General features: G+C 41.0%; 7 protein-coding genes across 8 annotated transcripts in view; 6 read left to right on the forward strand and 1 right to left on the reverse strand.

Moving 5' to 3' along the window:
• LOC149288630 (solute carrier family 68 member 1-like) overlaps window positions 1-4,744 on the forward strand; it is an 8,399-nt gene extending 3,655 nt beyond the window's left edge. The window contains exons 5-8 of the mRNA XM_089491575.1: window positions 1,825-1,921; window positions 2,551-2,722; window positions 2,995-3,188; window positions 4,491-4,744. Coding sequence (XP_089347701.1) covers window positions 1,825-1,921; window positions 2,551-2,722; window positions 2,995-3,188; window positions 4,491-4,744 — 717 coding nt within the window. The remainder of the gene's footprint in view (window positions 1-1,824; window positions 1,922-2,550; window positions 2,723-2,994; window positions 3,189-4,490) is intronic.
• A 4,464-nt stretch (window positions 4,745-9,208) lies between these two features.
• Window positions 9,209-18,137, reverse strand: LOC149288631 (alpha-centractin). Its single transcript, XM_089491510.1, has 11 exons — window positions 18,090-18,137; window positions 15,967-16,031; window positions 15,807-15,882; window positions 14,869-14,994; window positions 13,846-13,970; window positions 13,273-13,489; window positions 12,766-12,858; window positions 11,968-12,142; window positions 11,443-11,504; window positions 9,904-9,944; window positions 9,209-9,311 (listed from the first exon to the last, which is right to left on the reverse strand). Exons 1-11 carry the CDS (start codon window positions 18,135-18,137, stop codon window positions 9,209-9,211), a joined length of 1,131 nt encoding a protein of 376 aa, XP_089347636.1.
• A 3,514-nt stretch (window positions 18,138-21,651) lies between these two features.
• Window positions 21,652-22,329, forward strand: LOC149288632 (cyclin-dependent kinase 5 activator 1-like). Its single transcript, XM_089491356.1, has one exon. It carries the CDS (start codon window positions 21,652-21,654, stop codon window positions 22,327-22,329), a length of 678 nt encoding a protein of 225 aa, XP_089347482.1.
• A 1,726-nt stretch (window positions 22,330-24,055) lies between these two features.
• On the forward strand, window positions 24,056-39,053 carry LOC149288633 (suppressor of fused homolog). Its single transcript, XM_089491539.1, has 12 exons — window positions 24,056-24,204; window positions 28,167-28,301; window positions 31,205-31,341; window positions 31,822-31,964; window positions 33,275-33,360; window positions 33,539-33,611; window positions 33,979-34,135; window positions 34,381-34,492; window positions 36,647-36,781; window positions 37,126-37,264; window positions 38,120-38,188; window positions 38,964-39,053. The coding sequence occupies exons 1-12, from the start codon at window positions 24,056-24,058 to the stop codon at window positions 39,051-39,053; spliced, it is 1,425 nt and encodes a 474-aa protein (XP_089347665.1).
• Window positions 39,054-44,230: 5,177 nt separating this feature from the next.
• Window positions 44,231-44,905, forward strand: LOC149288634 (cyclin-dependent kinase 5 activator 1-like). The gene has a single exon (XM_089491357.1). The coding sequence runs from the start codon at window positions 44,231-44,233 to the stop codon at window positions 44,903-44,905; it is 675 nt and encodes a 224-aa protein (XP_089347483.1).
• A 25,110-nt stretch (window positions 44,906-70,015) lies between these two features.
• On the forward strand, window positions 70,016-104,924 carry LOC149288635 (E3 ubiquitin-protein ligase TRIM8-like). Of its 2 annotated transcripts, XM_089491567.1 has the most exons (6): window positions 70,016-70,585; window positions 97,647-97,742; window positions 100,568-100,801; window positions 102,773-102,804; window positions 103,721-103,836; window positions 104,317-104,924. In XM_089491567.1, exons 1-6 carry the CDS (start codon window positions 70,016-70,018, stop codon window positions 104,922-104,924), a joined length of 1,656 nt encoding a protein of 551 aa, XP_089347693.1. The 2 variants fall into 2 exon arrangements, with proteins under 2 accessions (XP_089347693.1, XP_089347694.1); XM_089491568.1 differs by lacking the exon at window positions 97,647-97,742.
• An 11,004-nt stretch (window positions 104,925-115,928) lies between these two features.
• LOC149288636 (cyclin-dependent kinase 5 activator 1-like) lies at window positions 115,929-116,411 on the forward strand. The gene has a single exon (XM_089491358.1). It carries the CDS (start codon window positions 115,929-115,931, stop codon window positions 116,409-116,411), a length of 483 nt encoding a protein of 160 aa, XP_089347484.1.
• The last annotated feature ends 25,313 nt before the right edge of the window (window positions 116,412-141,724 follow it).

Here is a 141,724-nt window from a genome sequence, read left to right on the forward strand (position 1 = left end):
CTCACTCCCTTCTCCCTATATACGCCCTCCTAACTATCTACCCTTTCCCTCTTTGAAGTTCACTTACCTTTCAGGAGTCCTGCGGTGGGGGTGCAAGGCCTCTGCCTCCCAGCTTTGCCACTGTATGGAACAGTATAGAATGATGGGAGTTATGATGTACTTTTAGAGCATAATTAGATCATGAAAAAGACATTGGAAATGGTACAGCATAACACCCATCACTCTCACACACTTACCAATCCACACATATACTAATCCACACGCATACCAATCCACACGCATACCAATCCACACGCATACCAATCCACACATATATACCAATCCACACATATATACCAATCCACACGTATACACTAATCCACACATATATACCAATCCACACGTATACCAATCCACACGTATACCAATCCACACATACTAATCCACACATACATACCAATCCACACGTATACCAATCCACACGTATACCAATCCACACGTATACCAATCCACACGTATACCAATCCACACGTATACCAATCCACACGTATACCAATCCACACGTATACCAATCCACACGTATACCAATCCACACGTATACCAATCCACACATATATACCAATCCACACATATACACTAATCCACACATATACACTAATCCACACATATATACCAATCCACACATATATACCAATCCACACATATATACCAATCCACACATATATACCAATCCACACATATATACACTAATCCACACACATATATACCAATCCACACACACATATACCAATCCACTCTCACTGAATGCTTTCCTACCTTTCCACTTTTCTCCTTACAGCTCCTTTTCCTCCTCTTCGTTCTTCTTCTTCAGTTCTTCTGTCTTCTTCCGGTTCAGAGGGCACGGACAGCGGTGGGCGCGGCTTCAGTGTTGTGCGCCGGGATCTGACAACAAACCCCGGCGCACAGCATCTGTTGCCGCGCGGATCGCAAGGGAGCGGTGTCGGAGGTCTTTAACAGACCTCCGGCTCCCTTGAGTGATGTTAAGCCGGGTTCAAGGGAGATCCTACCGCTCCCTTGCGAGCCTGCTCCTCCAGCGGCGGACATTACTGTCCGTCTCTGGAGGGGTGCCGGGTGCCCCCCTGATGAACGGCAACGAGTGCCGCTCGCCCCCCCCCCCCCCGCCGCTAGGTACGCTGCTGGTGGCAGTGGTACGCTACGGTGGCGGCGGCGGCGCCCCCTGGAGTGTGGCGCCCTGTGCGGTCGCACAGGTCGCACACCCCAAAGGCCGGCCCTGTCTATGGGTTGCCAAGCTATGTGACTGCTAAGAAACGCATAAATAATGGTACTTAGACTTTTTGATGTGAATTGGTTATTATCTGGGTTAGCTGCCTGGTTTTCCGTGAGCACTAGGTGTGCTAGTTCTTCAAGATTATCCAGAAGGGGCCATAATGGACCTCATTTCTTTAGGAAACAACAATTCTTGCTTCTGTTTGTGACAAGATCACCATGGGAGGCAATAAGTGAATCAAGTATCTGTGAACAGACTCGGTAGACGCTGTTCATGTTCCATATGTTCTAAAGTCCTCTCCCACAAAGACATACCAATGAACCGAGTCACGGGGTGGCCTTTGCTTAGCTCAATGTATCCATAACGCTCTTATCTGGACTGTTTGTACACCCCGGCAGCCGGACGCTAGCGCTCTCACACCTGTGATGTTCCCACAAATAACTGTATTTGTTTTTTTCTAAAAACATTTTCCAATTACAGGGATCATAAACTTGGTAGAATTGCTGAATAGTAAATGCTTTGTGTTTTTTTTTTTGTTTTTTTTCTTTCCTCGGCAGGTTTTTCATTGCCATTTTAATAGTAATTTCTTCCCCCTCTTCTTGGAGCACTTGCTGTCCGACAGAATCTCTCTGTCTACTGGATCCTTTCTTCTTGGTGAGTATGAACTGGCCGGCTGTCTTTCAATTGTTTGTCGGGAACATCTTATACGGTTTGGAACAATGGTTGCACCACTGGATTGGTCCAAGAACAAAGCCAATAGCCATAATAAAATATACTATAAAGTGCTGACTTGTCAATGGGACTGCTAGTGCAGGGGCTTGCTGGCTTGGTGTACCTTAATCCTCTCTGATGACACCAGAATAATCAGAGCTGCTACCAGACCTCCCAACAGTTCCAATTTTCACATGACTGTCGTGATTTTTTTGGGCACTGTCTTGCTTTTGCAGGCAGAGGGGATCGTGGGCTGGTTGGGGGGGGGGTCCTCCGATCCCCCAGCTGGCTCAGTACAAGCCTCCATTGCATCTTCTTTGAGATGGCTCCTGGGGTAGGTTGGGTGGATGGCCTCTAGTCATGCCCATTCAGACGCTGCCTCTTGCCACCAACACAGGTGTTTTACTGGTTTGGACACCTGAAATGTAGGGGGTATGTGGTGGTAGCTTTATGAGTAGGGAGCTGAGTTCAGGGCAGGAAATATATTGCTTCTGAAAGTTGTACCACATTTGTCTCTGAACGCTTAGCGTTCTTTCCAATTGTTTAAGTAACATTTCTTCTTTGCTTCCCAGGTATTTCTTACATTGCTCCGCATTTAAACAACATGTATTTCCTGTCTCTGTGCCAAAAGTACGGTGTTTACCATGTTGTACGGTGGCTGTTCCTGCTGAAGTTGGTGCTGAGCGTGGCGATGCTTCTAGCTGGCCCGGACCAGATATATCTCCTCTGCATATTTATAGCCAGGTTTGTCCTCTTAACACGTCTGGAAACCCTTTCAAAACACCTAAGGGGGTGACGTCTTAAAATAGAGGTTCTATTGCCATAGAAACTTAAAAAAAAAAATAACTTTTAGGAAGTTTTTTTTTTTTTTTTGGTAAATGTGATCCATTAAATTAACAGACCTGTTAAGGTTTATTTGCTCTTTAAATTAGAGGTCAATTGATATTTTGGGGAGACGCACAGCATTTTTTTTTCCTTTTATCTATAATTGCTATTATGTTTCTTTCCTATTGCAGCAATCGTGTTTTCACGGAGGGCACGTGCAAGCTACTGAACCTGGTCATCACCGATTTAGTGGATGAGGATTTGGTGCTAAACCGCAGGAAGCAAGCGGCCTCGGCTCTCATGTTTGGAATGGTGGCCCTGGTAACCAAGCCGGGCCAGACCTTTGCCCCTCTCATCGGAACCTGGTTGCTGTGCGTTTACACAGGTAAATGTTTAGTGTCCCCAGATGTTTTTTCAATGTTCTGCATACACACTTAAGATTATTTAGTCATAATTTATTATCTAAATTACCAGCAAACTAACAGTGCTGTACAAAGGGGAAAGCATGCGATTACTCCTGCGCTATTCACCTTACGGAGGAACGTGGTTGGCTGGTGATAGTGTGTACTAATAAAACAATGGAGGTCCAAGACGTATGTTTCTACTTAACAAGAAATGGTATAGAGAAGCCCCTCAAGCTTAACCTTTTATCAGTCATGCAAACAGCGCTCTTCCAGTTTAACATACATGGTTCCCGGTCGGCTGCATGCAACTCATGGACAGGGTCTTGAGGGGGATCCTTATTCTCTAGCAGCAGGTGTCGGGATTCATGACATAATTGAAGGATCTCATTTACACTAGAGCGTGGACACATGACAAGTTCTAAAGATCCAAATCTAAACACAAAACGTCTCTGTGCACAAAATACTCTCAAACATTTTTTCCTAAACTTATGATCCCGGTCGCGTATTTATGATATTGTGCTGGTTTAGAAAATAACCGGATCCAAATCACTATTGAGACCATTTGTAGTATTCTCTATAAAAGCATCATTTTGAGGGTAGATACGTATTGGATTTCTGTGTAACCATGAAATTAATTTCAGCCATCATGGGGTCTATTCGCTAAACTCCAGTGGGCTTCTCCTGCAAGAAGGGTTGAGCCGGCCCTGCATAATGCATACGTAAATCAGTGAAGAGAATTTTAAGACATTCCCTACATTAACTGTGGATTATCCAGGGCCATCTCAGCCCATCGTGCCAGAGTTTGCCCTTAATAATGTACAGCGATATCTAGAGAGATCAAACATTCACTTATCCTGCAAACTCCCTCTTTTGTAAAATACTTTGATTCCACCCAATGTACTAACTTGTCATATTGAAACATGACACTGCTGAAAAGTTGTTTTTTTGGGGGGGGGGCGCGACGACTGGCCAGCGGTACGAAAGATCACAAACTTTTGTTGATAGTCGAAAAGTTGAATCTGTCACTGGGAGCAAAGTATCTAAACCTAGAAAATGGTATCTCTGCTAATTATTAAAGAATTCATAAAACCTCCTAGCGATACTCGAGAAAGTATCCGCAAGTAAATGGCCACCCACCACCACGGCCGGGCCATCAGCGGTTACTACGCATTATGGCACTTGAGTTAAAAGACAGCATTGACACTGAGCAACTATTCCAAACACTAAAACATCTGATTTTAGTCTTTGTTTACCTTTTAAAAGATTTTTTTTCTTCCCTACAGGATACGACATCTTCCAAAGGGATGCCATGAATCACATCAGCACCGAGCCAAACCTGGATTCTGGCAAGATGTTTACTGCCACCTTGCGGCAAGGATGTTTCTACCTCCTCGTATTCATCCCGATAACGTGCGCCGTTCTCCAGCTTTTTACCTGGTCTCATTTTACGCTACGAGGAAAGCGTCTGCTGGCCGTCAAGTCTTATCGTCAGGCTCTACCTCAATGCACGCCTTCCCAAGATGTTAAAACGATATGAAAGGCACCTTCTGATTTCTATTTTAGTGGCCTATTTGTATACTTTGTACTGTAAAGAGGTTTAAAGAATTGTCTGTACAAAAACCTTTTCAACTTTTTGTACCGTGATCCAAGAGGTCCGTGCCGATGGAGCAAAGTGTCAAGGAGAGTGTCGCTGAAACTTAAGGACAATGAAGCGGCCGATAAAAATCATGTGATTTTTGTCTCATCTACCATATTGGTTATTCGTGCATCGTGTATAGGACCGTCATTTTTTAATTCATTTTATTTTTTCATTTTATTTAAATTTTTTTACAGGCAGGCATCCCTAAAAAAAATATAGGGCAGCACAAACATTGTAGGTACCAGCAGTGAAAACCTACAAACATTGCCTACCTGTTTTCTTCTCCTCGTTTCTGCCAGTTCTGCGGTCTTTTGAGGTCCAATGACTTCCGATCTCAATCCAGTGAGGTTGAAGTCCACAAACTGTTGTTTCCAATCTGAGGGTAAATCAGGTCAAGGTTTTGTAAACTTTGTATTTACAAGTTGCAGACAGGCCAGGGGTTGGTAAAGTCAGTATTAAAATTGCTCTGTCATCTGCTGAAGGGGTTAAAGCACTTGTTTCATGCTTCTGAATGTCTGGCTTACCTTGGAGTGTTTTTTTTAAGAGGTAAAACTGTTTAGGTGATACAATGCTAGAAGAAGTCATATTTTGCCCAAATTTGGGTTCTTCTACAGTCGCCATTGTATAGAGGCCTTAGCTGTGCATGCATGGCCTGCGATATACCACAGCTGTACTGACGGTGTATTCTGGTTGCGCATGTGCACAGGCAATAGGTGGCGACACAACCCAGGTCAAATTCCACCTCAATGTTGCAGCAACTCGTTTTATAGGAATCGGCCTCCATTATCCTCATCACTGGGGGAAAAATATCAGCCTCCGTATACCTCATTTCACATAAAGATTTTATTCTGGTGGACCAAATGTATTACTGCCATTTCCTATCTGCATCTTATCAATAAATATATATTTTCTTCTGTTTTTGTTTAGAGAAATGTGTTCAATTTTGCTGTATGAATACCTTCCGCATAGCGATCTGAAGCTGGGCTTTGCGGTTCTGGTGCTCCCGTTTCAGATTAGCCCCGATCCTGAGCTTCTCTCTATTTTTTGTACTTTAAGTAAATATTTTTTGCATAAAATGCTTCAGGGTTGGTCTGGTACCTGACGACAGTTAATCAGCGTACCAAAAAGGGATATATGTGACAGGGACAAGCAGAGCTTTCGATGGGTGAAACAGGACAGGGCATAACCTCTCAGTCTCTGGGTTGCTGGTTCTGTGTCACTATTTCAGTTCCTTCAGGGTTGGTCTGGTACCCAATGCCAGTTAATCAGCCTCCAAAGCCTGAGAAATAGACGGATGGCACCAAAACGGCTTTGCCGGTGTTGTGCTGCTCGGTGACCTGAATGTAAGGGGGATCTCTCGTCGCCCTCGCCGGCCCTTTACACTATAGAGGACGGCGCTGATCTGGCAGAGCCTCCATAGCGTGCCGCTCCCTGGGAAGGCTTTCCATCGGATCTTGGGAGAGTTTCTGTGGGAATCATTCATCCAGTAGAGAACTTGTGGGGTCAGGCAGTGATGTTAACAAATGTTACATCCTAATTTGTTAATTCATATGAATGTCAGACAGCAAGGAAGGGCACAAACAAAACAGTTATCAGTAAACGGTCCCTTTAATGGGTGTTCAGTTGGTGACACTTGGCTGTCCTGCGCACCATACCTGACTACCTGCTCCGTGTAACGACTTTGATACGTGTGACTACCCATTTAGTGTACTAGAAGCCGTAGTCCATAGACTTGTTTATTTGTATTCTTACGAACTTTACTTTTAACAAACTTTTGCCTTATTTGTGCAAATCTCCGAAAAAAGAAGTGGGACACCCATAGGTTTTTTTTTAAAAAAGTCAAACCCCAGAATATTTGTTCATTTGTTTTTGGGGGGTGTTACAACCTGTTTTTGCACTTTCAGCAGGGAAAATAGGAGACTGAGGCTCGTCTCCCACGCCTGCGACCCAAGAATAAAGAGCAAGGTGTCCCTTAAAAATAATGTAGAGGGACATCATAGATCACGCTCAGCGTAGAAGCGAACACAGCCCTCCCTGCACCTCAAAATATTGCCAGAATTTGGCAAAATCTGAATGATAATCGGGTACGGCTGCTCCTGATCTGCATCTCTCCCGATAGAACGCATTAAGTGTTAATAAAATTAAATATTTGATGCTTCAATAATCTTCAATCTGCCAATACTGGGTTTAAGATCTTTAATTGACATCGCGTGGGCACAAGGTCTGGGATTAGTTGACAGGAAAACATTTTTCATCAAATGCACAAAGAAACTGATCCTGTTTTTATCATCTTACATGTAATGAACGTTTATTTGCCAAATATCAGGAAATAAAATTACAGCACGTGAAGAGAACAAAACCCGTCCGGAAACCCCCGGCTAGTTTTAACTCTTAATGGAGGTGGGAGATGGGTAGTATACGGGCACGAGGCATTTAACCCGTGCATCTCCCTAGCAGAGGATCATAATACTTACAGTTGATCCGTGGAAGCGGCCCACAGGTAGCCGGATCCTGGTATCAATATAATGGAGGTTTAACCAGACTGGATTCAATTAGATCCTCTTCCTAAACATTTTTTTACCGAAATGATCCCGATGCCTCTACAAACGCTACTGATGGGTTACATTTTTACAAAATGTTAACTATTTCAATATGTAATTCTAAATCATTACGCCTGTTAAGCTAAATTCAATGTTTAATTTAGTGTTCTATAGGAAAGGTAGTGGATAAATAGTCTATAATACTTAAAACTATATATATTTAACATATTATGTTCGACAGGATTAGAGCAACTTAAAGGGCCCTTATTTAACTCGTTAAAAGAGTAGCGTGCGTTTTTACTAGGTCGAAACTTTACTATAATTTCATTAACCACTTGAATGCCACAGTGGTAAAACAAGGGCTTTTATTTACTGGCTTTCAAAAGATCTTTGGAAAGTTCCCAACGATCCTTTGAAAGTTATCAGTTACTATATATATATATATATATATATATATATGATGTCATGCGGTAAGGCTTCAGGGTACGAGGAGGAGAACAGCAATGAGTAATGTGCTTTGTTATAAATTAAGATATTATCTAAATAATATTAGCAGAGATTAGATTGTGAAAGTGAATATATTTAGCAAACTACCAAGGCTTGGTTAGCCAGCAAATCCACAGATATTCTGGATTTTGTTTGCGGATGTGGGGAAGAGAGAACCCAAAAACACTCCAAACATATGTTAAAAATATGTTACGCCAAGATGAAGATAAACTGATAAATCTACATTGTGGTACAGAGTTGGACAAGATGTCGGGGAAATCACATACAAATAATGTTCCTATATCCAGATGTGTATATTTCTAGCTATAGGCTAAAAGTGGGGTAATTTATCAATACAGATTACACACAGAAGGGCTGCTGGGACGCCACAAATGAAAAAAGTGCTTCTAAAAAAAAAAAAAAAATTTAAAAAAGAATTATAAAATACAGGGTGGTAGCGTAAAAAAAAATAAAAATGAAAAACTGGTATTAAAATAATAAAAAATAATGCATTACATTTATAAATGGAAACTATTTTTTTAAGGTGTCAGCTGTTCCGTACTTTAGAAGATGAGAGAACACTGAATTCATTAGATATGTTTAATTGTCTTGGGGGGGGGGGGGGGAACACACACACGCAAAAAAAAAAAAAAAGCAAGGGATGGATGATACTGATAACCGGTTTACAGACATGGCCAACAGGCCTAAAAAGTGTTAAAAGACCAGAGGAGCCTCTACTAAGCCCCTAAAGACTAGGAAAGGGATACACATTAACCAAGAAACAAAAACCCAAAAAATGTCTAGCTATAACTATATTGATCATTTATTATCCATGCGATAGAAACGTTTCCTAAAACGGGTTTGACATGTTACAGCTTTCAGAAATATCGGTTTCTTTGTTGAATTACGTAAATGCAATTTATTTTGGAGCCCTATAAGGCAATATTAGTGCAGGTCACAACTTAACAGAGCTTTGAACCATTGCAACGCAATGCGGACCTCCTTCAAGTTTCACATGGTTTACACTAGCCATTTTAAGTAAATTGGCTAAAACGTGATAAAATATCTTCGAAACAGACCATTTACAAACCCTGCGGCAACATAATAAACATAAATAGGAATGGGATAAAGGCGTTCGTCCCCTTGGATTGATCTTCTGGCCTGTATAACAGCAGGTCTTTCCCATCTATGTATCTTTTCTTGGCATGCTGGAGAGCGCATACAGACACAGACATACACACCCACCCACCAGTCACCTCTCGAGGATACGCTCACACTCTGAAAAGCGAGTTTTAAACTGAAGTGAATAGATAACGGGACTCGGTCTTGCAGGACGTTAGAAGGTTTTCCTGTGGATAGCTCGGGCTCCGTCTTCCTCGTATTCCTTCTTTGAAACCCACATTTTCTTGAAGGTGTCCAGCGAGGCCAAAATGGATCCACTAGAAGAACATAAAGATGATATTTCATGAAAAACTAGATTGTTCCATGAAAACAAAAACAATTTAATGAAATAGTAACATAAGATCCAAGGTAAGGTTATTTCTTTTAAAAGACAATGCTGATATATCTCTCTATAAATATATATATCTACAGGACAGACTTTTTTTTTACGTGACTTTCTTGTTCCTAAAATGGTACAGAATCACGTGGACCCTCTACTTCCAAGATAGAAAACGTTAAAATCTTCAGCAAAAAAAAGGGATGAGCCTGACTGTTCCTATAACGGAAATAACATGGAATTTGTCCATCCTCTATGAGAACTGAACATGGAAACATCTAAAACTTCACAGAACTCATGTGTGTTGGAATCCAATACCTATACCAAGCCTTGCTGACCAGGAGATGAAGCTGGAAATGGGCTTCCTCAAACCGCTGTATGGTACCAGGAAGACCCCGCATCTCCTGAGAGTAATGTATGGCTCATTTGTGAGCTTAAATATCTGAGCCGAGCTCCGGCTCCACCTTATATCACCACCTTTCTCTGTATACGTGGAAACCTCAAAAAACAGAAAGCCAACGTGTGCAACGTACCCAATCCATGTAGAATATAATCGTTCCTGGGGGGCGGATATCTGGAAGGAGCAATAGAAAAGAATTTTGGAGTCATCTAAATGTAATTTTTTTACAAAAAAAAAGCTACTCTGATTCAAGAGAACATTTTTGGTCCATAACAATTTATAGCTTTTAATAGACTAAGTTTCCTGGGAAATATGCATGCAGACTTACTGCTAACACAATTTATTACATTCATACAGCTGCAGGACCCACAGGGTTCATGTCATTGTTCTCTATATAGCGGTTTGTGGTATTGTTAACGGTTTCATCTCACCAAATAAACATTACGGAGGGTTATCTCAGCCATGCGCATCTTGAAAGAAATGTCCAATTACATAATGAACCTAGTGCTAGGATTCAGGGGAATGTACTTTAATTATAGTACCTTTTACACATTCACAAACCTACCAACTTAGTATCCTCAGGAAAATAAAGAGTTGTAAAATGTTTGGCTCATCAGCAAAGTAACAAATCACCAATACTGGGTGGAATTGAAAGCATCAGCCAGTCCATAAGACACTTCAGCCATCACATGCATTTTGCCCCTTTCTCACCCCCAGCGAAATGCCCTGCAGGAGACGCATTTGGCGCTGGATCTGCTGAACGCAGCTTAGACCCCAGTACGGATGTGTAAAGTCTTCCCACCGATTGATTGCTTAAGCGATTGGTGACAGCAATATACTGCCATTGATTTCACTGGAAGTACTTTACGGGCACTTACTTAATGCTTAAACAGCCATTAAGCGGCAAGAAATGTAAGAAGAAAATTGCAGAATGGCTATAACCTCTGTGTCAGGTAAGGGTTTTATTTTTGTTGGAAGAATGCATATTAAAGTACTCACAGAGTGCCCTGATCTATGGTAGGGGTGTCAGGGACATCAAACCATTCCTTTAAATCTTTGAATAAGTCTCACTCAATTAATTATGCATTATACAGGGCAAGCACCTTTGGTGTCCCTCTACAAATCCCATGAACATTTGTCCCGCAGGAGATGTGTTTGATGGAACACCTTTCCTCGCTCGTGATATACTTCCTGGCAGTCGGCTCCATCGCTGGCTCAGCGAATGCCGCGGCTTCAACAGGAGCCCTTTCCTTACACAGATTGCAAGAATTGTCGGACCACAGAGGTGCTTTATTATTTTTGTTTTGGAAGAATGTTCTCACCGAGTACTTTAATATGAATTCTTCTGATGTAGGGGTGTCAGGGACATGAGACTGGCCCTTTAAATCCCGGAATAAATGTCAATAATGTTATGCATGAGCTGCAATACAGATCTTGTTCCAAAAAAATGCAACAAGGTGAATACTTTATACTACAGTGTTAACTAAACACAAGGATCTACGTGATGATAAATACCTGCCATGTAAACACAAAAGCATAAAAGGATATTGGAAGAAAGGCATGATTTGCATGTGACAGACCAAAGACTCCAGGGCGCGTTCCTCACACTAATCGTACTGTTCAGCCAAACATAAGCAACCGAGCAAAACAGAAGAAAAATCTAAAACCATACCCTGATTTTAACATCTTTGGGCGCTAACTTTTTCACTTCACTTAGAAGTCGGTCACCAAATCCTATGGGGGACAAAAAAAAGAAAACAGACATTAGTTTTTGCTGTTTGAACCCGCTAGATTAAATACCTCCTGAAATATTCATTCAATCATAAGGATCTTTTTTTAACAAAATGCAACCTTTTTCCAGTTCCAGTAAGAAAAGCTAAAATGTCACCCCCCTCCCCACAAGTACTTCTTATACAGGTTGGATCAACAGCAGAAAATTAAACTTTTTATCACAAAAAATACAAATATAAGGACTTGTAAAGCACTGAAGGATCAAAATTGTTACTGCTGCATACTATGTAATTTATTGAAAATAAATGAAAATGTTTAGTGAAGAAATCAGCTTCACAAAGAAGTAAGTGCCCATCAAAGAGCCAGGAACACAGGGTCCATGGACAAAGCCCAGCTCTTCAGCGGTTAAACAGTGAGGTACATTTAAACACAACGGTGCAGAAATATATAAATGCCAAGAACAGACCTTTGAAGAGAGTAGATCCCCCAGACAAAACTATGTTGGAAAATAGTGTTCTCCTCAGATCCATATCTGATTTTTGAATGGCAAACACCAGCACCTCGTGGATTCCCTCGCACTCCTCCCCGATCAGATCTGGTCGGAACAGCAGCTCGGGAGCTCGGAATCTGGCCGGCCCAATCTAGAAAAGAGAGTAAGCGAAGATACTGGGGTATTAATCTTCTAACGGAAGATTGTGTTTTATAAAATGACAAGCCTGCTTGAGTTACATCATACCACACAACGGCGAGTCATTTAACCAAAGCCGTTCCAAATAAGTTATCACATGATCAACACACTTCTGTTCCACTAAAACCCTAGAGAACTAAAGGCGTCTCTGATTTCAATAATCTGTCAGGTCAATACATATTATATCATCAGTCACTCTGATGGGACGATGTGTCCCATGGGCAAGGACTGATTGTCTTTGGGCAGAAAGAACAGCGAAACGGCAAAACAGTAATAACTTTATTTTCCACATATCAAAGGAAGTAGCACATATAATAAAACAAAAAAGCCATTATATGCTTTGAGACGCACCCAAACATTGTAAATCTTGTAGATACTTGCCAAAGCCCAGAGTTACTGCTGAAACTAAGGCACATGACTCTGATCCTCATATAATACACAACCCAGTTATCAGAACCAGTTAATATTAACACATTAATTCCCAATAAGGTATTCAGTTTTAGCAAATGATCATAGCCATCATTTTTTTGGACAAACGTAGCTATTTTAATCAAATGGAAACAAATATGTACAGACCTCAATGGTGCTGCCATCAGGTAAGTAATACTGAGCCTTTTCAGTCTCCAGAGTTTCATCCTTTTGGGGGTTTATAGATAAGTAGCATGCACGCTGCACATTCATTGAAGAAAGGGAGAAAAATAAGATTTAGGTTACTATAAGTAAAAACTGTTTTTTCACAACATAAAACTTACTCTATTTTCCTTAATACTGGAAGCTCGTTAAAACGCAAACCAGTGGGCTGCAGAGTTATACATTTATATCCAAATATGAAGGATGATCCGACCTAATGAACATAGACTATCGCTAATCTACTAAATCAGGATTTTGTGACCTTGAAACCTTAACAGGTTTCACATGTTACTCATATTTACTAAAGTACAACTGTTTTAACACCGACTTGTTGGTCAGGCTCCATAGGGGCACTTGAGTGCCCATTTAAGATGTCAGAGGAAAAATTAATGCCTTTGAGAAAGATTTTGGTAAATCTATAACCCTAAAAATACACAAAAAAACTATACGAACCTCCTTGATTGTTTTGACAATTTCAAACTCTGCTGAAGTGTGGAAATCATAGCCCTCTTTCCGAAGGTAAAGGCGCAGGAAGCGGGAGACGTCTCGGCCAGCGATGTCGATCCTCATGATGGAGTGAGGCATTGCAAAACCTTCATAGATGGGAACTGCGTGGGTCACGCCATCCCCAGAGTCCAACACAACACCGGTAGTCCTCCCAGTCGCGTACCTAAAGGGCACAATGAAAGTTATCTGAATTATGTACTTCTATTAAATACCAAATTGTCATTAACCCCTTTAACGAAGACTAGAATGCTCCAAAATCAAATTTCACCATAGCTGTGAATATAACGTATTTTTTTTTTTTTAAAAGGCATCTGGTAACTAATTACGTACAACACAATCTGCAAGTAACAATTCCGCTGTCCAGTCACACGTTACCTATCAGCAGATCAGTGTAACAGCAAAGGTAACACAGCACCTCTAGATTCCAACAGATAAGCTGTTCTTACATAATACGCTGTTTTTATATACCTGGCCTTACAAGTCACTATTATACTAGTGCAAAGAGTTAAAGGGACTCACAGACTGAGCACCGCTTGCATGGAGATGAACAGAGCCGGGACGTTAAAAGTCTCAAAGAAAACTTCTGCAGCTCGCTCACGATTTTTTCTGGGGTTTAATGGAGCTTCTGTAAGTAAAACTGGATGCTGTGGAAAGAAAAGACATTCTAAGTTAACAGAAAAAACTAAGATGAATTTTTGAAGAAGCTATCTAATCCAAACATGGTTCTATTGCTTCCCATGGACTGGGCCAGTCCTGGACCAAAGAGCATCCCAGGTAAGAAGCCCATTTGTCGCCCAAAACCAGTATACTCCATGCTTTTACTTTTAGAGTGCAAATGCAGTCAGAGATCTCTCTGTATGCTCCCCACAAAGTGTCAGGCACCTGTTGCACCTTTGTCAGGTACCGGACTGACTTTAACACACCGGGGTGACTGTTGGCTCAGGGGGGGTCCAGGCACCGCAGACGAGAACCAAAACATTGACAAAAGAATACATTTATTTAAAATATTGTCTGTATACCCTAATTCTCGGTTAATATGCCTTCCCAAAAAAGTGGCGGCTGTTACAGCCGCAAAGATAGGGCCAACTTCATATTTTGGAATGGCATGTCCAACAACCTCATATACACTACCGTTTGAAAGTTTGGGGTCAATATCTTCATTGAAAATACATACATTTCAAGCTGTAACATAATTGCAAAAGGGTTTACTAATGATCAGTTAGCCTTTTAAACTTAAATTCGGATCAGTGAACACAACGTGCCGTCTGAACACTGGAGTGATGGGAGCGATAAAGGGCCTCTGAGATCCGAATATATTCCATTAAAAATCAGACGCTACATTAGTCCAGCTACATTAGTCATTTATACCATTAACCCCATCTGCGCTGGATTTTAGATCTATTTCAGAGTACACCTAACAAGGGTCTAATGCGAAGTGTAAATTACATTTTCTGAACTTTGTAAAGCTGCATATTAAGGAAAATGGAAAATCAGAATCAATAAAGTTCATGGTAACGAAGGAATATTGTTAGAGCAACTCACCTCTTCGGAGAAGGTCTGCAGCTGATCTTTGGAGTAGACGTACTGCCAGATGCGCTCCATATCGTTCCAGTCCTTTACAATACCATGTTCCATGGGATACCGGATCGAGAGGAGTCCCCTGTGCTCCTGTAATACAACGTGAATCAGCAATGCATATAAAATGGACAATGACCCTACAAAAAAAAGATTAATTGGTATACTGTATGTAGGGATGCACCGTAATAAAAATTCTGGACCGAAACTGAAATTTTATCATTCACTTGGCTGAAAAACAAAACCGAAAATGACCCCCCGCCTTAAAAAAAAAAATAACCACACTTTTATTTAAATTAGTAACACATCAACATTGCAAAAAAAAAAAATCAATAGCAACATTAATTATATATATATGTAATTGGTAACAGCAACCACACCCCTACCATGCCCAGGCATAGCCAGATTCCAGCATGTACTGGCGGACTTAACATGACAGGAGTGTGATTACAGCCTCCTTATGCCATGCTATCCCCCACACACATTCATTCATATACTCATATTCATTCCCTTATTCACGCATACTTGCTCATACACCCACCCCCTTACCTGATCTCTCATTCGTAGACCTCCGCAGGGACCCTGCTATTTCCCTCTGTGTGGCTCACACTCTGTGCGAACAACTTCTCTTGTCCTCCGTAGGGGAGGAAGAAGGAATGGAGCAGAGTCATGTGACGTGCATTCACGTGACTCAGCTGGGTTCCTGCTTCTCCTGGCTTGTACAAGAGACGCTGCTCGCACAGTGTGTGCGACCAACGCACAGGTAAGCATCCTGGCCCCAGCGGACGATTATTTTCGTCCAATAATGCCCTTTTCGGACTATATATTTCGGCCACCGATATATGGGTGCATCCCTTCCTGGATTAGTATATAAGTGGTTTATTTAACATCAATTCAAATCTCACCTCTGCCTTTGGTCCAATAAATAAATCGCCTTCCAGGGCACCTGCCATGACTCGAATATGCTTAGGTCTTCCAACACTGAAAGAAAACATTACAACGGGTGAAACACGTGCCTCTCTGTCTTAACAAGGAGTTCACGTTGGGTAGTCGTGGGTTACTTACTAGTTTGGAAAGCAGTACTTTGGGATCTGATCACCTGCAAACCCTGCTTTAATGACTCCAGAGCCCTGCATAAGAAAGCAAGATGTTACTATTGAGGTTAACGAATCCAATGCAATTACACGTATTCCGTACAGGGCAGCTGTAACCAACATCTAACAAAGTGATATGAAAAAAACTAATACGGCGGTGCAAGTCACAAAGCTGGAAATCTTAAAAGTCTGTAAGCAAGGAAAATACATGATATCATTGAAATGGTTGGGGTCACTAATCTGTTTTCATGGAAAACAAGGACATTTCTAGCTGTAACATAATTGCAAAAGGGTTTCTAACGATCAATTAGCCTTAAACTTGGATCAGTGAACACAACGTGCCACTGGAACACAGGAGTGATTGGAGTGATAAAGGGCCACTGGAACACAGGAGTGATGGGAGTGATAAAGGGCCACTGGAACACAGGAGTGATGGGAGTGATAAAGGGCCACTGGAACACAGGAGTGATGGGAGTGATAAAGGGCCATTGGAACACAGGATCCGTATCGCCGCAACGTACAAAATCATGTACATAATTACTATAAATGATAGAGGCACTACAGGTTTGTCCCGAGGGGCTATTTGCGAGTGCCGGACTCTCTCCCTCTTCTCTATCACCACGTCTTAACATGCGCATCATATATCTCCCTTAAAATAAAATGGAACAACGTGCATGTCACCTACATATACCATAGCTTTTCACTAATTCACACCGGAAAGAACTTCATGTTACATGTTCTCCAGTGCAAAATTTTTTAAAGCTATGGTATATGTAGGCGACATGCACATTATGTAGCATCAAATCCAAAAGAACAACAAGCTTCACTCTCCGATTCCTTTTTTATTATATATTTTTTAGTTTAGTATAGTTTGGGGATTTAATGATAATATTTAAGATGATGATGTAGCTTTAAATAAACACTCCAGCCATCTCATGCACCTTATTGCATGTGATCGCTGCATGATCCCTTTACATTTTTGTGGTGTCAATATCCATGTGCCCCTTTCCCCCCAGCAGATATGTTAGACGTGATATTTACTGGATTAACTAGACTTGCGCATTTGTTTTTGTGTCGAATTTTGCCGTTTTGCGCAACATGAAAATGTACGTCCATTCCTTCGTCGCCACGGCCGCTATTTTTACTACACTAAGAGGAGGAGGATTTCGTCATCTAAATTCAACTTCTACGCGTTTATTTCTTGTTTCCATGGCAACCTAGGCAGCCGAATGGGATTTCTGAAAACGAATTTCGTTTGAAAGATTTCCCCCCCCCTCGGTGCTTTTTTATTTAATTTTGGGAGAATACAAAATAAAGTTCTCACACAGGGTTAGGGTTACTCAGAGTACCTTAATACGCATTATTTGGTGGGGCCTGTCAGAGACATTAAACTGCCCCTGTTAAACGTTCGTCTATTTACCTTAACCATTGCGATGAATAAACTATAATAAAATAATTTGAGGCAATAAAATAACCCAACAGACGGGTCAATAGTTAAATTAGGGCCGAGTAAATAATAATAAATTAACGGACTAGGCCATTTACACCCATATCTGCTTCATCCCTTCACGGCCAGAGAAAAATCTCCACACGGTGCAAACCCACCAATCGGAACCCACACGTCAAACGTCAATCTAACACTAAACCAATAGGCGATTAGGGCGCGGCTGGCTGAGCTCATCTAGACGCACATTTTATCCTCAGAATGAGTGACAGGCGCATCATCCAATCACATGACACAGTATCGTCTGCCACGCCTTTTTGGTCCCCTGGGCGGGCTTTGACGCGGCAGCAGGTTAGGTTTAGCCTATCCTGCTGCCCACAACAAGCCAAAAAAATATAATAAAGTAAAAAAATCACCGCCAGACGGTAAACGGTTTAAAAAAAGTGCGAACGACGCCTATCAAATCCAAGCCTACCTTGCAAGCTTATCATATAGCCCGTACCCTCTGATCTAATAACAGGGGCGCGGTTGCTATGACAAAGGGAAAATGATTGCCGGTACGATGAGTAAATCGGCTCCCCAACAGGTTATGGAAAAAGAAAACGGTGTAAAGCTGCATGAAACCTCCTGAGCGTTCGGATTTTACTTACATTGTCAATGACCACGGGCTGGTTGGCAATCACATCGTATGACTCCATGGCGGCTTCCTCCTCCCTGGAGCAGACGGGCCGGCGCTGACAGCCTATGCGCACGCGCAGATCGGGGGATGACGGGCAGCATCTGACAGCTTCTGCGCGTGCGCAGAGTGAGACCGCTTGACACCATCCGCGCAGGCGCAACTAGCTGGCGTTGTTGGTTGGGAGAGTGATGCTCGTGAAACGTTTGCATATGGTGTTCGCTTTTTAAACGTGTTTGACCTCTTTGGGTTGCCGTATGCCGCATATTAAATGGACTAAGCAACAGCTTGTAGTTAATATAAAACTTAAGAGTCTAGTTGGAGTTGAGCGTATGTTTTCTAGGGATCAGTGACGTAACGTAAGCTTATTTTCATCTACAAACACTGCTTGTATCTTCTGATGTAGTGTTTCTGATGTCATAATTGTACCTCTAAAAAGTTTTCTTTGCTGCCACCATGTGCTTTGCATGCGCTTTAGTCACACTAAAAAATCATATGAAAAACTTTTGTTGTCTGGTTGTCAGTGTGTAAATTGGTCCAGATAAAGCAGGGTAAAAATTCACTACAGGGGGACTTTGCAGGGAGTTGGTTTCTCCAGCTTGAATGGCTGAGCTGGCCCTGCACACTGTATAGCAGTTTATAAGGAGACAATTAAGAAATATCACTGAGTTAAGTATACAGTATACAGGGCCAGCCAAGCTCTTCCTGCTGCTGAGCCCCAGGATATGATGCTCTGCCTCTTAAGGAGTCGGTGCCTCATATGATGGGTGATGGAGGCTGTGCTAGCTGGGTTTAGTTCTCCAGAGTCTAAAAGGGCCAGTTGGAGAGATTAGAGATCTTGCCTATTAAGTGGCCTGGTAATTAGCGGTGCACAGGGGAATCTGATCGCCATCCCTGGGAACTCTCTTGGTTTGCCAGAGAACTCCGAGAGAAGCACCGGTTCTCCGGGCCAACACCCAAATCCTCGGGGTTGCAGCAGAGGGGTCTTGGCCTAACCCATTTTACACCCATTTCCCCTTTTAAATGGGGGTGTTTCCTGTGATGTTAGCGGCAATGTCCACTAACGTCAGTGGGCAGTCCTGTCCGGGTATGCTGATTACCCTGTGTGCCATTCACAGTAATATAAGGCCCTTTGTTATATATATATAGCTGTGCATTTGCCCCTTTTTGCCACCCCAGCTGTTTGCCGTGCAGGAAATGCGTTCTGCGGAACACACACCCCTGCATGTAATAAACTCAGCTCCGGTGCAGGCTCAGTGAACGCTATGTGTGGGGACCCCAGTACGGATTCATGGGGAGCACGCCATTTAATCTCAATGGGAGTGATTTCCTGCTACAGATTGGCTGCTTTAAGCAGCCAATCAGTGGCAAGAACCACTGGACCTTGGAGGAGGAGGGCTGCAGCTACTGCTAGGTAAGTGCTTTTATCCATTTTGAAATACGTGTTAAAATACTAAATTCTTGCAAAAGCACCATCAGTGCACTGCAGCTTCTCCTAAAGGCAAATATTTCCCTAGAAGTAAATCATGCTTCAATGTGCATTCTTAATTGGTGGGACTGTCCCTTTAAGACATGATCTGCACGGCTGTCTTTCTATCAGTATATTTTCAGTATATATATATATATAATGTTAAAAAAACAGAGTATGCGGTGATACATTTTTTATTGGACTAATATAATATTTAAAAGATAAAAAAAAAAGAATCTTTCGAGAGTTATCCTCCCTTCATCGGGTCTGAAGCAATACTGATCAACATGATAGAGGTTCAACGGCTTAATCCATTTGCATTATATATATATATATATATATATATATATATATACATAATATATATTTAATGTATATGTTAAATATTTGTTGTCTTTATGTTGGATGTACAACTATGTATTTGCTTAATCGGTTCATTTTTCATTTGCCGGTTGTGCATCTAGGGAAAAAACTGGGTTTGGAGGAAGAGGAATGCAGAATGTAGAAAACAATATATGTTCTAATGGAGATGAGCAATACTAAGTTACCACCTATGAATATACATATAAATTAGAGTATAAAATGCATAAAAAAATAACTAAAAAAAACCCAAATATGCAATACCAAGTCACTTCTGCGTGTGTCCACCAGGTGGTGCTACAGAGTCCTTCCACAGTTTCTCTTAAATAGCCTGCATCCATTGTTTCTCCATCTTTTCATTATGATTTCCACTGCTGCTGAGTGATCAGCCAGTAGGGCTCCATTACCCTGCATCGCTGATCACAGTACCTGTCATCATAGGTTTCAGGAGAGTCTGGCTAGACCCCCTGGAAACCTTTTTTACAGTTAATATTGTTTTCTGACACTGCCGGCAGAGAATGCCCGGACTCCTGTTACACCCGATCAGTCAGAAGGAAGCTAGCGATGTTAGGCTGTTGAATGCAAGAACCAAAAGACGTACTATTGCGTCCTCCGTCATCTAGTATTAGGATGTAATGCTACGCCCTAAGCTCCCTAAGTGGTTAAAACGGACACTTTAATGCATATAATAGCTGTGTGGTTTCTTTACATTTTTGTGGCGTTCCTTTACAAATTGATCGGTGAGTCTGAAAAATCCCCTCGTTTGTATTTGCCCCTTCACCCTGCCCCCCCCCAGCTATTTTGACTACAATGTATTTCCTCAGCCGCCGTCCTTATTGCTGAGTGTCCGGATATGACGTTATATCCTATGCTTCAGCTATGAAGATACGCGGCGCCCAGGGAACAGCACGCTATGGAGGCTCTGCCAGCTCAGCGCCGTCCTCTATAGAGTAAACGGGCCGGCTGGGGAGATTGAGCAGCGCAGCCCCGGTTTGGTGCCGCGGGTCTAATTCTAATCAGGTATCAGGCCAACCCTGAAGGAACTGAAATAGTGAAGCAAGTTATGTGAAAATAAGAAAAAAAAAAGTGGAAAACATAGTAAATGAATAGTAAATTCATACAGTTTTATGCATGTAAAGTGCACACTTGATTATGGTTTTATAATATGAAATGTTTCGCTTCAGTTTGATGCGCCTCTAATATTAATTTGGGCTGATCATAATAATTGAATGAAACACCCAATTTTTTTATTTTTTTTTACTGTTTTTCACACTTAATTATTAAATGTCTTAATTGCATTAAACTTATTACAATCAATAATTAACCCCGTTATAGTTTCTTTTTGTGAATGTGTTTGAAACCAGAACAGCATACATACTTTGCTATCTGGACTGTCAGCAGATAAGTCAATGACGAAAAGAGCTGACATTCTCCTTTATACCTATACTGCAAGCTGTGGTTAAATTAAATTGTATTTTAATTGTATTGAATAAAGTTTATTGATTGAGAAAAGTGATGGGAGTTGAAGCCATCGGTGTCCATGATGCCTGCTGCTCATACAGTGCTAATGATGTCACAATTAAGGAGCGCGATGCTGAGCACACAAAGTTGTTTACCAGCACATTTGAGCTACAGCTTGCAGGTTGTAGAGTGACAGGATCCTTGATCACAAAACTCGGAAACTGAGATTATGTGGACTGGGACATCCATGTCCATCAACAGCCATAAGACCAGGCTGCGCGAGGAGGAGATTTTGGGAAGAGAGGATTATTTTGCGGCTGCCCAGAGCAATAATATCAGCTCTGTAACATCTGGCATGCCCTTAAACCAGCGCGCTAATACCATCCAGCCGCAGGTGGATGAAGAAGAAGACATCAGCGCCCAATTGGCCGATCCCGATCCCAGCATAACATCTAACTGGGCATCGGAGAAGATCGCCACCAACAAACTGCTCCAATGGCTGGGCAACTTCATCCACCGGAGATGCTTTCGGCTCATATTTTTGACACCTGAGGAGCCGATCGCCTGGATACGGAGCGTGGAGAGGGAGCTCATCGCGGATAAATGGCAGACAGACAGATTTTTGATACCATCAAATATCATTTTTCTTTTTATGATCTGTAGAGAGATAATATCCTCCAGACTCACCACCAAGAAGCAGCTACGGGATGCTCTTATGATTTGCCTCTATGTCACCTACTCTTATGCCGGTCCCGAGATCTCGTATCCCGCCAAGTACTTCCGTGGCGGCGTCCAGAAGGAAGAGTTCTGGGACCAAAGCCTTTCTGTGATTTGTGCATTAAGTGGCGAAATGATCCGTGTCAACAACGACCCCATATTTTATGCCAAGACTTTTGCGTGCCTGAAGGCCGAAGGTGGCCGATAAAGCAGAAGAAATCAGAACATCTCGCTGCATCTCTTCTTGATTCATATATTGTGATGATAATAGCATTCCCATTACCCATCGCCCTATACTGATTACTTTATTAAAAGAAAATTTTAAATGTCCTTTTAGTATTTTTTGTTTATTTACAAGTTTTGGCAAGACCTTAAGCATAACTCACAGTTACCTCGTTAATGGTGTTCAGAGAGGGCTTTAAATTGTAGGATAGTCTCCGTGCAACCCAGACAAGAAGCCTCTTTGCCGCCCAAACCAGTATACAAATACATTAACAAAAGGATACATTTATCCGAAATACTGTCTGCATATCATAATCCTGGGTAGTAGGAGCATCTATATGTTAGTGCAACATCTTCACACCTGGGAACTCTCCGGGTTTCCCGGAGATAAAGCTCCGGTTCTTCGGGTCAAGACCCGAATCCTCTGGGTCGCCGGAGCGGGGTCTTGACACACCTCCCTCCCCGCCCATTTTCCCTTTAAATGGGGGTATTTCAGTGGGCAGTCCTGTAAGGGAAGGCAGAACTTCCTAGGTATGAACATCTTATTTGAGACAATGGTATGCTTCAAACTTTGTGGGACATCTTCGAACATCTCAAGGCTGAAGGAGTCTGGGAAGGGAGATAAATAAAGACCAAAACTGATGGGGAAGATCACGCTGCCTGAATCGTTTAATACTGGAGAGCAACAAACCCTTAATAAACCCTTAAGATCATAGCTTAGTAAAAATAATAAAAAAAAAGTGATTTATATTAATTGCTTAATGGGAAAAAAAATTATATATCTATGTTGGTGCAAGAGAATCCCATCCTAGACAGCGACTTGCCAGGCACAAAGACCAGGCCCGGGGCAAGTCCCATGGGAAGGTAAGTATTTTTCCTATATTAATGTATTTTAGCATCGGAGTAAAGAAAATGTAATTTTGTTAGGCTTGCCATTGTTATCACTTGTGTGATATTTGGGATGACTTTTCTTGGTCAGTCGCCACACTAAGCTAATTCTTTATGGCAATGCTAATAATGTCTGTTCCTCTATAGACGTTCAGTAGTCCAGAGTCTTCATTTGGGCTTTTAAGACTGAGCCATTCTATAGTTTATGGCATGCAGTATGATAAGGAGTCAGACTTATAGAAACAGCTAATATACATCTGCCTAAAAACATTACACGGAGACTACAGCAGCTTCAAACAAAGATTACACCCCAATATTTTTGAAAACCCGTTTTATCCAATACAATAATACAAAATGTTGTGTGTCGCCTATACGAACACCGAGCGAAGCGTTCACTCTCTCCATCCATTAAAATGGCCGCGCACGTTCTCTAAAGGCGACACGTTCTGAAAAGCAGGTAAGCAGAGCGGTGATTTGTTGCTTTCTGTTTGAATGGCGGTGAGAGGAGCTAATGGAAAGCAAGGAAGGGCGGGATAGCAAGTAGTTCGCCCCAAGCACAAGTCGTGATTGGCAGTGGACGCAGCCAATGCACAGCGGCGCCCACTGAGGACCACCATCTACGCTTTGGCAACAAGCTGTTGGGCGCCTCTCCTCACACTTTTCCTCCTTAGTTGCGGTCGGCGGTGTGTTTAGGGGACGTCGCCTGATAGAAGCGTCATTACTCGTTTTAGTTCCGTTCGCCTCATCCTTTTCGAGGTGTTTAGTCACCTGGAGCCGTTGCTTCTTTATCTGCCGGGCCGGCGCGGACAACTTAGAGTTGGGGGATGGACGAGCTGCGGCCTAGCGGCGTCCCTGCGCCCCCGCCTTTCCCAACAATTTTCCCACCTGGGCTACACGCTATATACGGCGAGTGTCGGAGGCTGTACCCGGAGCAGCCTAACCCCTTGCAGGTCACCGCTATCGTGAAATACTGGTAAGGGGCCGGGTGAGGGTGAATGTAACCCCTGCTACTAACCAGTCCCCAAAACCCCTTCTATATCGGTAGTGTATATCGGTACTGGGTATCACCCAGCCCTGCTGGGTAGATCTGCTGTGCCCCTCCTTCAGCACTAACTACTTCTCTGTTGCTTTGAGGGGTAATTGCTGCCCCTTGTACAGTTGTAGTTTTTCCATAAGAACAATAGGGCAGTTTTGCGATCTCTTTATCGTAAAGATCCGTCACCCAGTGCAGGTAATCAGCCTCAGGACTAGTAAAGATTCCTAGTCTAATAAAGATCCCCCTTAAATAAAAACTAGTGTATTTACTGTTGTTTTTGATCGCTCCGCACCGTAAAGGGATGTCTAAGTTGCATATTAGTGGAACTGCAGTTTAACTTGTCTTGTTTGCCATATGGATTGCTGAGAAGGGCAGTGAAACGCAGTGCAATGTAAAGATCGGTGATCTTTTATTATGAAGCACTAACCTATTCCGCAGCGTTGTACAAGTTAAACTCGGAATGCTTAACAAATCCGATTACACAAACGGATACAACTGGCGTTTAAGACTCTGCGTGTAAGCCTGCAATCTAGCCTAATTGCACTCTAATACGGAGGTCCTGGTGCTGGAGTGGTGGGCTTCTGAGGGCCCTCCAGCTTAAGTTTACAGAAACCTCAAGACCCCAAAAGGCACGATTGCTCTGTGTGCTTACAGAGCATCGGGAAAATTGTATAAAACATTGCTTTAAATGAAATATGACTGCTGCAAACCCGATATTAAATTCCACCCACCCTTGTGTTTGAGAAATAGCACTGCATGACACCTTGTAGATAAGTTAAAAATACATATATATATTTAAATTTTTTGTATAGTATTTTTTTATTACCCCGTTTCTGATTTCCCGTGCTGGTAATTCTTGATCCGGGGAACGCGTTGTTGCTCGTGAATGAATGAAATGGGTAAATTCCAGCTTCCAGTTTTTGGTCATGAAGCACTGAGCTTCCGGAGATCTCTCCTTAGGCGGTTGGTTTTGGTTCAAGGGTAGAGAAGAAGGCAAGAGACCACTCTGAAGCCTTCCGGAAATATGCTGCCGTGCGTAAGGAGAACGAGGTCATGGGGTGATATGTGTTTTTTGTTTTTTTTAACAGTAATCGTCAGAAATATGTTTTCATTCGGAATTGATAGACGAGATCCTGAAGGAAGACGTTGGTAGCACTTGCACTGGGGTTTATTCACTAAAGGGCGAGTCGGGTTTCTGGCTCCTTGAATACGCTATACATTAATAAAGCCCATCCTTGGTAAAAGCATGGCTGCCTCTATATCTTGCATAGTCAGATCGGTTAGGCTTGTCCAAGTCTTTTCCAACGTTAAATTAATGTGGAGCCGGTTCAGCTCTTCCAGGAGGAACTCGCCAGTATCGGCCCTTCATAATGTATAATACAGTTAGAAAGTTGAATGCCAATTTTTTTATTTATAGATCAGACCCAATTGTCTGTTGCACCAAAGACCTGGACAAGCGATCTCCATTCGTGTAGATGGTACCCTTTTTAGTAATTCCAGCCTTTAATTCATGCCTTGCTTTTTTTGATGCATTTTTGTGTGGTTTGGGTATTTTTAGACTCTGTTAGCAGCTGATAAATCAAGAAGAATATTTTTCGAATGGCCAGATATTTCCTTTGGGAATATGTAGGGGACGCCTGAGTCGTCTGTACCCCGGCTGCGTCTGTTTCCACTGAATAGGTGTAAGTTACAGTTTGTGTGTCTGAGCGCTGTCCACGTTTCTCCAGAAGTCTAGCTGACTTTTAATTTGCCGTTACGTGAAAAATAAATGTGTTAATCAACACTCGCCTCGTTAGTTATTTCCCCTCGTACCTTGTCCTGTGGCAATGAATCTGAGTAAACCTTTAGCTGCATCCATGGAAAGTAGTGCAGAAGGATAGATGTCTGCCTTTTATAATGTCGGCACTAATGGTTGGCGGCTGCTACACGTGTGGACTGATAGCTGGAACAAGCAAGTGTTGTATACATTCCAATTAAATAAGGACTGCGGCTTTCTGGTCTCCTCTGCTCCCTCTGACTCCCACCGAAATCTGTGCGCAACAGCAGGAGGCTGGAGATCTCCATCGGAGCAGATGAATAAAGGCTGAAACTCCATAGTGTGCGGATAATTGCTATTTTTCTTGTAGGTTTATAATCCATCACCTAGTATACTGCAGCAGGGGTAACCAGGCCAGAAGGGAGACATGGCAAAAAAAAAAACAACGCGTTTCACACTATACTTAACGCTTAACCATAGGAGTTGTAGTCTACTCACTAAAGGGAGAGGTGGCAGGGGAGTCGTGTTTATTATACCTCAAAAAAAGTTTGCTTGACCCACTTTAACATGCGAGGGGCCGAAGTGTCAAGTAAATGGCCGTCTTGTGAAAGAGTTTTGTACACCATAGTTGTAAGAGATATACACACACCGATCAGCTATAACATTAAAACCACTGAAGTGGAGTCAGTGAAGTGAATAACACCGATACGGTTATCATGGCACCTGTCAGCGTGGATGTCCGCTGCCGAAAGCAGCTCCAATGGGCATGTACGCATAACAACTGGACCACCGAGCAATGGAAGAAGGTGGCCTTATCTGGTGAATCACGTTTTCTTTTACATCACATGGCAGGAGAATGCACTATGGAAAGAAAGTAAGCTGGCGGAGGCAGTGCGATGCTTTGGGCAATGCTGTGCTGGGAAGCCTAGGGTTCATGTGGATGTTACTTTGACACGCACCATCTACCTAAGCATTGTTGCAGACCATGTGCACCTTTTCATGGACACAGTATATCCTGAAGCTATTGGCCTTTTTCAGCGGGATAATGCGCCCTGCCACAAAGCAAAAATGGTTTGAGGAACACAACGCAACGAGTTAAAGATGTTGACTTGGCCTCCAAATTCCCAGATCTCAATCCAATCGATTATCTGTGGGATGTGCTGGACGAACAAGTCCAACCCATGGAGACCGCAACTTAAAGGATCTACTGCTAACGCTTGGTGCCGGATACCATTGAAAAGTTTGGGGTTACTATTATTATTTATTATTATCTTTTATTTATATAGCGCCAACAGTTTACGCAGCGCTTAATACAATACATATATTCAAGGGGTCTGACAAACGAGAATTGACAGACTAAGACAAAGCGATAGGTGGAGAGGGCCCGGCTCCCAAGCTTACGATCTAGAATAAACTTATGTAGGTTTTCCTGTTTTTTCTTTTAAAAGCATCAAAGCCTACTTAACGCACTCTGCTAGCTCCCCTACAGACAACATAAATAATCCGCGTAAAAACCGCCTGGAAGCTACAGGTGCACCGAACATCTTTAGTAACATAAATCGTATTATCGAGAAATCGGGTGTTTCCTCGTTATAGTATTTTACCTCAATAAGCTTTATAAAGCGATTAAAGCCTTATTGCTACATAGTTCCAGAAGCCGAGTTAACCATGAAGGGTCTGACGTTCCTCTAACTGGTCAGAGCGGCATCCAGGACCCTCCGGTGGGACTTTAATAAACATGAACCTTTTCTAGTTTGGTCAGACCCTTTGAATATACGTGTTGTAAGAAGCGCTGAGTGTTTATGCTATATAAATAAGGTCATTATAATTGTCAGACGTTGAAATACTTGGCAAGGTTCTGTTTGCGTTCCTCTGTGCCAAAGAAGAATGAATAATATTACTTCAGCGGACGGGAAGGTAGGTGCGTTGGGCACGGAGGACATAATCTCCTGTAATGCCTTTGGAATTATTATTTATTATTATTTATTTTATATAGGGCCATCGACGACAGAATTATACGGCTGCGATGCTGATAGAAATTATATTTGAAATGTTGCTTTGTTTTTATTTTTTGCCAGCTAGGGTTACTGTGTACCTGAAGCCTTTTTTTATTAATTTTTCTGTGTCGCTTCCCCCTTCTTAGGTTGGGTGGACCAGACCCGTTAGATTATGTGAGCATGTACAGGAGTCTCGGCAGTCCCGCACGTGGAGTCCCCGAACATTGGCATTACGTCAGTTTTGGTCTGAGTGACTTGTACGGGGACAACAGAGTACACGAGTAAGTGCTAAAAACACACATGTTCCGTGTCTGCAGGAGCACGGCTTCTCGGTTAATCTGGGCTTTAAACACGGTAGTTGTGCTTTAGTAGCGCATTCCCATGCATCTCCTGGTCACGGTTACTGTAGAGCCATATACGATATATATAAGGCAGTGTATATTGCGGATCATCTGGGGGGTGGGGGGGTATTGTTGTATTGTTGATCTTTCACTGTGATGTCGTTTGGGTAAAATCGACACGCTTTCTCTTGGAGCGTGATGCGGTGATCATGCAGTCATGTAAAAGTATTTGCGGTTTTCATATTCACGAAAAAGTTTCTGTAGGTCCCGGTAAAACGTTATACCGACTCTAACCCTCAGATGAATCCATTTTTGGGAGGCGGCAGAGCGGTTTCCTTTTTCTCCTTTTTTTAAAATGTAGTGCATACATAACCCTGTAATTGCGTGTATGTATTATCCGCCTGCACCCAGCAGATACTAAATCTAAATAGACCTATGTAAGGTAAGAAATATTGGGCGCACTGTCGCACTTTATGGCCGTATGTTACTTAGTGCCGTTACGTCAAAGTACCCCAAGTTTGGCGAGTCCTACGTAACCTTCCATGACTTACCGATGATCCGAATCAGTGGGACTGCACCTTAACACACCAAGACTCTCCTCCGATTTAAAGCCCTCTCTAGATACCATTAATGTGGCATCAGTGTGGCAGGAGGGGGGGCGGCTCGACCCTAACATCGGGTTAAAAGCTGCAAATATACATTAAAGTACAGAAAGGGGAAACATACCCATTCAGATTCCAGGGTGCAGCTGAAAGGATATATATATATATATATATATATATATATATATGCCTTATGTGCGCTGTTTTGTAGTTTGTGGATATGTTGGTGATTTCCACAGCACCCCGGAATCTGAATGTGTGCTTCACGTCCTGTTTTTCTTTATGTATGTATTTTAAATAACGAATATTTGTGGGACTCCAGCGCCTGTTTACAATAAGTAATTACCATCCGGATCGCATCAAACGCCGAGCGTCACACGAGTCTGTTCCTTACATGTCTGCAGAATGTTTTGGAAATAAATCACTCTGGATTTTTGGGAGTTCACTCCGCATTCCCCTCTTACGTACTCTGTACTTGTCTTCTGCTTTTTAGCGCTCCTACTTTCTTCTCCTTCCACCATCATAGAGCGCTGCGGGCTTCGTATTTTTTTTGTTTGTTTAGCTTACTCGAGGCGATGGTAGACCGGCGCGTGTAGCTGGGCAGGGGGGTTGTTTTAAAGCAGAGGCCCTTCATGGTGGTCCTGGAATAATGATACGTGCTGCTAAATGTATATTTCAATCTGCTGGAAGTCTGGTAACTTTCCCCTGTCAGGGTTGTGCAGAATGAGGGGGAGGAGGGTGCGATCGGACCCTCAGGCGCAGGGTTTAGGAGACATGTTGTATGTTTGTAATCCACATCAGAGGCCATCAGTGTAGTGGGTCGTTTGAATAATGTTCTGATTGTGTATAATCTATCCTCTCGCACTTTTCTCTCCTTGCGATAAGCCTGTCGGCAGCTTTTCATGTTGTGAAACCGTAGGATCGATGAAAGGTCTGAGCTGAAGGCTTCACCCCGGGAAGGCTTCAGACGGGAGACGGTCTCTGTGCTGGAGGTAGACCTCCCCTGAAGAAATGGCTGACATATGGAAAGCTTTTTTTTTTTTTTTTTTTTGAGAGTGTATACGGTTTCAGACCCGGTTGCGGCCATCAATAACACGGCAGACATTTAGGCCACCAACAGAGCGAGCCCGACACCGGCACGGCCCTTTCAGGGCTCTTATTGTGTTGTTCTCCTTGTGCCTACATACATTAGGGTATTGTTAGACGGATTGTTAGATACTGGCGGGTATCGTGAACTTGCATGTGGGTTTTTTTGTTTTTATTTAATACACTGATCTAAAATCTTATCCTTTTTGTTTATTTTTTCTCTTTGTATTTAATGAAATTTGAACTTAGAAGAGCAGCTGCGAGCCCAGATTTTATTGCGTGATGTGATGATCGCTACAGAGCAGCTGCAGCTAACACATGGCCGGCGATTTAACACGAGCCCCGTGTTTCCTGAGGTCTGCGGCAGAGTACATAGCTCTGCCCCACCGTGGGGTAGAGTTGTATTTTTGCGTGCCCTGTTCTGTCTTGCGTTGCCAAGGCTGGTATAGACCCAGCTGGGATATTTTAGTAGCCAAGACATGATGCACCCGTACCAACCCACAACAAACCTCTGCCCAAAGTTGCCGGCTACCAGCGGAAACCTTTTATTATCCGTGGTTTCCTGATTATCGGTATTTATCCGGCCGTACGCCCTGGAGGGTGGCAGAGACCTCCTGCCGGGTCAACAGATACATATCTCCATAATGCCCCCACCGGACTTCTAACCTTAGTGACCGAATTCCTCTTCTTGCCCCGTCTTTGGTCTCTTGTACATCATGAAGTTTGCGCTCCGTGACAGAGCTTCCAAAATAATACCTTACGAGATGAGAGCTATTTCTCTTGTTTTAGTCACCTGTGATATTTGATACAATAATTTGTATCGGAATCTCTCCTTGATGGTGTGTCGGGACCGGTGTGGGATCAAAAACCGGTTGGTGCAAATTAGATGCATTAGAAAAGTTTCTTTTATCAATACTTTTTATTTTCGAGTCATTGCCATGTGTGTTTCTGGAAAATATTTGCAATCAGAAGAACTTCTGAAATCATTTAAGGTTTTCCTTTCCTCTCCACTGCTTTCCATTGGCCTATTTTTGCTTTAATTTCCCTTTTCATGCAAAACTTGGTAAGCTGTGGATTTATAAAACGCATATAATATATATATATATATATATATATATATATATATTATATTTGTGTTTTTAATATTCTTTTCAGATACACAGGAGCTGAGGGTCCGAGCGGATTTGGCTTTGAGCTGACATTCAGACTAAAAAGAGAGGCGGAAGAATCGGCTCCACCAACATGGCCGGCGGAGCTTATGCAAGGCCTGGCGAGATACGTCTTCCAGTCCGGTGAGTCTCTTCTCTTCGTACAACCATTGATTCCAGCCTATAGTTTTTTATTATATGTAGATCTGCGTATTAGTTGATTAGTAGATCGTACGTGTGGCTGTGGTCACTTTAATGATTCCACAAATCAAAAAAGGGCGTTGCGGCTCCTAAAGTTTGCTTCGCTGATCCCTGTCTCAATGCTTGCGATACACAGCACCAAAGAAGACTTTTATTATTAACGCACCGCTGGTTTTTATGCTCTGATTATAATCATTATGCATCTCTTTCCTTGGTGTGCAACCCTGCCAGGATATGTGTAACCCGGTTGTATGATGTGTATTCATTGGCACCAACGGTTTTAGGTCTGATACTAACCATTCACGAGAACTGATTGCATTCTACAACACATTAATTGGACGCCCTTGTTAAACCCTTTCCGCTATTAATTGGACAATATTATATACCGTGACTGCTAATTACTTGATGTTTCCGTGTACACAGAAAACACATTTTGCAGCGGAGATCATGTTTCGTGGCACAGTCCTCTGGACAACAGCGAGTCCCGTATCCAACACATGCTGCTCACAGAAGATCTGCAGATGCAGCCCGTGCAGACCCCGTTTGGAATGGTCTCGTTTTTACAGGTGAGGAATAAGTGTCCATCTCCCCACATGCCCCCTACAACAATGAAGTAGAAAAAGGACACACATATTATGTTTCTTGGGAATTTCTGCCTTCTACTGTATAGCCTACAGTTTGATCTGTGGCTTATATGCTGTAACAGGTAATGGATAAAGTTTGAATGAAGTGGTCACTTAAGTTTATATTTCATCACTGGGGTGCTAAGAAAAAGTTTTAAAGGGACGCTCCAGTGCTCCACGCTGCCTTATTAAAGAATGCATATTAAAAGACTTGGTAAGTAATTCAACATGCATTCTTCAATTTGTAAAAAGGAATACAATCATTCTTTTTTTGCTTGAAATTTTGTATACAAGCTCATGATGGTGGGGTGGCTTGTCAGACCCCTCAAAACCCTTGCTTGGGGGTGACTTGTGGTGACCGTCGCCCTTGTGTATTCAGCTGAAAACATCTCCCGCAAGCTGGGTGCGGGGAAAGCAGCAAACCCGTATGGAGGATTCTGCTGAATTCCTGCATGTTTGCTATGAGAAGCACTCGGTTATCGTAATCATTCAAGTGCATATGATGGCTGGAGTGTCTAAGACCCGTCCATTATATGATTATATTCTATACCATGTTATGGGTCGGTGATACAGACTACGTTCTCTGTGCCCCGCTTAATCAAAGCTACAGATTGCTTCTCCATTATGCAGATATTTAGACGGCAACATCCAGCGGCTCCTACAAGGCTGTTGCGTCATTATAGGAGATTACTTGCCAAAATTGCACTTGCTGGGTGAGTTTGTCTCCTTCCACCACTTTATCGGAGTTGGCCGTGGGATGCTGTAGCCAAGGCAACGTTTGTTGTTTAGAACAACATTTAAGGCTTTGGGAGCCGGCATGGAACGATTCAACTTGGTGTTTGCATAGCTCAAGTAGCTGGATTTTGCAACAATGGTGTAATTTGAGGAGCATGGAGAACAGAAATCCTATGAAGATATCCTTCTATAACATTATCAGGCATGAATGCTTATCCAACGCATTAAGATCGGGTAGTTTTATTTTATTAAAGGGAAACCATAAATAAAGAACCGTGTATCGGGTAACGCGATGCAAAATTAAATTTCTGTCTTCGTTTTGTTTTGAGGCCGATCCCTGTGAGCTTCTGCATTGGCTTTTACTGCTGCGGCGTAGGAGATAATGCTTCAAGTAGCCATTTTATCACAGTAGATTAGAACCGTTTTATTCTTAAAAAAGAAAGTATTACTTTGCAAACGTTTAGCTACCTAAAAACCCCAAAGGAATTGATTTTTTTACATTTTATTTTTTCTTCTAGATAGTTGGCATATGCACGGAAGAATTACATGCCGCGCAGCAGTGGAATGGCCAGGGAATTCTTGAACTTCTGCGAAATGTGCCTGTGTAAGTAATAGGACATTTAAGTCCAGCGCTGTTTTGCCGAGCCACTTCTCTGCTGACTCGTTACTATAATAAGGAACCGTTTTTTTTTTTTTTCTTTTGAAAAGACGCAGTTTTTTGTTTTTTTTTCTTTAATATTATAAACCATTAACCGTAGGAATATCTGTGTCTTTATTGGCAGTGCGGGCGGACCCTGGTTAATAACAGATATGCGAAGAGGAGAAACCATCTTTGAAATCGATCCGCATTTACAAGTATGTGTTACTGGAACTATTGCAGAACAGAGAAATGGAAATGTCATTTACACGCCTGAATCTATTGATCCCCGTAAAATACGTGTGTTTTGATACCGCGTGGGAAGTTTCACAATTTTAGAATATTTACTAAACATATCTGCAAATATAACTGTTGCGTATGGTATAAGCCAGCGGGGGCATTCGTTTTAAATGCGTGTTTCGGTGCAGTTTGGCTGTACTGTGAGCGTGAAAGGATTGTGGAGCTAAGTGCCTCGCGCGGTGAAAAGAAGTTATTGTGGTCTCTCCTGTTTGCCTTTTTGGAAGAGCGGTCTATACGTTGTCATACTGAGTAATGTGGGTTTTTTGCTCCTTTTAATTCATTAAGCAGGAGCGAGTGGATAAAGGCATTGAGAATGAAGGCTCAAACTTAAGTGGCGTAAGCGCAAAATGTGCATGGGATGATCTGAGCCGCCCTCCCGAGGATGAAGATGACAGCAGGAGCATTTGTATCGGGACACAGCCACGGCGACTCTCCGGCAAGGGTACGTAGTCTTCGGAGAGATCGCGGCAATTTGTGCCGTAATGTATCATATAAACCAGAAAATTCCAGCCTCGCGGAAAATCGGCGAGGGTTCTGGCTGCTGCCTGTGATATTTAATTGTAATTTTAAACTTGACAATTGCCAAGATATCTTATTTGAAGCCTTTTCTTTTTTAGTCTAAAATCATATTTCTTTCTGTAAGTTTTTGCTGCACCGCGTAATATTTAATTCACTCGTTTATTGCAGATACAGAGCAAATCCGAGAAGCATTAAGGAGAGGCCTGGAAATAAACAGTAAACCTGTTCTACCTCCGATAAATTCACAGAGACAAAATGGCATGAATCACGACCGAGCGCCGTGAGTATTGTGCAAGCTCCTTGGATAAGCTGTTATCCTGATGGCTCCCGAGTCTGGTGGTTGTGTATACTTTATATACATTGATCACTGTTCAGTGTACTTTAACTCCTCACACATCTATGCAGCTCTTGAATTGTCGGCAGATAAGGTATTAAACGCCATGCTTCCTACGTTTTCCGTGTCTGCGTGTGTTTAACTGTTTATAGGCTTCGGTACAGGTCAACCAAGTTATCCAAATATTTAGACCATTGGCTGTATCTTGATGAGTACCACAGGAGCAGCCATGAAACATCTGTGTGTCTGCACCTTGACCTTTGAGAACACATACACTATATGGACAAAAGTATTGGGACACCTGACCATTACACCCACAGTGACTTCACATGATATCACATCCTAAATACATAGACATTAATATTAAGTTGGATCCCTGTGTCTACTCTACTGGGAAGGCTTTTAACAGGATCTTGGAGTGTTTTTTTGGGAGTTGTTGCCCCTTCATCCAGTAGAGGTAGATTTGTGAGGTTAGACACTGATGTTTGACGAGAAGATCTCCGTTGCAGTCCCAAAGGTGTTGGATGGAGTTGAAGTCGGGGCTCTGTGCAGCCAAAGTCCCTCTTGGTGTAATGGTCAGATGTCCAAATACTTTTGGCCATCTAGTGTATGGGTATGAGTGAATTATTGGTCGTTGCTGTGGTATTCTACAAGAATTGCCAGTAATTCATACAGTTATTGTATTAAGTGCATATTAACACACATTTTATAAGTGGGAAAGCTGGTCTCTGAACATCAAAAAGGAGTAAGCCCCTGTGTATGCTAATGAAGGAGCACCATACGCCATATGGGTGGAGGAATGACCGATATTTAGTTTCTTCCTCTCGACTAAGCTTGCGAGCCGGGTCCTCTTTGCCTAATGTATTCGTCTGTCAGTTCTAGTTTTGTCAGACCCTCTGAATGTACTGTAAGAGGCTGTGTAAGTTGCTGGCTCTATATAAATAGGTAATGCCATTTTGTCATTGTGGCTACTGTTTTCAGTGTGTGTGTGTGTGTGGTGGGATACTCTGTAGGGTATGGCAGATTTAAAATAGTATAACGAGATGGCCCCACTGGGCTCATAAAAGGTTGTTGCTGGACTGATAATATACATGTTAGGGTAAGCTTGACTCTTGTGCACAAAGTAGTAACAGAACCAGTGCGCTCCATAGTTTTCACAAGCTTCTCAAGCGAAGGGGAAGGAGTTAATAGCTTCCAGACCCTCAGCATCTGAGGCTGCTAGTGGCCTTAGTGTTTCACCTTCCCAGGAGATGTTCTATGTGAAGCTATTAATGCTTCTAGAGGTTTGGAAGACGGTTCTAATGGGATTTGGAACCCAACGACCACACCGATTGAGCCACTTTCTTGTTGGGATTTATTTTCTTAACGGTGCCCGTTACACACTTGGTCCACTACTGCCATCTAGTGGACGCTGCAGCGAAGTCCCTCTTTAGTCTGTGCTGAACATCTTGTTAAGAAATCTGAACATTTTTCTGGAGGAAAACTGAAATCTTACCAGCTGGCTCTGCTACCCTGTTGGTTAAAAGCTTTGAGATTTGGGTGCGCTTCATTGAGATAACATTGGTCACTTTTGTTCTTGTTTAGCGGTGAATCCATTTAATTCATCAATTTGTATTTATATTCCATATAGTGCTCTTCAGCTGCTATATTTATATATTGTGCCCATCATTTAGTATGGCAAAAATATAGTAAAAGTCAATCAAAAATCTCTAAAGTAAGTTGCACACAGTGCAGGTTAGGCAAAATAACATAGAAAAAAGCAAATAATATTTGTGATGTATAAAGCATAATGTGTGGGGTGTGTTTGTTTGGTCTAAATCTAGCCCACCATTAACCTAACTGCTGACCCCCGCCCCCCTCCATTAACATATAACTAAAACCTACAGAGGGAGATCAGTATGATACAAGAAACCAATATTTACACAAAACAAAAACAAGTTTATGCACTCCTAGAAATGTAAATACTATAAATGTATATCTCTCTCTCCATTTATTAGTGCCCGGTGGTGTTTTCCATTGATTCTTGGTTCACTGTTTATAGCGCTATATCTGCAAATGTGATTTTCGCGTTTCTCTAAGCGATTTCGTGTGCATTTCTAGGAGCCGTAAGGATAGTTTGGAAAGTGAAAGCTCTGCGGCCATCATCCCCCACGAGCTCGTACGCACGAGACAGCTGGAGAGCGTGCACCTCAAGTTTAACCTGGAGTCCGGAACGCTCATTCCCCTCTGCTTAAGGTGAGTCTGCTGTCTTTTGGGGATGGGTTGCCCTCCGGTGTCCTGTTAACCCCTTCAGAAACACACCTTACCTTTTTATATATCTTATGGATGATCTTGGACGTGTCCTGGGAGGTGTCGGTGTATATGTGTATATATGTATATGTGTGTGTGTGTATGTATGTATGTATATGTATATGTATATATATGTATATATATATATATATATATATATATATATATATATATATATATTCGCTGTCATTTTATGTTGAATCAGCTTGTGACTATAGAAATGTCAACTTGAATTTTCCCCATTTTTTTTTATTTATAAAGATGGTAACCTTTTCTCTTCCTTGTTCCAGGGGAAGACTCTTGCATGGACGGCACTTTACATATAAAAGTATTACTGGAGACACGGCAATCACATTTGTGTCCACAGGGGTAGAAGGAGCCTTCGCTACAGAGGAGAATCCATATGCTGCACACGGGCCTTGGCTTCAAGTGAGAAATTCATTTAAAAGTGGCCTTTTTATACGGCTTGGCGTCTGTCATATTTTTTTTTTTTTCCCTTTTCTCTCTTGGATTAACCCTGACATTGCTGTAGTTGTGTCTCCGAAATATCAGTTCCGCTCCCAGTGACGGCTGTGCTGCTTGGTTGGATCCTTTTCACGCACATGTTATACAGCTTTTCAAAGTGGCTGTGATTTTTAATGTCCTTCTGAAATTTTCCACTTCATTACACCCCCCCCCCCCTTGTGTAGATGGGTCATGGTGGTTGTGCACCAGTGGTCTCCTTGGTATAATATGGAGCCTACTGCTCCATATTATACCAAGGAGACCACCGGATAGGATTTCTAACAGGTCCATAAATCTGTCTCTGTATGGACGCTCTTTTAAATTGGAATATATGTCCCTTCCCCAGAATAACTCTTCTATGCACAACCTCTATACTGAGAGTTTATTTTTTTTTTAATTCATGAAAATATATAAATAAAAATTAAAAAAATATGAATATTTTTGTCACTTGAATACACGTAAGTATACAGAATACTTACAAATAGATACCGTAAAAAAGTAACCGCATACTTTATAAAGTTGGACGTGCGCGTTTTGAGCGGCTGGTTTGGTGCCTCGGATGGCATCTTCCTTATGGCCCTCACCCTTACCAGATAAGTAAGTAGCGCAAGTGGCAATAGATCTGCAAAAGGGTTTCATATAGCGGCTTCTATATTCTATTTCTAGTTTCCACTCGACAACAAAACCTTCTTCTTTTCTCAGATCAAATACCTGCCAATTAAGCAGAGAAATGAGCATAAAACACTGAAAACTTTTTTTTTTTTTTTTAATCTTTTACAGATTTTGTTGACCGAGGAGCTGGTGGAAAAAATGCTGGAAGACTTGGAAGATCTCAGATCTCCGGAGGAAGTAAGCCTTCGTTTGCTCGAGTTAGAAGGATTGAAGGGACGCATTGTCAGAGAAGACGTGGCTGAGCACCCAGCCTTGGGTTTCGCTGCCTTAGGGCATGCACAAAAAAGAGAGAATGTTTGCTGCCGCTGGCAATCTTCCCCGATGAACGTCGTTATCGTGCATTCACCAGAATTCTCTTTATTGCCTCGGTTAATGTTAAACACTTTGTTCTCTGGCTGGAATGCTGCATACGTCCGTGCGTTACAAATGCATGCGAAGTAGCGTTAGCCAGCACAATGTTGTTTTTCTCATCAAGCATTTTAATATGTTCCTTATTTTATTTAAATTACAAATAGAAAACATTACAAACAATAACATTAAAAACAACAATGATATTACAGACATACCTTACATAAGAGGAAAAAAAAAAAAAGAAATAAGATGAAAAAATTAGTGTTTAATGAGAAAAACAACATTGTGTTGGCTAATGATACTTCGCATGCATTTGTAACACAAAGTGTTTAACGTTAACCGAGGCAATAAAGAGAATTCTGGTGAATGGAATATATTGGAATGGAAATATCTCTTATTTCTTTTTTTTTTTTAACGCGAGGCTTGCACGGTGTAGCATAATATCAAAACAAATGGTATTTGCCAATGTGGCTCTGATGGCATAAAGCTGACCGTGGACCTTACCTCGGATAGAACGGTTTTATAGTGGATCAGCAACGAGCCAGCGTTAATACCATGTTTGCAATAATTGTTTTTTTGGTTTTTTTTCTCTCTGTTTTAGCTGAAACTTCCGAAGGAATACAGCTGGCCGGGAAAGAAGCTGAAAATCTCCATTCTACCGGACACAGTGTTCGATAACCCGTTGCATTAACGCCAGGGAAACGTGGACGCGTCTTCCTGAGATATGGGAGAGACAAGATGCACTTTCCCTTATTCAGCACGGTTATTGCTGTATAAAAAAAGAAAAAAGCCAAATGATAGCAACGTAACTGCACAAGCGCAGCACCGAGAGACTGCCGTACACAGAAACGTCTGCCGTTTATACTTATTGAGCGACCGGTGCCTGAGTGCACTTCAACCCCAATACTAAAGGGACGGGACACGGAACATTGTTCCTCCTGCTGGCGCGACCCGAGACGGCACATTTTATTTCTGCCGATAAGTTTCATCGCGTCATACTACACGGGGGGCTTTGTGATCATTCGCAGACTTCCTCGAGACTCCGAAACAACATACTACAGAAATGTTTGTTTCCACGCTATCCCTCTCCACAGTCTCCTGTATCTTGTATGCTGTTCGTATTGGGTCAGCAGCTGGCGTATTTTAGCAGTATTCTTCCACAAAGTGTTTTAACCTATTTTAGGATTATTTATTTTTCCTTAAAAAAATACACCGTTCACAATGTTTTAATCGCCCCTCTGGCTGCGGATTACCTTTACAGCTGCAACGAAAACTAACTTTAGTTGAAAATGAAATCAGTGAAATTTTAGGGCAAATTTATTTTGCCCACTTATTAGCCGTCCTCTTCACTTAGAAAGACATTGGATTAAATATAATCCGATACTGTTAGGATATCTAAAATGTTCACTGCTTACTTATCACCGTTGCATTCCTATGGCTTGGTTTTAGTAATATTTTATTTGAGAATGCACTGTTATGTTAAGGAATAGCAAAAGGATGACTATTTGGGACAAAACAGTCCTTTTTCCTTTGAATTTGTTTCTTCTCTCTACCTCCATCTGTCTCCTACTCGTAATATATTGAGGATTATGACCTTGTTAGTGTTAATATAGGGAAATCTGGTGCCTTAAATCGCCTATAATCGTCTAGTCCTTTTGATTTCACCTTGTGAGGTGTTGTATGGATCCCTGTGTGCTTTTACATCCATATTATTAACGTATTAAAGCATGTCCGTCATGGTACAGCTGCGGCGCATTTTCCATATCTGACAGCAGTTCTGGTTAATTCATGCTTATAACCTGGGTCGCAAAGAGTGTTTTAAGTGCTTAAACGTGGAATGATTTTCAATTCCTGGATTTTTAATCAATATCGGGAGCGTGTCGTGACCCCTGGTAACAGAGACGTTTCTTGGGGGGCTGGCGGGAATGTGTGTCGGACCACTTCAATGAAATTTGTAAATAGTAAATATCAGGCTTTCGAGGGCATTTCCCCCGATATAGCAATTTGATTTATATTAGAATGAGGTGACACATCGTTTCAGGGTTTGTTTTTTCTTTGAAATAAAGATATTCATTTATTTTACGCGGTGTACGAACTAAGTTGATCAGGTCCACATATCATCATCATCATCATCATCATCCCACCAAACGTTTTGTTGCTGATTTCTTCACAGCAATGTCTGTGATGATGGAAAACACGGCTGTGGAGGAACGGACTTCATTAGCATTGCCAGAAAGCATCAGCTCAGTGTGGTGTTTGAACAGGGAAAGTCACCCAAAATAAAGGTGGGAGTTTACTTAAACAAAATGAGATAAAAAAAAAAAAAAACAGATCTTTAGCGTCTATGCCTATGTTAACACATACAGTGCTGGACCTTCCCCAGTGTGCTTCAAACTGGGTTGAGCCGGACACCCCCTAAGGTATGCTTTAACATGGGGGGCTTTCATGGAAGGCGTCTGTGAAATATAACCGTCTCACACCATATTGCAGGAAAAGCTCGTTGGCATTGGCTCTTCGTAATGCGTTGTGAAGCCAGATGGCTGGAATATTGAACACATTTGGAAAGCCGCGGTTTACCGAATTACATCCCTTTACTTGGAATGGAATACAAAATATTGCCCTGGAGATGATTTAAAAAGTGAGTTTTTCTTGTGCTTACAAACATGTCTGCTGCCTGTGTCCCCTTACTTATGTTTGTTTGGTTTTGGTGTGTGTGTGTGTATTTAATATATATATATATATATATATATATATATATATATATATATATATATATATATTAGGGCTGCAACAACTAATCGATAAAATCGATAATCGATAATGAAAATCGTTGCCAACGAATTTCATTATCGATTAGTTGAATCGATTTTTATTGATTATAAAATGAGGGTTTTTTCAGAGCAAACGCTCTGAAAAATCCCCCTCATTATATAATCCGTTTCAGTGACTCACAGCAGCAGCTCCTACTTACCAGCCCCTCCCTGTAATCACTGTGACAACTGGCCCCGCCCCTTCCTTCTCCCAGAAGGCCAGAACCACATGGCTGTGACACTCATCTATCTGTAAGTATAACATTAATATTTGGGCTGCTGAAAGTTAGGGGAGGTGGGGGTTAATTTAGGGGCAGTTATGGTTAATGGGGTATTTAGGGGCAGTTATGGTTAATGGGGTGTTTAGGGTTAATTTAGGGGCAGTTATGGTTAATGGACTGTTTAGGGTTAATTTAGGGGCAGTTATGGTTAATGGGGTGTTTAGGGGCAGCTATGGTTAATGGGGTGTTTAGGGTTAATTTAGGAGCAGCTGTGGTTAATGGGGTGTTTGGGGTTAATTTGAGGCAGTTGTGGTTAATGGTGTTTTTAGGGTTAATTTAGGGTAGTTGTTTTGATGGGGTATTTAGAGTTAATTTAGGGGTAGTTATGGTTAATGGGGTGTTTAGGGTTAATTCAATGATGAGGACTGAGGGTTAATTTGATTAATTTACTAAAGTTAACTTAAGGCGCAGTTAGAGGTAAAGGGGGGGCAAACTAAGGGGAATCTAAATCCTGGGGGCAGTGAAGATTAACCCAGTACTTATTTATAAAAGTATGGTGTCAGTGTGCTGTGAACGGGTCTGTGACTCTGAGGGGTCTATGAGATATCTGGGGGTATAAGGCATATCTGGGGAGGATGGAGTGACATATCTGGGGGTATAAGGCATATACGGTATATAAGGCATATGTGGGGAGGGCAGTGTGGCATGTCTGGGGAGGACGGAGTGGTGTATCAGGGGGTATAAGGCGTATCAGGCACAGTGACGTGTGTGGGAGGCAGCGTGGAGTGGCATATGTGGGAGGCAGAGTGGAGTGGAATATGTGGGAGGCAGCGTGGAGCGGCATATGTGGGAGGCAGCGTGGAGTGGAATATGTGGGAGGCAGCGTGGAGTGGCATATGTGGGAGGCAGCGTGGAGTGGAATATGTGGGAGGCAGCGTGGAGTGGCATATGTGGGAGGCAGCGTGGAGTGGCATATGTGGGAGGCAGCGTGGAGTGGCATATGTGGGAGGCAGCGTGGAGTGGCATATGTGGGAGGCAGCGTGGAGTGGCATATGTGGGAGGCAGCGTGGAGTGGCATATGTGGGAGGCAGCGTGGAGTGGCATATGTGGGAGGCAGCGTGGAGTGGTATATGTGGGAGGCAGCATGGCAAGCCTGGGCTCAAATGTGCATCAATTGGGGGGGCTGGTTGGGAAATGAAGACAAGAAATGCATTTTATCAAAGTTTTTTTATTCTGCTGTTTTTATTTAACATCATTTGTTTATTAAATTATGTTAAATGAAAAATTTACATTCTTTTTTTTTATCCGATTAATCGACAAAATAATCGGCCAACTAATCGATTATGAAAATAATAGTTAGTTGCAGCCCTAATATATATATATATATATAATATATATATATATATATATATATATATATATATATATAATATAAAAATTTCATAAGAAAACATAAGCCGCTGTGTGAAAGAGCACTTAGTGAAAATTTTGGAAATGGAGACTGTGGGTATGAATTAGTTTACGTTGTAGGTTAATAGGACTGTTACATACGCAGCCATCATCTAGCGCTAGTATTATTATTATCTTTTAATTATGTAGCGCCAGCAATGCAAGCAGCGCTTAATACAATACATATACTCAAGGGGTCTGACAAGACGAGAACTGAAAGACTAAGACAAACCGATACGTTAGGCGGAGAGTCTCGGCTCGCAAGCTTACGATCTTTGAGTAGACAAACTATCAAGTGAATCTGTAGTTGTACAATTCCTCTTTACATATGCTAGATAATTCTCTTGCGCATGCATAGTTTCCTTGAGCTGTAATTCTGTGCTGAGTGGGCTGCATACGGTACCGGGATAGGATGCGATGCAGTTTGTGAATTTCTAAATGTTCTACAGTCTACCCATCGCCTAAAAGCATATTTGTCTCGATCAGTGGCACATAAATGGACGTTTTGCTTTAGTTGTAAAACCACATCAAGGTGGGGGGGGGGGCTTAAACCGTGATGCTGCCCATTGGCACCACCGCCAGATTCAAACGTATCAAATCATCCTCCTTTCTACACATTTAAATTCTATATGGCATTAAATGGTAATATTACATATTTGTAAAAAAAAAATTGCTGATGAACCTAAAAGGATCTCGGTTTATTATTGGGCCCCAAGCAGTTTGTACACTACCATTCAAATGTTTGGGGTCACTCGGCTGTTTTCATGGAAAACAAGAAAAGTTCTGGCTGCAAAAAGGTTTTCTATTACTCAATTAGCCTTTTAAACCTGTATTCACAAGCACAACGTGCCAAAGGAACACAGGAGTGATGGGGGTATTAATTTGGGCCTATTATAAAAATTGAATGAAACACCTTATCTTTTCCTACTTAATGGCATTAAACTCATTTTTACAATCAAATTTACCACATTATAGTTGCCTTTTGTAAATGCCCCCAGAACCAACAAACATACATACATACATGCATACACGTATACATACATATGTATGTACATTGGAGCAACAATGAGGCTATCCGGACCGTCGGCAGATAAGTAATATGACTGATAGAGCTGACATTCTACCTTATACCAATGCTGCAAGTTGTGATTAAATTAACTCGTGTTTTAATAAAGTTTATTGATTGAGAAAAGTGATGGGAGTTGAAGCCATCGGTGTCCATGATGCCTGCTGCTCATACACTGCTAATGATGTCACAATTAAGGAGCGTGATGCTGAGCTCACAAAGTTGTTTACCAGCACATTTGAGCTACAGCTTGCAGGTTGTAGAGTGACAGGATCCTTGATCACAAAACTTGGAAACTGAGATTATGTGGACTGGGACATCCATGTCCATCAACAGCCATAAGACCAGGCTGCGCGAGGAGGAGATTTTGGGAGGAGATGATTCTTTTGCGGCTGCCCAGAGCAATAATATCAGCTCTGGAACATCTGGCATGCCCTTAAACCAGCGCGCTAATACCATCCAGCCGCAGGTGGATGAAGAAGACATCAGCGCCCAATTGGCCGATCCCGATCCCAGCATAACATCTAACTGGGCAGCGGAGAAGATCGCCACCAACAAACTGCTCCAATGGCTGGGCAACTTCATCCACCGGAGATGCTCTCTGCTCGTACGTTTAACACCCGAGGAGCCGATCGCCTGGATACGGAGCGTGGAGAGGAGGCTCATCGCGGATAAATGGCAGACAGACCGATTCTTAATACCATCGAATATCATTTTTCTATACATGATCTGCCGAAACGTAATCCCCTCCAGACTCACCACCAAGCAGGAGCTACGGGAGATCCTCATGATTTGTCTTTACGTCACCTATTCGTACGCCGGTCCGGAGACGTCGTATCCCGCCGTGTACTTCCGTAGAGGCGCGCGGAACGAAGGCTTCTGGGACAAATGCCTTTCCGTGATTGGTGCAATGAGTGCCAAAATGATCCGTATTAACAACGATCCGATCTTTTACGCCAAGACTTTTGCGTCCCTGAAGGCCAAAGGTGGCCGTTGATGCCGGGAAATCAGAGCCCAACCAATGAAGAACATCTTGTGTCATCTCTTCTTGATTCATAATATTGAAGTAATAATAACTTTCCCATTACCCATTATCCTATATTGATTACATTAAATATGTTTTAAAAGCACAAGTATTTTTTGTGTATATTTGCCGGTTTTGACAAGACAATAAGGTTAAGTATAACACAAAGTTACCTCGTTAATGGTGTTCAGGATAGTCTCAGAGCTATCTAATCCTAACATGGTTCTATTGCTTCCCACGGACCGGGCCAGGCACAAAGCCCCTTTGTTACCCAAACCAGTACTTTTTGGATGATAATATAGGCAGAGATCTCTCTATATGCCCCGTTTGGTACCAGATTGACTTCTACACATTGGGGTGACTGTTGGCTCCCCCTGATCCAGGCGCCGCAGACAGCTGCCTGACTTCTCTGGCGCCAAGAATGACCCAAAAGGATACATTTATCTGAAATATTGTCTGTATATCCTAATCCCGGGCTAATATGAGCATCTATATGTTGCAATATCCTATCGTTTCATTTCATTCTCGGAAAACCCGAGAAGCAGCCAGGTACGGGAACAACATGGAGATAAATAGAACGATAAATAATAATACCGTATTTGCTCGATTATAGGACGACCCTGATTATAAGACGACCCCCCAAATCTGAATATTAATTTAGGAAAAAAAGAAAAAGCCTGAATATAAGATGACCCTATAGGAAAAAAGTTTTACCAGTAAATGTTAATTCATCTAAACTATTTTTTTTAATAAAAGCTATGATTGAAAAAAATATTTTGGTTTTATTTCCTTCTATTTTCCAACCTGCCCCCCAGTTATGCCTTATACCCTCTAAATGCCACTGTGCCCCATGATATGCCTTTTAACCCTATATGCCACTGTGCCCCATGATGTGCCTTTTGACCCCCTATGTGCCACTCTGCCTCCAGAAATGCCTTATACCCCTATATGGCACTCTGGCATTTAGAGGGTTAAAAGGCATATTATGGGGAAGAGTGGCATATAGGGAGGTTTAAGGCATTCAGGAGGCAGAGTGGCATTAAGGGGGGTTAAATGGCATTTCACAGAGCACTCTGCCTCCAGAAATGCCTTGTGCCCCCCATTTAACACTCCCCTGCCCCCCCCCCCAAACTTACCGGTGCTTCTGACTTCCCTGTCATGTAGCCGGGGCAGCGTGTAGATCCCACACACTTACGCTGCAGCCGGAAGGAGGCGTGGCTAGCAGCGGGGGTTGTCTGGGGTCCATCGTGCAGACCTTCCCTGACTGTCAGAGATCAGAGTTCCCCGCACTGGTGCGGGGAACTCTGATCTCTGACAGTCGGGGAAGGTCTGCGCAATGGACACAGACAACCCCCGCTGCTAGCCACACCTCCTTCCTGCTCCAGCGGAAGTTGCCTACGTGAATCGCGTAGACATCTACACGCTGCCCCAGTTACACACCGGGGACCCAGAAGTACCGGTAAGTGGGGCGGGGGGGGGGGGGGACAGTAGGATCCGGGTCCCCTGCAGCTGCGGGGGATCTGGATCTTAGTCGTCTCATAGTCAGACCTATTTGAGGTCTGATTATAAGACGACTCCGATTATAAAACAAGGGGTATTTTTCAGAGCATTTGCTCTGAAAAAAACCTCGTCTTATAATCGAGCAAATACGGTAATAATAGTTTGATGAGTTTGCTGTGAAGAGACTCGAACGGCCGCACAGAGCCCTGACCTCAACCCCATCGACACCTTTGGGAAGCCGATTGTAAGCCGGGCCTTCTCGTCTCATCAATGTCTGACGCCCCAAATGCACATTTGGCAGAATAGTCGCAAATCCCCACAGACACGCTCCAAAATCTGGTGGAAACTTTCCCAAATGAGGGGCCGACAACATATTAATGCCTATGAATTGGGTACGGGGCGTCCAACAAGCTCATAAATTTGGGGTCACTTAGCCTTTTTTTTTTCTTCTTAATGGAAAACAGACATTTCTGGCTGTAACAAAATTGCAAACACAACGTGCCATTGGAACACAGGAGTGATGGGAGTGATACAGGTTTCTGTACGAAGATCTTCCATTAAGAATATATCTGCACTGTGTGTACATATATATATATATATATATATATATATATATATATAATTACACACACACACACATGTACAAAATAATGCACGCTCAGCAAATTCTATTTTAAAGCACTCATCTGAGGCATGAATATTGAGTCGCTCTATATAGTCGTATATTGCTTAGCGCCAATTGGTACCCCATTTCTGGCGAGTCGTATCTTGGCTACATTCTTAAAATTGTGGTATTTGGCGCACTGAGCATTATGTGTGACGGAATCCCCAATATCTGTGCAAACTATAGAATACAGCCTATACGTTCCATTTCAGCCTATTTCACACACTACATATGTCTGTTTTAATACGCCGCGAGAGCCCATACAGAATATAAAAGAGAGTCAATATTGAACAATTTGGCCGAGAAAATGTCCTTTAGCGTCCTGGAAGCAGCTGGATGCAGAGACGGACAGCGACGGAGAAATAAAATTAAGAAATGTCAGGAATTGTCTGAAGACAGATGGGAAAACTGCCAGAGGACAAAGAGGAATGAAAGGAGGTAGGTGAAAATTGCTATGAAGGCAGCCAAGAGGAATTTAATTAGGTGATAAGGGAGAAATCTGTATCCCCTTCAATCCCGTCCTTTTTATTTCATATTCCTTGCATTAGAGCTGCCCGCAGAGGAAGGCATTTGGGTTTGTACTTTATACAACCTTTCATTTTGTTGATTTAGTGAAAAAAAAGCGCTGGCTCAGAAACGCTGACGACCTTACGGTGAATTCTATCGGAATCCAGCAACATACAATGAATGTAATAAATATCCAGTATGCAGAATGGATTGAATTCAAGAGCAGTTACGTTTGATTCTTATCATCGCTTTGTTAAGCGGTTAAAGCCCTAAATGCCTTTCCTTAAGAGCCTGCTCCCCGCTTCCATGAAAACACTGCTCTAAAGCCATAACCTTTGGTACGTTAGCCCCCCATGCCTGTCTGTGCTAAAGGGGTCTTTACTAAACCAAGAGCCCATCCTTTATTTGTAATGCGATTCACGAGCCGTGAGCTCATGCATATTATAATTAACACGGAATCGCGTTAATCAAATGAATGCACAAAACGCGGCTCCTTAATTGTCATCGTAATCTCAGGAATGCAAAAGATATGTCAGGAAAGTTCTGGAAATCATATTTAAATGTATTGTTGCTTATTAGATGGATGGATTGAAAATCTGAGAATCTAGTAAATGAGTTACATTAAAATATACTTTTTAATGTTCTTTAGCTGTTTTGTTGGAATGATACAGATCATTAAGTCACCATCCAAATATCTGAATTCCAGCTTCTGGAAGTAAATGGCTCTTATTAAATGTGTTTTTTTTCTGGTTATTTTGGATATTCTGGAGTCCTAAAATGGACCCGGCACCTGTAATAGTTCGCAGGGCCCTTTTAGGTGCGTGTTTTGTATTCCATCATAAAATTACAATAGTCCAGCAAAGAAGTCAAAAAATATCTTAAAAAAGAAAATGGTCAGAATTCAACAATATTCAATCTTTTATAACAAAAAAAAACGATCTGCTAATTTATTTTTTTCACCCTCCCAAATACTTACCTTGCCGGGAGTAATAATGTTGAGTTTAATTGATTAATCCTCCCTGATCATTTATTGATGGAAGCTAATATACTGGCAGCTTGGAAAGAATAATAAGAGATTTCCAGCGGGAACTGATAAGTGACGAAATCTATAGAATTTACAACAGACGCAGCTCTTAAAGGTAAAAACCCATCCCTCACTTATAACCAGTAAGTGTAGCAGCTCTAAAATGGTGTTCTTGGAACCTATACATATATATTATACATATATTATATTATTTATATATTATATATAAAATGTGTGATTGCATGTGACTTGGTTTCTATCTACAGAAACGTAGTACACAATAGCTTGACTGAAGCACGTGTAATCGGACACACACACATAATTGCTTGGTGTTGTATGAAATGAGTGAAGAGGGAGAACCATTTTTTTCATTAAGTGCTTGGAGTGAATGGCATACATCCCTAGGATTTTTACAGGATTTTTACAGAGCAGTCCTGAGCTTTGAGCATATTCGCACATATCGTGAATAGATCCTCTGATACACTCAGAGCAGCCCCCAGAGCTATTGAAGCTCCAATGTGTCGTTGAGCACCATGTAGGGTGACCATTGGCCATGTTGTCCACGACACATTACATTTTTACATAATGCTGCCCTGCAGTATAGGGGATGTATAACTGACTGATTGGTTCCCTTCTAAAAGTCTATACATTCCCCATACTGCAGGGCAGCATTTTACCTGGGCTGGTCAGCATTATGTATATGTTATATGTGTCCTGGAAAACATGGCGGATGTGGTCACCCTAGCACCACGAGGTGGCTCTCCTGGTAAGTCGGGTGGATAAGCATGCCTCTGATTCCACCCCGTGCCACGATCCCGATCTGGACACGTAAAACGTTGGGGGTATGGATTCGGGGACTCACTGATTCTTGTGATTCAGGAGTCTTGGGATCACATCCATGGAAAATCCATCGCTTCATGTATTAGATTTCTAACCGGAATTATTTTATGCATAAACCACCGCAGATCCTGAAGCAGAGACGGTCATCACGAGCCAACTTAGCCAAGATGGGCCGGCAGATGTCCGCGGTCCCAAACAGATGTTTTGGATTTATTTACTTCTGTTTTATGAATAGCTCATCCGAGACCAGGTTTCATACATTTACGGACATGGCTACAACTTAAGAAGTTGACTCCTTGTATGAAAACAGTCATACCTACCTCATACGTGTTCCCAAGAACAAATACAACATCTCATCCCCAATTTACCAAAGGAACACAAAGTTAATTTAAAGGGAGAGGGTGTGGAGGATGGGTGGAACTTAGTGAGACATGGTTGCACCTCCAATGGGAAGCCCTATAGCATGACCCATGGTGGGCATCAAAGGTCATGCTCCTCAGTAGGAACATACATAATTGCACAATATATACTGCCAGGACTAACCCCATCGTCTAAAACTTGAGGGGCAGAGGTGATGTTACAATGTGCTTATTTTCTCAGAGGCGGTACTTCAATAGAATAGCCTCCCAGCAGAAGTGGTAGGGGTTAATGCAGGGAGGGAATGGAAACACGCAAAGGATGGGGGCGTCAAGCTATTCTGAACATGATATAAGACCAAGGTCCAGATAGGGATCAACGGGTTTTCTATCTACATTTTACATATAACATATTACATATTACATACAGCGAACTGAAACCTATGCGCTGGAGTCAGGGCATATTTATAACTTAGTAACATATGTAGTTACAAAATGTATTCTATTCATACAATTTAACAAATAAATATAAACATTGCATGGTTCATATACACATTATTGTGACTGTAGAACACTGTGACACACGCATACCCAGCAAATATTCTGAGCTCAATGAACGAAAGAGGGGTAGGGAGATTTGAACCCCAGAGGGACTGTCCCTGCTGAAGAAAGACACTTGGGAGATATCCATTTCTTCTTCAAAAATACCTCTACTTTTTTTTTTTTTTTAGACGAATGATAATTTATATTATATTTTTTATACTAACTAGTTACGACGCGACTCTATACACAGGTCTGCCATCCAGCAAAGTTTTAATATTGCGGCAATCATCTGGAGATAGCAGATAATTAAAAACAAATGTTAGATTATTTGGACTGGAATGACTTTTTATTCATCTGATCAGTTCTTATTACCCTGAGGGTTTCCAGCAATTTGGGAGATAGAACTAATAATATTATTGATTTTTTTTTTCTCAAAATGTCATTGAATTATGATTTGGTAAAAAAAAATATAAACTGTATTCTTTACTAAAACTATTAATATTAAATATGTAAATTACTGCAGGTCTGGCAGAAAACCCACCGAGCTTTATAAATGAAATCATTTCTCTAGATTTTGTGAAAAAATGCGCTCTGATTTGGCAACTCGGTATAATCTATAGAGAAAAAACTCGATTTTATGATTTTCAGTTAAGCCTTTAGTGTGATTAAAGCACGAGGCTGGTAAATAGTTAATGCGGAGGCCAGTTTTTTTTTAATCGGAGCAGAATTAGCGATAGTCGGATACGGCACATAGGGGCTGAGTTGTTAGAGAGTGTGTGTGCATGTAATGGGTTAATAGCGAAGCCTCCCCTCCCCCTCCTTTATCCAGATATAAAACCTGCAGCTATACAGACATGCTAAAACACCTAACGCAGTGTGTGAACCAAAGCAGACGGGTTTCTGCGACTGAGCTAGACGGCATTAAAATGCCCTTAGCCGAAACAATGAAAAGAAGCTACCGCTGGCTATTGCGAAAGGGCAAATAATAGTATTATACCGATCGAAAAACCAAAATGAACACGTTCCTTTTAAAATGTAATCATTTTCTTGATAACATAGGGAAATAAAACCCAGAAAAGGTCATTTCAGAGCATTTTAAAATTCTATTTTTTTAATGGAATAATAATAAGTAAAAATAATATCTTTTTTTTATTGGATTACCATTCCAAAATACTCATTTTATTTTTTTTTTAACCAACACAGCTATCCGAGCTACATTTAAAGCAAAAAAACCCCCCAAAATACTGAATACATACAGATCTAACAGAGCCAGAAGAAAAATAAATGATGCATCAAATTATTCATCGAACTGATTTATCATCGAGCCGATGCGTTATTAAAGGTAGATGCGGCCGCGTTCTCGGACCCGGGGTACAGAATTCGGTTTAACAATACCAAGTATTCATTTACGGAATCAAAGATTGTTCATTTGAAGATATGAATGTTGGGGTAATTGATCCCGCAGATATATTTAAACGATATTGTACCTAGACAATGCACTAATCCTTCGCGAGCGCTCGTTTCCGTGGTAACGCACACACCTTGCTGGTAGTTACGCAGTGAAGAGGTGTTGGGGCTTAATTATGTTATGTGTCCTTTAAATTAAGGACTATGAGTAGCAGCGAAAGTGTTAGGAGGCCGATTATCCGGCGTGGAATCTCTGAAAACGTCTCTCTCCGTATTTTACCTTCTTTCACGAGAATCGATGATCCATAAAAGGGGAACAAAGGAGGGTTTGAGGATTTCACGATATATTCACCATATGATGTGATATTGACGTCGACATCTAAAATGACAGATATAAAAACAAATGAATAGAGAATTTGAGATGTATACATATACCGAATCGAACAGAATTTTATTAATGTTATTATTTTTTGTTTTGTATAGCGCCATCAGATTCTGCAGCGCTGTACAAAGGGTAGACATAGACGGGCATAACAATTAGTATTTATTTAATTGATCCTAAAAATATTATGCAGCAGTAACCTTAGATACCAGAGTTATCGTAACGCTCGTATTTATTTCCAAAATTGCTTATTACTTGGATCAGAATAAAAAAACATTTTCAAAGATATTGTCCCGATTTACTTTTTTTACCATTCTAGCTTTTGCCCAATAACATAATATTTTTAGGCAGCTACATATTAACCATTTGTATGAATTCTCGCCCTGATCCCAATCTACTAGACAAACACCCCGACTCTTTATCATACTGCGCATGGTAAATGATAGAATGGCTCGGTCTTAATCACCCACCTGGGCTCAGTGACTAAGAAAAATCTACCGAAGAAGGGATTTCATTAGGATTGCCATAAAGCATCAGCTCAGTGTGGTGATTGTGCAAGGAAAGTCACAAAATATAACATGACTGACAATAATGCATTACTGTATACAGCACTGGGGGTTATATTACTGTATACATTACTGGGGGGGGGTATATTTATGTATACAGCGCTGGGGTTTTTTACTGTATACATTGCTGGGGGTTATATTAATGTATACAGTGCTGGGGGTTATATTACTGTATACATTACTGGGGGTTATATTAATGTATACAGTGCTGGGGGTTATATTACTGTATACATTACTGGGGGTTATATTAATGTATACAGTGCTGGGGGTTTATGCTCAAGAAGAAATATTTATTTCATGTGACTCCCCCGTTAAGGATGCTGCATACACTAAGGGGGGTCAATATTCACCCCAATATGGTATACAGTATGTGGTTTTGGAGGAAAGGATGGGTTATTGTGGCAAGGGAAGCAGAAGTTTGTGGTTTTCTCTAATTCACAGAGAATGTCACAATGGCTTTGTAACTGATACTATGTAACGGGGCCATATGTATTAATTCATTTGATGGAGATGTATGTCATATTTGATTTATATTTCCATTTTTTAAGGGCCTGCGTAAAGAGGAGAATGATATTAACTAATTTCCTCCCTTCCACCCCGACCTCGCCGGATAGCCCGTCCCTTTATTGAATTCTGCTCGTCTGGATGCATTCTTATCTAAACGCGCAGAGTTCTACCTTCTCTTGCCACGTTCTTCTGTTTTCACATTAAACCTACACACATTGCATTATTATCTCTCGGAACATCAGCGGAATATATTAGCTAGATTATCTAATATAGATTGCTATCCCCTGCAGTGCACCAGAGGCAGGCTGTGTGTTTCTGTGCATTCCATTACAGCCAATCTGTTACTGAAGGTTTTTGGAGGATTCTGACGGATCAGATATATGGAATTCATACGATTCTGTACAGAACCATGGAACACGAGCACCGATGCATACAAACGCACAATGTGAACCTCTTTATAGTCTGAAAAACCCAAAGATGTACCCCCTTTCCCTCTCTTTAACCCCTCAACGCTCATTTTAGGCATTCCATTATTTTGAAGCCTCCATCTCTTCACCCACAGGGTTGTCTTTAATTTGGGGCAAAGGGAGCAGATGCTCTGGGCCCAGGATTCACCTTAGAGGCTCGGGCCAGTTGTCCTATGGGCTACCTCAACAGAAATCAGGGCCTGTATGTAGAGATCTCGATTTCACCTTCAGGGTCTACACCCCAAATGATGTTGCGGAGTACCGGATTACATCATAATTCATGGTGGTTCTCATTGCACCACCAGGCATTATGGGGGCTTGGAGGACCTACTATGACTTGCTTGGCATGGAGCCCACGATATGGCCCTGTTCATCCAACACACTTTATTCCTTCAGTTGCTCCTCCAACAGTTCATATAAGAAGGATTTATGAAATTCTTGCCCCTGCCTGATAGCCTTAGGCTGGATATATTAGGTTGACCTACAGAAGGCTTGACTAGGTGGACAATTAACATTTCCTCCATGAATAAAAATAGAGATGGATGGACCAACATATAGATATCACCAGACTATGGCAGGATCATCTACAATTCTTGCTTTACACTCAAAAGTGTTGCCTTTTGAAATTATATTCCGGATTTTAATTGAATTGTAATAAAAAAGTATAAAAAAAAAAAACCTATATAAATATATACTGCTAAAACATTACTATATGTGTAATAATTAAGCTCGAGCAGAGACATTTTCGTGGCAAAGTAGGAATTCTCTGGGGAAAGCGCGGGTCAGGCAGCTCTTTCGAGTTGTTTAAAGTACAGACTGCACTTGATGTGAGCGTTTTAAAAATCTGCTATTTGCATTTCAATGGAATGAAGAATCCCAGAGTGTTTTAACCGCTTACCTGCTTGGAGCAATCTATTCAAAAATAATTGGTGAAGTAATACGACGTGATCATTTATACATCATTGGAGTACGCAGGTGCTTATCAACTAATCCTAAATTCTTTACTTTGTAAAACAAAAATGGCAAAAATAAAAAAAAAGTCAATTTAGAAACTGAATAAAATAACATTTCAGCAGATCTTAAATTGACTCTTCACATTTCAGAGGTCCAATGGTCCCTTTTTTTTTAGCCATTTTGCTACTTATTAAGGACTTCACCAGATTACTTTTTAACTTTCTTATTTCTCGTTTCGTGGAACCACAAAAAATATGTTATCTCAACAAAAATCACAACAAGAAACATTGGCAATATTTATTTCCAAGTGGTTAATTATTAATATTTTTAATCTATTGTGATCCGTCAATGTCATCACAATCCGAGAGCCTTCTGCAGTTATGTTTTTATTTTTAGACCATTAATAAAACATATTTGCAGTTTTATTATTTTTTTTTATGTAATCCATTTTATATCCAATATTATTGCAAACAGATATTAAAGGTAGGTATTAAAACTTACAGAGGCGGTTAAAAGGTTATTTTCTCATTGACTTATTTTTTTTAGTTGTGGCCAAGATCTCTGCGGTCCTGTTCCAGGATTCTAGATAGATGGGGAAGACTCAGAGAATGGGGACAGTGTTACGAGCCGAGTCCTTTGCTGAACAAGTCTGACCATTATCTGACACTAAAGCAGGATATGAGTCATTCTGCCACACAGCTGCTTCCCGCATTACATAGAAAAAAATGCAAATAAATAAAAACATTAATAAAAACGTTAAAAATCATGGAATCGTTTATTTTTATCCAGTATATTGCATATTGTTTCCTGATTAATCCGGATACAATAAGTGGATGATAAAGATCCTCTGTTGCATGGGGAAGATGTTTGGCCTACTTTGTATCGTTGATAGACACTCAGTGCTTTGTTTGAAATAATTCCACCGTTCCTTCTTTATAACCAGGAAGCAACAACCTCCCCATACAGTTATATTTAACTTAGTGGGACCTCACTGGCCAGAACTGCTCAGTCTACTGTATATGAGGAGATAGAAGGCAAGGTAGTGAGCGAGGGCATGATCATGATCTTGTAGGTTAGAGTCAGGCATTAGATATTGTCAACCCAGACCAGCCCTGTGGAATTCTTGGCTTCAGACAGCCTAGTCCTCAGCAGGGACATGGTCCATTACATCAAGGACTGTCCCAAAAGTCCAGGCTGTCTTCTTCAGCCTTGACCAGGAGAACCAGGAGTGTTTATCCCATAAGATTATGAGTAGAGCCGTACAAATGCTTTGCTGAGGGGAGATGTTCTTCTCTTATGTTTACCCAATGTACCACGACATTTACAGACAAATTTTGGTAATGATGTTTGGATGTTATTGAAGAAGCCTGGTGCCTAATGCGTTATGTTTAGGAACTTGAGAAGTGAACATTTAGAGCGTTATACTTCTGTTTAACATTCAGGCTTTGGAAGTTGCATTTCTCTTTTGTTTGTTATAACTTGGTTTTGTGCCTCTCTTTCGATTCGTACACCAGAGAGCAATATGATACGGCGGCACGTATTTAGGTATATAGATTGTGTGGTCTTTTTGCTTTGAGATTTGTTTAACCCCTCAGTGACAAAGCCCGTACATGTACGGGCTCAAAATGCATTGTTTTCAATGCGTTTAGGGACCGCCCATTGTCCTTAAGGGGTTAATACTTTCAGTAAAATAACAACAATGTTTTGTATGTTTTTATTTTGTTTATCCTTTTCTTTGGAACGTTTATTTTTTATCTTTGTATTTTGCGTCTTTTCTTTAGACATATCCATACTGGGTTAAGTATATTCGTTATTTGCTTGTAGAGAGGACTGGTCGCTGACCGAATACAGCTTGAGTAACCAATAATCACCACTTAAACACAGCTGCAGGTCCAGTACCGCAGAACACACATAGCAGCAGATACCCAAATTTCATGAGTAAATCACTGTTTCTGATTCTCGAGACTGGTTTATGGTTCGTGTTACTGCGGTAGGCACTGCCGCTGGTTCCCAGCCAAGCCCAGCTAAGCTGTATGCCAGTTATCTCCAGACAGACTGTTTTTCTGTTTTTCTCTAGTATGTTCTGACCTCTGTAAGGAAGGGCAGCTGCATATCAGCTAATTACCATGTCCACCCATGGATGCTAGGACTAGGAATTCTATGGTTGCTATCAATCAGACTGCCTCGCTGAAGCCAGGGGGATGGAAGGAAACATTTGAGCCAGAGCTTTGCTGAGAGGTGCATTTGTGCTCTAATGGAATATTAAGGGTAGTGCTAACCAGCTCAGTGCGTTAGGGACTCGGATCTGGTCATCTGCTCTCTAGCTACAGAACAGCATCTCAGAGATCCATAATTCAATATGGAAAACAATAGCTCATTCAGCGCTGAAAGCGCCTCTTCAGGATTCCCAGGTGGCACGAAATGAATAATTTGGTTAGATTGTCATTCTAATGCAGTTTCTTATGAAAAATGCATACTTGCCTTACCAAATGTATGTTTTTATTTTTTAATTAAAGGGACGTTGTACTGGAAACAAAGTGTGTCTAAGGAACCTTTTGTTGCCCTGTTCTCATGATGTGTCAATATTCTGATATATAATGAAAGGTGTGTACTTGTGCTGTGAAAGGAGATTCTGCCCGTTCTGGTTGCTATTTGCCGAGCCATCACCAAGTCAGTCTTCCAGCTCATCCGATGCTCCAAAACCGACAGGTGTACTGATGATACATATTGTATTTTATTGATGTATGTTTTAAGCAAATTAGAGTAAAGTGTCACAGAAGAAGAAGAATGGGGACCTGGTTTCCCTGTGGACCTAACCCATTGGAAGCACCAGTAGAAGTCTTGGAAGTACGGAAAAAGCTCTGTGGGTACTTTAATATGTATTCTTACAAAATGAGAAACTTACCTTACACAGAAGTAGCAGCCATAAAGCAGCAGCTGCTCCTCGCTCCGTGGTCGCCACTGATTGGATTGAAGCAGCCAATGGATGGCAGGAAAGCACTCCTATGGAGACCAATGGGATGGCTTGCTGCACATGATTACGGGGTCTTGTCCAACATTAGTGCCTGATCTCAGAAATGCTCTACTAGATGAATGGGTAACAATTCCCACAGAAACTCTCCAAAAAAGCCACTCTTCTGAGAAAACCTTCAATGTACAATGTGTGTATGTACATTATATGTATATGTTTGTATATATATGTGTATATGTGTGTGTGGACATACAGTATATGTATATATATATTTGTGTGTATATGTACATAAGTGTGTGTGTGTTTACATGTATATACATGTATAGGTGTGTGTGTACATACAGTACAAAAGACAGACAAGCAAGATAAAAGAGCAAAAGGGAAAGAAGTTGCCAGCAAGTGATGTGCAAAGAAGAGAGAATAGAAGAGAAAAGAAGACCGCAAGAGGCAGATAGGAAATCCGGAGAAGGGGCCCTAACTGTATAATCGCTCTCCAGGGCCCAAAGCTCCCCAATCTGGCCTTGATTCCATTGACATGAGGCAGGCATGATCAGAGTACAAAGAACTGAAGAGTACCCTCAGAAAAATCTTCTGGAACAAAACAGATTGACATGGAGCCGTCGGAAGGGTTTCATCTATAATAATGTTTTATTAATGCTCTTGTGATTGACAGTAGGTTGCGTGGAACATTTTTTAATATCCCTAATATTGTTTTATTACTTCCTTTTCAAAACAATCAGCACCAGAATGATGCAAAACCCCGCTGAATCTTTTGATAATTAAGGCGATATGATCTCATCGTGCATCGCAGCTGTGTAATGGATACCGTTAGGTAAAGTATCTTTCAGTTCATGGTCGTTCCCACAATACCATACAATGAATGCAACACCACAATACGGAAGGTGAGAAATCTGCAGCCCGTATAGACATCAGCACAATAGATCCTTCCGTGTCCTGGAGAAACTGTTCTAGATCATTTGGAATGACCGACTGCGTGAGTTTGATTGATACCTGTGTCATGCAGTGCACTGCAAGATGATCCATACAAACGCGCCCAGGGTCTGCGATACAGAATGCATTTTGATTTTCTTAAAGAAACAATGGCATGTTTTTTTTTTGTTTTTTTTTTACTTTTTATTTATTTATTTTTAATTAAAGCCAAGTGATATATCAAGCATTGCCTTGCATTTGTTGGATCTCGGAGATTTGCACAAATGTGCTATTTTTTATTTTTCTATATATATATATTTTTTTTTATTTTATAGATTTTTTTTTTTATAGATTTTTTTTTTATGTGGCCAATCACTTGGTGCATATAGATTAAACACAGCTGCGTAGATTCTCTCTTCGTCTTGCTATCATAATAATTTTTGCTGTCCTTGAAATTGGGCAGCCCCCTCCTCCAACACCTGGGTCTCAAGACATTAAAAGATGTCTGGGTCTCCCACCTATTATGATCTGGCTGTTTATATGACCCTGTTGTTTGTACGGAGGTATTATTATATACCTCCTCCAGGGTACATTAACCATTGAAGTACCAGCAAAGCATGACAAATCAGACAAATGAATTCAAATGTATTTCAACAATTTCATTTTTTGTTTTGCAGTGCAAATGTTTTTATTATTAATAATAATAATAATAATATCTTTTATTTATATAGCGCCAACAATTTACGCAGCGCTTCATACAATACATATATTCAAGGGGTCTGACAAGACGAGAATTTACAGACTAAGACAATTAGGTGGAGAGACTCGGCTCGCAAGCTTACAATCCTGTTATTCCTGTTATCCATTTTTTTCTTTCGAATAAACATAAATAATTAAAAAAATGACATATGATGTGGTTTTGCTATAAAACTACTTTCATCATTTGTTAAGCTTTAAGTATTTCACCCAAGCTGATCTGTTGCCATACATGCATACCCCTGCAGGAGCCACACACCTAAGACCTAGGATGTCATAAATGGACAAACGCATAGCCTGCAGTATTATATTACCATTTTTTCTTACAGATAAAGCATCTACGTTAAAGTACTTAGATCTTCGTTGCTTCTACAGGAGTTTCAAGTGAAAAAGACAGCTTTCGGATAGATGCAATTTTTAATTTGGCTCGTTGGGCAATTGTAATGTGCAACCTCCAGCTGAATATGTCAGTGACGCACACTGCGCAGGCATAAAACTATAACGTGCGGCTTCGCATATCCAACCAGCTGCCACACTTATGTCACTTAGTGGCCTCTGGCACTCTCTGGTGACATCATCCCCAGCCGGCCCTCCTTCCTGTGTCTGAACCCAATGGCACTGAAGGAGCGCTGATAGAGAGGCTTTGCCCCGTGGCCATGCTCACCTCTATCGCTCGGTCTCACCAATTACTGTTACTGCTCACCAATGGACTGATCAATGGCAGAAGGGAGCGGCCCCGTGGCCCATCGGTGTGCCTGGCTTGGGGGACAGCTGCCCAGTCTGCCCCAGGTTAAGGGGCATTTAATCCCCTGACTCCTCTCTCCAGTCTCTCCATGTATAAGGAAGTATTGATACTCCTGTCATATTACATAATGAATCCATACCACACCTGCAATACTACGTGAATTAGTAATTGTCTAGCCACACTCTTTCCATTACACACCAAGTTCTGTAACATGCTACTCAAAATGTAACAACATTGTATATAAAAGAATCCTTTGTTGTTACTTTAATGTTGGAATTTGCCAACCCCTAAGAATGTAGACAGAACCCAACGGATATTTGCTGTTAAATTTTTCTTACTAGGAAATTCCACCTTATTGCTTCACCCTTTTCCACTACTTACTACATTTTGCCTGCAACATCACTACATATTTATCACTGCTAATCAAATTGTGTTTGTTGTTGTATTTGTTAGTTATATTTTGTTGTATATTACCCATGAAAAGGGACTGGGGGGCCCTGAGTGCTTTAGTGGATAATCCAGTGGATGAATGAAGGGTATCATTCTTCTTCGGTTTGCTCCATGACACCAGCTGGTTGCATTATGCATGGGATCTTACACAAACGTGTTTGTTTGTCTTTCATTTGGGGGACCCCAATATCCATGTGCCTTGGGGCCCGGGAGGGTCAAAATCTAGTACTGTCCATATCACATTGGGCTCAGGGATCGGCAAAATGTTTGTAGAAGGACACCAGTGTCCATGGCAAGGTTTGTTGTAGGTCCATAGAACATCACTACATTGTCCACCACAAACACCTGTAAATGTCCACCATAAGCATGGTTGGTGCCGACCCCTGGTTGTGTTAGAGAGATATAACTCTTTAAATTGAGTGACAGAATTGCTGAAATGATATTGCTTAGGGGAGAATGTTTATGGGGTGATGACCATCCATAAAACCTCAAAGACTGTAAGCATTAAGTATGATCATGTTTTACGTAGGCTTCACAGCAAAAGAACTAACGCCTTTCTGTAATGCTTTCCAAGCGCACAGAATCCTTCTCTCAGGGCCCGTATTCCTTACTACAAAGAAACGAGTCACCCCTGGAGACTTGTGAAGGTAGTGGAATTTCTCTTAAAGCAGATGCTTCTGAGCAGCGGCTGGGAAAGAAAGAGAAAAGCCGTGGTATTTTCCCCAAGAACCTTTGCACCAATGCCTTGGCAACTTTGCATCTGTCAATAATAAAACTACAAAATATAAATGTTAAGTAATTGGATGAAATAGTAAAAATAGTCATCATTTTACAGTACCCCCCCCTCTGTATATGTATATATATATGTACAGTGAGAAATTGACCCTGGGCACTACCCTAGGCCTGACTGAGGGCAGCACCCCTAGCCTTCCCATCCTCTCTGCAGAGCTCCAGGATATGACCACGGTGGACCACTGCCTGTCTCTCCCTTTCTCCCTATTTTTCTCTCTTTCTCTCTTTCTCTTTCTCTCTTTCTCCCCCTCTTTCTTTCTTTCTTTCTCTCTCTCTCTCTCTCTCTCTCTCTATACTTAAAGAGAGAGAGCAAGCTTTTTAGCTGTATTTAGTGTGTTGTCCTGTAAGACACGGGGCTTACTCAAAATTTAAGACAAACAACATGTGTTTGAGAAACAGGCTTTTGAGAGCAGTCCTATTCTTCAAGGGCACGCTGTCCATTAAGGCAGGAGAACATGCCATGCTGGGATAACTTACTTTCAAAGATTACTCCTAGGGGTAGACACAACACCGGCTTTAATTGAGCAGTTGTTTTTATATTGTATTTTGTGTAAATGGTATGCTTTGTTGTGATGGAATCTCAAAACCAAATAAAAGGCTGGGTTCTTTTACGTTCACATACCCTTTTTGGGCTATTTTCTGCCAGTATAGGTGGAGGAGGGATAATGGTCTGCGGCTGTTTTTTTTTTTGGGGGGGGGGTGGCCCCTTACTTCCAGTATATATTATATATATATATATATATATATATATTTGCAAGCCCAACTTATTTGATATTGAATACTTGGCAACAGCACTATACTATGATAAAAATATCTGTGCGTTTTTACATAGTGTGATGCTTCCTACAAATCACAGATTCGCTGCATTGCTTCTCAGAGAGCACAGTGTCTGGATGTGGTTCCCATCATATGTGCCAACTGAATGATTTTTTGGAAAGGCCACTAAGATTTGCAGGGCAGTGTCTGTAGCAGCCGGATAACGGGAAGAATCGCTGTAGAATACAGATCGGCCTGGGAAAGTGCAAAAAGGCAGGACCCTGTGATTTGTTTTTCTGTTTTCTTTGATTAAGGGAATACAGAAATTGCACAATTTAATTATTATGCTCCAGCCAAGAAAAGCTGATGTTGGCCAAAGTCTGTAGCTTATGGATTCCATTGCCTCTTTCATGTGACTCGTGTCAATTTAAAGTAATATTAATACCAAAACCTCTGCAACCTATGCTCACATGATATATTACAGTAATGTTTGTATTATGAGAGTTGTAATCATTAAACATCTTTCTCTTTTCTATCGTTCGTTGTTCTTCCAATTTGAAGGTCACAGTCATGAGTTACGCACATTAAGACAAGCTGGCTCTGAAGAAGATGGACCTGCTCTTGGGAGCGTACAAGAATAATCAGTGAAAATAAAAACTGAAAGGTCTTAGTGGTTTTGGGCCCATTTGTTCTATTTGGTTTTCTGAAGAGAACGTTCTTCAATAAAGGATATTTATAGGAATGGATTAAAAAAAAGCTTAATGGAGAGTTATAGCCAATTTCTGGGATTTAGAAATTAACGCTACTCATTACAGTTAAGAAATACCTGACATTTTAAAGATTGAGGTATCATTGTGCAAACAAATCTCTAAGATGTAGTTGGGCCAAAGTATGTAGCTGATTTTTAGGGTACCTGTGAGGTCCACATTTGTATTCTCCCTCTCTTGATTGCCAATAACTAAACTATTGACCACCAAGCCCTCTTATTCTAGAAATGGCTTTCCTATCTCTTTAAATATACCAGCAGAATGCGGTAAGCAGAATCCGTGGAGCTGATAAAACTGCATGGAGAAAACGTCCTTGATGGGCTGAGTGATTCTTATGATCAAATTCTAATGTTTCTACATTAGACCCACTTATTTTTTATGAGGCTAGTGGGAGAAGGGTGCATTTTACAGCAGTATAGAGTAGTTTATGTTAAAACCTAGACTTATTATGGGTGATAAGAACCTCTGTGCAGAACGCCATGTACCATAACGTGAGGCCTTAGTGATGGAGATCACCCACCAATGGCAACTATGTTATGTCATCTGTAAGTCAGAAAGAGAAAATTATGTAGGATAGACAATCAGCCTATGATCATTTACTGATTCCTGGTTTTTATTTTATCCCCTGGTCAATAAAATTATATTAATTATAAAAGAACACACATGCTTATTAATACTTTGGAGCATTGAAGTTAAATAAGGAGAATAAAAAAATATACACATGGAAATATATTGATAAAATATACACACATATTCACATGTATGCACAAATAATAAAATGCAAATTAAAAGTAAAAATAACGGCAATGTCTAAACACAAAAAGTACTTGCGCATTAATAAATTTCACTGCAGCCAAGGCCAAGATCCAAGGCTGAAGCCCAAGGATGGTATGTATAGGAGATACAGCCTGCATGCTTAACCATCAAAGCATACCCACCTTAGCCAGTGGACTTTACACCATATAACCTTCAACAAAGGACCTTTATGTGATCCTTCACATATGATCTCAGCCAAGCCTCCTGATGTAATTGGAGCATTAATGTGGGTGAGATTATAAGGACTGGAAGAAAATTAAGGCGAAGGATGATATTGGTTTAGCAAATGCCAACTGCCAATAGTGTTAGGTAAAGAGAAAGCTCTCCATGTTTTGACCTTAGCAGAAAGATCGTATTCAGGATTCTCCTACATAAAGGAACTTGTGTACTGTGTTGGAGAAAGGGGGTAAAAAGTGCACGGAGAATGATATCCAGCTAAACAGAAGAGGAAAGAGTAAACAGACTAGTGAGGATTTATGCTCCAGATGGTTCACATATTTGGATGGTGGTTTTTGAACCAATCGCAAAAGACCATGCTGTTCTTTTTGTGTTGGAGATCTGTAACTCATTCATTCCTAACTATATGTATATCACTAAGCAAGCAGCTTACAGATTCACCTTGTACGATGTGTTAAAACGACCATGTCCTGAAAATGTTTCATTAGCCAATGTAGGTTTTACATAGAAACATAGAATTTGACGGCAGATAAGAACCATTCGGCCCATCTAGTCTGCCTGTTTAACAGGTAAGGTCAGGATAGTTGTGTTTGGAGGTCGTCATTTCATTCAGCCTGCTCAGAAAACCATATCAAATCTTGTGTTAGTCCATTACAGCAAACAATTAAGTCTCTGGGTCTATTAAGCACCATGTCTATAGGCATCACATGAATATATGAGGCCTCTTCTAAACACTGACCTCTGTGTAAAAGCTCTAAATAACTGTCCATAAATTCAGCCTGATGTGTTGACAGGGGTTTGGGTAATGGTGCTGAAAATGTAATTAACTACAAAAGCTCATCACAATTTGACACAATATACATCTAAGGTTAGAAAGGGACCTGACTATAAGCTTACAATTATTGAATTTGCTAAAGTGGGATTTTGAGGTGAGTTTCCTTATTGACCTCACTATGTATTATGGATAACCTACCCCATCAAACGTGTCCTGCAAGAAAAGCTGGCAGCTCAAAACATATCCACAATAAAACAATGGCGCAGACCCAGGTGTAATAAAGAAATAAACTGGCTGGCGTTACCCTTCCCGCCAATGTATGCGGTCAATGGCTCAGTCCTCACTGTGTCCCAAACTGGAAAAAAACTGGAAAAACCTTGAATGAAGAGAACCGAGTCCATCAGGGTTCAAATTAATTCCAGGAGACCTTCTTCCTTATTAGCATTTATTGTGCAGTCAATACATGCCAAGTGTCTGGAAGCTTCATAGCCTAATGCATTTTGAGCATTAGCTCTTACTCATAGAGTAATGAGTAAGTATGAGTAAGAGATAACATGTCTGCTGGAATTGATTTGAACCATGGTGGACCTGTGGTGGACCTGGTTTTCTTCATCCAAGTTTTTTTTTTCTGTTTTTGTCTAGGTTCAAAACACATGCTGGAGATATACTGTATGTAGAGCTAAAAGCTTGCCCTGCATGTACACAAAAACCCACTGTGTATGAATTTAATACAATTGCCCCATGAAGTTAAACGTCTTTAAGTACCGGTGATTTACAAAGCATATAGCACACACCTTTGGCACTCAACGTTTTAAATTCTGTTAATATACTATGTGGAACGTGTACTGAGCGGTTGCAATGTTTCTTCTTCTCTGATTCTGGTTGGTACGCAGGAGTCAGGATAACTTGACATAAGCAATCACTTAAAAAGTCATGGTCGGTAGTCATGGTCATGGTCAGCAGTCATAGTCATAGAATTCCAGAATGGTCTGAGAATCCGGCTTAGTACATCGAGGTCAGCACGAACAGTATAGCAAGCAACAGCAATCACAATAATGAAGGTAACTGGAACGCAAGAGGATGCGTCACGCAGGATGAAAAGCCAGAGTCTTCACTTTTCTTTAATTCCTCCTTCCAAGAAAATAAAAAGAAATTTGGGATCAAAACTTGTGCTTGGTTTGTCTTGGTATTTTTTGATAAAAGGCAACAGCGCGTTCCAGCCTAGGACAGTTAGGCCTAGGGCGTCAGATTCGGGGAGTAGCTGCCTCTCAGACTCCTTGGCGCACCGCTGATCAATAGGTCAGTTAGAAGATTGAGCTCTGATCTCACCAACTGGCCCATTTAATTATGGAGGTCACTGTCTCCATGCTGTATCCGACGCCATGCTTCTTTGTGAGGTGGTGTGGGGGGTAAGATGACATATCTCATATAGTCAGCAGTGAGAACGGTGGAAGTGGAGGTGAGTCCCAGTGGCGGCTGGGGGTGCTGGCCTAGGCACCACCCAACTTAAACAGGTTGTTGGTTAAATGTATATTAAAAATTTAGGGCTGTATGATATGACCCTGATTTCTGGTACAATGAATGCTAGTTTTTTGTTTTATTTAGTTATTATTATTATTATAAACAAATTCTTGATTCTCTTCTTGCCATCTGCCCCCAGGACCCATCTGATTTTAGAATAAATGAATGCAAATATTTCTGTATCATCTTTTGATGTCCCTTAAATATCCATGAGCTTTGGATACAGTGATTGTACATTACAGGAAAAAGAAACAATGTAATAAGTCTGTGATCTTTTTTTGAGATTCAGACCGGTTTCCTGGAAACCCCTGGTGATTAACCATGTTTAGTAAATGACTCACTTCACAAACCCTTATTTCCATTCAGTTGTTAACAGACATGCTGTATTTCCTTGTTCACACCCACGACATTCTCCTTTTTGGACTTTTACATCATACAGTGTAGTCATTCGATCCCTTTGGTGTTATATAGAATGTATACATTAGAATTGTTTACATTAAATTCACACATTCCACTGGTTACCTAAGAAACGTTTGTTTGACAATTCTGGTCTATTGTTCAATAAAAAAAGGTGTTACTGCTGATTCAATGAAGTATTTGGGAGGGGTACTAGTCTTAACCCCTCTGGACCTATGATGCAATCGTGGCTCTTCCAGTCGTTCGCAAGTCCTTTATGTCACACCTTTTAATGTGAACTCATATTCACATGAGTGCTCAATTTTCCAGAAAACATAATAAAACTCAGTTTGAAAGTGAAATCTGGATAAACCAAGGGAGTGGAGCACCTCCCCAGTCATTAAGGGCCACACAAATTAACTGAAGATGACATACACAAAAGGTTGGTTTCTAAAACAAACATGTTACTTATTTAAATTTGTAGACAGCATTGCATGTTTGTGTTAGCATGAGTATTTATGTGTATGTGTTAGAATGAGTGTGTATTAGCATGAGCATGTGTGTTTGTATTAGCATGAATGCGTGTGTGTTAGTGTGTATGCGTTTTATTGTGAATGTGTGTGTTAGCATGAATATGTATGTGTAAATGAGTGTGTGTGTTTGTGTTAGCATAAATGCGTATGTGTAACTGTGTTAGCATGTGTGTGTGTTTCTATTAGCATGAAAGTGTATGTATGTGTTAGTGTGAATGTGTTAGCTTGAATGTGCATGTGTAAATTAGTGTGCATTTGTGTTAGCATAAATGTGTAACTGTGTATGTGTGTGTTAGCATTTGTTTGTGTAAGTGTGTGTGCTAGTGTCACTGTGTTAATGTTAGCATGAATGTGTGCATTAGTATTTGTACATGTGTATTAGTATGAGAGTGTAAATGGGTTTGCTAGCGCATATGTTGTTGCCTCGGAGGTGGGGTTCTAGGGGCAGAAGGGCACGTGGCTTTCCTGTCTCCTGGTCCAAAAGGCGCCAGCCCTCCCCCGAAGATCCCGCACCCGCTTTACCGGCCTAACAATAAAAGCTTGGGGTTAAATGGAGCAACATGCTGTATGCGCCAGAATTTATTTTGAGTTCCAAAGTGTTTGGGGGTCCATCAGACTATGGCGCAGCCCCAAACCTCCGGCCACAAGAAGCTCTCCGCTTTACCCATAGTTTTGTTTTTCCCAGAGATAATCAGGCCGGTCATTCGATGAATTTACTTGTGAATTGTGGCTGATTTAGTGAATTTAAATGGCCTGAGATGCGGCCATAAGAGCCGGTAATAATGAAAGCACAGGTAGGGGGCGCTGCTAATCTGCAGTACATACCACGACGGGGATTGCAGAAATAGGAAGAAAAGAAAGAAGTGACGCAGGCATGAGTGGGCGGGGCCACCAGGAGAAGGGTTGGGCCATCAGGAGAAGGGTTGGGCGGGGCCAGCAGAGAATCAGTCTGCTGCCTGGGATCTCGGATCTGTACAGACAGGCAGAGGAGGCGACACGGGTTCGATTCCCCCAACCCCCCCTTTCTCTGGATTCATTTGCCACCAGCCTGGGAGGGGGGTCTTCTTCCAGGATCATCTCCAGGGGGGTCTTCAACTCGCAACGTCTATTCAGAGGAAACCGAACTCTTGCCCTAGAGACAGAGGTGGATTATTGTCCGGGATTTGGCTGTAGATCAAGGGGGGGGTCACTGCGTGGCTGTGGACTGGGGGCATTTAAAAAAAGAGGATCGAGGCTGGGGGCATGAAACAGGAGGGATCAGGACTATTCCTACCCCACCACCACCACCTCCTCAATACCTTTAAAGAAAAGCACAGAGAGCTGGCAGTGCTGATTGGCTTCCGATCACTGGGGACGGATTAATACATATTATCTTTGCGTTACTCTGTGAATTATCTTAGAATCTTGTTATTTTAAAGATTCCATACCTGAAATTCTGGTTATTTCCTGGAATATTGAACCATCATCATCATCATCATCATCAACAACAAAATACCTACAGAAAAAGGGGGATCAGCAAACCGAGATCTGTGTTCCGTATATAAAATTGCAGATTTAGGTAACTCAAGAAGGGGGTTGGGAATTTCAATATTGCATGATCATTTTTTTTTAAAAGGAACTATATCTATACAGCACAGATAATGTATATGTTTAATGTGTTTTCTAGCAATGTGTGTTTAGACATGAATCAGTTTTTTTGTGATTGTTTTTAAAACAATTTGGGTAAAGGATCTAAAGCAGGAGATGTTTACTTTGTATATAATCTTAAGGGGGTTGATACATTTTTATTAAATGGTTTAAAAGGCAAGATGGCTGAAGGTGGCTTTTTTTTTTATCTGGTGATAAAGACAAAACAGCTGCAAGATGTAGTTTAAAGTTTGTCTGAAACAGCAAAAAAAATATTTTTTTTTAAAGATTTTTTTATTTTAATTTTATATTTAATTACACGTATATGTCAGATTTCGCACTTGGAAGTAACAGTAACGAGCTTCTTCCAAGGAGCTGATCCTGGAGGAAATAAATGTGTTAATTTTCTCTTGGTTTCCCTTATTGGGCCCTCTGTCACTGCCCTTGCATATTGAATGCAAAAGCAGAAATAGCTTTCATGTCAGGAGGGGGGGGAGGGTAGTGATTAGCAGTTGAGAAATTCCTTTTCAGTTTGATCAAGGCATGCTGTTCTTCAAAGCCTTTATACACTGATTCCAACCGTAACTTTCTAGATTTCGACCCTTTCTTGTAATTTTATTTTAATTTTTTTAATCGTAGGTTTACATGACGTATGAAATTCAGGAAATCTAGATGTTCTGGTTGTGCTGAATTCTTCCTTTTTTAACTATTTTTTTTTTTCTCTCTCTCTTATATGCAAAACAAGGAAGAAGTGGCAGGACTTTTCTCCTCTCGCTCCAGGCTGGAATTCGATCTGCAGGACTGAACTGTCTCTCCTTACGGACAGATCCGGGATTGCACTCTATGGAAACAACCTCATGAATTTTGTTGCTTGGCAAATCTTAAATCTTTTCGGTTTTATTATCCCCTTTCGTTTGCTAACGCGTTGTATAAAATCAATGTGGCTTCCTTTTATTTCTATTCTTCTTTCCGAACCCGTCGCGAGGTGCAGTTGTTTTGCCATTGTTTTGAAACAAATCCCTTTTTTTATTAATGGAATTTGTTCAGTGAACCTACAGTGGAAACCGTATAAACTGCTTCTTTTCAGCATTAAGGATTTCAGTATCTGAAAATTCTGGTCACTGATTGATTTATCCCGGACAAGAAAAAAAAAATAGAGAATAATATATTTTGTTAAGATAAACTCTTATTCTATATTTCAACTAAAACATTTTTCTATATATATATATATATATATATATATATATATATATAAAAGGACTGGTTATTTCTGGCACTTGCTTTAGTAATTGAATTTCTGTGACCTGCTGAATTCCGCTACAAAGTCTGTATTCACTTCGTGTCATTGGCAGAAAATGGCAGAAAATTGGAAAAACTGTTTTGAGGAGGAGCTGATATGCCCCATTTGCCTGCACGTTTTTATGGAACCTGTTCAACTCCCTTGTAAGCACAATTTTTGCCGAGGGTGTATTAGCGAGGCCTGGGCTAAAGAGAGCGGCTTAGTTAGGTGCCCTGAATGCAACCAGGCCTACAACCAAAAACCTAGCCTCGAAAAAAACCTGAAACTCACAAACATTGTGGAAAAGTTCAACTCTCTCAACGTAGACAAGCCGCCCTCTGTCCTACACTGCGTGTTCTGCAGACGAGGACCCCCGCTTCCTGCCCAGAAAATCTGTTTGAGGTGTGAAGCACCTTGCTGCCAGTCCCACGTCCAAACTCATCTACAGCAACCTTCCACAGCCCGAGGCCATCTTTTGGTGGAAGCCGAAGACGTTCGAGCTTGGAGTTGTCCTCAACACAACGCCTACCGGCTGTACCACTGTGAGGCAGAGCAAGTCGCCGTGTGCCAGTTCTGCTGTTACTATAGTGGTGCCCATCAAGGTCATTCTGTGTGTGATGTTGAGATCCGAAGGAATGAGATCCGGGTAAGTGGACTTCATGAATTCTTTACTTACGGGTGTTCCTTTTGGGGCAAAGTGGAGACTTTATAGCAGTTGCCACAAATATGTTTCTACTGGTTGGACCAAGGGTATTTAATTTGCTAAATTAATTTTTTCATCTATAAAATCAATATCTTTAGCCAGTAAACATTTCATTGAACTTGGCATCTATGATGGAAGCCACATTTATATACTCTTTACTTTTTTTAGTTGGAATGTTTATAATAAACCCTGCATTTTCTGAGGTTGTCCTACTGGCAGTCGATGGGCTGCAGACGCATTCTAATGATGTCAGCACACCTCTCACCCAATCAGCTGAGACTGGATGTTGGCAGTGCAATGTATCCCTTGTTTTGGTTCACCAGAGGTAGAGGGGATCTAGTTTAGGTTCCCATCTACTAATCTTGGTTAAAAAAAAAAAAAAAAAAAAAATTGGCTGGCCCTGAAAAAGCAGCTTGGGACATAAATTTAGGGCTATTGAGGAAATAACTGGCTTCTTTAAAAAGTCAATGTTTTCATCTAGTATACCTAGAACCTGCTTAGCATCTCCAATGATTCTTGAGCTACAGGTCAATGAATGCTATATAGGTTTGCCCATGGATGGACCAGAGGCCTGACCTTGGGTGCCCCTGCTTATGTTTCTGAAAATGATGCAAAAACAGATGGCTGTAAAATGCACCGCTAAGTAACAATGTATTTATTTTTTGTTTAATACTAGTAACGTGTGTACTACATGGATATTTTGTTCCTGCCCATAGCCCATTTTTTGCCCTTTGATGTATACATGGTTCTATAACACTGTTATTACCCCCCCCCCCATTATTACTTGTGCAAACCTTTAGACCGGTAGAACTAGACTTTTCTCTTGTGTTTTTGGATACCTCTAGAAATCTACTAGACAATGAAAGCCATTTTCCATTTGGGTCACGTCTACCATATTACCTTTTGATATTTGTTGAGCTGGATCTTTATCATATGCTAGAAAGATCTAGAGAAACATAAAAAAAAAATTTGTGTGACCGTTCATAGATCTGCCACCTTCCCAAATAGTGATTTTTGTGGTTTGGGTATTCCTCCCAGTTACGTTTTTTTGCTGGATGCAGCTACTTTCTGAATAACCGTATAGCATGGTACAATGTGATAGAGGTGATATTGGCCGTGACTAAGAATTCTTATACCTCTAGGACTATTGTTCCGGTTGGAAATATAAAATCATAAAGCACATTCAGAAGTTCATTAAATGCAACAGAAATGTGACAGGAGATGGAGCCTCTTGATGAGGGTTGCCATGTTGCAAGTATCTTTATGCAAACATAGGCAGTTACCAATTTGTAAGGTGACTTCGTAATGCAAGTGAAGTAAAGTCAAATATTAACTTGTTTGCCTTGGCACAATTGAGCAAAATGCTCGAGTTTCCGCCTTGCAGGAATTTCAAAGAAAAGTTTTGATTTGTGAAATAAAGGGAACCCGTATTCCAGTTGCCTGCAGTGCTTTGTGAAGGGAGGATAGTGGTTTTTATGATATCTGGAATGGATTCTGGAGGAGATGATGAGCCGTGCTTCATGAACAAGGAGATAAAAACAATAGCCTCTTGGCTAACTAAAAGCTACATGTTCTGGTATTTGTCTGCTTAGGACGTTCCCACCGGATCCAGGGCCCGTTAAAAGGGAAAGGTGTTGGGTATATTGTTGTCTGACCTCTGCGTGTGCAACGTTGGCGTTTTGCATAATGTGTTGTAAATGTGTGTAACTAGCAGGAATTTGAACACAGGAAATTTCATTTGTGTGATGGAAGGTAGCTGAAAGCTGCTTTGCAGATCAAGCAGTTCAAATCCTTCTCTGAACAAAACAACCTGCTTTAGAGCTTGAGTTGTGCAGGCGCAGTTCCACTTAAAAACCAAAAACAAAAGAGAGAAAATTAAAACATGGATAGCGCTCTCAAGTATTCGTATCTCCCAAGTGTCTTGATTTTGGGCACTTTGTCCTGCTTTTTGCGGGCAGTAGAGATCATGGGCCGGTTAGAGAGATCAAAGGCTCTCCCGTGGCTGGCCGTTGAGCTGTGAAATTGGCTGGGACCTGTGCTTTTGCACAAAGCCATGCAGACCTTGTGTCCTTCAAGACAAAAATGTTCCATGAATTGCATTTTTGTCATTACAGGCCTTGGGTATTTTAATGTTAAGTTCGGATGCCTCCTGGTAAGAGAGAGAACCCATTTCTGGAGATCGGTATAAAAACGGCACAAAATGTTAGACGTCGGTAATAAAAGTGTGGTAGCCTTTGATGACCACCACGATACTAAAATGAGGTGATGAGCATGTGAGAAGTTTATTCTTGGCTAGCTTTAGCGGTGGTAGGAGACTCCTCTTGAATTTAAAATGGTCTCCTATCAAAATTTAAGAGGTGCCTCCTGCTATCATTAAACCTAACCAAGAGCAAACTTCTCATACGCTCATCACAACCACACTATCTAACTAAATGACCTCAAGCACTCATTTGGATGGTCCCTGCATGATGCTGGTACCTGACGCTCGCGAGTTCAGCGCCATGAATGAATAAATCCAAAGGAAAGCTCTGGTATAGTCATATATGTTTTTGAAGAACGTTTTGAGTCATCGGTATCACCAGACTGAGGGTGATGCAGAGAGTACAAGAACCACCAACAAATGACCCTTCACCAGTGGAGAATCGAGTTTTTGGGGGGAGTTTTTGTTCTAGAGTTTGTGAAATCTACAGAAAAAAGTACAAGCTGAAATACCGAACAAGAGGAAAAAGATCTTTAAAAAGGCTGACCAGCAGTATAATGTATTAGAGGGTATTTTGACAACTGTGTGCCTCAAGGAAGTTAGGAAGAGCTGAGGGAAGTCGGAATAGGTTTTGGAATTCAGTAAGAGGCCTAAGGATGTGATGGGGATTAGGTTCAAAAGAGCAAATGGTAAGGCGGGGGAGACTCTAACAAATGAATGACTGTGGGAGCCTCAAAAGAGCTAGAAGAGAGCGGATCAGAGAGTAATTAGAGCGGTTGTGGTATATAGCAAGTGGAGCAGACTGGAGACAGACAATTAAAAAAGAAATGTGTGGGGTATTTCTCCAGTGGAGTGGACCATGGAAGGAGCAGGGTTTAGGGGGCTTAGAGGTAAAGGTGCAGAGAGACAATGGTTGGAATTTGGAGGAATGGCTCGAATTGTAAGGATTGATTTGTGTTTCGGGGTCAAAGGCAGAGGTGAGAGAGGAAAGTTAGGGTTGGAGGGCAGAAGCTGTGGGCGGTGGGAGCGATCAATAGAGCTAATGTCTTGGGAATCCAAAAGAGCGGATGGTGATGAACGAATGAAACCTGAGACTTAATGCATTTTTCTTGCATTTCTGTGAATGTTTTTTGGTACTACGTATTATATATATATTTTTTTTTCCAGTTGAATATTTTCATGATTAAATAGAAGTGTTCTAGAAACATAAAACCACACAAAGCTCCCCGTTACTGTAAATGGACATGTTCTGTAAAGACCCCTTTTTTAACGTATATTTTTACATGTATGCAAAGGAAAGTATAGGGAAAAATGTCTAAATCTGCTGGAGAGATATATTTAGAACTCTGTAATTAAAGCAGAGCGTTTTGCATGTACAGTTGCCACAGGAAACCAGACTGTTTCCTTTACCCCTGTAAATGTGTAGGATCACATATGTGCTCCTTTCACGTGGTGCCGTTCATGCAGGGATATCCTGATCCGTGATCTGCCCTTTGCGTGAGATTTACTCGTTCAGTACAAGATAGCTGTGGAGTTCCATGGGGAGGAAAAACGTGTCCCCTTTATCAATAATGAAATACCGTCCTCTAACAACCTTGTTGTCCCCATAAAAATAAACAGATGTTGCGGGGCTAGAACACTGATGAATAATGGGAATTGTGGTCCAGCAATACTTGAAGGTCTATATAACTTGGCAATAGGAAAAGAAGACGAGGCTGTATAGAAAATACTTTTTCATTTGTATTGGCTATTTCACCAAATTTGATCTTTAAATATTTTTCATCAATTTCATCACTATATATATATTATATATTGCGTACAACACACTAAGAAAAAATATTTTAATTTGCTGTCTTTTTTTTTTTTTTTTTTTTTACATCCCTGTGTGTGTGTGAGTGAATGTACGTGTATGTGAGTGAATGTAAGTCTGTGTGCACATAAACAAGATGCAGAATGGCAGGTGTGTGGCTTTATATTTAAATCCTCACTGACAACATCCATGCATTTGCTTACAGCTTATTTGACTTTATTAACTGCTATATATGTATGTCAGTTGGCTACGATTCTAACACGGCCTTGTGTGTGAATGTTTCAGTCATATCGGAATTTTTTGTGGGTTTTTATTATATGGTAAAACCCAACTGATGAGCATGAATGATACATACATCATATTCTATTGTAGATGGAATGCTGTAGGTTTCTGGAACATGTAATCGGAATCAAAAATGTTACAGTGATTCCTCCATTTGCAGCCTAATAATATAACGACCCCCACCTCTAATATTTCTCATCAATTTTTATCCCCCCCCCCGAAGGTTGAAAGCATATAATATCTATTCTGTAAGTACCAGTATGTTGAATCCTTTTTGATGGCTTGTCTGCCCATTATTTTGTTGATGGCAGAATCTGAAATTACCCTAATTTGCCCTCTATAGTGAAATCTGCCTTCTGAGCCGTCGGCAGCCTGTGTGTGTGCGTGTATTGTGTGTATGCATGCGCTGGTGGAACTAAACAAGGAGGAGCGTTCTCATTGACCCTCTGCTCCTATGAAATATTAAACATAATATCTTATACGTTCAGCTTTCAGGCTCTGTCGCTAAACTACCCAGCCGCCTTCATCCTTTAATTTTTTTGGGTTTTTTTTGTGACTTGCTCATTGTTCATAAAGAAGCCGGCGCATAATAAAAACCTAGCTCGTTCCATGAAATCCGAGCGAATGGCCAAGTCCTGTTTCACCGAGACAAAGGGATTCTTTCTGCGTTAATATTCCTTTGTTCTCCAGTACCAGCGCAGTGTTTTTGATGGTGGAAGTTTTAATTTAGCTTGGCTTTGAAATTGGCTTTTCTTAAGATATTTTGTAAATTTCCTATGTTTCTCTGCAATTTTGTTTTAATAAAGAGAGGAAAAAAAATCTTTTGTTGGTTTATATTCTACATAAAACAAAAGCCTCTTTTCATTTATACATTTTGCAGGTGCATGGGCTTATCTAGTTTGTTCTTAACTACCTCAGACTGTGTGTGTGTGTATATGTGTGTGTGTGTGTGTGTGTGTGTGTATATATATATATATATATATATATATATAATATATAACCAGCTACAATCCTGTTTGATCTGCAGTTTCAGAATAAGGTTTTGGTTTATTAACAAGGCTTATTTTGTGAGTATAATCAATTTTATCCACTTATTTTTTTTTTTTGTCGGACACATCCCATCAGAGTTTTCCTAAACCTCTAGAGAAGAAACAAATGTGAAGCTAACACTTTGTATGCATTAGAATGAGACGTTAAAAAAAAAAAACCTTGCTGAAGGCAGCCGTAGGATTATGAGTATATATGAGGTCAGAGCTTTGAGACATTATATGATGAGGTCAGAGCTTTGAGATGTATTGCTGCCATCAGGCTAAGTGCGTCATGATACCTGATAGAGCTCTGTAGTGTTCCCTGATGTGTAAATGTCCTATCTATAGCATGTATGTCTTATACTATATGCATTTTCTGAGGACAACTTTGTAACCTGCTGTATTAGTGCCTGCGAATGTTATTGAGCCATAACCCGATTATACTGCACTGCAGATTCGCTTAAGAATAATGCAGTTAATGGTCACTAGGATAGGCTGTTGAAGTGGCCAAAAGGGTAGATGCCCCATGATCCTGTAGGTACTCAAAGGTTCATGTAGAGTACAGGAGGTGTTTTTTTTTGTTTTGTTTTGTTTTTTTACATAAAAAGTGCTGTGATTAAAATCTGTGTTGGCGATGTATTTTTATTTTTTTATAAGGAGGACCCAGTTCATGCTGCAGTTCTTTTTGGGTTTTCCTTCAAAATGACTATACAACAAGGAATAGAGAGAACATGTTTAACATTTTTATGTTACAAACATAGAATGTCTCGATGTGGGGTTTATTTGCTAAAGAGGGAGTCAACGGGAGAAATGCAGTTTCATCTCACTGATTTCAATTTATATTATAAAAGGCCAAAACCGGTGATCTTCTGCTCTGTGAATAGCATGGCTGGACCATAATTAAATCGCTTCTTAAAGGTCGCCTTGTTGATTGATTTATGTGGGACCTAGCTATTCTTGCAGATAAATTTGCCAGGGATATATCCAACTCCTTTAATAATAATAAAAAAAAAAAACTTTTGTGAGTCAGTTTTTTTGGAATGAGGATTGGGGCAGGTAAAGCTGTTTGTCAAATTCCAATTTCTATCATATGACTGACCGAAAAACATGAGACTGAAGAGTTGCATATAACCTGGAAAATTCATGTCTGCGAAGGGAAAATGACGTACGGCCTGGGTTGGAATTTGTTTTCTTAATTTCATTTTCATAAGCAAAAATTACCTGGTTTTGTTCCTTGAGCCTATACAAAAATAGTGATTTAACCATCTAGTAACCTCTGTGTAGGGTGTCCTGAGTTCTAGTGATTTTAAAATTTTGAAATAAATGTAGATGTTGTCCTCCTGCTGAAATAATCCTTATTCTGTACTCCGGTTTAGGCCGTGATTTCTACAGTAGAGCCCCCATGGCAGCTCTGTAGATGAGCTACATATGAGACTTCCCACGTCCATCTTCACTTAGCATTGAGCTGAGAAGACGGATCCTGTTGTATTCTTAGAAACCAAAACCTGCCATTTGGCCCATCAAGGCTGACTATTTTTATTTGTTCTTGGTGGTTACTTATGCACACATGAAAATAGCAACGTCCAGTTTCTTAGGGATTTCCACAGTTACCTCTAAATGCCATAGAATCTGACGGCAGGTAAAGAACCATTTGGCCCATCTAGTCTGCTGGGAGATGGTCCCATTTATTTATATCCAAAGTGCCCATATCCTTCTGGAGATGAGGTCTACAGAACTGAACACAATGCTATGAGGTGTCAGAACCTCCCCCCTCTTCCTGCTATTAATGCCTCTCGCTATACAACCCAGCACCCTTTCTTGGAGTTTGGGTTAAACTTGTACATGTATGCACGCGTGTACAAACTTGCACCCCCCCCCCTCGCTCTCTGTCACTCTTTCACAGATTTCCTTCCCATATAGCAATAGAAGAAAATGCCCCTTAAACATACAGAAAGGGGATGATTTGATAATTGCATAATCTAAGCGGAAGAAACGCTCCCTGAAGAGAGAAGTAAAAACAAAATTACTTTCTCATTCTCCGTTGAGTCATTTGTAAATAAAGCAGGGTGAACTCCTTCGTATTACGCTCCGGGGATTTTTCTGTCGACTTTTGAGAACTGTTGGACACGGAGGCAAAGGATCCTGTGTGACTGTAAGGTAGAAAAATGCTTGGGGGAACTAGAAGGATCTCTCCCACTCCCCAGATAGTTGGCTAATCTAGTAATCGACAGAAGGACATACTGAAGCTTTGTCTTCTTTTTGTTTCTTCTCAAAAGAGAAACTTTTAAAAGAAAAGTAAAGCAATGCAATTTCTACAAAACTTGTTTCAGTCACAGTTAAAGGAGCCAGACCCGACGTAAATTATTGGCGTCGTATAAATAAAATTTGTGCGTCCATGAAAAATGTAAGGTTATTTTGCCCTCTTGATGGCTTCTTTAAAGTCTTTGACATCCTTCTAAAGGTAGCCTTTAGCTGTTATTAAGGTTTGGGTTTTTATAGCAGACAAAAAAAAATGGTCAGATTCGATGGGCCAAATCGCTCAGATCTGCCAGGTCAACAACAACAAAAAAAAGATGGGTGCACGCTGGGGGCTCTGTATCATAAATACTAAAGTGATGCAAAGTTTAAAGAGTTCTGTTATTGCCATAGCAACCAATTCAATGATCCATCCGGTAGGCACATTAGCAAATCTCTCTAGGTTGCTATGGTAAAAGTCAACCTTTCAAACTCTGACCTGGAGTAATCGTTGTTCCCATGACCCTATCTCTCCATCATGCATTCTTTTTTTTTTATTTTTTTTTATTTTTTAGGATTTAAGCTTTTTTAAACATAAAAGAATATTTGTTGCTGAATATTTGACGAAATTGTTAAAATTTAACTTTATAAGTAGCCTAAAATAGATTGCCTTATTGTAATTGCTGTGAATACTTTGTGCAGCCTTACATGTAATATACAGCATGAGGTATGAAGCTAGAGGGCCTGACCCCGTAACGCTTTGCGCGGCCCATGGCAACGCAGTCGGCATAGCCTTATTGTGGGTAACCCATTATGGGGGCCATGTAAATACATGTGTTTTCTTTTTTCCTCCCCTAACCCAGCCTTTCCTAGGTCTCTTTTTGCATGTAGGGCTCTAAATGCCTTATGCTTAAACAATAAAGCCGTGGGAGAGACACTTATTAGAGCAATTTCTTTGTAATCTCCTCTCTAAATTTCAAATCCAACAGGTTACTTGGACTATTTTATTACATGTGAGTGCAAAAATAACTCCTTAATTATTCTCTCGCCACAGAGACTTCCTGCCACCCCCCCCCCACACTAATAGTCTCGCTAAATGATGGCTCTTCATCTTGTAATTTGCCTCCTCTCTCATGTTATGACTGTGGGTTTTTAACATATGTAGGCCACGTTGCTGTTTCCATGGATACGCCAGTCTGACTCTGAGCAGGGAACGATCAGGAAGTGTGTGTAATGCAGAGTAATTCCTTATGACATAATAAGAGAACTTCTGTTTCCTGAAAGTGCAGTCACCGCGGAAAGGGTGTCACTGCCGATTAAGGGCTTATTGAGTTATTGCAAAATGGACGCTCGCAGTAACGACATGCTTCAATGCGGCAAACCCCCAAGGGAAACGCAAAGACCCTTTTCACCCCCCCCAACCCAGACTCTGTATATTACATGTGCTCTAAGCGTTAGAAATCTGTGTTTTATTTCCTATCCTCTAGCCATGCAGTCATACCAGGTTTCCATGATTGTACCAGTGAGCAATAAACCAGATTATGAAGTTAATGTTTGATTTGTATGTTAATCATAGAAACTTTTAAACCTGCGCGGCTTCATTTTCATCCTCCTCAGCCAAGGAGTTGATCGGTCGGGTTTTTGTTTAAAGGATCACAAAAAAAAAAACAAAAAAAAAAAAACTATTTTCTTAAGTTTTTTTAATATGCTAAAAAGAACAGCTCTCTGGTCAGGAACTCCCAGGGTTTTGCCCCGATCTAAGGATAAAGGGGCAGATTCTCAGGGTCACAAAGCCTGGAGATGGCTCCTTCCTATTCAGAGCTGCCGATCATATCTAAGACTCCTAATTGGTGCTTTTGCTTTCAGTATGTTATGATTGATTGATATCACTGCTTGAATGCAGGTGACTCAATTAAGAGTATCTTTTTAAAATGACAAGTCATGGTTTCCATGAGGGCTGGCATTGGAGCCATTTGGGTAACACACTTGGCGAGCCATTATGTAGAATCTTCACAATGGGTTATGAAAGGGTTAATGTTTCCAGGTTCTCAGGGTCAGCTGATTTAGAAAGTTCCCAGGCATGGATATACACAGAGATATTATATATATACATGGCATGGGGTTATATGTGGCCCCATCTTACTTTGTAGAGGAGCTGTAAGAATGTGACAATCTCCGGTGATGGAGAACCGAAACTGCACGCAGAGCACAGGAAGTGTGTTAAAACTTTCCACATGGGCCGATGGGATGATTTAAACGCGGTCTGCGCTCGGGGGTCATGGCAAATCGACAGTCATGGGAAAAAAAAACTTGCATAACGCAAAATTCTGGACCCTGTGCGCTGTTAGATAGATCTGAGGTGGACCCTCCTTAGGAGCTTGCAATCTATGTCTCAGAACGTCACTGAACACATACCTGGAAGCCTTCTAAGGGAACTGACCCTGGAGCTCTTTAAATGTTAACCCTTTAATCGCCCATCATGCAGATTCTGTGTAACGACTCGCCAAATGTGTTAACCAAATGACTGTAGTACCAGTCCTCATGGAAGCCTTGACTTGTCATTATTAGAAGATACACTTAATTTAATTGCCTGCATTCAAGCAGGGATATCAACCATAACATACTGTTAGAAAAAATACTAATTGAGAGTCTTAGATCAGACCGTGTGACCCCGGAGATTGTGGTCTTTCACCCTGAGATTGTAGCAAAAACCCTCAGATTCTGGGCCAAACCCTGATTGGTCCCTGGTCTGCAGAACACGTGTGGAACTGATGATCGTCTTTGTGGGGTTATATTAAATTTCATTTTATTTATTTTTAATTAAAAAAAAAAAAAAAAAAAAAAAGCCAGTGGAATAACAGTAAACACCTGTCTGGTAATAAAGATACGATTTAATATCCGCTTCAGAAGGCCAAGGAGTCTTGAGAAGCTCATAAACCTTTATTTCGTAAATAAACTTTATTTCCTTATTTTTTATTTTGGGCTTCCATCTTTCTTACTTTAGATCACGTGCTTATATAGTCCTTCTTCCTGCAGGTCTTTTTCTTTAGTATTTTTGGGGAGTGACCTCTTCAGATTTTACCTTCAATACTTCAGACATCTTATTTTTTGATACCAATAACATTGCTTCATTATACGAAGGATATTGTTCTACTAAATGACGTGGCATGTTTTCTAACCTCTTTAACTGTTGATCTGACTACACCAAACCAGGAAATGGTTTAATATGAATGCGGCAGCTGTAGTCCTTAACCTTGTTTTTTGTATAAAATTCTGAAGGTTAATCATGTTTTGTTTTTTAATTTATTTTTTATAACACCATACTTTAACACACATTCATACTCGCCTTCTCTATTTTCCCCCCTTTAAATATAAATATATTTTTAAGGGGGAGGGGGAAGAGAAGGCAAGTATGAATGTGTGTTAAAGCATGGTGGTATCCAAAAAAAAAAAAAAGCCAAAAAAACTTATGATTAACCTTGAGAATGTAAAGGTAAAGGACTTACAGTAACTACAGGAACATTACCCCGACTACTACAAATGGTGGATCAAACTAGATGGCGCAAAGTATATTGCTGGAAAAATTATTCAATAAAAAAATAATAAATGTTCCCCCGTCGTGGTGCCGTATAACATACAACACTTGAAGTGATCACGTGCTTCTGATCTGTAGCAATAGAAACGGAAGAGGATCTAGAAGGACCAAGGCTTCCTGATCCTGCCGGGAGAGCTGCAATCGGCCAGCGGGATTTCATATTATTCTAAGGAAGCCAAAAATGGATTTCCTCTTCCCCCTAATCTAGCTTCCGCAGCAGCCTAACTACAAAAACTATGACCTAGGTTTTTTTGTTCCCGTTTTCCTGCGGATAGTTTATTTTAATTGATAAATGTAAACAATACGTTTTAAATGTCATGGTAAAAGCCGGCTCCAATTACAGAAGTGAATTAAACTTTTATGTGGTGTCGCAAATGCAGAGTAGGCTTTCACTTGGTTTAGATGTTGCAACTTTTTTGTGTGGGTTTTATTTAACTTTCTTATTGGATACAATGTTTAATATAGAAAGGAGTGTCCTGCGTGGATGAGTTTCCTCTTCAGAGGTTAATTCATATCTTATCTGATACAGTGTCAGAACATGTGAGGCGTCACATCTTATTTCTGCCCACTGGGTCATAAATGTCCTAAATGAGCCCCCCCCCACACACACACACACTTTACATGCCATAAGTGACACACCTTTAAGAGATATGGTTAAAGGTGGCCTTGGCCCGTGACTATTTGCATATCTACCTGTCAAGCCACCTCGATGCATTAAAGAAGAATGCTAGGATATCACATCATATTGCAGCTCTGCTTCAAAACATTGCCAGGTGGCCACATGGAAGCTGTGATTTGAGTTCTGTGCAGCGAAACGCAGATCTATATCGGTTTCACAGCTTGGTGGGCAGGTCGAAGGAGATCCAGCGATATTCCTAACCGGCCCATGATCGCCCTACTGCCCGCAAAAGTGGGATAGTAGGGCAACTGAGTTCAACAATACTCGAAAATTGGGTATTGGACACTTTAGAGTTTTGCATAAGTCCTGATGTATCATGAGGAGCATGTTTGACTCCCTAGCAGGGCTGAAGGGAATGACTATAATGTCCTTCAGGTGCAGCCCAAAAATCTGCATTACTTATATGGCACATTCTGAATTTAGTTACTGGAGGTATTTTTGTCACCAGGAGCTGTATACTGTTAATTGGTGACTTGCAAATCCCAGGAGCCAGGTAGTCATGACTAGGTATGGTTCCTTATGCCATTTTAAATTGATCATTAGGGGATGTACCTGATACTGGCTCTTGGACATATCTAGAAGCCACCTTGATATCTGGCGTACATCTTCACAGAGTATAGTGGAATGGTTGAAAAACATATAATATATAATAGAAATCTGTAAGTAACTGTTATAATCTTGGGTAATTGTATCTGACACGTGTGTCTTCATTTATTTGTGTTTGAAATTAACGTTTGAAGTCTGCCACTGTGCTAATGCTTTCCAACTATGATTTCTGAACGTGTCCTCTAGACATACAATCTTGAAAGCAGCTCAAGGCTTTGAAGCCATGTAGAACAGCCTGCTATCTTTTATTTAACGGATCTTCCATTGCTTCTGAACGGTGTTACCAGGAAGTTGATGGGACCAATTAATTCCTGGTGCCTGTACTAGTTTAGGGATGGCTCTCCTGAGTCCGCCTGCAAGAAGGGGTTAACAAATGTAGCCCCTTGGTTGGCAAAGACGTATGCAACACAATCTGCCCCTCGGCACTCCTGTACTTTATTCCACGTAATGCCTCTCTTATACATTGCTGATTTCTAAATACTTATAAAAATATATTTCAAAGGTCTAAAGCACATACCACTTTCCCAAAATTGCACATTTTTTTTTTTGTTCCGTACACCAAGTAAACCCATGTAATTGTGTTGTTTTTTTTTCTTATTTTAATGAGTAACTATGTATTAAACTTCCACCCCATGTGTTTAATGTGATGGGAGAGTCATCTTAGCATCCTGCTCTCATGATCTGCATGATTATTCCTCCTCATCAAGTTATCTCTTCCCATTGCTGATTGTTGTCGGTTGGCAGCATTGTAAGGGTAGTGGGGCAGAGGAGAGAGAAATTTAACGATGGGAAACTGATCAGATAATGCTGCCTCTGTCACCAGTCGCCACTTCAACGAGGTTAATGTTTAAATCTCTCCAAAACACTTACACTGGCAAGAAAAAATCACAAGCTATAGGTGGGTTAATAAATAATTTATGCTAAAAGCTCATGGAGTTTTATGTTGGCACAGAGCTAAGCAGTACAGTGGTTACCTAATGTTTTGCAGTGAGTGCCAACTTTTATTTTAAAGTGGCATAAAAAACGAACACTTGAAGTTTGGTGTATAAATGCTTTAATATGGTGACTTTTCTCAATCCCTAGACTGGTCTGGTTGGGCATTTTGTGCTAATGGACATAGCCGAGGAGTTAAACATTTGTATTAGTTTACCTGTCCATATTACGATGCATACATCTTTGTAAGGACCCAAATGCTGCTGTGTATTATATGGTTAGGCTAACATTTATTTCATCAAACATACTCCCTCCTCTTCTCCTGGAAGCTGGTTTAATTTTGAACAATGGTAAAAACATTTTTTTTCTCATATTTTTCCGTTTTGCCTGCAGTAGGCAGATGCCGTTGGCAGTAACAGTGAGCAGCTGTTACTGAAAAATGTTTGGGCAGCTCGAATTATGGTATTCCTAAAGATCACATTTGCCTTGCAATTTTGAACAAGCCATCATCATAAAATAAAGAAGTTAAAATTCATGCATTTTTGGCCACAGAATTCACTTGTATATAGTGTGTGGGGGTATGGCAACTTTGTCCAAGTATGGCCTTAATGGTTTAAGCTTCTGTTGTCTAAGCAAGATATTAACAAAGACCTTACATGAGAGATTTTTTTAAAATGAAAATCTATAAATTATTATCTTGAGGTTTCATATTTGAAGACTTTCAGGTATTTAGTCCTGTTGAGTCTTGAGGATCAGAGGAGCTGAGAAAATGCATATGAATCACTCATCACCAAAGCATCAACTGTTCATGGCACAGCATACCATTAATTATGACATTTTATCTTCTTTTGCAACCTATTCACAGTTGCTGCTATGATAAGTAGGATTTGGAAATCTGTTACACAATTTCTTTTGGATTTCATCAGTTCACACAACAAACCCTAACGTTTCCAAGCTAACCTACCTCCTGCAGATGTTAAGAACTCTATCGCTTCTTGTGACATTCCTCTAGAGCAAAAGTTTCTTACCCCATGGCCTAAAATTGAAAAGGACGCCAGCCTATGACATGCTGTTCCTACCCATGGACCCAAGCTGATTTGAGTTTGGCGTTTTGCGTCTTCATCTGACCTAAGCCAGTGAGTAAACTAGAAACTGTACTGCCAAGAGTCCAGATGCGGCTACATCAATAGCAGACTTGGCAGTCTCGTACGTCGGGGAAAGCCTGTATTAAGTAAGAGATTGTCTCTGTCATAGAATGACCGGGCACATGGAAGATACATATGGGTAGTAGCAACAGACTTGTGCTAATTTGGACAAGATTGTACAAGAACCCCTTACAATTGCAAGACAACTGTAAAAATGAACGCTTTCCCTACTGCGTTTTCAAGTTTCCAATAGATTTGAATGCGGTTCAACCTCTTGTGTTAACCAGTCATATAGAATGTAAACTTGCAATTCAGTTAGAGGTCGGAACGATCCTTTGACCTACCCAACCGGTCAGTGATACCCACTACCTCCTAAAGTGCAATAGTGGGGCTGTTTGGCGAGACAGTACATGTTTCATTTTTGTTTTTAAGGCCTGTTGTGTTTGCAAATGTACTTCTCTTTTGTTACGGGCGAGCCACGGCACAATAATAATGGATCATGTGAAAAGCAAATGACTGTGTATCTTGTGTCATGCATTGGAGGTTTTTTTATTCTTAGTCAAGTGTAGGGAATAAAGAAAAGAACGATGGATCCTATTGCCTTATAGTTTTACAGTGGGCTTTTGAATATCAAGTCACCCGCAATAATAAAAAAAATTACCAGGTTGTTACAGACCCTTTAAATTGTATCTATAATATACAATGTAAACCTTCACAATATTATTTTGATGCAGGTAGGAAAATGAACCTAGCTGAAGTTTTTTCTTTCTGCTAAAATTCAAGCTCCAGCTATATGTTTGTGTGAAACATCCCTTGGTATTAAAGGGTGACTTTATGATAGTTTGCTAACTGATCATTAATATGTGGACTCCAATGTCGAGAGCTCAATAAATTAAGTGGAGTCTCATCCCCTAAAAAAAGGGGTGCGAGACTACATTTAATGAATTCAGCCCTCGACATGTTAAACCTTACATTTTATTTAGAGTGCCAGTAGATGTGCGGTGCTAAAGAGATACACCTTGGTATATCTGTTATTTATATTATTTTTTCTGGATGCTTAAAAAAGACGGCTTAGGGGGGACTTAATAACTATGTATAAATATATAAGGGGACAGTACAGAGATCACTCCCAGGACCTATTTATACCCAGGACTGTATCTATAACAAGGGGACATCCTCTACGGCTGGAGGAAAGAAGGTTTCTACACCAGCACAGACGGGGGTTCTTTACAGTAAGAGCGGTGAGATTATGGAACTCTCTGCCAGAGGAAGTGGTGATGGTAAACTCAATAAAAGAGTTCAAAAGGAGCCTGGACGTGTTTCTTGAAAGCAATAATATTACAAGTTATGGATATTAGATTAATAGGGACAGAACGTTGATCCAGGGATTTATTCTGATTGCCATATTTGGAGTCGGGAAGGAATTTTCCCCCTGGTATGGGGCAATTGGCATCTGCTTCATAAGGGTTTTTTGCCTTCCTCTGGATCAACACAGTAGGGACACAATATGTATATAGGTTGAACTTGATGGACTTTGGTCTTTTTTCAACCTTATGAACTATGTTACTATGTTACATAGAAACTTAAGAAGCTTTTCCTTCAGTTTCTAGGCCAACAACCTTTCACAGCTTTCTTTTATATAATTTCTTCCTATAATCAAGTGTTCCTGGCAAAAAATAAATTAAAAAAAAGTTTTTCACGGTGCAGTCCCAGTTTTAAGGCACTGTCCGGTGTAGCTGTCCCTCTTTAGTGGGCAGTGGTCATCATGCACCGGTTGGGGATATCCTCTGATCTTCCTGCCCAGGCAGCGGTAAAATCAATGAAGATCTCTGCAGACCTACAGAAGCTCCCACATGGCCACCTTGGAAGGCTCTGCAGCTGAGCTCCACAAGTTGGTTCTTCGGGTTCCTTGGTCCCTCCCTGACCATGCTTTTCCTGGGTCCAAACACCACCGTTCCCTGCCTCTTACAAATGTTGAAAGTATTACTGTAGGGTTATCTTTTCCTCCTCTGTAAACTGCTTCTTGTTTTATATTCCGTTTTTAATATTTGTCTGTAAGTAGTAAAGAGATGGCTGATGTGCGGTATAAGCGAGTATCCAGGACAGGAGGAGAGGCTTGGCTTCGTCTGGCACCCTCGCCCTCCCTGCTGTGGAATTCTTCTCTTGTGGAATAGCATAAGACGGGGACTTCAGATGAGAGGCCAGCTGAGGTGTCTTGAGGCAATTCTGTAGCTGATTAGAAAGTCAGATGTGCTCTTTTGGCTTACTGAAAGGGAACGCTTCAAACAGTGATGTAAACCATGGCCGGTTTCCAGTACGGCCGGGACCTACCTCTTTCTATTGGAGCAGCAGAAATTTGGGAAACTTTACCATTGCCGGAACTGTTCTTTCTCCCTTGAGGTTAGAACACGCTGAGTAGATTCACCAACGATGACGTGACCAAGTGCATCATATTGGCATTCATAGTGTGTGATGTCAAATGCAAACAACAAAATGAGCGTACTTCTGCAAAGCAACATGAGAAATACGCTGCCAATTATACGTATGTAAAACCTGTCTGCTTACTGTATGTAATGGATGAGCTCCAGAAAAGCAAGGCTTGATTCTGGAAAGGAGTATAATCACATTCTCGTCGTGTAACGTGAGAGTAATGCAATGCAAGTCTAAATTCTGTGACACTAAAGATGAGGGAACTCTCTTCCCAAGAGCTTATATTCAAGTGAAACGGGATCTGGACACGTTCAGTTGTTGCTTTGGTTGAAACCGTATATCGGTACATTCCATGGGTGCTTATGTATCATTTAAAGTTAAATGTGTCATAACTATTCTTATGTCACAGTTTAAGTAACGTATGCAGAATTCCGTCTTAAGTCTTTGTACAGATTGCCAAGTGTCGTAGCAACCGAAGACCGTTTACCTTATGTTTGGTGCTTGTTTAGTAGTATAAATGGCATCTACCAGAAGCAATGGTGGGTAAACGGCTTGGAATATGCCCTGTGGATCTTCCTACAGCGGGTGGGACAGAGTGGACACAGCTCAACACAGCAGAATGCCATTTTATACCACAACATGCATCACGGGAATTAAACTGTGTTTAGCCTTGCTGGTTTCCATGTGCTTAGTAGGATCTTTGTTGCTTTGTTCAGTAGAGGCAGGGTGGCCCTTTCATATAAGCAGCTGTTTAGGGCCTCTGTTTTTATAAAGACCCCCTCAAATGCTTTAGAAGGCGAGGTATATATTTTTCAGTGTATATGACTTAGATATATCTTGTGATCATACAGATTATGTTCCTTCCTTTATGTATAGTTCTCAATTTTCATGAATTTTACTTAAGACATTGGGGTCCAGCTGGCTTCCCCATGGGAACGAAACCATACCACCCTGTTACTTCTGAGCTTCCATACCCATGACCCATTACTCCTCATGGACATGGTAGAAGGACAGCACAATTAATGAGTCAAACCATACAGGCTAATGTGCTTTGGCTTGGTAGGTTATGGGTATAAAGATCCAGAATCTCTTGGTGCTCAAGTGTTGGCAGTTAAGTTAATGATGATGAGGTTTGCATCTTGGGGACCAGGCAGTTGTAGGATCCAGAAACAGATGTCCATCCTCCATGTATAGGTAGAATATTTCCCTTGGTTCAATATCATCTATACTATATGGACAAGTATTGGGACACTTGACCATTACACCAACAGTTACTTTTATGACATCGCACTAAGTACATAGACATTAATAATGACATTTTAAGCATAGTACAGAATCTGATATCTAGTAAAATTATGCATTAACATCAAATGATTAACTTACTTACCCACCTAAATTGGTTACCCACCTCTTCAAATGTTTTTTCCTAGGATTTTTCCAGACAATTTTTCTTTCTTATAATAGAAGCGTAGAAAATCTTGCAGCCAAAGACTAGTAAAAGGGCTGTCTGGCTCATGGATTTCATTTATTGATTTTTTATTTTTTTTTGTCAAGCCGTTGACAAATCTGGGAAAATTCTCTAAATGAGACAACCTTTGGAACTGTGAGATCCTTGCTTTCTTGTGTTAACCAACTGGCTTTAGATAATCTCGCTGCATTATGCAGGACCAGCCCGACCTTTCGCACAAGGGAAGCCCACCAGGGTTTATACATCATAACGCGTAAATAAATCCAGTGAATAAATCTTGTGATATAAGCCTGTGAAACAGGCCAAATGTGTCTGGTCTGGGGAAGGGGCTTCTCTTCTCAAAGGGCATTGTCTATAATGTATAATGAAGAAACAAAATCTCTTATCTATTTTTCAATTAGGAATATTGGAGGCTTATGTATAAAGGGCATTTCTGGTAAAAAGTGGCCAGTTACTATAGCAACCGGTGGAATATCCCCGCTGATTGCTCCACTTATACCACTTTGCATTACTCTTTATACATAACCCCCATTGTGTTAAATCGTCCGCTAAGCAGGATCCCAACATTTCTTTTCCAGGACATATGCAATTTTCATGTATTGCTGACCGGCGCGTGTAAAGTGCGTCCCTGCTGTATGTATAAACTCCGAGAAGTCAAATGGTTTCGCTATTACAGCAGATCTTCAGTTTTTCCACCACGTTAAGTAAACCATGTAATAATATTAGCAAATATAAAAAGTATTAAAAACTATCAGAATCCCATTGCATGTGTTTAGGGGTTCAGGCATCTTAGCTCCCTGTTCATTTCATCTGCATGATTATTCCTCTCCATTAATCTCACCTCTAATAGTAGGCTGTCTGAACCCTATTCTTTCGACCTGCATGATTATTCCTCCCCGTTGGGACTGGGGTAGATGGCGCTTACCTGTGTGTGTGTGTGTGTGTGTGTGTGTGTGTATATATATAATTATAAACACACATTTATAATAGACAAATGTGTTTCTAGAGGTAAAATACTTAAACCTTTTCTACTTTAATAAATGGCAGTCTTTATTGGTAGTTAAATGGAAAGACATATGGCCTAAATGTTAACATCCATCAATAACTCCGATTAGTATTTTTTTAATACTCCCGACAAAGTAACATTCTAATTCTCTTATATAAGTGAATTCTAGAATAACTATTTGGTATTATTATTCTCTTACATGTTTAGGGGTGGGTTAGGAAGAAAACAATAAGGTCTGTGCATACATATCATCGATTTTCTACCTGGGCATTGTCGCCTGCCGCCCCTCCATAGTGCGGAAGGACTGTATCGGCTCAGCACAGACCTCCATACTATTAATGGGAGATCGGTGATCTCCCCTTTAATCGGCACACTGAGTAGTGGTGCTGCAAGAAGCCCGAGGGTTCCTGTTATGTTGCAGAGGGGCTTCCGTCCCCCGTGGATCTGCCGCCCTAGGCCAAAATACATCTCCGGTGATAGGTTGTGCACTGAAGAACAAGAAGAAGGCATGCAAGTTCAGTAAAGCAACTTTATTCACCTAATGGCTGTAGAACAATGATATAAAAATAACACTTTTAATATAAGTAGGCTTGCTTTATGGTTTTCTTAAGTAAAAGGAGGAGAAAAAAAAACAACTTTACTGACACTTTAACATTTGAACTCTCCCTCAAAAAGAAATTGGCTATTTACCGGCGTTGGCACATACACTAAATTCTAATCCCATGACTTCGATGTAAAATATGCTACATTTAAATAGTAATTGCCTGTGGGATAAATCAGACACTTTCAGCAGAAAGCCCTCCAGCGGGATATGACTCTTGTGTTATTGCATAAATGTATTACATCATCATGTATTATGAGGTTCCACCCTCCCTTTGGATATATGAACCTTAAATATTTATGGCTCGCTATATGAAGCATTTTGGATAGCAGAAGGCCTGGTACACGCCAGTTTTACATTTATAAACAGCTGCAAAGTTTTACAGAACATACCTATCATGGTAGAAATGGGTGAGATGTTTAATCCGATCCCCTAATTTAACCTTCGGCGCCATTGCCTTTATCACCGTTGACTGATCTGCTGGGCCCTTCTTTTCAGAATACAGTTAATTACAATGAATACTAAGTAGCAAGATAGAGCCCACTTCAGTGTCCAGCTTATGGTAATAAGCTATAATAACCAAGATGAATCGATACATTAGGTAAAGAGAGCCTTGCTTGCAAGCTTACAATATAGAGCAGGGGTGTCCAACATGCGGCCCGCGGGCCAAATGCGTGACCTCGAGGTGCGGCCCGCATGAGATCGGCAGCCAGGATCACAAGCCCTGCCGCTTACTTGTGGGAGGGTCTTTTCTCTGCTCCAGTCCTGCCTCCTCTGTGGGGAGAACGAGGGAGGCCGCGCCCCCTGCTGAAGTCTGTGAGCGGCATCGAGAGCTGTAGTAGGTAAGGGGGTGGGGGAGGTTGTTTGAATGAGTATGCCTGTGAGGGAATGAATGTGTGAATGAATGAGTATATGAATGAATGTGTGTAAGTGCTGGAACCTAGGCATGATGGGACTGTGATTGCTGTTAGCAATCACACTCCTATCATGCTAAGTCAGCCAGTACATGCTGAAACCTGGCCAGCTGCCCCCCTTGTGTATTGATGCTGCCAGCAGTATGGGGTCTGCACTTACAGCCACCCTGTACCAGCATGTACTGGCTGACTTGGCATGATAGGAGTGTGATTGGTAACAGCAATCTGCTAACAGCAATCACAGTCCCATCATCAGGTTCCAGCTTTTACTGGTTGCCTGGGTATAAAAAGAGTGTGTTTGCTGTTAGCAATCACACTCCTATCATGCCAAGTCAGCCAGTACATGCTGAAACCTGGCTAGCTGCCCCCCTTGTGTATTGATGCTGCCAGCAGAATGGGGTCTGCACTTAAAGCCACCCTGTACCAGCATGTACTGGCTGACTTGGCATGATAGGAGTGTGATTGCTAACAGCAATCTGCTAACAGCAGTCACAGTCCCATCATGCCTAGGTTCCAGCATTTACTGGTTGCCTGGGTATGAAAAGAGTGTGTTTGCTGTTAGCAATCACACTCCTATCATGCCAAGTCATATTGTTGAATTTTTTTTTGTCCAATTGTGTGTTACTTTTAATAAAAGTGTGGTTACACACTAAAATTGGACAAAAATTACTGGTACAATGCCCAGCCAACCAGTACATGCTGGAATCTGGGTATGCCTTAGATTGCTGTTAATCATAATATATAATTTTTTGTACAATTTTGGTGTGTAACTTACTTTTATTAAAAGTATGTGGGGGGGGTCATTTTCAGTTTTGGCTAAGTGAACCCTGAATTTTCGGTTTTGGTCCAAAATTTTCATTTCGGTGTATCCCTAAAATAAATAGAACTATTTCATTTTAACTTATCCAGAATACTGAATTTGTAGTCACAAAACTTTCTAGGCCCAGAAATCAGTGAGAGGAAAAGTAAAGGTTTTGTGTCATTTACTTTATTTTAATCTGCATATCTAATTAAAGCCCATATTTTCATGCAGTGAAAAATGAGTGCAGCCCTCGCACGTATACAATTCTGATGAAGTGGCCCACTGCAGAAAAAACTTGGACACCCCTGATCTAGAGGATCACCTTTCTAGTATCCTGCTTAATGTACAAACGATCACCTATCCAATATCCTGCTTACTGTACAAATCACCCATCCAATATCCTCACTGTAATAAACAATCACCTATCTAATATCCTGCTTTCGGTACAAACGATCACCTATCCAATATTCTCACTGTAATAAACGATCACCTATCTAATATTCTGCTTACGGTAACATCAATCTCCTATTTAGTATCCTGCTTACGGTAATAAACGATCACCTATCCAATATCCTGCTTGCTGTAATAAACGATCACCTATCTAGTATCCAGTTCACTGTATAAACGATCACCTATAGAGTATCCGGCTTACTTTAATAAACGATTGCCTATCTGTTATATTGCACATTGTATAACGTGATATTGTATGATTCAGTATCATGCCTACGGCACGCTGCATCACCTGTTTAGCATTTTGATGCCCTGTACACCGAAAGATACAGTTAACTTCCTGATATGTTGCATGACATTTAATTGTATATTAAATGCCCTGCCTGAGCAGATAAATTGGACTTTCTGATTGTACCATTTAAATGGCAAATATCCGATATGCAGCCTGATGATTGGATTTCCTTCTTTCTTGCAGTATATGGCACATACGTACAGTATAGGGTGTGTGTATACACCCTGGCCCATCTGTACATGTTGCAAAGGCTGCATATTTTGGAAACTCAATCCACACTCCTCCCTCGCAGGGCGCTACTTTCCCAGATGACAAAATAAATGACTTCTGGCACGTCCCACCCTGCCAGGCCCTTTCGTTCTAGCAGAGCTTGTCAAAATAAATTTTTATGTGCGACCGAGAACCCTTTCCATGGAGTACACATCTGGCAGACAAGGTCAGAGCTTTCGAAATCCTCGCCACTAGCACCTCGGTAATAAAAGGTTTTTGATAGCATTGTCTGAAATCAAGTCACAGCTTCTTTTTATAAATGAGAGCGCACATTGCTGCCGTTGCACATCACACATCTGCAAGCCCCATCTGTACTATGGAAAGGACTGCTTTCCAAACATGCTTTCCTGCCAGCATTTTTTTTCTAGGGCCATGGTGTCAGATGTTGAGGGTTGCAACAAAGCTAGCTGATACAAATGATCATATAACACCCCCCACCCCAGTGCCGCAGTTCCTTTTCTTGAAGCCCCCCTCCGCCAGCAGTTAAAATGGCTTGTTTCATCCCCATAAGTTTGTTCGGCCTTTTATACAAAAACAAAACTGATAATTTTTTTTTGCTAGGTCTTTGATGTCTAGATTGGGTTTTCATGACATACTTGGTTTAGACCTCAAAAAAAGAGACTGCCTTTTTTATTAATCTGTTTAGCCTTTTTTTTTTTTTTTCGTAATAATCTCAAAATTGATGCTCAATTGTTTTGTGTTTGTTGTTTTTCCTCTTCTCCATTTTACTTTTTGCTGCTAACATCCGGAGCAGGCAGCTGCTTTCTGCCGGGATTAAGGCTGAGCACTTTACAGCAGATCTGCTCAGAATCTGCTGTGGGCATCGTGCCCTGACACGCTTTGGCTTCGGCAGATATGCATCACAACTGTGCCCTACTCGCTTTAATTTCGTCAAATTCAATGAGATCTGGAAAAAAAAATCTCTGGCACTGTTTTTTTTTTTTTTTTTTTTTTTTTTTTTTTTAGAGTCAAAGAATAAAGTTGAATAAAGGAGTGTTATCGCTCAAAAGTTTGGGGTCACTTACAAATGTCTTTGTTTTTAAAAGAAATTTTGTCCAATAAAATAACATGAAATGGATCAGAAATCCAGCGGCGGGGTTAATGTTGTAAATGACTATTGTAGCTGAAAATGGCTGATTTTAATGGAATCTCTTCATAGGCATACAGAGGCCCTTTATCACTCCTATCACTCCCGTGTTCCAGTGGCCCTTTATCACTCCTATCACTCCCATGTTCCAATGGCCCTTTATCACTCCTATCACTCCCGTGTTTAAATGGACCTTTATCACTCCCATCACTCCTGTGTTCCAATGGCCCTTTATCACTCCCATCACTCCTGTGTTCCAATGGCCCTTTATCACTCCCATTACTCCTGTGTTCCAATAGCATGTTGTGTTCGTTGATCCAAGTTTAAGTTTAAAAAGCTAATTGATCATCAGAAAAACCTTTGGCAATTATGTTACAGTTAGAAATGTCCTTGTCTTCCATGGAAAATAAACAGCCAAGCGACTGCAAACCTTTGAACGGTAGTGTATGTAAGGGGTGCTCTGCTGGGAAACTCTCAAGGATTTCTAAGAACAGTCTCTATATCTTGAACTTGTTATTGCTGGTAAAGTTTTATTATTGGGCTCAAAGTCATTTTGTGGTCAAAACAGTACTGGCTTTACATATTTTTTTTCCAAGATTATCCCCAGTATTATGACTTTTTCCTCCTCATATAAAAATCAATAAACTTATCCATTTGTTGTACCAACCCAAAAGTAAATAGTTTGGTAAGTTTTTTTTTTTTTGTTTTTTTTAAACAAAGTTGAGATAAAATAGTGCCTCGCCAGAAACAAAGGAGAATCATATATTAATGTTTAACACTTATAAACATTATTATTATTATTATTATTGATTTATAGGAACAAGACATAAAAAATAGTTCGGAACATAATTTTCACTTTACTGTAACAAAAGGTAAGGGGGGTCCTGCTCAAATGAGCGTACAATCTAGAAGACTCGTCTAGCATACAAAGGGGTTAAAAGATAAAAGGTACAGTCAGCCAAGGCTATCTTCAGATGTGCATAATCAAAATGATCTAAATAAAGCTGACTAAGGTATCCATTATTCTTAGCAGTGATCATCTGAGCATGGCTTCTTCCGGAGAGAAATAAATCATAGGAAGGACTCTTGAGATGAAATTGTAAATTGTCATTATGTAAATAAGGAGAATACATTTCCTTGCGTCTGTGTTTGCAGATATAAAATCTTAGAGGTTAGACGGTGCATGGCTTCTATATCGTAAGGGACCTTGCAGCGTTTTTAGTAGATTGGACAGAGCGCTTTTAAATCAGGAGTGTTGAATTCCGGGCCTTGAGGGCCATGGGCCCCGACAATCCATGCTTTGAACACAAAGTGATTTATCGGCTCAAACCGTTGTGATTGAGCTGCCAGAGCTCATGCTGGGATATCTGGAAAATCTGTTCTGGTTCTGGCCCTTGAGGCCTGGAGTTTGACAACCCTGCTTTAAATGATGTTTCTAGGGTTAGAAGGAGGCGGTTCGCCTTCTTGTTTGTAGAAAGTGAATACCTGGGAACTTTTGGACTCCGGCTACCCGGAGCCTAACTTTACATCACGCGGCCAGGACTACCCGCAGACGTCAGTGGGAACCCCCCTGATTTAAGGGGGAGTGGGGCATGTCCGCACCCTGGTCCCACAACCCAAAAGATTCGGGGGTGAACCGGAGAAATGACACTTCTCCCAGAGTCACCGGACACTACTAGAGGTCATTGAGTACATTTGGAAATGGCTTCCATGAGAGCCACCAACAAACATATTGAATCTTCCTGTTTTATATAAACCTTTGTTTCAAACCCAATTCTCTGTTTTCTTCGGTGTTTTGATGCCTCCTCCTTCCTGAATTTTGTAATTACATCACAACTCGGAACGCTACGATATACTTTTTATACGCGGCTTCGTCTATATAGTTTGCCCAGCTTGAAACCGATCTTTTTATTTTCTTCTTTCAGCCTTCTTAGTAGACTCACAAATTATTTAGGGGCACTTGGAATACGAGATGCGTCGGCATCGGTTTCTCTCCAAAGTCTTCTAAAAGATAGAGCAACTGTTTAACAGAGCTTTATTTTGGTAACCCTTTTATGTTTTATTTAGCATTGTCGGTTTCTACGGCAACAGCCTATCAGTGCATGATTGTGTGTCATTTGGTGGTTATGGGTTATGAATGAGGCAAAATGTGATGACGTGGTTAATCATTTCGTGCTTGGACTTTTAATAAGAACTAGGAATTTAGAATGCTGCAAAGAAGTCTTCCTCCATCCTGCTTTTTATATGTAAAAGTGGGTGATGCCTGTACCACAGCTGGTGTTCGCAGATAGGTGCGGACAATCATGTGAAACGGTTCTTTTTTTTTTTTTTTTTGCAGTTTCTGTGCACCTGGAGCTTGCAGATGAATGATAAAATCCTGGGGGGGGGGGGGGCAGGATGTCAAAATTGCCATTTCAAGGGTGCAATCAGTCATTCAAAAAGGTCACTTGTTGCCTGTCCCTTAACGAAAGCATAGAATACAACTGGGATTCCAGCAGCTGTGGACTGCGACTCGCATGCGACAAGGCCGGTCTACTGGAACGAGCCTATTAGGCTGGCTAGACTCGTGAGAGTTGCAATCCGCAGCGGCTGTAATGCTAAATGTTAATGTAGATACTAGAGAATATAGGAGTACGGCAAGGGTTTGGTATCTCCAGATCGCTGGCTCCAAATATCATGAGCAGATGCGAGGATACAGAATTTGTAGTTGGCTCAAGGCATTCTGGGTGCTTTTTTTTTTTCCACCCTACGAGGACCATATTGAAGAGTAACATGTTCAAAAACAAATGAAAAGTAAAAAAAAAAAAACCTGCCGCTTGCGTCGGCTGATGTGATGGGCACGTAGCTCATGGGCCAACGGCTGTTTTTAACGCTGTTTTTCGTTCTGACTCACCCAGGCTTAATTTGTCATCCAGAAACCATGATAATATTAGTGTGACGTGAATGTTGTACTAATGTAATATTACATCTGCCCTGCAAAGCACACCAAAAAATTGGCCTGTAGATTTCTTTTAAATGATGTCCGTGTAAAATACAATTATTTTAGCCACCTTCAGACCGGAGGATAGGGTACTTTGTAGTCCTGTTACGGCTGGGAAGTTATCACTTGGCTTGGGGGCACGCATTTTGTTTGCTTTATTTTTATGTATGCGTCTTTTCATTCTTTCGCAGAAAATGCTAATGAAGCAGCAGGATCGTCTGGAAGAACGGGAGCAGGACATCGAAGATCAGCTCTACAAACTGGAATCTGACAAGAGACTTGTGGAGGTATGTGCCCTTCGATAACGATAGCATCTCTTGTTATGGGGAGGGTCATATTCTTCTTAAGTTTCTGCTTAGCCCACCATATCTGCTCCAGCTGAAACCAATTACAACCAGAGTCCGATAGAGTCCGGGAAGTTCGTTACAACTTACTGCTTGAGCCGATACGGGGATTCCAACGGGGTTCTTCACGCTCAATAGAGAATATCAGCTAAAAAAAATGATCACCAAGTAAAAATTCTATTAAAAGTATCTAATGTCTCGGATGTTAATGGTGACCAAGTTGGGACATACTTAGAATTCACATGTTGCGGCTATTAGCCACAGGGCCAGCAGTGTTTATGCAATCTGTGTAGTTCAGTTACTTTCCCAAGTGAAACGAATCTTTCTTAAGGGCTCCTCTGCTGTCGTACCTGACCCTAAGGAAACCGCGCATACAAAGAAAAGCATCCATTTCCATCCACTGCCTACATTTTCTCCATTGTTAACTTCCAGGACGCGTTCCTCGGCAACTGTCATTATCATCCATAATTGACGACAGTTTGAGCTAGAGACTATTATCTACAGGAACAGAAATAGGGCATCACCAAATTTGCTATTTAAATTAATGTGAATTGGTGAAAAGCAATTAATTTCAGCTGTCACTGATACAATGATGTGATTTGAATAGGCAGAAAAAAAAAAATGTTCACGCAACCAAACTGGGGAAATCATGGCACCTAATGGCCGAAGGAAAACCCAGTGTGCTGGAGAAAAGCCTGAGAAGTCAACCTACTTGTGGTGGAATTTATGCGATAGAATTAATTATGAAAAATAATGTCAGTAGAAAGATTTCAAAATTGGGAAAAAACCACAATGAAGTTAAAGCCCTGAGCATTGGGTGCTATAAAATACATTAACAGCGATTTAAACAAGCAACCAATCAGGAAGGGGGAGATCAACTGCACACTGAATGACATCATCATGTGGATGTAAGAGGCAGAAAATGCAAATACACATTTTTTACAGTCAACATACTGACTGTTATTGGTATTCTGATTAGTGTATTACAGATAAAAATAAGGTTCCAAATATATTGTTTTCTCCTTTTTTCCATTAATTAATGTTTTCAGACAGCTGCATGTCAGCTACTTGTATGAGTTCTCGCTCGGTTATCTGAGCCCCAATCTACTAGACAAATACCCGACTCCTTATCATGCTGCCTGTGAGAAACAATAGAATGGCTGAATCTTAATCACCCAGCCGTACACTTTGATTAATGAAAGTCTATGGATTAACGGACTTAATTAGCTTTGCCATAAAGAATTGGCTCAGTGTGGTGTTTGAACAGGGAAAGTCACTCAAAACATCACATGACTGACAACAATGGCGGCCTCCAGGTCTGCAGATGAATGAGGTTTATTGAAACCTGATAAAACCTGTTTTTTTGTCAATGCCGGAATACACTGGGGGGGGGGGTTTTCCCGAAAGAGAAAACAATTTTTTTTTCTCCTCAGGATTTCCTCTTTTAAGGTTCTTCAGCAAAAGTTCTTTAGATGATATCAATCCAATTATTAGTTCCTGGATGGAATTTGGTACAAATTCAGAGGTTTCACTGAGCTCTGCTACCAAATAGGTTCTACCAGACTGTAACGAAATCATGGCTGTAGGTCTAATTTAGGCATGAATGTATGAAGTCCAGAACATTTTACCTCGCCTATTGTTCTGTAAGTCATATTGTTATGTTACATACTACTTGTTATGTTCTCTCTACCCATTGTACAGCACTATCAAATTTGATGGCGCTATATAAAACAAAAAATTATAATAATAATTTTAATTGGGAGCAAATCTTGTAAGTAGTCGCTTTCTTCCGGAAGAGCTCTGTGCATGCTTAGGACTCGAACCATGAACGCCATTGTCATTCTTGTATGCGCATGCAGATGGTATGACAGACTGCACAATGACTCTCGTCCTGCCCGGCTTTGTGTAAAGCTTGGAGCTATAAGCTGATGCATGATTCCGGAAATATCTTTCTGTACAACTCCCATTATCCGATCCTGGCCCTAGACTAGGTACAGAAGGAATAGAATCTGATAAGAAACAAAACTTTTTATACAATATGTCTTCCATCTTCTACCTCCAAATAAAAATCAATGCCAACCTGTTCTAGAACCCTTCCCTTTCATGATGACGACTACTTTGTCCTTCAATGTTACTGAATTGAATGCTGGCATACCTAAATAAATTTGATGTTTTCTATGATTCATTGAGATTTGCCCGATTTTTCTGAATCTGGCGGAATACGCGGGACCTGTTCTGTCGTGAATCTAGTTACAAACCTTAGGCAAGATACGCAGTTTCCACCGCTCGGGATTTATCGCCGTGGTAGGAACGGACAATGTGGTTTAGAGCGCTCAGATCACGCTCTTTGTTTAATGGATGTTTTCATTACAGCAGCTCTTCAGGTGCTGAATGGCAGGAAAAAAAAATAAAAAAATGTCTGCCCTGAATAGTTTTTTTGTTCCTGTGATTCCAAACATTATGCTTAATCTTAAATTTTAAAGGCCAAAAAAATAAATCAGAGGTCCTACCTTTTCTTCCAATATCCGACCCTGTGTGCCATGAACTGCAAAAAGATATCAGAAAACCATAAAAGACTCGAAATTACTTAAATATGTTTTGTGATTTTAAAGTTCGCTTGACGCTTCTTTGTAGTTTATTTCTAGATCTTACAATCTAGAATCTTGCAATTTACCAGACCCTCTTCGCCCGATCCCGTGAGTTCAGTTCCCAACTTAATATTTTCTTTTCGGAGTACAATCGAACTCTGTTTCTGTTTTATCTTCCAGGAAAAAGTCAATCAGCTGAAGGACGAGGTCCGTCTGCAGTACGAGAAGTTGCACCAAATTTTGGATGAGGACCTGAGGAAAACAATGGACATTCTGGATAAAGCTCAGGCCAAGTTCTGCAATGACAACGCAGCACAGATTCTGCAGCTGAATGAACGTATGCAAGAGGCCAAAAAACTACTGAGCTCTGTGCAGGTCATGTTTGACAAAACAGAGGATATCAACTTCATGAAGGTATGTATGCATGCCTGGAGATCTTCTGGATTTAACCCCGAGTCTCCAGATGAAGCCCTACTCTGGGACTGTGCCATTTTCTACTTTTTTTCCTCCATGGCCACCTTCTGCCCACTTCCCTCCCAATCACCACCCATTAAAGACACCCTGGGGCTGTTCTTGACACACAGCTAGCCCTGTCCCATCATTAACCGACTCCCCAGAAGGGTAGTATACCCAAGGGAGTACATCAAACAATCAGTAATTGGGGTTTTGCTTCCTTGGTGCCCCCCAAAGACACCCCTTGTTTTATTTATCCGATTCCAATATGGTTTGTTACACTCAAGATGCTTGCAGAGATACGTTGTAGGTTACATCTGAACGGTTGCTCTGATGGAAAGTTTGGAAGAGGCCTTGTAGACAATTGACGTGTCTCATGTGCATGTACACCAACAGATCTACTTTTATTAAATGGTGCTTTGTATTAATGTATAAAAATGCAGAATCTAAATAGAGCATGTAACAAGGGTAGTCGAAGTATGGGGGAAACCTTTAGTGGAAGAACAGTGTTTTGTGCATAAAGTAAGAATAAATTAAAATAATTTCTGCTATCACAATATATGTTTCTATGTGGAAACAAACCCCATGAATTGTTACTTTATGTTATATGGCGCCTGAATATCGGGAGCCAGGGGCATTCAGAGAGATGAGACAAAGATGCAGAGTTCCCAGACTTGGATTCAAAACAAGAAGGATGAACATTTTATTTATAGTCTCCAATTCCTTGATGATGTCATCTACTGATATAACTATTTATATGTGTGTATTGTGGACGCTTTCTGTTGAATATTATGACGGGTACATTGAGTGTATTCATCAGAACTGTAGAGCAAACATATATAATGTGGCATAGGAGTGATTACTGATCACAAATCAATATCTCCTGATTAACGTTTCAACAGATCATTTCTGCATAAAATCACTTTCATTCAGAGAGCCTAAACCGCATGGAAATATAATGTAACTAGTTATGATGATGTTGAACATTTTACCAAGTTTCACCAGCACCGCTGATAATATTATGTTTAAGGGTTAGCAAAAGCTGGATCAGAAAAGTTCCCAACTATAAACTGGAAATAGAATCACTGCAACTGGGACCCTCCAGCCAACTGGGGCCCTCCAGCCAACTGGGGCCCTCCAGCCAACTGGGACCCTCCAGCCAACTGGGGCCCTCCAGCCAACTGGGACCCTCCAGCCAACTGGGGCCCTCCAGCCAACTGGGACCCTCCAGCCAACTGGGGCCCTCCAGCCAACTGGGACCCTCCAGCCAACTGGGGCCCTCCAGCTGTTTAACTCTTACAGTGCAATTTAGCTCCTACACAACCGAAGGACCACTGAGTGGTAGTTGTGTTCTACTCCTTTTGTTGTATTTTACAGATTTAAGCCTAATTATTAAGATTGTGAATGCCGCGCTTGGATTTATTGTATTTATTTTTTAGGTGCAGCACTGCATACAGAAACTTGCGCTATATGCATGACTGTATCTTCTTTTAGTGCTGTCAGCGACATCTGGAGCAAGTAGAATCACAGCACAAGCTCAAACTTGCATGCCTTATCTACAATGTATTCTATACACGGCCTCTGGCTCTTCTTCCTTCTGCCCCAGCCCGGAAAAACAAAAAAGAAATGCAAGCTGTTTTTCTTGATATAGAAAATATTCAACTTGTCATTAAGTATTGAACAGAAGGGAATTCTAGTTCTTCCTGTCCTGATTGTTTTTGTTCAGTTTTGACTACAGTGTTAAAGAAAATAAAAAACACAAATTTAATAAAAAATATATATATACATACACAAATTATATTTATTATATATAAGCATAATAATCTAACCTATATGTTATTCTTCGGCAGAATCCTCCTAGCGAGCCAGTTGTCATCAGGATAATGTACATGCGCGGTTTCATCACTAACTATTCTTTTGTTTGTTTCCTAGAATACCAAGTCTGTGAAAATCCTGATGGACAGGTAAGATTACCGTTCCCGGTCAGCTAGTGTTATTCTGCCCTTGTTTTTTTTTTTATTTGCTCGGCGGCTGTTTCCTCGGCAGTTTGTTTAGTCTGAATGATGGCGTGGATAGGAACAGAGGGCAAAGAATGATCAAGAGTAAATAAACTATATATATATATATATATATATATATGTGTTTATCTTGTGACTCACAGGTAACAGAAAAAGGCAGAATTTTATTTTTAATTGTCTGCTTTTTGTGTTTGTGTAACTAGCCGCAGCAGCCTCTTTTCAAGCCTAGGCATGTTTAAAAAAAAAAAAAAAGATCCACAGAGATGAAACGGCCTAGGTCGAACATTATAAAAAGTGAAACAAACAGGATATGCTTCATAGAGATTTAAATAAATCTTGGAAAATCTCAGAATCTGACATGAGCACCTTAGTTGTGTGCAAGCCAGCCTTCTACAGCACAAGATAAGTGGTGTCAAGCCAGACCCCATGCTCTGCTCGGTCTGGACGAGAGGAGGCATTTTAGTTTTGACTCTTCCCGTTTCACCAGCCAACCCAAGCATGGTGCTCCAACTTAAGTGCTCACCAAGCTACATTGTTGCCTAGTATGTCATCGAAGGAACTACTTCTAGAACGTCCAGAGGAGGTGGTCATGGCAAACTGGTGTTCTTGAACTTCTCCAAAAAATCATGAAGCTGATGTTGTGTTGTTCTCCACTCAATTTTTCCATTGGCTTTCTGATACAGGCGTGCTGATGAGTGTAGACTCATTACGATGTAACAAAACACATTCTGTCCGTTACTTCTGTAGTATGCTTTGTGGTAAAGCTGGGGTTTTGTGGTTTGTATTTGGGAAAGACGTGATAAGATGATGCTATTAAAAATGTTAAAAACTGTGGATATTAAATGTTTTTTTGGTATCACAGAACTCAAAACTGCACTGGGGGCAGCCTCCCTCCACCTAAAATTGGACACCTGAACTCCAAACTCTTCCTGAATGAGATTGCCAAGAAGGAGAAGCAGCTGAGGAAAATGCTAGAAGGTATGCTACTAACAATCACCTACATTGAGTTGAAATATGTCTTTGCATTGAAGTGTGTGTCAACTGGTGCACAAGGGGCTGAACAGTGTCATTGGTTCTTGTCAGAACACCTATAGGAATGATTAATAGTTGTGAAAGAGATGAGGGCTGCCTGTTGCTCTGGCAATGGCTTTGACACAAATCCTATTAATGTATGAGAAATCCCACAGTCTGCAACGTATTTACCTTCCATGCACCCCCAGCTGCCCTCTTCTCGCCTGCGGCTGCACCCACAGGGGCATGGAGTTTGTGTAGTTCAGTATCCAGAGATGAAACTTCTCTTCATCACTTGACATGCATACTAAGGCCATAGACCTGACCAGCTGTGGTTTCCAAGTGTTCGTCATTTAGACTTTCTTCCTCACAACATTAAATATATCCGATTCTATTTTGGAACTATGTGTGGACATTGTAAGCATGTTTGCTTTCTTCTTCTGTTAGGTCCGTTCAGCACCCCTGTGCCGTTCCTCCAGAGCATCCCTATGTACGCCTGCAATGTCGGCAGCTCAGGGGCAGAGAAGCGCAAGCATTCGGCCGCCTTCCCCGAAGGTAGCTTCCTTGACGCAGCATCCGGAACTGTTACAGGCCAGTATATGAGCCAGGGATCTTCCACTGGTGAAGGCCAGTCTGCACAACCCATGGTGCCTTGCAGCTCCACCCAGCACATCGTAGGACTTCCTAGTGGACCACAGCCTGTCCACTCCAATTCGGTCTTCAATCCCTCTCACTATCCGAACAGCACATCATCTCAACAATCTGTCCTCTCCCAGTACGGAGGACGCAAGATCCTTGTCTGTTCGGTGGACAACTGTTATTGTTCCTCTGTGTCCAACCATGGTGGCCACCAACCCTATCCTAGGTCTGGCCACTTCCCTTGGACAGTCTCTTCTCAAGAGTATTCTCATCCTCTTCCACCCACCCCTTCAGTAACTCAATCTCTTCCCGGACTCGCTGTCAGAGATTGGATTGATGCTTCCCAGCAGCATGGTCGCCAAGATTTCTATAGGGTCTATGGGCAGCCTGCCACTAAGCATTATGTTACCAGTTAACCACAGCGTGAGTTAGCCTTGCTACATATGCATTCAGAGAACAACCCTCTGAAATGGAACAACCTTAACCTCTTTAGTTACGGAAAACCCAATCCGCTACTGAATATGGTTAACATTGGATTTTTTTTCTTTTTCTTTGATTCCAGTTATTTTGGAGATGATGTATGCCCTGTTTTTTTGTGTTTTTTTGCCCCCCTCCCCCCCATCTACCAAAAGAACTTTACTTTTTTCCTCTCTTAATGCTTTGTAGTTTCTGCCGATTTCTATCATTTGATGCAAACTGCTCTTGATGTTTCCTGTGTGTATTTCTTTTATTCCTTTGTTGTCAGTTTACTTTGTTGCTTTAGAAATAAACAAACTTTCATATGTGATAGAATGAGTTTTAAGTTAAAAGGCCACTTATCATGCAAACACTTTTTTTAAAGTTTTCAGAGCAATGTAAATACACCGTGATCATAGAATACAGCAAAGTACAGAAAAAAAGGGATGTAACATATTTGTTGTACGGGAATATTCCGCCTCTTCCATTATGGAGCCTAGCAAAGACCCAAAATGATAGATTTTTAGGATGGAACTCTGTACCCACACTGATTCAGAACACAAAAAAACTGATGATCATTTATTGTGAAAAAAAACCAGATTATTCAGCCCATGAGTGCAGAAATAGTGAACAAACCCGTCAAATAAAATATTTTCTATTTTTTTGCAAATGTCGGAAATAAAATAAAAAAAAATGCAGGGACGCGGAGATTGTGTTTTTAGAAACACATTGTAAATAAAGCTAGAAGACAAATACAGGGTAATGCTTTGTACTTTTGAATCTTAATGTAAAAATTTCCAAATGGGCGAACAGCAAAACTAATTGAAATTTATGTCCATTATCATTCACCCCCCCCTCTCCTTTTCCTATTAAGGACCAAGGTTATAATTAAAAAGCTATATATAACTACCAGAAAATGGTAAATGGTCTTTTTTCTTAAAAAGAACAGTTAAAGGAATCATTTCTTTTTTTTTTATTTACAATATTTTTAACATTCCAAAAACATGTTTAAAAAAAAAAAAAAAAAAAAAAAAGTGCAATTCAATTTTTTTTTTCATTAAACAAATATTTTGCTTTACATGATTAAACAAAAGGTATAATTTCTGGAGTGCCACAACCGTAATAAAAAAATAATAATAAAAAGGACAAAAAAAAATTAAACAAAATGTATCTATGTACAGAATAAGGTCCAAGCACTTTTTTTCCTCCTTTTTTTTTTTTTTTTTTTTTTTACTGCATCATTACGTAATAATCCATTTAATGCCATATTGTAATTTTACAGCAATAAGACTTTGTACTGTATGTTGCTAAGGATTAACGTTAAAGAAGGTATTACTATTCTGTTTAGACATCTGGGATACGGGAAGTACTGCATGCCGGACAGCAGAGGTGCGGTAACGGGCTTCTATCTACTTTTTGGCCTTGCCTTTTATTACAGTGTTGGATTTGGGGATAATATCTCTCCTCTTTAAGCAACAGTTCTGCTTACTCGGTTAAAAAACAAGCAAACAAACAAAAAAAATAATAAAATTTCTTTTTTATAAAGTGTAACGTTGCTTTCGTGACCTTGGTTCCATTGTTTTGTTGAAAGAGCAAAAAAGCTCCTGAGCGATTATGGGAACGGAGTTTGGGAACGAGCAGCAATCCGGGTGCTTCTGTGCTAAGCAGACATGGCCCCTGTAGCACTCTTGCTGGGTATATTATCACCATACCAGGCAGCTCTGCGGAGCGCCGCTTCTCCGGGTCACTAACGGGAAACTTTGGGTCACGGGCGTGTCCGTTGACTTAAGTTCTTCTTTCTATAGTCTATATGTGTCCTGTGGTCCCCAAATCTCGGTTTTCATTGCACATTATACTTGGTAACTCTATATAATCCATTTTACAGATCAAAAGGTGCATTAGTGTCCCATCCCAATTGTATCTGAATGAGAGATAGTAGGGAGGGGGTTAACAAAAGCTCTTTGTTTCATGAATGGCGACTTCTCCGTGGCGTGGGAGCCGCTGTGTTATGTATAAAGAATGAATCCACAGATTTTCTAACATTACTACATTAGCTGAATGCATTCTATGTAGATGGACGTTATGGATGCAGAGCAGGTCCAAATTCAGGGATATTCCATTGGTTTCCATAGCGATTGCTCCACTTTAGGAAAAAAAAATAACCTCTATTCATAAAACCCTATATTCACTGAAAAAGTAAACCCGTCCGACTGGTTTACCTGCTCAGTGTGAGTTTGAGGGGAAAAAAAATATTTGAAATGTTGAGTTAAACACTGAGTGTTACAATTAGTCTTTTTTATTTTTTTGGTGTAATACATTGGCTCTCAAAGTGTTAAAAGAAGTAGTATTTTTACGGGATGTCTCAGAAAAATGGATCTCATTAGCAGCCCATTACACACACATTTAAAACGTTACTTCCTGCTGCCAAGAGCCGCGAACACAGTCGATGCCAGACGTCGCCTTTAAAAGGCTTGTAACCTCTGGCAACGCAACTACTACTCCCATAAAGTCCCACGTTGCACTCGTCATGTCTGTCTGGTTGGAAATGCGCAAAAGTGGGAAAAAAGTCTTTACATTATTATTAAATTGTTAAAAGGACACTCCAGCCATCAAAAGCACTTTAGTGGTTGGGTGGTCACAATTCCAAATGCGCGGAGAGATTCTGCAGAACTACCCCATATGCACTTGCAAATGCTGGCCGGTAGCCAGATGCACCAGGGGGTTTAATAAGACCCCCCATACACACATGCGCAGAAAGCACTCCCAATGACTTCAAATGAAGGATTGCCTGCGGTGGCACGACAAACTGGACCACAAAGGCAGGGTGAGCTGCAGCTCTGGAGATGCAGTTTCTCCCGAAAGGTAAGTTTATTATTATGCGTTCTTGTACCGGAAAACAAATATCGATTTACTTACAAAGTACTTCAATAAGCACTATTTTTTTGGTCAGTCTGCATGGGACACTGGAGCGTCCGTTTGAGATAAACGTGTAATCCTATTTGGGGTTGGTTTGGTGCGAAGGAACATGTCGGTGTTTGCAAGAATAAAAAAAATCTGGTAATTATTACCGTCTAGACAGATTACTTAGCTGTTTGTTCTAATGAGACCTGCTGCCTTCCCGAAATCATAAACCCCTCATCTACAAGGTGCGATCGCTCTGGAAAACAAATATAGTCAAAAACACCTCCGCTCTTTCTTACAAAACCCATTAAGAGGCTGCTCCTTTTTTTAATTTAACTCTTTTAGAATTAAATGCAACAATAACCATAATTCCTCGTCCTGCAGAACACAGAAACCCTTCTCGTAATTAACTCTTTAATCCGGCATCTCTGTGCCTCGTTCATATAGATTTACTATCATGCCACTAAAAAGGTGACACCGATAGGCTGTTGCCATAGACAATGAAAATCCTTCCTAAGCGTTCTTACGAGATTTAACCCTTTCGAGGAAAGAATATGCATTTGCTTACCATGTTACAATGCAATAAAATTAAGGCGTCCTCTGCTTCTTAACCCATTGAGGGTAACGGTTTACGCAATTCTCCAGCATGTTAGTTTGTGTTGGAATATATACATTTGCTTACGTGTTCCAGCCAACAAAGTTTAACAATAAGTCTAACTCTGGGTGCATTAAGTCCCGTATTTTCTAACCCCTGGCGTGTCACGGCCTGACTCTGCTGTCAAAGAAAAAACAAACCAGAGCTTTATTTTTTTAAGGAACTCCAACCCTGGATATCTCTCAGTGTCCTATTACCAGGAGTTCATTTACTGGGCTCCCATTGAATTCATTGTAACAGCAGCCAATTGTGTGCAGTGTTCAGATAATGCACATGTGATTGGCTGCTGCTGCTGCTGCTCCCATTGACCAGAATAGGAGGTCTACTGAGCGTGTGCAAGAAGTGTACTGATGTATGCTCTCTACTTTCAGTAGAGGAGGCTGGGGGAGGAGTTAAAAGAGAAAGAAATCTCGCGTTCTGACGCCAATAACTAAAGGATGGCTGCACCGATTTGCATGCAGTAAATTACATTGGAGTCCATGGAAAATTGACTCCAGGATGGATTTAACGTGGACATGGGGCTGGAGGAGGGAGACATCTGTGAAATAGTTTGCTTCAGGCACCAGACACCCCAAGACCATGTCTAATATGAGAACTATCTGCATCCATGAGAACATAATTTCTCATATCCAATGGTTACCAAAGGAGGTGGGAAATATGGAGGTTTTTTATGGTCCTGAATTAATATTTCATGCTTCAGGCTAAATTAGTTACTGAGTTTTAGGGGCTACTACCAATTTAGGATTTATTTTAACAAAAAGGCCCCATCTATCCAGTTATATCCAGACTTCATAGGAGATTGACGTGACCTTGTTGAGTTGCATTCAGAAGAAGTCAAAACATCTGTTATGATAGTTCCCTCTGGATTTACGACAAACGTTGGTACATGTTGCTGATAAAAGATTCTTACTTTGGCAGAAAACAGTATTTTTGCTATTTTTGACTAACGCTTCTGTTACAGAAAAAACCCACCCCCTCGAAGATTTTATGTTGGCAGCATGGATCAGTGGGGAGTTTCAGGTGATAGCCCAAACAAGCTGAGGACACCGGGAACTAATGTACATAACGTTACCAGCAACCCACCTCCTCATAGCCAAAGGTCCAAAGAGTGTTTCTAATACTGTTATGAGTTTCCAGGCCCAAACTGGCCACACCGGGCAAATGCCTGATGGGCCCCTGGCCAAAACACCACGCACTCCCCCGATATGCCACTCTAATTGCATATTTATGATTATTTCTATAATTAGTTATATCACTGTATCATTTTTTAACAATACAGTCTAATATTTAATATATTTAATATTCTCCCGACAAAATGTGTAATAAATGTTTTTTTAAGGCCAATGGAAACATTTGAATTTCTTCCAAGTACATTTAGGATGGTTATATCAATTGATGCCTTTGTTGACTGCAATGTCATTAATATATTACACGGTAAAACAACTGTCATCGACTGCTAATGTTGTCTCCGTAACTCATCAGTTTGGCATTGCAGATAGTTTACGTTTGACGGAGGTGTTGAAAACTTTTCCAATCATTCCATGTGCTGGTATTTCGACAGAAGAATTGTGATTCTTAGACTGACCGAGGTCTGCGATAGAAACGTAAAATCCGGGTAACGGCGACACAATGTGTTACCCCGTGTGGCAGAAATAATGAGCCGCTGGAAATATTTCAAGTACAGAATGGAAATGTAATAATAGAATGGCATGTAACATTTTATTTATTTATTTTATTTATTTATTGCAAAGGCACATAAAACCACTTTTAAACATTATATCAGTTTTCTCTTTATAAATAAGGCCCTACAGGCTTGGACTGGCCATCTGGCACACTGGGTAAATGGCGGGGGAGGGGGGGGTCATCCGATCTGCCACTCCAGCGTGCCACGTGAGCATAAAAGCATAACGTGCAGCCTCGCGTATCCAGCCATTGGCCGCACTTCTGTCATCAGGCAGCTGCGGGCCTTAAAGTGCCAGGCTGCCCCTGGACTACCAGTCCAGTCCCGAGCCCCTGCAAGCTTGTTTGAGCAGAGCCATCTTTAGCCTTTGTTCCCATAAGTCCTGATTGTTATGTCCCACTTGTTATGCAGCCAGCGTACAGCGCTACAGAATATGATGGCTGCATAACGCACGACCACTATGCTAATACTGTTGATTCCTATGCAGAAGAAGCCAGTGGTGCGGTGCCCACTGTTGTCTGGTGCCCCATGTTAGCCCTTTGTAATTTTCAGGCATATATTTTTATCCCCAAGTTTAAAAAAAAAAAGAGAACAATCAATGTATATAAAAATATTACATATGTGAAAACCTTGTATAGCGCCGCAGAATATGATGGTGCTATATAAGACAATAAATTAAAAGCAGATAAGGGCCCTTTGGTTTATATAGTTTGTCCAATTTTCTACCTCCTGTAAAAAAAAAAGATCAGGGGCCGGAGCTGGAGGGGCCCCAGGAACTCCTGGACATCACCAGATACCCATGTGGCTGAGCAGCATTTGTTTTTCAATGGCAAACAAGTGGAAGAGAGTTGTTCCAGTGCTTATTACCTGATACTTGCCTATATATAATTATTAGTTTTTTTAATGTGACATCACACACGGGTTCATTTTGCATGGACTCCATTGCATTCTTTAGTTACTGGAATTGGAATATGAGACGTCTGTCTCATTTAACTCCTCCCCCGGTTGCTTCGACAGAAAGCAGAGAGCATTCATCAGTACATTTCTTGCACATGCTCAGTAGCACTCCCATTCTAATCAACGAGAGACCAGCTTCCCTTGAAATCAATGGGGATAGCGGCAGCCAATCACATCTTTGTAATCCAAGGGCTACTGAGCATGTGCAGAAGAGTGCTTACTAATGCTTCCTGGCTTCAGAAGAGGGGTGGAGTTGCTTGCAGTAAAATGCATCGGTATCTCTAACATGTATGAGAAACAAACATTTTGTAGACTGTTCCTTTATACTCTCTGCATGACTTTAATTAAACTACTTATTCAGGGTTTTAAAGGACAATGAATGTTTTCTCAAGGTGACTTTCATAAACCAATGTGGCGTTACCATTGCTTGTGATTCTAAAATGTTGCAATGTAGTCATCGGACACATTTTGCGCAAGATATCGGAACATTGTTTTTGACTGGCAGAATTTTTCTGTTTGCTGGTTTCAATTAACAGTCATTACAGGGATGAAAGGTCCTCATATAAGAGTACACACATTTTTGACAATAAACCACAATTTTTTTAATATTAAATTATTACCACATTCTTTATAATATAGGCTACCTTCAAAGGCCTCACACACACACACACCCACACATACATATGTTTTACTTTTCTGAGAGGGTGGTGGATAACTGGAACAGCCTCCCAGCGTAAATAATGGAGTGAGGACATTTAAATATGCATGGCAAAAGGCTTTCCTGATTTTAGGACACCACCAAGGGCTAATTAAGGTTTGAGCCTTTACATCCTCTGCCCGCGTAGCTGAGGCTCATGAGAGTTAAAGTCCTACGGCTCAATCACGCCAGTTATCCAGCCAAGAGATGTGTGCTTGAAGACAGGAATGAATAATGGTTTTAATAAAATGTTGCAAGCAATTCTTCAAGGTTGCTTTGCAATTTCCAAAAATACAACTCCGACGAAATAAATCCAGCCTTTACTCATTCACTTGATGTAATTAATTTTGTTATCTTAACACCCACTGACTAAACAGTCTCATATGTACACAGGGTGTGTCTATCGCTCGCTTTTTCGCTCTCTTTTTTTATACTGTTTGGATTTCCTTCATTTTGGCAAAGTTTACCTTCTTAGACAACAGATGAAGGGTCGGAACTCAGCCTTAAGGCTTGTTGAAAGATAAAATGGGTTTAGTAAATAAAGGCCAAGGATTGCTGGAGCCGAATGTCATCGCGTTTGATGGACGATGAGTTTTGATCAATGTCAAAAAATTTGTTTGACAAAGCAAAATGAATGAAGTCGCCCAGGCCTCATAACCTAAGTGATTTAACGTTCATTTTACGTGCCCCTTTTGTTTTCATTGTTCCGGTCCTTTGAACAATAAAATGAAAGTTGGGAAATGGGTAAGGCAGGTGCAAAGGTATTTGACTTGGATGCCAAAAAGTCTGTCCAACCCCCTCCATTGCTTGTTCAGAGTGGTCTCAAAACTAAACCTTAACTCGCAGGTCAGCTGAAGCTCCACTATTTAAGAAGGGCTGGGTTTGCCCTATGGAATGCAAAATGAATCTGTGAGAATTCTCCCCAAATTAGCTACAAAGTATGAACGGACAACTTGGCCCGTCTTGCACAAGAACCTCACTTGGGTTGATGCTTCATAATCAGGGCCGGCCCAAGACAAAACGCTTCCTGGGGCGAAGTTTAAAATGCCACCCCCCCCCATTATCTACCCTTCTTCTCCCTCCCTATTATCTACCCCCCCCCTTGTACTTACCTTTCAGCAGTCCCGCGTGAGTCTCCCTGTTCGGTCTCGGTGCCGGCTTGTAATGTTGAGCGCCGGAAATGACGTCATCTCAGCATTACAAGCCGGCACCGAGACCGAACAGGCAGACTCGCCGCAGAGGAGAGAGAGGGGAGCCGAGTGGGTACTGACAATTTGGTAAGTGAAAACCACTCGGCGCCCCTCTCTCTCTCTTCAGCTTTAAAAAGAAAAGAAAAAAAGGGCTTGGGGTGGCAAAGTGCTGCCCCTTCAAAAGTGCCGCCTGGAGCAGTTGCCCCACTCGGCTCCATTGTCGGGCCTGTGCATCCATCATATGTGCAACTCTGTAGCACCAGGGTTTCTCCTCACATTAAACATGCATGGGATATGTATATGGCTCCTGAATCAAGAGTCAAGACCAAAGACTGATTAAGGGCCTAAAAGGGCATCTTGATGGGCTGAATGTGTCTTATCTGCTGTCAGATTCTATGTTTCTGCGCTGCACTGCAATGGAGCAAGCCATGCGGATATGTGACAGAGCCTCATGGATCTTCACACCCTTGAGAGGGGCATCATGTAGGTGCCCGGCCTCTACACTCTCAGTGCTACCCTAGGGCTTATTGCCATTTGTGCCTAAGGCTTGCATGTTACTGAGCAAGTCCCTCTGCGCCATTTCTCAGCATGTTTCTAAAACTGTAATTTTCTTTGGACGCTCTCTCTCTCTCCACTTAGTCCCCCTCTCTGAAAATCCTAGTCTGGTTATCAGTAGGTCACATTGTCTTGAAAGCATTTATTAATTAAATGCAGACATGTGGCACGTAGCCTGGCTGGCCATGGAGCGAGGAGTGGATTACCGGTCACCTTAGTCTTCACAGCTGTACTTGGAGTATATTTTTTCATTAAGTTCAGCCAAATCACATACAGATAACATCTACCCTACCAGAGTACACAGAACATATACAATGTCACGTAATACCTACCACCTGCTATTTCTCATGCCTCCTGTAAAGTCTGCCCCTATAAAACAAACGTAATCCATGGCTTTGGGTTGCTGCATCATGGCGGTATCTATTAATCTATTAATATTACGCGTTTAATTAGCGTGCATTATTTGTTATAGAAGGTGTCAAAAACAAGCAAGCTAAGCAGAGTTCTTAAGCCTACATCTTGGAACAGACGAACAGTATTTATTCCCTGGGCAAGTAATGCCGGAGAAGAGATACAGCAGGTAAGAGGGTTGCTTTGCAGTGTTTCCATGATTATTACGCTCCATTATATCTGCAGTTTCCAGCTGGTCGGATGCTTCGCTGACCAATATTTGTCACTGTCACTCGGTCACGAAGGGTCATGATTCCTCATCCATTTTCTGTTATTATTCAGATTTTTGGTTTATCGCGAGTTAAAGCAGCAGTGAAAAAAAAACAGGAATATAGAAGAAGACTCAAGCATATGATGATGATGAGGATGAAAGCGGATGGCGCTGCTATTGATTTCCGCAGATTATGATCAAAGCCAGATAATAATAATAATAATAATAATACATCCCGGCAGCTGGAGCAACAATAAAAACATATTCTTATTTGTGTCTCAAAAAGATCAGGCCAGCACAAGTGTCCCTAGAAAACCCCCAACACGCTGAGTAAATGTTATTATTATTCATCTCTCCCATATTGTGATATATAAATAAATGCAATATAGCGCATGCGACTTCATCGGAGGAGAACCATCCATAACGAAACGCGTTGGGAGATTTTCAGGTCGGGCTTGCCTAATTTTTATGAGAACAAATAAAGGTATGATTTTATAGTTAGTCCAGCTGATTTTAATACTATTATCTGTTCAGTTGACATTTGGATCTTGCTGCTTTGAAATGTGTGAGATCCAGATGACTTATTAGAACAATTATATTTATTATTATTTGTTTATTGATTTATACAGCGCCATTATAGTCTGCAAGCGTAGGGCGGCTCTGATTCAAATGTTTTGGGCCAGTTCTTGAACCTTTTTTTTTTATTAAACATAAATATGGTGCTTCTTTTATGTGTTGGTTTTCTCTGTATTCTCTTCCATTAAATATGTTTTGGACAGGACTAGACTGCACATATGGAGCATGATGTCTGCCAGATATATTCTTTGGGTGGCTTTATCACAGGACAACTGATACTTGCCCCCCCTGGGCTGAATGTTTCCGACCTTTCGGCTGACAGCTACAAAGATCGTATAAAATTAAACAGTGCGTTTCCCGGCTCCATGTTTGGTGGGTGAGACCAGGAGCTGCATAAATAATGTTAGCGGTTCATGGTATAATATGTGTAATATATAATAAAATACACATATTAGAATTCAAGCTGTTAAAGTGTTGGTTACATAAGTGAATTGACAAATGGACCCATTTATTTGAAATATGATCTGTTGGCAAGTGTTTAATTACATTGTATTGTCTGTATACCCTGATTATGGGCTAATAGGAGTAATACCTTATTATACCCTATTATTTAAATTAATTATATTTTCTCACTTTGTTGAGGTTCACCAAAGGACGCCGACATATTTGATTGTGATACGCTGAAGAGATTTGGGGCGTAGTGCTGACATTAAGTTGAGTCTCTTCTTGATGATTCTTGATAAAGGAAGCCACAAACTGCCTCGAAGGCAGGTGTGATGGGAAAGAAGAGCGCTCCTTGATCGTTTTCCCTTTCCGGAAGACACTAAAGCTTCTCAAAAAGCCCTCGCTCTGCAGATGAAACACATCAGGCTAAATTCTGATTTTCGGCAGATGTATCTTTTGATGTAGGTACTTTTTAATAAGTAGTGTTTATTTAACATACAATACAAGCGCAGTAAACCTTGTTTTTCCCTGTTCCCTGTTCTCCCCGTGTTCTTATCACATATATCTCAGGTTCCTGGCGCAGCTGCTGCCTAATCACTAATCAAAGGGCTATGCTTGTGCATTACAAGGAGGGAACCCAGAACACCATGCCCAATCCCAACAGCGCGCCATCAAAATGGGCCTTGGAGCAGGCAGCTGCCAACAAGCTGCTCACAGGGTATGGAAGGTTTATCTACATGAGGGTAATATTTCTGACTCCTGAGGACCCCGTGCGCTGGCTCCAAAGTGTGGACGCAACCCTCCAAAAATGGACAGAACCATTCCTGACACCAGCGAATGTGATTTTCCTCTACATGGTCTCTAGAGAGGTCATCTCCTCCAACCTGATGACCAAGCAGGAGTTACGGGCAGCGCTGATGACCTGCCTGTATATCTGCTATTCCTATACGGGTGCTGAGACCTCATTTCCCGTCAAGTTCTTCCTCGTGGACGGGCAGAAGGAGGATTTCTGGAAGAGATGTTTTGCTATAATTGGAAAAATGAGCACCAAAATGCTTCGTGTCAACTTTGATTCCATGTACAAAATCTTTGCACATCTCAAGGCTGAAGGAGACTGGGAAGGGAGATAAATGAAGACCAGGACTGATGGGGAAGATCACGCTGCCTGTATTGTTCGTGTCTAACACTGAATACAGTATACGCTTTAGTGATAGCTTAATAAAAACAACAAGATTAACTACTAGATAGGGAAACACATATGGTTGTATTGGTGCTATATAATGCCCCCAGGAAGCTGCCTGACTTGCCTGGCACTAAGACTGGCCCTGGGTTACATTATTTTATATTGGCAGGGATATACGTCACAGTTTATACATAACTATACACACAGAAAAAAGCGGTTCGGTTTAATTAGTTGGTGCAGAGTTTTATATTTCAAAAATGATTACGCCTTGATAAGGCTCTCTTATAATTAAAGTAGCAGAGGGGTATTCAGCTCTTCACAAGTAAAAAAAATAAGAACAGGGGTAATTAAACCTCTCGTTAACCCTCGTTAACAACTATTTCTTCATGGAAAATTGTCAGAACATCAACAAAGGCAACGTCATTCTTTAAAACGGATTATTTAAAGGTGTGGGACTTTCCATCACGGGTAGCAATTCCACAACGCAACGTGAAGGCAACAAAATAATCAGGATATTTGGCAAAGCAATAAGTGCAATAAAAATAGGATTTTTATAATATGATCTTATCTTGTCTTCTAAGTAATTACAGGAATGCGGCTCATAAGTATAGTAAAGAAATCTATAAAGTGGGTTAATAGCAAAATTACATTTTAAAATGAAAAAAAAAACAAAAAAACGTACACTAACTGAGATTTTTTTGTCTTCTTTTTATCTTTATCATAATAAGCATCCCACTGGTACAGAAATCAAAGGCATTAAGCCTGTTAATTTAGATACTGCGGGGGGGGGGGGAGAGATTGGATGGAGTGAAACAAAACCCAGGATACAGCTGCTGCCCTTATGGATTAAATGCTGCTATAGATCTTGCAGCCCTTTAGTCGCTGATGCATTTTCCAAGCCTAGTTTCCTTTTACGATGCTTTATTATTATTGTTTTAGTATAGATCCCCCAGTAATGGGACTACTGTGTAGCTAAATATTTATTTTGTTTATTGCCCCACTCTAATCTAAGCATAATCTATGTACTTCTCTGCTTTTGAATGATAACCCAAAGAAAGTAGCATCTATATATATCTATATCTATATATATATATATATATATATATATATATATATATATATATATATATATATATATATATATAGATAGATAGATAGATAGATAGATATACATGCCATATAAGGATCCTGTGGCAATTATATGTACAGATGTAAAGAGATGATGGATGATGAAATTATCCATATCTTCATCTAGTAATAACTAGCAGGAGTATTAGGCTTTTAGAATTTGAAGAGCATTTTTGGCCGTCAAAGGGTTAACCATAAGAAAATTAAGTTATTGAGCTTATCTATAGCCTTTGGGTTTATAGTATAATTGTTTAAGAAATATTTACATTGAAAGTTGACTTCACGGAGGGTGAAATCGGAGCCAGCATTATCTCATCAATATTGTGTCCTGAATTTGCGTCCTTTCTCCTCACCCTGCCTTGCAAAGGCTGTCTGAACCAATCAATAACAATCAGCAACTTAAGAATGGGGAGAGATAACCTAGTTATGGTAAGAAAAAACTATGCATATTCAGAGAAACGGAAATGAAGGTGGTTGTTCACATAGTATACACATATATAAGAAATATATTGCTATTTTGCTTTGTGAACAGCATTATATGGGTTCATTTTGTGTACAGAACTGTAAAATATAGGATTTGAAAATAGTGACTGATCTGCCTTAAGTTAATTGTTTCCTATTTTGTGTATTAATACAGTACGTGCGGTAAAATATAATGATCTGCATTCAAAAGACGTCATAATAAATAGAATGAAAAAGGGTCTTCGTCTCCTACATCAGCAGCTGTAGCCAAAGCTCCTTGAAGGTGCAGCAGATATCACTAGAGGACAAACATTCTGCAAACGGAACACAATGAAAGCACTTTGAAGACCTACAAGAAAGTTTTGAATAATAAAGAAACCTTCCAAAACATAGCGCTTAACCATAAATAAAGTTCTTCTGCCTTCTGGCTCCAAACATATTGCTAATGAGTTCCTATTGAGACATAGTATCACAAAGAAGGGGATATAAGGAGCGCCCTTGTAAGATCGTTTTAAGATAATCTTTACTGTTGTCAGAAAACAAATGCACAGAGTAGTTTCAAATACGTGAAGGTTATAAATGGTTAAAATAAAGGTAAAAAGGAATGGACTTGTTTTTCTCATATGATTTGGGACATAATGGGTTAACTAGGATTTAATTACCATCGATCATGGCTGTCCTTGCTTGATAGGATTCGGTGGAGATCTTCTGACATAGATTAACAATATTAGAAAACTAGAAAGCGTGGGATCCGTCAGGACTGGAGTGGAGATTACGAGGCGCCCGTGGCACCTAATTTCTGGAAGCTGCAGCACCAAATCTGCCACTGGGGATGCATTTGCCCGGTTGGCCAGATGGCCAGTCCTGGAATCAGTCTTATTTTCATACCTGCCCCCCATAAAGAGTAAGGAAAAGTGAGATGGATTGATGGGTACCACTGATGCTAGACTATAAACAAAGAAAAAGGATTTGATTTCAAAAGAAATAACATGTTCTGTTCACATGAAACCTCCCTATGACAACAAAAAGCCATCTGGCAGAGCTGATCAGTTCCCAACATAAAAGGTTTGTTGAGAAACCATATGGACTAAAGTATTGGGACACCTGACCATTACACCAGTAGGGACTTTTATGACATCTCATTCTAAATACATAGACAGTAATATTTAGCCCCCCCGCCGGCTTGTAATCTCCATTCCACCAATGATCTACTGGATGAATGGGCAAAAATTCCTACAGAAACATTGAAAATCTTGTGAAAAGCCTTCCCAGGAGAGTGGAAGCTCTTATGGCTGCAAATGGGGGACCAACTTCAAATGAATGTCTGTGTATTTAGAATGCAAAGTTATCAAAGCTCCTGCCATGTAATGTAAGGCGTCCCAATACTTTTGTCCATATAGTGTATGACTATACAATGGGCTTCTTTGACATATACGTTGAGGTTGGTCCAGCTAAATGATCAGGACTGATTTTTTTTTCTATTTAGATAGCATTAGGTGTTTACATAATTATTGTGTGTTTACACAAAACATTCTGTTGTCCTAGAAAGATTTCAGTCTCCCCTGGGCTATCTGCCACTGCCCAGCGCCCCATGATTCCAGTCTAATCGAAGCCAGTTTTGCGTGACCAGTAGCAGATCTGGACTGGTATTCACAGATGAGCGCAGATTATATTACACGTGCGATATTGATACGTCAGTCAATGCTCCAAAATATTTAATGCTTAATCCAGAAATATGTGTTTCCAAGCCCACATGCATTCTGAAACACGTTCCCTATAGTCTGCGCTCCACAACTGTATTTGGGCTCATATGGAGAAGGTGACAGACGACATTCATCACATATTAAATCTGCTCCCTCTGTCACTTTAAAAATAAAAGCGCAAAATGCCAACCAGATTAAGCGATTAATACATTCACGTGTCGTATGAACGGTATGCCTGGCATGTGCAAAGCTGACATTCAAAAAAAACCCCTTTATTCGTGTAGTTCCCGAATAGTGATGGAAGGGACAATGAGATGAGAAGTCGGGACAGGACACAGCGAGCCCAGATGCTAAGGTCGTGATCTTAAGATGAGATGCTAACAGAAAAGCGGCGTGATGGAAGGAATGGTGCTGATGCTGCAGACGTGGAAACAATGTAACTGAACTTGAACAATGGATATCTAACCAAATGGATGCGGCCCCTTGTTTAGGATTGCCCATTCTGTTGTCAGATTAGCGACAGGAGTGTAATTACTGCTATAAAACACATTAAACAGACATCTCTGTACCTGGCTATGGAAAGATATACATAAAGCGAGGTACGATGGAAATGGATTAAAAAAAAACATTCACCAACATGAACAATAGCTTGTGATGTAAGGTTTTCCATTCACGTAATTGTTTTTAAGATGCCCTCTACATTATCATCACTCCACATTTACCAAGGCTGTCTGAAATTTTATCAAAGGAAGAGGGATGACCTCATGGGGGGGAATAATCAGCCAGACCCTGAGAACCACAAGCTATGACAATTTATCTTGGGATATAGATATAATGTGGGTTCCTGAATGAAACAAGTCCCCCATTTACATCTGTAACAGAAGTCTATTTAATGTGTAGAACTGTACAATCTAGCGATTAGGGAAGGATCCTATCTGTTTTAATCAAGCCTCTTGATTGAAGCCCAATTCATAATTCTGCCTTGTGTTTATTAAAAGGAAACATACATTCCCGATGGAGCATTAAGCGAATGAATACTGTCCTTGATCTTCCTTTCAGGTCAAAAGTAGGAATTTTTGACCCAGCTTGTAATCGGCGTCTCCATTCCTGTCGCTGTAAACGGAAAAAAAATTTCTATATGAAGATGAGGCATGTGCTTAATATCAATAACTATACTACTTTTACAGTCTAATTGTTTAATCGTCATTTTTTGTTATTAAAAATTAAATTAGAACATATTAGGTCAGGATTATATTGATTTTCATCTTTTAGGCATTTGACGTTCTTTTGATCCCAATTTATTAAACCCCAATGATATTCCCTGGCTCGGGATGGTGTGCTCCTACAAGTCAGTACTTCACTGAAGTGTATTTTGCGGCCGTTACTGTTTGAATAGGTCTCTTCTAGCTTTGTACGGTAGGACAGTGACATATTAACCCATTCTTCACAAGACAATTGCTCAAGTTCTGATAAGGTTAGCTGGGACTGGCCATAGACTTCAGTCGCGCTATAAATTTTGGAATGAAGTCAAGGTTTTGACTAAACCCCTCCGGATCATTAATATTATTCTTTGGCATTGTTCTGCAGGTCATTGTTCTGCTCAAATGTAAATTTCCTTTTCAGTTGGCTGATTCAAACAGCGTTTTCCTGACAGATTAGCCTGTGCTTTACGCTCTCCATTCTGTCCTCTTGCCCAGCTTTTGATGAAAAGCATCTATTTAACAAAATGATGCCTGGACCAAGACTCCCAAATCCTAACTAAAGAAAGAAAGCTTTTAGGGGTAGGGCCTGACCAATATTGAATGAGCCAAGGACAGAACTAGGTGGCGCTCACATTTCATCCCATGGGTGTGTGAGCATGGATGTGTACTTGTGTGTGTTAACATTGATGTGTTGTAAGCGTGTGTTAGAAACTCACAATGAATGTGTACATGTGTGTGATCTGAGTTTGTGTAATTTGTGTAAGTGTGTTACCCTATGTGTGCCAGAGTGTATGTTGGAAAGGGGGGCAAGCAGCAAAGAAGGCACAGACAAGTTGTTTGGGGGGAATGATGGCACAGACAAGTTTTGTAAGGGAAGGATGGCACATACCATCTGTTTGGGGCCAAAGATGGCACAAATAGGCTGTTTGGGGGCACTAACAAGCTGGAGGAAAAGATGGCACAAATGGATTGTTTGGAGGTTAGGATGGTACTGATAACCCCTGGGGCAATTTTTACACCGGTGCCCTATGGGTTCTAGTTACACCCCTTTCATTACTGGCTTTAGATTAACATGTATAAATACCATAAATACCCCACTTGGTGTGTAGTTTCTGAAGATGGGCACTACCTTGACGGTATGACTAATCTCCAGCTGTGTAATTCCAAGGTAATGTACATGCAAGAAATTTATAAAGAAGATATCAATCTTCAACTCTATAAACATGGATAACATTCATCTCAACTGTTGTGTCCCTTTCTTGTAATCTTTACCTTGTCCATTTCTTTTAAACAATTTATTCCAGGAATGTTTTTTTCCAATCCCTTTGTAACTTCATGGTAAATACAGAAAAACATCAACAGGTCTTCTTGACATATTGCGAAACTTTCGACATAAATCCATTTTAATTCACTTATGTAAAATATCAACAGAATTCCTCTGAAGCTGCTAATAATAGGTGCCTTCATTTCTGCTGTGGAAATATTACATTTCCTCCCCGTTCTAGTGGGATCAGGTTTTCAAATCCCTGCGAGAGCAGCGATCTCAGTGGAAAAATTGGTGTGACTAAATTCTGGTATTAAATAACATTTTATACAGGGCTCCTATCAATATGTTTTCGACAATTTAAAGCCTGTGGTCCTCACCCCATCATGGCCTATTTAAAAAGAAATAAATTGGGAAAAGCAAAGTAACAGACCTACTGACGTGTCTTTATAACACACGCCATAGCATGCTTTTAACATGGTAGAACAGCTCCTCAGTTGTCTACTTGGGCTAATGAATGAAACCAAAGCCGAAAAATATTTTGGGTCTAAATAAAATTAGTATTTATTTAGTTTTGGGAGATCTCAAGTATTTGAAACTGTGTTCTTTCCTGACATGACGGAGCAAATCGATGAGGAATTGTTGAAGAACAGCTCGGGAAGCGGAAAAGAATCCTATCTTGAAGAAGATGGTTATTTAAAATATGACAGCCATATATATATATATATATATATATATATATATAATATATACACATCATATATTAAACTAATTATTTTTTTTGGTTATTGTCAGCGGTTTCCAAAAATAAATGTATATTTTTTAATCACATAATAAACAAAAAAAGAATTGCATAAATAGGGTTTCTGAATGAGTCTCTTTGAGACCGCGGTGTTGTCAGCGGCGAAAGGCTTAGCAAGAATTGATCTTTGGTCCACAGAGGTCCACAGAGAAGCCTCAGTAAATGAGTGGGCCGAAGATACATCACTCATTCAGAAGCCATTTAACAGGAGCATATTCCCAAAATAGCTGGAATTCCATTCGGATCCAACCTCCACGCCGGAGTCCACAGTGCCGACCGCATTGCACTTGGCTTGCAGAACAGCTACCATGCAATAAGCAGCGCCTGATTGAAGCTTTATTTTACACAAACCTTATTTCTTATCTTTTTTTGACAATGCTCTCTGTATCCAATCTATGACAAGCATGCCCCAGAGCCTCTTTGATTTCACCAACTGCTCGTGCTCATCTTCAGCCTTCGCAAAAAAAAATAATATATATATATATATAAATCACAGAAATAAAATATCAGACTTTTGCCTTAAAAAAATAAGGGAAACGGTTATGTGGAAATCTATACGTGGAAATTACAAGAAAACCATCTTATTTAGTATTATTAGTATGTATTTTTAATATTTATTTGTTGGGTTGCAAATTTTGTTACTTTTGCGACAATAAGTGGTGTGTATAAGAACATTTGACATAAATATTTATGCTATTCTGTTGCCCGTTACTTTGTTCCGAGTCGAGAGAACTATGAAAAAAAGAAATAAATAAAAAGTTGGTGTCAGTTCCCCTTTAAAAGCACTTAAATACATGAAACTGAATAATTAATTTTTTTCTTTTATCAATATGTAGCTCAAACATAAGCTAGAGTGAACATTTTGTATCATTCACTAATACGTGTGCTCCCATTCAAACGTTTGTGGTCACTTAGTTGGTTTTATTGTCAGCTGTAAAATAATTGCCAAAGAGTTTTTTCACAATCAATTATACTTTTAAACGTAATCTTGGATCAGCGAACACAACGTGCCATTGGAACACAGGAATGATGGGAGTGATAAAGGGCCATTGGAACACAGGAATGATGGGAGTGATAAAGGGCCATTGGAACACAGGAGTGATGGGAGTGATAAAGGGCCATTGAAACACAGGAGTGATGGGAGTGATAAAGGGCCATTGGAGCACAGGAGTGATGGGAGTGATAAAGGGCCATTGGGACATAGGAGTGATGGGAGTGATAAAGGGCCACTGATTTCTTAACCTTTGCCAGATTACTTCTATGACCTGCAAATAGCAATAGCCTAAAATAGCCGACCAAAAAACAACCAAAAAATGATTTTTTTTTCTTATGCCACTTGATGTCTTTCATGGATCAGTAACAATGAAGGTGGAACCAGGGTAAAGGTTTTAAAAAGCAATAAAACGCATGTTCATTGAGCAAGTGCCAGAATAACCTCTTTTTGACCCAAGAATAAATGGGGGTTATAGAGCCTTTTGAACAACTTCGAACGTCTTGAATTCTTTTTGCCATAAATCCCTACCCATGGAAAGACCTGCGGGTAATTTGGCTCTTTGGCAATGAAAGGATTAACAATAATAATAATAATAAAATGACTATAACCTTGTCTCTTAATTAGGTGATAGAGAATGACCTACAAAAATCTATTTTTTGATGGTTGCCTTTTAATGCACAAATGTTCACAGATTTGCCATAAAATGAAGACAGTTATGCAGTAATTTTCAAGAAATGCTTGCAAGGGAGAATTTCGGGAGGTTTTATGATCGTAAATGAATATTATGTGTGTAATTCACACCTCGCATCTCTCCCAGGATTCACCTCCCCATATCCTGCTGTGCTACAACTTCACTCGTCGGAGAAACTTTCTTTGCTGCTGGAAATTTATAAAAGGTGGACTCCATCCACTGAACCATGATGCACCATATGGACAAAAGTATTGGGACACCTAACCATTACACCAACAGGGACTTGATGACATCGCATTCTAAATACATAGACATTAATATGTAGTTGGTCCCCCTTTGCACTATAACGGCTTCCACTCCTCTGAGAAGGCTTTCCACAAGATTTTGAGGAGTTTCTGTGGGATTTTTTGCCCATTCATCCAGTAGAGTATTTGTGAGGTCAGGCGCTGATGTTGGACGAGACGCCCATCTTACAATCTCCATCCCAGGTCATCCCAAATGTATTCAATGGGGTTGCTCGGGGGTTTCCTACTAGAATAAGGAGCCAAGCAGAAGGACAAAACATGGGACAATGTATGTTTTTAACCCCGTTGCAAATTGTTCTATTTATTCTGCCATCGGATCTATCCCAGCTTCTGCCCAAAAGTTCATTACGAGCTAGAAAGTGGAACACACAAGAATGGGAAATCCCAGGAGCCAACTGAATTTGGGAGAGAATGCAAAGCAACATATGGTTCCGTACTGCTTTGTCATGTGTTACAATGTCTTCTTATTCCTCCCAACATGCCTTCTCTGCCCCTAGACAATGGGATTTATTACCATACCCTGTCATGCATTCCAAACATCGAAAACAGCGCCACATGTGCTCAATGACATTGCTGGCATTTTTTTTAGAAGACTTTGCCACTTTTGCCACAAAGAATTCTTGTTTAAATATTTTCAATGAAAATCCCCATATATGTGGCTAATACCAAGGGCCATCCTTTATATATGCTATTATATTTTTCTCGCAGCGTTTCACTCGTGGACGTTACATGGCGTTACCGACGAAGCCGCCCTGGGCACCCGCACCCCACTAGGGATGTCCATGCTCATGCTACAGACATTTTCCAATATCACCACCACTAACAGTGATTTCTATGTTACATTCCAGCACATATCTGTGGAATTGAGCAAACAACGGTAATCCAAAGGGACATTCAGACGAGGAGCAATGTCGAGTCTGAAGTATCCGACTTTTTTCAAAGCCGCTTTTACAAATGACGTTCATAAGTATGAGGAACACTTGATAAGCCTCAGTTCCCGTCACGTTCTGACTCCCAACTTGTTTAGTTACCTTGGAACTATGAGTATCAACCAATATTATGTTTTTCAATAACAGTTGCTGAACAGCTGCCTGCCTCTTAATATTCAGGTAAAACCTGACCGTACAGCACCTCTAAGTATGACTGATTTATTTTATTTATTTTTTTAACGAAAATTGCTGAAAGCTTTGATGAAATCCCAGCTGCCAACTTGAACTCAAGGAGTCCTGGACCCCGAAGAGGTCTCCCCAATAACCATTTGAATTGCAGAAACCATTGGCCTCATTCAATGACTTGGAGTGGGAAGCTTGAGCGTTAAATTATTCACTAATCAATAATTCAACTCCCAGGACACATAGTCAAGTAATATGTGTCAATCACTCTGCTTTGTGGACATGTTTAGCGTTTAGCTCAAAATTTCAATGAACAATCACGTGTAGAAATACATATTTTAATAATGAGAATAATTAATATGCTAATAATTACCTGTATTAAATTTATTTTAAAATGCAAAAAGGAGTCAGCATTTTAAGGGTTATTTTTATTGTATCAGAATTTTGTTTTGAACTTTCCTCCTTCAAGTCTCTTAATTGTGTTCTGTGTGCCAGCATTGCTACAAAGTGATACTTTTAAACAACCACATCACAAACATTTTATTGCCCACTTTCCATCTATCTGAATTACACGTACCCTATAAAAGGTTTAACCCTTGCAGCCCTTTTTCACACACACACAATTACACATCCATGCTCACACATGCTCACATACATACATACACACAAATACATACATCCCATGATTCCCATCTCCCTCTCGGCCCCGATTACTTCTCACTGCTCCTGCAGTCACGTAACGTGACCACAATATGGCCCTATCTTCCCATTTAGAAAGGGCCCTTCCGGCCTGGACCAGTGTGGGCCAGGTCAGAAGGGCCATTTGTAAGCTATTTTGAATCGATATGAGGAAAGAGGGGTTGCAGCGGCAACACCAGTGCTTGGAGGGCACCTATGGGCACCACTGTTCTATATGTGTTTTTGGAGTGCAGTTCTGACTTTCTATTCATATAATAAGCTGAAACAACAGATGAAATGCCAAGTATGCCAAGTCAACCCGGCCCTGTCGTGTATACCTCACTCATACATGAGATATGTATTAGTCACACATGGAAGAGTCATCAATGACTTATCAATGAGTCTCGCCTCCAACTTAAGGCTTCCAGATGCGCACAATGGTTTGTTTTATTTACATCAAATGAAATTATTTGCTTTCTGCCACAAGATGGTAAACAGCATTCTTTACCTTTATTTCCTCTGCTGATTTTTTTTATACATGCTGTCTTTTTTCCTTTATTTTTTTAAATGAAACCTGATGAGCATTTTATTGCTGGCAATAATAAAAATCAAAAACAAAGCTAGTAACCAAAAGCTGGGAATAAAACATAAAACAAATATTTTCCGTTTACCGTCCCATCTGGGGGCGCAGAACTTTGGGTGCCGCTAAAAACTTAAAGCAGACAGATTATGTGAGGTTTATGTGAAATCCATTCTAAAATCCACGAAGCCCAAATGAGTCAATGTATTCAGCATGTGTTTTAAATGAATCAAGCGTGTAAAAATACTTACACTATGTAAGCATGGCAGAAATACAAGCTGTAACACGGGCAGCCAACAGGAACAGCTACAAGTGTTGAGGATTTCAAACTCCTGGATTGCCCCCACCTCATTAGGATATTTGGCAAGTATCAGACTTGCGCAGATGACGTGACTCTTGCAGACCACAGCATCAATCATTCTCAGATAGCTTTCTGCAGATGCGTACGTCTTGGGACTTCTAGTTCCACAATAGAAGGAGAGCTGATCGGGGATAGGAAAAAGCTCTGTGACAAGGCTTGTGGAAAGGACTGAAATATCCACCACAAAGCCTACTGTTTAGGTTATGGAGGCCACCAACTGGATACAAGTGCATACTGTGAGAGTGTAAGGGTGAATGCCCGTGCGCATGCAGCCGGTGGCCCGTGGGTCCAGCTATCGGCCACATGTAGCTCCTTCTGGTATTAATGTGACCTGGCTGTTTGTCACCCCCAGCCTGGCCTTGCAATCTATTGCCTGTATTTTTCAACCCCACAATTCCTTACATTTCTTCTACAGTCAATGTATTTGAAGACATTTATCACTATTCTATATTTTAATAGTATGCACACACAGTACTGCGAGGTTCCTCTAAGTGTGGTACGTTCCCCTTCCCGGTATGAGCAGCGCGTAAAGCACACAGTGCCTTCATCTTAAAAACTTGTTTTATGTACTCGGAATAAGGAGTAGCTCGGTAATAAATCATTTTATTCAAGAGACAGTCCTATCTGAAAGAGCCAGGTCCAAGCCAACACAAAACACATAGAGGGTTCAAAGCTGCCCTGTATCTTCAACGAGTAAATGGGCCAGACGTAGAAGGACAGGAGGGGAGAGATTGTCCTGTCTCTGTCCGACCTCCATGAACCAAGGGCTCTTCCCTATCACAAGGGGAACAGCTTCACATCTGAGCAAAATAACGAGAAATGCTTTCAAATGATGGAATGAAATCAAAAGAAAATCACCCAAACGCGGAGACTTGGTTCTGTTCAGTGACCGTGTCCATCTTATACAACCCTACTGAATAAAACCACTGGGGATTTACAACCCAACGGAAGGCCTGTGCATGCAAAGTGAGATAGGATTGGTAGGAGTTTATTATCTACAATATTATGGTCTTTAATCTATTTGTGGAGAACATGCGCAAGCTTTCGTCTCAGACATCTCATCTTCCCGTTGGATTGTCTGGTACTCACTTACTGTGTTAAATGCCTAAATGCCCTTTTTTAGAGTTAAAAAGTACAGTAAAGGGTGTTGGAGAACAGTCTCTAAAGGTTAGTGTAATACATAACAAGAATTAGCAAAATGTAGTGTAATGTCCTTTTTTTTATTGACAGCATTTTTTGACAGAAGTCAGTTCTCCCAGTTCCGCCATTGGTATTGTTAGGTAACTTCACCAGAGGAGAATGTTTTTGTGACACTTCCTTCTCTGGAGTCTGGGGTGAAAATTCTCCAGGGCACCAATTCACACCTGGTGCACCCCCAGGATCTTCCCCCATATGCCTACTTCTCATCTCTCTAACGTTCCATATTCAAAGTGAAACCCCAAAGGCGGGCAGACATCTTGGCAGCAAAAACTGGCATATAAATTGAAGATATACACAAAGCTCGGGTCTCCGGAGTCTCCAGGTGAAAAGCTACTTCCGAGGGCTTCAGATTACTTCCCTTAGTTCCTCAATCTCTGGTGGGCGGGGAGTGGCGTTTGTTCATAACCACTCCCAGCCAAGATCCCGCCCACTCACTGGCTACTTCCTACTCCTTCATAGTCCTAGCTCTACCCACGCGCGCCACTAGCCACACCCAGTCTCATGGCCACACCTCCTCTCTATCTCCTTCCTGTGTAATTTTCTGAGCAGCCTCACCATCTTATCTTGGCCACACCCCCTCACTGCCCCTATAAAAAGCTCAGGGCAGCGAGCCCTGGAAAAATCCCAGGAATGTATTAATATATACATATGTACATACATCCATGCATACGTACGGACATACAAGACAGAACACGTTTCTTATCCTCTCTGTCCGTGTATGCGTGTTCTCCGGCAGCAGTCCTTGAAGCATGCTTCCTTTGCTTCGTTGAAAAACCCTTTGAATTGCTACACATTACAAAAGCTTCAGATTCTGCTCTAGCTCCAGGATTAAAAGAGAAATCAGATAAAAATTGGATGATGACGTGCGATTTCTCCCCGCCGCCAGCTGCCGTTAGATATATTAATTCAATAATCTGGAACCTAAGGTTTCCTTTTGCCTTTTCTTTCAAATAAATCAGCAGGACGGCATTTACAGATAACTATTCTTCTATACTTTGGGAGAAATAGCTGAACAAGTTGTGTCGTTATTTCTCAGGTTCTGTTTCTTAGGTAAAAAATCTATAAGTAAAAATATTTAGCTCATAAAACAATGGTTGGGGATGGAGTCTAAGCCAACAAAATGTTGTTAGTAAAACTTTGTCACGGTTTTGTCATAATCATGCCCTTGGCCTGACCTTGGGCAGTGCACTCAGCTGCCTCCTCCGCGGCCGCCGTCTTCCCCGAATTAAAAGCCGCACCGTGCCTTTAAGACCCGGCGCACTCCGATATGATGTCATAAAGTCTTAAAGGCACGCAGCCTTTTTTAATGCGGTCTATGGCTGCAAAATTGTTACAGTGACGTGGTTAGGTCTTGCAAAACAGGGCAGTTGGCAGTTATGACCAAAGAAGATAGGGCTCATTATCAAGGTCATATCGGCTCTCCGGACTGGCTGAGCTCTCATTATTTTAGGACCGTTTCTTGGTCAGAATAGTGAAGTCGACATTTATCGAAGCTGTTTGCATGGATATTGTAAATGGAATAATACAGAGCCACATAGGACGGCGTTACAATTTAGGCAGTAGAGACATGGATCTTATCAGCTGCCGCCAACTGGTTCCTTTAGAGATAAAAATGTAATCTTTCTAGTTCTCTGTTCCTAAAATAAATACTCGGCAGGAGGCAGTCTCCAGCACAATAGTTCCTTGTCTTTATTTATGAGAATCTAGGCAAGATCTATAGGTATTTCAATGGCAATCTCCACAAAACACAATTTCCATTATTTTTACATGGATCCTTTGCAGAGACACTGGAAGAGCTCATCGGAAACTATAAGCTTTTTTTAACCAAATAAATGCTTGCTTCTATCTATTTTTGTAATTAGTAGTAACATTTATATTACTGTATTTGCTCGATTATAAGACGACCCCCCAAAATCTGAATATTAACTTAGGAAAAAAAAGAAAAAGCCTGAATATAAGACGACCCTAAAGGAAAAAAGTTTTACCAGTAAATGTTAATTCATGTAAACTATTTTTTTTAAATAAAAGCTATGATTGAGAAAAATATTTTTTTTGTTTTTATTTCCTTGTATTTTCCAACCTGTCCCCCAGTTACGCACATCTGCCCCCAGGCTTGCCACACCAATATGGCACTGTGGCCCATGATATGCCTTTTAACCCTCTATATGCCACTGTGCCCCATGGTATGCCTTTTGACCCCCTATGTGCCACTCTGCCTCCAGAAATGCCTTATACCCCTATATCCCATTCTGGCATTTAGGGGGTTAAAATGCATATTATGGGGCAGAGTGGCATATAGGGAGGTATAAGGCATTCCAGCAGGCAGAGTGGCATTAAGGGAGTTAAAAGGCATTGTATAGAGCACTCTGCCTCCAGAAATGCCTTATACCCCTATATGCCACTCTGGCATTTAGGGGGTTAAAAGGCATTTTATGGGGCAGAGTGGCATATAGGGAGGTATAAGGCATTTCAGGAGGCAGAGTGCTCTATTAAATGCCCCTTTAACGCCACTCTGCCTCCTAAAATGCCTTATACCTCCCTATATGCCACTCTGCCCCATAATATGCCTTTTAACCCCCTAAGTGCCAGAGTGGCATATAGGGGTATAAGGCATTCCAGAAATGCCCTATGCCCCCATTTAACACACACACGCACACACACTTACCGGTGCTTCCAATTTCCTGCTGTATTGCCGGGGCAGCGGGTTGACGTCTCCTTCCGCTGCAGCCGGAAGGAGGTGGAGTTGGCAGCGGGGGTTTGTCTGCGTCCGTCGCGGATACCTTCCCCGGCTGTCAGAGATCAGAGTTCCCCGCACCGGTTAGAAGACGAGGGGTATTTTTCAGAGCATTTGCTCTGAAAAAAACCTCGTCTTATAATCTAGCAAATACGGTATATTTTTTAGTTATAGAACATCAGTGTTGTTACACAAAGGAAGTAAAAGCTAACAACAGCATTAAAGGAGAAGCCCTCGGAGAAATATTGTTCTCCTTGAGGATAAAATATATAATGTAGGTCGGCATTGAAAAGAAAAAACATTTTAGGATTTTCTTCAAATTTACTTCCTTTATCTGCAGACCTGGAGGCGGCCATGGTTGTCGGTCATGTGATATTCGGGGTGACTTTCTCTGCTCAAACACCGCACTCAGCTGATTCTTTATGGCAATGCTAATGAAGTCCTGCTTGTATAACTCCTCCAAAGGCTTGCATTAATAAGAGTGTCAGACTGGGTGATTAAGAGTGAGGCATTCCATTTTTTTACCATAAGGCATAAGAAACTAGAACACACAGAAATGGCTAATATGCCGCTGTCTAAAAACATATTATGCAAACACTAGGACAGTTTAAAAAAAACAAACAGCGCAACATTTTGAAACCTATTTTTAATCTGTTTTTTTTTTTTAATTTTTTTGGGTCGGAGCTCTCTTTTAAGATTGGCACAATGGCAACTAACAAATAACAAGACATACCGGTACAGACAGAGAAGAGGGCCATGCCCTTGTAAACTTACAATACATTAAATATCAAATGGTGCATAGACAGATTACTAAACCGTTCCATTACTAAAACATTTATATTCACTAAAAAATCTAACATATTCCAAGCATCATATACACTATATGGACAAAAGTATTGGGACACATCTCTTAATTATTCAAATCAGGTTTTAGGCCCCTTACTTCCAGTGAAAGGAAATATTAATGCTTTAGCACCATGACATTTCGAACAATGCTATGCTTCAACCTTTGTGGGAACAGTTTGGGGAAGGCCCTTCTGTATACAAGTATGACTCGTATGACCCCGACGCACAAAGCAAGGTCCATGAAGACATGGCTGGATGACATGGCTGATGTGAAGAACTTGACCGGCCGCACACAGATCCCTGACCTCACTCAGGGCTCAATTCATCGAAATGATCTAGAGCAGAGAATGTAAGCCAGGTCTTCTCTTCCAACATCAGTGTCGGACCTCACAGATGCTCTACTGGATGAATGGGTAACAATTCCCAAAGAAACTCTCCAAAATCTTGTGGAAAGCCTTCCCAGAAGAGTGGAAGCCGTTATAGCTACAAAGTGGGATCAACTTCATATTACTGTCTATGTATTTAGAATGCGATGTCATCAAAGTTCCTGTTGGTGTAACGGTCAGGTGTCCCAATACTTTTGTCCATAAAGTGTATATTATACATGAATCTTGTCATTATCAGATATTATCTGCTTGAATTCTTAACTTTGGATTAGACCTTTAAGGAGAAATTGTTGCAAACACAGCTTTTAGTACGACTAAACTACCTATAACTAGTGCTTTTGTTTGCCATTCATTGTACTCGTGTTGGAGATATTTACTTAACCATCGAAGGTAAGGCTGCCTAAACGAATCAACAAGGATCAGCAACTATTGCAATTCTAAAGCAATGCACAGAATGGGTTATTCTACTGACAAAATTAGAGCACCCTGCTGGAAATAAAATTTTACGGGGAACAGCCCCTCAACAGAAATTGGATTTAAACATGCAGGGGATCGGCATAAAGCTGTCGTGAGTCTCAGACATTGTGATTAAGGTCTGGGTGAGCATCTTACATACTCCAAGTCCAAATATTTAGCTTTCCCTACATATTGAAGTAAACAAGATTTTGAAATCTGATAAGATTATCTAAATTGCCCTTTTTTTTATTTCAATCTCTGATCCTCTTTGTGACCTTTCTTTTCATTCCAGGAAATACTTTTATCAGGTATAGTCTTTCCCACCAGTGCATTTTAATGAGAAGATGTGTAGGGAGCTTCACTTTCTCTTTGACGGGCCTTCACCTTGATCTACATGAGCAATGGCGAACCTATTCACGCCCAGGCATCTGTTGTGGCATACGGCCAGACAAATGCCTCACGTTCCCAACACAGGAGTTGACGGTAAGTGACCTACAAAGGGGGGTAGGGAGGGAGTGGGTAGATCGTGAGAAGGGGGGGTAGGGAGGGAGAGGGGAGATAGTGAGAAGAGGGGGTAGGGAGGGAGAGGGTAGATAGTGAGAAAGAGATAGATGGGTTGGGGGGGCCTTAACAGATTCTCGCACCGGGGCCCTGAGGTTTCTAGTTACGCCCCTGTATATATATATATAGGTGCCTAGCTTTTTGATGTATGTTAGTATGTGTATGCATGTATGTGTGAGTATGTGTGTGTATGCATGTAAGTGAGTGTAAGTATATGCTTGAAAACAACTACACCAGGGGTAGGCACCAACATGCAGTGTTGGCACTTTGGGGTCTGCAACTTGGTTTCATACAAACAATTTAGTAATTTTACGTTGGCTCTGGCACATCAGCTGTTTGCATTAAAGAAGGAGCTGTCACCGTGGGTCATGGGCCCCTGCTGCATGTACAACTAGGCTGCAACGGGTTTCCCCATCGTTATTAAAGATGGCCCTCACATGGAACTACTGTAGGTCATGATGTGTAAAAAGTGCTTTAAGAAAATCTCTTTAAAATCTAGTTTCCTTCCACAAAACTGTGCTGTGACTACCCCCATCCAAATGAATAATGATCTCAACGCTAAAACAAAAGGCCATTTCCTAATACTGTAAGACATCTCTGTAGTCTTTGACATTGTTGACCACTCTCTTCTCCTGCAAACTTTTTGTTCTTATGACATCTGTGACACAGCTGTCTCTTGGCTCGAGTATGTCCTTCTTTGGAACTCCCTGTGTTGTACTCTGTTAGTATGCCTCAAGGCTCGGTTTCGGGGACTCTACTCTTCTCTATCCACATCTCCTCTCTTGGAAAGCGAATCTCTCCTTTTTGATTCCAGAACCACCTCTATGCTGTTGACACTGTCTTACCTTTCCTCTCCTGACCTCTTGCCTTCTCTTCTAAACAGCGTCCCTAAGAGGCCCGGTGAGGGAGATCACAGGATCTCACTTTACTGGCCCCACTAGTGGGGATCCCCAATCCCAGCACTGGAACCCCCGAGCTGGGCAAACCACTAGGCTGGCAGGCCGCTGCTTCAGTGAGTCTGAGCACCAGGATATGACGTTATATCCCGGTGCTCAGACTCAGGCAGCATGTGATGACCACGAGGGAGCACCAGAAGAGGGCAATCACTTGTTGGTGGACTACCCCCTCCGAAACCAACAAAGGTAGGGGTGTATGAAAGTACTCGTGTTCGTTTATGTTTGTAAATATGTTAGTGTGTAGAAGTGTGTGTTCCGTGTGTGTGAAAGTATGTTAGAGTGTGTGTGTCTGTGGAAAGGTGCTAGTGGATGTGAAAGTATGTTAGTGTGTGTGTGTGTAGACATATGTTAGTGTATGTGTGTCTGAAAGTATGTTAGTATGTGTGGAAATGCAATAGTGTGAGCGTGCACTTGGTCAGTATTTGTGCATATGTATGTTAGTGTATGTGTGTGTTAGAGTGTGTGTACACATTATAGTTGCTTTTATGGAAGCGGAATACTGTGATACACTTATGGCTAGCAAATGTTTTGTGCCCTTATAAACCAGGGAAGAAGCAATGACAGAGAGCCTGGGTTCCAAAAAGGGACTGACCATCCTAAACGGAGACATTTGGGAGGTCTGACTGTGAAACTTAGTCCACTTACATAAGTTATGGTGGGTAAAGGTGATGGAAAACCCTTCCACTTAAAATCAAGGGGGTAGTAGAAGTATTATTAAACACTCATCTACAGACACCAGACAAGCCAGAAGGCTTGTTTTTCCCTCAGAAATCTCATGGTGCTGCCACAACCACAAGGAATTCCGGGTAAACATATGTAAATAAGGTCAACAATGATGACCTTTTGCCTCTATATCCACTTTATACATGGACCCCTTGAAAGTAATTGCCCGCTGCACAGGACAACCTTTAGACAATTCCCATTCTTTAATGGGACTCATCAGCATGAGGTTGTGATACCAGCTTAATACTTGGGGCTTGGGGCTTGGGGTATCCAAGAGTAAAGGTGATGGAAAACCCTTCCACTTAAAATTAAGGGGGTAGTAGAAGCATTATTAAACACTCATCTATAGACACCAGACAAGCCAGGCTTGTTTTTCCCTCAGAAATCTCATGGTCTACTCCATACCTCTCATAGCTCCTTGATTGATTGATAGCTCTTATTCAGCTTGCCTGAATACTAATTCCAGCCCAGACCCCACTGCTGACATCCTGCCCATAAAAATTATTATACATATTATATAAAAGGACAACAACGTCTCCAGGCCTGTACAAAAAATAACGTGCCTGACTTGGCAGCTCTGAGCTTGATGCTGAGCGTGCTGAGACCTTTGGTCTCCAACAGCTGCAGCACTGGATGAATCCTATCTCTGGGAGTACGTTTAACAGAAATGAAGCAGCTATTTTACGTTACATGCCATATACAGAGCGCAAGCAGGTTCCGTAGCGCTATTACAATAAGGGACAGCAAAAATTAACAACAGTATCGAAACTAACAATAATATGAACACAGACTCGGATATCCTATTACTGGGGAGAAGAATGCAAAAATCTAATCTTTAAGAAAAAGGACTGAATTATTGGATCCCCCTAGCACCCCTGTTTTGGGTAATACTGGCCATTATATTTTGAAATACCATTACATAATTTATGGAGGTTAAAGGTGATGGAAAACCCTTCTGCTTAAATTTAAGGGGTAGTAGAAGCATTAATAAACACTCATCTACAGACACCAGACAAGCCAGAAGGCTTGTTTTTCCCTCAGAAATCTCATGGTGCTGCCACAACCACAACGGATTCTGGGTAGGCGCATGCAAATAATGTTAAGGCCTTGATCTTCTCTCCTTAAGGCTGAGGTAGCATGGAGCCTGAGGTGTACGTGAGCCCCAGCTTGCAGTTTTCTGGGTCATATTCCACAGTCTATACCTTTTGCTGTGGCCGGAAGTTAGAATTTGTCCGAGTTCTCCGTGAGGGAACTCGGTATCGTAGTCTGGCTTCTGCTGCCTTGTGCACAGAATGCGGCACCCAAAGGAGCACGCACCTTGGAATCTCATGCTACTGAGTCCAATTAAGGATGGAACAGCTGTCCATAACTTGGATTTGCAGCCAGACATCTTGACTTTTGCCTCAGGAGTCTGCACAGTTTTAGGGGGACTGCCGGGCTCTGGCCTTCTGGCAGGCTCTGGGCGGTCCCCTGCAGGAGTTCAAGGGGGAACTGCTGGGCCCTGGCCTTCTGGTGGGATCCGGCCGGTCCTCCACAGAAGTTCAAGGGGGAATCGCTGTGTTTGCACAAGAAGCACCGATGGCCTCGCTACTGATCTGGCTACTGCACCTCTTACCTGAGTTTTGTCTAAAGGCTGTCCTGTACAGGGGGCAATTACTTTCAAGGGATCCATGTATAAAGTGGATATGGAGGCAAAAGGTGATAATTTTTGACCTTATTTGCATGCACCTACCCAGAATCCCTTGTGGTTGTGGCAGCACCATGAGATTTCTGAGGGAAAAACAAGCCTTCTGGCTTATCTGGTGTCTGTAGATGAGTGTTTAATAATTGCTTCTACTACCCATTATATTTTAATTATCAGTATCTTACTCTGTATAGTCCTAACCCCCCCAATCTCAGTCAGCCCGATGAATGCGTCAGTGTGCATCTAAGTAACCACCCTGCTGCTCAGATACTGAAGGCTAGCACAGGAATATTGATTATCTACACAACTGCTTAACAGTCTTATCACAAAAGATTTTATTCATGCATGTATTGAAAGTTTAATTCAATTAGCGCACCTCCATTCCAGCAAATGTTTTTTTTTTAAATATGGTTTGTACCGCCTAAAATTAAACAAATAGGCACAAGTTGCGTTAAAAACCAGATATTTTGCACTTAAAGCAATTACTAATGATTTCCCAGAATGCTTTGGTACGCTTGACGTGCTCTACCAATTAATATTATATTGATGGACTACCTGGTTGAAGAGAGAAGCTGCATCAATAAGCAGCTTGAGTTCTAGAACCGCGGCTTGCGGGGAAGTATTAGGAGTTTGGTGAAACCGCGTCACACGGAGGAAGAAAAATGAGCAGTCGTCCAAAGGATGTTGGTGTCTGCTGAAGGACGTGAAATGTCATGGGTGGGTTCTGGGACCCGGTGACACTGATCAGGAAGGACTGATGAAGAACATCTGTCCAGCAACACAGACATCTGGCGAGCTGGGGAAATGAAGCATTGTTATGTGTTCAGGGCCGGGTAGCTGCGGCCGCTTCTTGTTTTTCTTGGCTTTGAGGCCCACGGATCACTTGCCACGTGACTGGTCTGCATGCTGGCAGGTTATCGGCGATGCTCGGGCTTCTCGGGTAACATAAGACCATTGAAGCGCATATTCCGTGATTAAATGTATCTGGTTTAAATAAAGCAACAATGGAAATAGAGCTGTGTGCATAAACATAGCACATGCAGAGGAGGCCCAGTATGAAGGCAGCCCAACAGACCGCAGGCTCAGTGCATACAATCTGGCCCTGATCCAGTCAGGGTGTAAATACTGCCTGAGGTTCTCTGGACACCCTGGTGGCTGTTTGTGGAACTGCAAGTCAAAACGCATAAAAGCAGTTTTCAACCACCGGCACCTGAAAGAAATGCTCTGAGAGCAAGTGTGAGTACAGCTAAAAAAACCACGACGAGTGAATGAGCCCTCATCATACGCAGCCGGCTGTCTGGACAGAGTTTTATACAGCTTGGAACCAGGGCAGACCAAGTGGCCGTAACATTACACTGGTGTCCATGACCGATCTTGTGGAATTCATTGGTGACCCATGGAAATGTTTGTCACAACGACTGGGTGCTGCCTACCACTGAAAAAACCTTAATGTGTTTGGAGAGAAGCTGTGTAGTTGTTTTATGTTAGGAAAATATGTCAAGTGTTTAAGAAACGCATGGCCACTTTTAAAGAGAAACAATATATTATAGATTGTAAGCTTGGGAGCCGAGCCCCAACATATCTGTTTGTTTTAGCTCTAGTTTTGCCAGACCCTTTAAAATGTATGCACTGCATAATTGCTTTATCAATAAAATATATTAATAATAATCACTATAATGATGCTTCCTTGTTCCTGTGGAGGGGCGGAATGGGTGGATTTGTGCACATTCTTGGGGTTTCCAGTAAACAGGCCCTGGACATGTTGGCCATTGGCCTTGCTTGGTCATCGGATGTCAGCACTGCCATCTAGTGGTGAGAGTGGATTAGCTGCAGCCATTCGTAGGCCTAGATGCACTAAGGTGGGATGACGTGCTGTCTAACAGGACCCGGCTGGCAAGATGGCTCCTTCCACATGGCTTTATTGTGCGTCAGATATCGTAGTTTAACGTGTAAGAATATAGTGTGCAGCCACGTGTATCCAGCAGACTGCCACACTTAAATAATTTATCGGCCTCTGTCCTTAAAGTGCCAATTTTAATCCCAAATCTGTCCCCGCTGACTGACGGAGGAAACAGACATAGAGATGCCGCTCACTGGAGAAGCTTCTCGTTTGAAGTCATCAGACGTTGTATGGAGGGAATGGCGGGAAGGCATGACCCCAGCTCAGAGTGTTAGCTACGGATGGACATTGCCTAATTACGTCTGCGTCTTGGCATTAGCATGGGGACTTTAGTTGAAGTTGATACATCTTATTGGGCTAAGACAGAAAAAGGTGTATAAAAGCTTTCAGGACCTCAGATAATAATAATAATAAGTAATAATAATAATAATAATAATAAAAAAGGGTATTCTTCATAACTGGGGTCTTCTGGATATTGCACGGCTAGAATCATTGATGAACCCTAGGATGGCTTATTGTATAAAACAATACAATCGTAGAGTGGAAAATAATTGAACTCTTTACGTGCCGGACACCGTGAGTTTTTCCCACGCCTTTGGAAGTTTAAGAGAATGCATATTCTCGGGCGTTTACGTGTTTCGTGTTTATTTGGTTTGTTGTGGGTTTTTTTTCTCCAATAAAGCAAAGTTACAGACACTCGGCTTTCTCGCAAACCTCAATTCACCGGATTAAAGTCTTAGTAAAAATTCATTTGCGCTCTGAAAATAGTCCCAGCGAGAGGAGATGCCCCGAGGCTACTGGCAAATCCTGAAGGCAACCGCGCAACGTATAGATATCTGTCCAGATCCGAAGAATAAAGATGAATGATGGAGCCCACGGGCTGCTCCTCGCGGCGTAGCCTGAAGCCGTGTCACACAGCATTTGGAAAACGACATCATAATACTAATTATTTATGAGCCCAAAAAGGCCTTCTTTAAATTACTTTTTGGTTCTGATTTTTTGAAGAGGCTTTTGACCAACGTTACCCGGGGTGAATCTGCAAATGCAAACTGAGCCCTATGGGTCGACGTTATGGGAACACGCAGAGAAAATGTGGAATTCTCCTTATTTTAACCCAATGGACCTTAAACTCCAGTCCTCGGGGAGCACAGACCTTTTTATCTACATGTCGGCAATGGATTTGCTTGCGGCTCCTAAAGGAATTCATTAATAACGTGATAGTATACATTTATTTTATTATTTATTGATTAGTATAGTGACATCATATTCTGTAGCGCTTTCAAAAAGTAAGGGAGGCTATAAAAAAGTTAGCGTTGTATAAAGATGCGCGGAACCGATCAAAAAGAGCTCTCCAGTGACCTGTTCAATGACAAAAATGTACAAAGAACAGGAGGTCATCCTCTGAGACGGGAAGAGCGAAGGGATTCCTTACAGTGAGGGCAGAAATGATACAGAATCCACTGCCTAGAGAGGGGGTGAAAAGCAGAGCATACAGGGGTATAAATGATAGAATGAACATTAATATTTTAGACATTATTGATCCAAGGAGAAATATGATCGCCTTTAGGAGTCAAGAAGGATTTAAAAAAAAAAAATAATCTGAAAAATAGCTTAATTTGGGGGTTTTTTGGGCCGTCTTTTGGATAAAAAGCAGGAAGGGTCTGTAGAAGGTCTGGAATTTAATGGACTTTTTTGACCCTAAATCACTATGTTCATCGATATTTATTACATATTAAGTATTTGTTATCCACTCTCCTAAAAACAGAGAATTTGAGTGCAGATAGGAACAGCCGGCACGCACCGACATCCACTTTGCTGTTAAAACAGTCCTGACCCATTTGGGACTATTGGCAGCTATGGTTTGTTTCTGTTCTTTCCCTTTAAAAGAGGAAACATACTGCAGGTAACGATGACTCTGTAGCCCTGCAGGCGACTGATGAGATATAATAGCCGATGTATGTACAGCGCATACTCAATGTACAGCAGTGATTTGTTCAATAGGCTATTTTTTCTGCTGACTAAACTATATTAGTGCTATAAAGAAAGGACAAAGGAACAAAACGTGTCATTAATCGTTTTGCGCTGTGAAATGTTAGCATTTTGGGGGAAAAAAATCCCAAAAATAATGAGTGGCATACAGACGTGCACAAATCACACCGGGATGTATACTTTCCTCTGCATCGTATGATCGGATTTTTAATAGATCTCTGAAGAAGGCATCAGGGAGCTGAGGTCTACATTTTTCTTTTTGCTTCCCATTAAGTCTATTATTATTTTTTCCTCCCCTGACTTAGTGGGAGCTGCTCAAGCAAGTGCTGTTTTGAGGATAAGTTGCAATTTGTGGCTGGTTTCAATCAAACTGATGTAGTTAATAAATAAAGTGGTTCCCAGCAGTCCTGGTCTGGGACACTAGAGCATGAATACCATGCATGTGTAAAATTGTGCGCATGAGCTGACACTCTAACTCCCTGGCTCTGCCCCCGACTTTCTAGCACTGGTTACCCGGAGCTCACCCTTTGCGTGATGCGGGTA

The sequence above is a fragment of the Sceloporus occidentalis genome, unplaced genomic scaffold, assembly GCF_023333645.1.
Source record: "Sceloporus occidentalis isolate IW3139 unplaced genomic scaffold, rSceOcc1.0.p SCAF_50, whole genome shotgun sequence".
Lineage (NCBI taxonomy): Eukaryota > Metazoa > Chordata > Lepidosauria > Squamata > Phrynosomatidae > Sceloporus > Sceloporus occidentalis.

Bases quoted from the DNA above. Each gene is read 5' to 3' on its own strand.
- LOC149288635 (XM_089491567.1), top strand. From the start codon at position 70,016: ATGGCAGAAAATTGGAAAAACTGTTTTGAGGAGGAGCTGATATGCCCC. The intron at 70,586-97,646 runs GTAAGTGGACTT...ATTCTTTCGCAG, and splicing joins TCCGAAGGAATGAGATCCGG to AAAATGCTAATGAAGCAGCA. The intron at 100,802-102,772 runs GTATGTATGCAT...TTTGTTTCCTAG, and splicing joins AGGATATCAACTTCATGAAG to AATACCAAGTCTGTGAAAAT.
- LOC149288631 (XM_089491510.1), bottom strand. From the start codon at position 18,137: ATGGAGTCATACGATGTGATTGCCAACCAGCCCGTGGTCATTGACAAT. The intron at 13,971-14,868 runs GTGAGTTGCTCT...TTCTTTCCACAG, and splicing joins TGCAGACCTTCTCCGAAGAG to CATCCAGTTTTACTTACAGA. The intron at 12,143-12,765 runs GTCTGTACATAT...TCTCTTTTCTAG, and splicing joins CTGATGGCAGCACCATTGAG to ATTGGGCCGGCCAGATTCCG.
- LOC149288632 (XM_089491356.1), top strand. From the start codon at position 21,652: ATGTCCATCAACAGCCATAAGACCAGGCTGCGCGAGGAGGAGATTTTG.
- LOC149288634 (XM_089491357.1), top strand. From the start codon at position 44,231: ATGTCCATCAACAGCCATAAGACCAGGCTGCGCGAGGAGGAGATTTTG.
- LOC149288633 (XM_089491539.1), top strand. From the start codon at position 24,056: ATGGACGAGCTGCGGCCTAGCGGCGTCCCTGCGCCCCCGCCTTTCCCA. The intron at 28,302-31,204 runs GTAAGTGCTAAA...TATTCTTTTCAG, and splicing joins GGGGACAACAGAGTACACGA to ATACACAGGAGCTGAGGGTC. The intron at 31,965-33,274 runs GTGAGGAATAAG...TTTTTCTTCTAG, and splicing joins GAATGGTCTCGTTTTTACAG to ATAGTTGGCATATGCACGGA.
- LOC149288636 (XM_089491358.1), top strand. From the start codon at position 115,929: ATGCCCAATCCCAACAGCGCGCCATCAAAATGGGCCTTGGAGCAGGCA.